This window comes from Phacochoerus africanus, chromosome 9 (genome assembly GCF_016906955.1).
Source record: "Phacochoerus africanus isolate WHEZ1 chromosome 9, ROS_Pafr_v1, whole genome shotgun sequence".
Classification (NCBI taxonomy): domain Eukaryota; kingdom Metazoa; phylum Chordata; class Mammalia; order Artiodactyla; family Suidae; genus Phacochoerus; species Phacochoerus africanus.
The window spans coordinates 110416449-110560627 of NC_062552.1; the positions used below are offsets into that span (position 1 = coordinate 110416449).

The window sequence follows — 144179 nt, forward strand, 5'->3', positions numbered from 1 at the left end:
AGGATCACTGATGAAAATGAACAGAATCACTCTTACAGGTTTTGGAAATACATACTTCATTTTTCATAAACATAATATTAATTGTGACCTGTTGTTGGAATGCCCTCTATCTTAAGCTGTGGTTATGGATTATCTTGGATCCAGCTATACACTCTTTCCTTGTGAAAAATTATGATTCTACTGTAAGATATAAAGTGTTCCATGTTGTCTATAAAAAGAGAAGATATCTTGCTTATTATATAGACTCCAACATTTGCCTTATTTGGCCAACATCTGGCCACCAAAGCCATGGCTTTTCCTGAAGTATAAATGAAAGGAGGAGGCAAAAGGCAAGAAATGAAATTTGTACTAAATTTACTGTATCTGAACCTTGCATAACAACTTGGAAACTGGGACTTACCATGCTTTTCTTCAACTAAATTGTAAAATTAATTATTAAAATATACATCGATAGGTTCTTATACCAGTTTCACCCACAGAGCTATTTAAAATGGCATTGTTTGGACAGATCCTCTAGACAGAAAACCAATAAAGCAACAGAGATCCTAAAGGAAACAATAGAAAAGTTAGACTTAATTGATATCTTCAGGATACTACATCCAAAAAAATCAAAATACACATTCTTCTCAAATGCTCATGGAACATTCTCAAGAATCGACCGCATATTGGGACACAAAGCTAACCTCAATAAATTTAGGAGCATAGAAATTATCTCAAGTATCTTCTCTGACCACAATGCCATGAAATTAGAAACCAACCATGGAAAAAGGAAAGAGAAAAAACCTACTGCATGGAGACTAAACAACATGCTACTAAAAAACCAATGGGTCAATGAGGAAATCAAGAAGGAAATTAAAAACTACCTTGAAACAAATGATAATGAAGACACAACCACTCAAAACCTATGGGATGCTGCAAAAGCAGTGCTCAGAGGGAAATTTATAGCAATACAGGCCTTCCTCAAAAAAGAAGAAAGATCCCAAATTGACAACTTAACCCTCCACCTAAATGAATTAGAAAAAGAAGAACAAAAAAGTCCTAAAGTCAGCAGAAGGAAGGAAATTATAAAGATCAGAGAGGAAATCAATAAAATAGAGACTCAAAAAACAATAGAGAAAATTAATAAAACCAAGAGCTGGTTCTTTGAAAAGGTGAACAAAATTGACAAACCCCTGGCCAGACTCACTAAAAAGAGCAGAGAAAGAACCCAAATAACCAAAATTATAAATGAAAAAGGAGAAATCACAACGGATACAGCAGAAATACAAAAAACCATAAGAGAATACTATGAACAACTATATGGCAACAAGTTTGACAATCTGGAAGAAATGGACAATTTTCTAGAATCTTACAGCCTGCCAAAACTGAATCAAGTAGAAACAGAACAACTGAACAGACCAATCACTAGAAATGAAATTGAAGAGGTCATAAAATCACTCCCTACAAATAAAAGTCCAGGACCAGATGGCTTCACAGGTGAATTTTATCAAACATATAAAGAGGAATTGGTGCCCATGCTCCTTAAACTCGTTCAAAAGGTTGAAGAAGAAGGAATACTCCCAAAGACATTCTATGATGCCACCATCACCCTCAGTCCAAAACCAGACAGAGATACCACCAAAAAAGAAAACTATTGCCCAATATCATTGATGAATATAGATGCAAAAATTCTCAACAAAATCTTAGCCAACCGAATCCAACAACATACCAAAAAAATTATACACCATGACCAGGTAGGGTTCATCCCAGGTTCACAAGGATGGTTCATACGCAAATCAATCAGCATCATACACCACATTAACAAAAAAAAAAGTCAAAAATCATATGACCATCTCAATAGACGCAGAAAAAGCATTTGACAAAGTCCAACATCCATTCATGATCAAGACCCTCGCCAAAGTGGGTAAAGAGGGAACATTCCTGAACATAATCAATGCCATTTATGATAAACCCACAGCAAATATAATCCTCAATGGGGAAAAACTGAAAGCCTTCTCACTCCATTCTGGAACAAGACAGGGATGCCCACTCTCACCACTGCTCTTAAACATCGTTTTGGAAGTCCTAGCCACAGCAATTAGGCAAACGAAATCAAAGGCATCCATATAGGAAGAGAAGAGATCAAACTGTCACTGTATGCAGATGACATGATACTATACATAGAAAACCCTAAGGACTCAACCCCAAAACTACTTGAACTGATTAATAAATTCAGCAAAGTAGCAGGATATAAGATGAACATTCAGAAGTCAGTTGCATTTCTGTATACCAGCAATGAACTATTAGAAAAGGAATACAAAAATACGATACCTTTTAAAATTGCACCTGAAAAAATCAAATACCTCAGAATACACCTGAGCAAGGAGGTAAAGGACCTATATGCCGAGAACTATAAAACTTTAATCAAAGAAATCAACGAAGATGTAAAGAAATGGAAAGATATTCCATGTTCCCGGATTGGGAAAATCAATATTGTAAAAATGGCCACACTACCCAAAGCAATCTAAAGATTCAATGCAATCCCTATCAAATTACCCATGACAGTTTTCACAGAACTAGAACAAACAATCCAAACATTTATATGGAACCACAAAAGACCCAGAATCGCCAAAGCAATCCTGAGAAACAAAAACCAAGCAGGAGGCATCACTCTCCCAGACTTCAAGAAATACTACAAAGCCACAGTCATCAAAACAATGTGACACTGGTATCAAAACAGACAGACAGACCAATGGAACAGAATAGAGAATCCGGAAATAAACCCTGACACCTATGGTCAATTAATCTTTGACAAGGGAGGCAAGAACATAAAATGGGAAAAAGAAAGTCTATTCAGCAAGCATTGCTGGGAAACCCGGACAGCTGCATGCAAAGCAATGAAACTAGAACACACCCTCACACCATGCACAAAAATAAACTCCAAATGGCTGAAAGACTTAAATAAACGACAGGACACCATCAAACTCCTAGAAGAAAACATAGGCAAAACACTCTCTGACATCAACATCATGAATATTTTCTCAGGTCAGTCTCCCAAAGCAATAGAAATTAGAGCAAAAATAAACCCATGGGACCTAATCACACTGACAAGCTTTTGCACAGCAAAGGAAACCAAAAAGCAAACAAAAAGACAACTTACAGAATGGGAGAAAACAGTTTCAAATGATGCAACCGACAAGGGCTTAATCTCTAGAATATATAAACAACTTATACAACCCAACAGCAAAAAAGCCAATCAATCAATGGAAAAATGGGCAAAAGACATTTGGAAATAGACATTTCTCCAAGGAAGATATACAGATGGCCAACAAACACATGAAAAAATGCTCAACATCGCTGATTATAAGAGAAATGAAAATCAAAACTACCATGAGATATCACCTCACACCAATCAGAATGGCCATCATTAATAAATCCACAAATAACAAGTGCTGGAGGGGCTGTGGAGAAAAGGGAACCCTCCTGCAGTGTTGGTGGGAATGTAAACTTGTATAGCCACTCTGGAGAACAGTTTGGAGATACCTTAGAAATCTATACATAGAACTTCCATATGACCCTGCAATCCCACTCTTGGGCATCTATCCAGACAAAACTCTACTTAAAAGAGACACATGCACCCGCATGTTCATTGCAGCACTATTCACAATAGCCAAGACATGGAAACAACCTAAATGTCCATCGACAGGGGATTGGATTCAGAAGAGGTGGTATATATACACAATGGAATACTACTCAGCCATAAAAAAGAATGACATAATGCCATTTGCAGAAACATGGATGGAACTAGAGAATCTCATCCTGAGTGAAATGAGCCAGAAAGACAAAGACAAATACCATATGATATCACTTATAACTGGAATCTAATATCCAGCACAAATGGACATCTCCTCAGAAAAGAAAATCATGGACTTGGAGAAGAGACTTGTGGCTGCCTGATGGGAGGGGGAGGGAGTGGGAGGGATCAGGAGCTTGGGCTTATCAGACACAACTTAGAATAGATTTACAAGGAGATCCTGCTGAATAGCATTGAGAACTTTGTCTAGATACTCATGTTGCAACAGAAGAAAGGGTGGGGGAAAAAATGTAATTGTAATGTATACATGTGAGGATAACCTGACCCCTTTATGTAGAGTGGGAAAAAATAAAAAAAAAAAAAGGCATTGTTTGCATTCATTCTGCTGAGGTATTTGCTATTATAACTAAAAGATCTACAGTCCAATGGCTAGATGTGCTTTAAAACATTTCCATGAAAGAAAATATTAATTATTAAGTAAATAATAAAATATTTACACACAAGAGGATTTTAGAGACTTTGGAAGCTAAGTGTTATCAAAATATAACAAGGAACGTTGAACAGATTAATCCTCGTGAATGACCAATACTCTCTGATTCTTAATTCCAGAGATGGCCTGGCTTTCTCCATTGTCTCTTAGTAGCACATTCATATGTGAAAAGACTTTGCCAATAGAATGTATAAATCTGTAAGAAGTAACACTGGCCTTTTAATCTCACCCAAAATATCCGTAAGAAGGATCATCAGCATTTTTATATTCTAACTATAACTTCACGGCATGAGTTTCCAAAGGCAAATATAATGTGGACTATTATGGGATTCACATAAAGGATTTGACTTCTCCTGAGAAAGGAAACCCCCCTACCGTTCTTAATGGTGATGTGACGAGGACAATGCACGTTTGGACTGTTTGAATACATATCCCCTTACTCCTGCCTGGTGGGATTCACAGTCACCCACCAGGCAGGGTTAACTAATGACTGAAATGAAATCCAGTCATTTGAGGAAATCTCAAAGGCTTCCTGGAGTTAGGTTGGGAAGATGTCACCAATGAAGGACTGTGCTTTAGGCTTTTGCAATGTTTACAGGACCTATAACACAATGGAGCATGATTAATGAGGCTCTCCAAACTTGAGGCCAAGCATGGGACTTTGTACTTGTCACATCTGAAGATCAGTCCTGCATCCCCCTCCTAACATAAAAAATGTAAGCCAAAAGCTGATCATTTCCTCAAGGAGTTACCCTGGCTTTCATCCTCAAGCAAACTAAAGGGTTAAAGAGGAGACAGTCTCATTTTTAATAAGAATGACACCTTCGCTTAGGGACATGCTTTTCTCTTCGATACTCTTGCATTTACCACTTAATTCTCTGCTTACAAAATGATACATAGAAATTATTATTACCTATGTGATGAGACACCCGGGGCCTATGAAAGTTGAGCGGCTTTCCTAAATCCTCATCTACTTAGGAACATATTTGATACCAGAACTCAGCCTGATTCCACTCCAAATAGACTTGCAACATGCTCTTACATTTAAACACGTCTAGGAGGCGTTGATAAAGAACTTGGCCGATTAAGAAATTCTCCCAATGCCCTACAAAACCTAGTCTTTTCCTAAAGCCTGAGAGTACATGATGTGAAAAATGAAAAATACATGTGCTGTATAGCCATGATAAAATATATTAAATATTTTTCATTGCAGCACTTCAAGAAGCTGAACTCCACACCTTCAGGCTTGTGTTTTTCTGTCCATTCAAAGCTCACACCTCATTAGATGCTCTCATCCCCATCTCTCTGCCATCTGGAATACTCTTGTAAACGGGTGATGGATGACCCAGGGCCCTGTAGATCTAGTCACAGTTCTAACCTCCTTCATTCTATCAACAGCTTCCCAAGGCCTGAAAAACAAGGTCTGCCTGGCCGTAAAAAGGCCATTAGAGAGCACACAAACTCCATTTCACCACCTCCAGTGGGCAAACTCCTGTTTGAGAAAAATGAACACAGATATACCAGTCAGGGCCCATTTTCCGCTGGGAGCAACCATGTCGCTTGTGCTGAAGCTCCTCATGGGAGGATTATAAACCTGTCCTTTGGAGCCTTTTCTATTTTGAGGGTAGAGTATTTTTCTGGAGCATGTTCATCAGTGGTACCCAGAAAACTGTGTTGACAGTTTATCCCATTGTAAGAGACATGGCAGGCCCTTATTCATTTCTCTTTTCTTTTCTTGGCACACTAACTTTTTTTTCAGATAATCTTCCCATTAAAATGACATATTTGTCTATTCCAGACATTAGAGTAGAAATCATGGAGAAACATCCTTAGTGGGCTTATTTATTTTCCGGTTGCTCACAGTTCTGGAGCTGTCATCATTTGAGAAAAGAAAGACTCTTGATCTGAGCTACTTGATGGACAAGATGTTGTCTTTATTTTACTTTTTTTTTTCCCTTTGGCAACTGATACTGTCTCTGACTTTCTTCTTAACCCATCTGTCTTGTGCTTTCTTGTTTTGCCAGAAAAAAGAAAAATTTGACATCCACACAAAATGATATTTATATTGCCTTAACTGGACAGAAAGAAAGAAGTTTCCTGATTGATGAATATCTGAAGGAATTAAACCGTTCAAGGGCTATGTTAAAATAACTGGTAATCCTATTATGAAACATAGATTTTTATTAATAAAATATCTTATTTCCTGAGCCATAGTAAACAAATGTACTATGGATTGTAAAAAGAGAAGAATCTTTTGCAGAGGAATCTGGTAAGCAGAGAACTTAACACAGAAGCAGAAAATTCATTTGCCCATAGTGATTCATAGACTTTCTTAAATTTTTTTCCCGGAGATATCACTCGGTATTTTGTTTATTTTACTTTGGAATTTTACAGATCATGTGGGTAGATTTGCTAAATGACCTGCTGTTTTGAAGAAGTGGGAAGAAAGAATTGTTGAGGCTTGCATATTAGTTTACTGTTTCTAATACTCTCCTGTTCTTTATTTATCACTCCTAAGATATTTCAAGTCCTGTTTGCTGGTGATGTACGAAGATCTAACATGAATATTTACACGATTAAATATTTAATATTAACATCAATCCTCTTAACTTTTAAAAAATAATTTTATTGAGATGTATTTGCATACTACATAATTCACTCTTTTCAAGTGTATGATTCAAGGATTATTTTAAATAAATTTACCAAGTTATGAATCCCTTCACCATGAATCAATTTCAAAACATTTTTGTTACTGCATCGTGACCTTTCAAGTACATTTACTGCCAATCTCCATTCCTTCATCTCTCCCACAGTTCCTCTTCACCCTGGCAACTACTATTCTGATTTTTGTGTGAATAAACTTTGTCTTTTTTATATATTTCTATAAATTAAATCCTAGAGTAGAAAGTGTCTTGAATATGGCTTATTTCACTGAATGAGCTATTTTTGAGGTTCATCCATGCCTTAGCATATATGCCTACTTCATTCCTTTTTATCCCCAAATAGTGTTTCATTGCATGGATATGCCACAATTTGTCTACCCATTCATCAGTTGATAGACATTTAGATTGCTTCCAATTTAGGATTATTACAAATAATGCTTCTAAGGACATTTATGTGAAAATATTTGTGAGAAAACATATTTTCCTTTCTCTTGGGTGGATATATCTAAGAGTGGGATTTCTAGGTCATAGGATAAATTTTTATTTAACTTTGAAAGAAACCTTTATATCAAACTGTTCTCCAAATTGGCTGTTAATTTTACATTCCCCTCAGCAATGGATGAGGCTTCCAAATTATTTACTTTCTCACCAACACTGGTTAATGTTTTAAGGTTTTATTACATTTTTTGGGGGGAGGGGTAGCTGCCATTATAGTGAGAGTCAAGTAGTCTCACTGAAGTTTCGATTTGCATTTTCTTAATGATCCCGAGTCTCCTTTAGCTTATTATTATTGTTATTAATTATTATTATTTATTTTAATGGTCATACCTGTGGCATATAGAAGTTCCTGGGGCAGGGGTTGTATCCAGATCACTTAATGCCCTGTGCTGCCAGGGATCAAATCTGCACCTCCACAGCAGCCACGCAAACCACTGCAGCTGGGTTCTTAACCTACTGTGCCACAGCGAGAACTCTGAGGCTCCTTGAACTTTTATAAGCTTCCTTCTATAATCTTTAAGTCCATCTGCTTAGGACAGACATATAAGGAATATCCGTATCTTTAAAGGAATGTGACTTTTAATTCACAGGCATTTAGAAAAAAAAATTAAATAACCTTAGGTTTAATTCAAAGAGACAAGAAAAAAAATTCCCGCTGATAAGAGACTAAAATGTACAGTAGGTCAGTGAGCTAAATTCTAGACAGGCTTCAGGAGAACTGGTCTCACTGGTTCTGGGACGTATGTGAGGACTGGGGTGCTCTCAGGTCAAATGATTAATTTAGAAGTTGGTGAGGGATCAAGGCTCTACAAATGAAGGTATTGTTTATGTTGACTGCTTGCCTTTCACCAACTCAGATCTATAATCCATATTCTTATATCTGCTGTACTTAATAATCTAACACTAAACCTTTTATAAATCATCAAGGTGAAAGGGAGAGGAAATCCCACTAGGTAAACATGAAAATCAGCAGAATCCCTAAAAATAAAAATGAATACATAATTTGGACTTCCCCCTGTGGTGCAGTATGTTAAGAATCTGACTTCTGTGCCTTGGGTGGCTGCAGAGGTGCCTTTTGATCCTGCACCTGGCACAGTGGGTTAAAGGATCCAGCATTGTAGGCATAGGTCACAGCTGCAGCGTGGATCCAATCCCTGGCCCAGGAACTTCCATATGCCATGGGTGTGGCCATAAAATTAAAAAAAAATACATAATCCAAGAATAGAAATTTAGGTCTGTCTATGGCTTGACATTGCATGTGGGATTCACTAGACATCTCTACAAAATACCAAGGAATGGGAAGACCTTTCAAAATCAGACTCTTAATGACTTCTTTAGAGAAATGAGCCCTATGGCCTTTGTGGGTCTACAAATAAACTGGGAACCACAATGGCTCTTCAGTTTTTAGGAAGTAGAATTTAATCACTGATAAAGAGTAAACACCAAATGCTGGTAAACTCACATTCATGATACATGATTTTTCAGCTCTAGTGAGGAAGTGTTTCTTTAAAATTTTGTATTGTCAAATTTTATTATTAATTTTACCTTTCAAAAATTTTTCAAGTGGAAAAGGAGGAACATGAAATCCTAGGTGTTCTAACTGAGTGAACAAATTAGGTGACTAAATCTAGAAAACTCTAGCACTAAAATAATCCAACCATAAGATGAAAAAAGAAAAAACAACTAAATAAAAAGATCACTTGAAAAACGTTACTTCTATTAGCTAAGGTGAGGAACTTTGGAAGAAACTTAGCCAACAATAGTCAGATAGAGAAAGACAAATATCATAGGATATCGCTTATATGTGGAATCTGATTTTTAAAAAGATACAAATGAGGTTATTTACAAAACAGAAACAGACTTGCAAATTTCAAAATTGAATTTATGATTTCCAAAGGGGAAACATGAGGGGGGAGGGGATAAATGAGGAGTTTGGGATTGACATCTATGCATTACCATATATAACATAACCAACAAGGACCTGCTGTATAGCACAGGGAACTATACCCAATATTCTGTAGTAACCTGTATGGGAAAAAATCTGAAAAAGAATAGAGATATATGGATTTCCCATCATGGCGCAGTGGAAATGAATCCAACTCGGAACCATGAGGTTGCAGGTTTGATCCCTGGCCTTGCTCAGTGGGTTAAGGATCTGGCGTTGCTGTGGCTCTGGTGTAGGCCAGCAGCAACAGCTCAGATTAGACCCCTAGCCTGGGAACCTCCATATGCTGCCGGTGTGGCCCTAAAAAAGACTAAAGATAAAAAAAAAAAGAATAGAGATATATATCTATATCTGTATCTATATCTATCTATCTATCTATCTATCTATCTATCTATCTATCTATCTATCTATCTATCAGTGATTCACTTTACTCTACACCTGAAACAACACAACATTGTAAATCCACTATACTCCAATAATTTTTTTTTAAATTAGCCGACAGAATTTTATGGGAATTTTGTAATGCTATAGTAAGAAGATAAGCCAAGAATTCCCTAGTTTGAGAAAGTTTTTTTTTGAGAAGTTCAACACTTAGTAGCAAACAGTAGTACCAGAAAGCATTGTTCAGAGCAACTTTGCAGAAACTCAGTAGCTTTGAATCTTTGAAGCCTGAGACAAAGTTACTAGACAAGCAAACACTACAACAAAAGTAAAGTCCATGGCTTAAGGTTATACAGAGTAAAACGCATCTCACATTAAATTAAATTATGTCCTGGAAAACACAATAATTGTATAAATAATGAGAATGTGTTTTTATTTTGGAGCTATTTATAACTCATCTAATTTATTCTTTATATAGCTATCCTTGGAGGTTTTTGTTTTTGTTGTTGTTTTTGTTTGTTTTTTTAATGGTCCCACCCACAGTGACATATGGAAGTTCCAAAGCTGCAGCAATGCTGGAAACTTTAACCCACCACACTGGGCCTAGGGATCAAACTCTTGCCTCCTCAGTGACCTAAGCCTCCGCACCACAGCAGGGGGTCTTTGGTTTTACTTATTTGAGAGAAGAGAAACTGAGGCTTCAGGCAGTTAGTGATTTCCATGATAACACTGGAGTGGCTTGAAGTACCATCTTAGTCCAAGTTCAGGGCTTTTGCAATTATACAAAATTTAACATAGTATATTTGTTCTCATAAAAAGAGTCAGTCTCAAAAACTGTCTTTGTCTTTCTAAAGAATGCAATTTTATTTTCCCAATATATTAATAGATTGTAAGACTTGTACATATATATGTGTGTGTATATATGTATACGTATAGTGTATTGGAAAGTTTTTTTTTGTATGTGTATATATATATATATATATATATATTTATACACATACACATTCCAATTCAGAATCATATATACTCATTCAACTGTTTGTATTTTAAGGTTAAAATGGCACTTCTCTCCTCATCAGTACTTCAGTCAGATATAGAAGGTTTAGTAATATTTTCTACGGTGCTTGTGACCAGGTTCAAATAAGTCCCTGGGTAGATCTTTCGTCTCTTCTTAAAATAACTTATGTCGTTACTTTGCCCCCCTACCTGTTAAAGAGGCATTTCCCTCACGTATTCTTCCCAGTGCTGTTGGAGAATGTTTGCTTCAAGTTTTTTGCCAGCTTCCCTTTGGAATAGAGAACCACTGCTTAACAAATGGCAGGTTCATGTAAGAGGAAATCTCCATGGTTTAACGTGCTTTTGTTTCCTGTCAGTATGTACCTTCTGTTTTTGTTCACGCATAATCATCTTGTAACCCTCATGGAAAGTCAAAGAAACTGAAGCTTGGGGGAATGGATATTTAAGCAACTATTTCCATGTTGACTTCCCCATTCTTGGCCCCCAGAGCTTCCCATGAGACAAGGGACTCTAGTTGGTACTTATGGCTGATATATGCAGAAAGCTGGATATAAAACAAGGCAGCAAAGTGCCCTCTAAAATCAACATACTAAAATCAACATATGATCAAAAAAGCCTCTTCATCACTTGGATGAAGACTTTCTTCTGGAGAGAATCTGATTTCGAAGTAGTGAAAAACTTTGCATACATCTAAACTGTTATTTTTACCAAATGAATGTATAATTACTTACCTATGTGTCTCTATTAGACTGAGAGCAGGTTCATCACAGACCTGCTACCTGTTTTGTGTTTTCTACAAATGTCTGTTGCATGAATGGATGGACCATATACGGTAGCAGGTGTTTCACAATCAGAAGGATATTCATTTCAGTGTCACCGAATCACATAAACTGAGCCACATGCACAGAAAGGGTGTCACACATTAGGGCAGGGAGTATTTTGAAAAGTCACTTCTCCACACTCTGTTAACCATGGGTTTCCTTAAGGTGGTTCTCATCTTAGGAGACAGAATGCATGTCTCTCTACCTGCTGGAGGAGCTTGTTCATGAAATCCACAGGTGTTTTTTTGAATATTTGCTAGGAGAATAGAAAAATAAGACCATTTCAATTCTTTGATGCCCTTAGATCTAGTCCAGAGAGAAAGATGAAAATAGCTGCTATCGCTTTGAGGGAGAACTAAGTCAACATGACATGATCAGAAGAGGAGAGAGAAGAAGTCATGGGTGTCACCTTGCCATAGTGGAGTTGGAATCTGCCACCTGCTACCAGGTACCTGGGCAATAAGGGTTGGGAAGAAAGGGGAAAATAAATACATACCCAAGAGGAGATCATTGAACACTTTCCTAAGGATATAGACTATAGGAGGATTTTCCTTGGAGGTTATTCCTGGATAAATTTCATATTTGGGGTGTTTACAAGCCACCTTAAATACTTATTTTGCCCATCTTAAAATTCTGAATTCACGAGGGTGATCAGGAACTACTGAGTCACTTCCAAACAACAGGGTATGGAAATGGACAAATAAATCTATAGTGGAAGAAACTTCGCACACAATGCCTTAAACAAGGATGACTTTAGCATCAGTGATATCATGCTGGTATCTCAGACCACCTGATAGGATGTGATGAGAATGACACTCCACCTCCATGGTGTTCTTTCCCCCAACCCATAATTAGAGTCGAATCTGGAGTCCAGTCTGAGACAACATCAACCGAACCCAAACCGAGAGACAAAACACCTGACCATGGCTCATTCAACACTCTCAGGGTCATGAAAAATGTATAAGACTGAGGAATGGTCACAGAACATAGGACATATGATGGCTAAAGGCAACACAGTACCTTAGATGGAATCTTGAAACAGGAAAAGGACATTAGTGGGAAAACTGACAAAATAGGAATAAAGTCTGGAGTTTTGTTAATAGCGATGTAACAGTGTTGTTTTCTTCCTTTTGATAAATGCGCCAAGGTCATGTAAAATGTTAACATTAGGGGAAACAGGCTACATTTAGAATGATGTCATTTTCCTATGTTTTGAAGGCTGGGACTGTGTGATGTAATGATAATAGTATTAGCAATGACAACAACTAAAATTTCTAAAGCACCTTTATAAATACTGATTTATGATTCTATATATTATAAGGCTGGTAGAACAAGTATTTTTAGGTCCATTTCATAGAAGAGTGAACGGTGGCTTGATGCTGAACTTATACAGAATCAAAATTTTCAGTGCCTTGGGTTTAAACTGCAATCTGATGAATCCAAATCCTATGTTATTTTCACTTTCACAAAGTATTAGAAAGCCAAGGTACATATGTATGTATAGATAGGGAACTGGACAGGAAACTGGAGGCAGGAGCTGGGGGGGGGGACACTAAAATATTTGAGAAGACAAACTTCAACTGAAGTGAAAATTCCATTGAAGATCTACATCCTAAGAATAAACTGATTTTCTGGTGTTTGAAGCTCACAGATTTGCTCTTTGTTTCTCTAGTTCTCTTTTCTTATGTGCTAGTGATAGTTTTCCTATAAAAATAAAGTAATCTAATTATCACAGTTTTGTGAGTTTGCAAAATCATTATCCTCTGGAGCCCCTGAACCACATTTACTATCCTTTTGCTTCCTCTGACCCCACCATTACACATTTCTAAAGCTGACTCATGGGTCATATGCCTAATAAATTTGTACCAGTGATTCTGTTCACACCTTTAGTCCAATATTTTCCATACTTAATTTTCCTTGTCCTGATTTCAGTAGTTGCACAAATTGTCTTTAATAGGGAGTGCATCCACATGACATTGTTTTCTTATAATTAGAAAGAGCAATAGTGTTATATACAAATTCTGTACATCTGCAACCATGCCCTCTCCCTTTCTCAGTCTTATTACATTTCCTGGAGCATAAATCAGAAAGCAAAATCTGTACAGGGTTCCATTTTGCCCTTACATAAAAATGTATTCTTAAAGATGAAGTAATTATATTGTTATCTCAGATCAAGATTTCAAAGGAAGCACCTCACCTGGATCCTTATGTACACTGACACATACAAAAGTGAAAGTTTAAAAGCAGGTAGATGAGTATTTGCCCTAAAACGTGGTCTCCTGTGTTGATTCTGCAGCTTGAGGAGCTATTCCTATGCTTTGCTGCCACCTTGACAAACCAGAAGGATTTACAACGGAATTCTGCACCCAGAGGGCTGGAAACAGCGTTCCCATTGACTCGGTGGGCTGGCCTGGCTCAGAGATGCGTTTTAAATGGCTATTATGTAGCAGAGAGAAATTAGAACATCATTTATCCGGTGGATTTTCTCTATTTAGACATTTTCTCTATTTAAAATAACTCAATTTCCGCAAGATTCAAGTGTTACTCTCTGAATGATTTTTAAAGGCTCCGTCTTTCTTTCTTTAGTCCGAAATGGAGAGGGAGAAAGAAGGAATCCTTGGAAGACTTCTGCTTTTGCGCTCTGGGCACTGTTCTCGCTCTTTTGGGTGTGACGGTGACAGCAAAGGAGCCCTGCTGTCAGTTTTCTCCTGTCTTAGCTTTCGTTCTGCGTCTGAGAGATGACTCGCTGCCTCCAACTCCAGTTAACTTCTTGGGAGTCCAGAGACTTGGTAGAAGATATTTACAAAATGCAAAGCATCTGGGTGGCCAAGGCGCTATATATATATATATATATATATATATATATATATATATATATATATATATATATATTTTAAACAGCTTCCAAAGAAACTGAGGAAATATTGCTGATTAAAATCCAGGGGCTTAAAGCTGACCTGATGCTTTCAACGTTGGGACTCAGATATATATTTTTCTGCATCGTCATTCTTGTTTGTCTTTAACCTGTTTATTTCCGTTCTAAGGCTCTCGCTCTCTCCCCCCCCCACCCCCTTCCATACCCTCCACGTCTACCTCCTCTTTCACATCTTAAGATCCCTCGCCCTCCGTCTTCCGTTTTTTAAATCTTATTTGAATATGTGGTCCTTTGGCTTCTGCAGACATGGGGTGGGTGGGTGGCTGGGAGGCAACTTTCCTTGCGGTTTCATTTAAATTTGGCGTGAGTGGGTGGGTGCCTTCCACAATTCGTCTTGCACACGCAAAACAATTACAAGCTAGAGTTAGAATGAGCAGAGAGTTCCATGACTTCAAAGCACCCTCTAGGAAAGGAAATAATCCAGGGGTCCGGAGGGGCAGGGGAGGGAAAAAGGAAAAAAAAAAAAGGAATAAAACCTAACTTCGCTGGCAACTCCAATAAATGTGGTAACTGTAGGCAAAAAATAGATTCCGAAGGCTGGGTCTGGTCCGGATGAAACGCTAGGGCTCCTTCCCATGCCGGGAGTCTGGCGCTGGAAGCCTGCCACTGGCGTCTTGCCACGCGAGTGCCCCCAGACAGCAACACACCCACTGGAAATGCACGTGAACAAAGCTCTCGCCCTGGGAGCCGCCGCCTGCGGTTTCCTAGTCGATTACAGCTTCTCCAGGGAGTGCAGGGCGCACACAGGGTTAAGTCAGTTCCCTCCCTGGTAGGAGGGAGAGGCGGGGGAGGGGAAAAGCAGCTTACTGTCTCAGGGTGGGTACCTTGTAGTTAGTTGTACGTTCGAAACCTGTCGCCGTCACTTGTGAGTTTGGCATCTTCCACCGTCTCCTCAGAGGAACGAGGAGGGCTCGGAGATAACACCAGTGGCTGCAATCTCGGCGCTAGAAGCTCCGCGACTCCCGCCCCGGGTGCGTCTCTGGCCTTCGGTCCCCTGTGTCAAGGAGCAGGGAGGGAGCTCTGCGCCCGCCGCCTTGTCCACTAAGCCCCGGGATCAGGTTGGCAGTTTTCAACGATGGGCAAGAGGGACCTTGGCGGCGACCCCTAAAATAATACCATGCCCCGGGAGCCCCGCTACTGCCGAGCCAGCTTCTTCCCTTTCCACCTCCCCGACCCTGTCGGATTCGGATGAGCCCACTGAGAGGAGCCACGCTCGCCAGGTAAAAGGGGGCTGAGGTACCAGGTGGAGTTTCCAGGAACCGCCCTGGCTGCCGCTCTGCGAGCACCACGCGGTTTTTTAAGGGGGATTTTTTTTTTTTTTTTTTAAACCAGGTCGGGCTGATCGTTGGGGGTGGGAGGATAGGCTTTATCTTCCATCCAGGGGAAAAAAAAAAAAAAAAAAAGACTGCTTAACTCTCCCTCGATTTGGAGGAAGTCATTTGCAAGCCGAATATACCTCTTCTAAGGAGTTTTGTAACTGAGCTCTGGGTCAAAATACAAATTAGCTAGCCCCATGGAACATCGATCCTAAATTGGGGTTTCTAGATCCACTAAGCTTGCCTGAATCCAACGTCTCAATCCCCCAGAATGAGTAACTTCTACGAGTAGCAATCCCCTCCTGCGCCCACTCCATCTGCTGTTAATGTCACCAGCGTTATTGTCAAGCAGTTGCGTCTAAAGCCCTCAGCCCGCCCCCTGCCCGCAAGCTGGGGTCCATTAGTGGCTAAGAAGATGCAGCGGGTGCCGGTTCGTTTTCCTTCGAGTAGGGGAAGGGGTTATTTCTCCCTAGACCAAGTCTTTCTCCAGTCCTGCTGTCCTTTAGTGGCCTGGCACTAAGCTCCTACCAGCGCGTCTTCTAAGCGCCCCAGCGGTGACTGCTGGAGAAACCCACCAGGCTGAACTGGGGTTGCGTTCTGCGCTCCGCGAGCGTGGGATGCAGGAGGGGGCGGATTACGCCGTCCAGCAGTAAGTGTAGGAGCTAGGCCACAGCGAGGAGCGCAGGAGCCTCGCCTCGTCAGCTGCCACCGCGTCCCAGCGAGGGCTCTGAGATGCCTGGAAAAATCCCTCTGCCACGCTGATCGTTTCGGGTCTTGTCCCCGCGATTTCAGCGCCAGCGCGATCACTTCTGTTTTGTAATCAAGCCCAAGATCTAGTTGAGGTCGGGGCACTAATCAGGGAAAGGGAATATCAGGGAACAGAGGGACTGGAGCGGGTTTAACCCGCACTCGATGCCAGGGAAACTCCTGGAGCTCTTGGGGCTCCTGCCGTGGCAGCTGCTGGTGGAGAAGGAGGGCACCGCTGCAGTCGTCGCTGGCGCTTTGCTCTTGGAACCTCCCATCAAGATGGCATTCACTGTCTGTCCCGGTCCAATTAACTCCCTCAACCTTCCGCCGCCTCCTCTGGGTATTTATTAGTCACACGCTACATGTGGGGAGAAGAGCGGCATGTTACCTTTAAGTCAAAGCATTTCCCCAGCAAGCTTCTCAAAATGCAACAGGAACAGCGACCGGTGGGCACGACCCCAGGGACGCGTAGGCGCCTGTGTGCACGCGTGTGCCAGCGTGCGTCTCGGGCTTGCGTCTGGGTGGATCCATGCGTGTTTTGTGCTCGGGAGGCAAATTGGGCATTTCTCCAAGTCTGCTTAACGTGTCTTAGGCGCTCAAAAACGTGAAGGCGATAGACACAACAGGGATGCGAAGGAAATAAAAACAATTAGGAAAGTGGCGCCAAAGTGACTCAGACTTTAAACTGAGGACAGGGAAATTATCCCTAGCCAGTTGTGGCCACCGCCCCTGCCTTACTATTCTGTCGCGATAGTCGAGTGGATCCTTAGGGAGTTGGTCCTGAGCTAGTTTCAAGCTCTCGGGTTGCTTCTCCCATGGCCCCACCGACGGCGCTTCTCAGCGCAGCGCTCGACGCGAACTCGCTCTCCCTCTTCTGTTCAGATTCAGCCTCTCTCCAGACTTGTTAAAACATGACAGCATTTTACTGGAGGCAGGAGGAGCGGCAATGAAATGAGAGGAGAAAACCAGAAGCTTTAAAAAAAATTTTTCCCAAGAACGAAACGTGCACCTGGTTTTCTTACCTTGCTCTTTAACCTTTGCGAAGAGATTGTGAAGTGGAAAGGTAGCCTGTTATGCAAATCAGGCTCTCCCCCACCCGCCCCCGCTGTCAAACCTGTTTCCTGAATATGAGGCTGAATTTGGTTGTTCCTCGTAATCAATAGGGAAAGTGAACAACGCTCTCTCTCCTTTCAGTGCCCAGCGTGAAGGGAGAAAATGGGATGTTTAATATAATAGTTACATTAAACTTCAGATTATTTTCCCTTTTAAGTTATTTAAGAAGGTTCGGGATGAGGAAAGTAGCGATGGGGTGGGGATGGGGGAAAAATCACCAAGGTTGCCTGCGTTTGAAATAACGCCATCTTGGTTGAGAGACTTGTTATATATTTTGACCCTCTAATCTCAGGTTTCGATCATGTCTCAGTGTCTCAGGAATAGATTTTCTGGTTTAGAAGTACAACCCCGGGCGTTCAGGGGGATATCAACTTTTGGCGCTCTGACGGTAGCACTATCCTTCGGAGTTGGGGGTGGGAGGGTGCAGAGTCAAGAGAGAGCGGAAAGCGTGCATGGTCCGGGTGGCATCCGGGCTGTTAGCCCCGGCGCCCGCTCAGCAACTCTCTTCAGGGAGGACAGGGTTAAAAGCCGAGTCTCACTTTGCCTCTTGGAAAGCTTTGGGTTGCAGCCGCGCCTCCCAAGCATTCTTTAAACCAGAAATGTGGGAGGGACTCGGAGAGGGAGGGAGTAGGGGAGGGAGGGAGAGAAAGAGGACTCGAGGAGGGGAGCGCGCCAGAGCGGGTGGGACGGAGGCAGAGAAGGAGCGCGGGAGCGGCGGAGGCGATCCCGCGAATTCATTACTGTAAACACCTCCTGGGGGTGTCAGGAGGGTGGGGTGGGAGCCGCGGCGTCTACATTAGCCCGGCCGGGTTGGATTGAGGCAGCAGTGAAGTCGGAGCCGCCTCCGGACCCACGCTGGGCGGGCTCTGCACTTGGAGAGAGCCCCGCGGCCGCCCCCGCGTACCCCGCGCAGCGCCCCACGCCGGGCTCCGCTCAGTTGGCGCACAGGCGTCGGAGTCGCGCCCGCCCGGCTCTCTCGCAGCCCCCCGGGGTCCTCCGTCTCCGAGGGGCCCCGGCACCGCGGGGCTGCTTTCCGCCGCCTTCCCCGCCCGCCAGCCTTCTTTCGGGACTCGTGGGCTCAGTGGAGGCGGAGAGGGGGAGGCAGAGGAGGAGAGGAGGCGGGGGCCGCGGCGGCCGGAGCCGCGAGGAAGTGGCATGCCCGAGCCCTGGAGGCGGAGGTGGCGGAGGAAGGGGGAAGACGATGCCGCGGCTCAGTAGGGGAGGAAGGAGAGAGCGAGCTAGGAGAGCGGGGCGCCCGGGCGCCGGCCGGCTGCGGGGAGGCGCGTGCCGCTCTGAGGCTCTGGCCTCCGCTCCCCTGCGCCCCGACGCTGCGGGCGACAGGCCCGGGCTCCGGCAGCAGCCACCGTCCCCGCCGCCACCACCCGGAGGACCGAGCAAAAGTTTGGATCTGGGGGAGGACGCGGCGCTGAGAGGGCTTACCGCCAGGGCTCGAAGGAGACCTCGAGAACCTTCGCAGGTAACTCGCACCCCCAACCCTCTCCTTCTCTGCTCCTCTGCTGGGCTCCTGCTCCCTCCCAGAGCCTTTCAGGACGCTCGCCCGATCCCGCTGAAAGTAAGAGGGAGGCGAAGTTCAAGATCCCGCGGAAGGGCGTCTAGCACAGGGAGATCTACGGTATCGTTAGGGGATCCGAGGCGCGTCTGTGCGCCGGGTGGGCAGCTGTGCAGGGAGGCGCATCTCCCCCGGGAATGGGTGAGAACCCTCGGCCCCAGCTGGTGCCTCCTCTTGTAGCTCGCAGGAAATTTTGACTATTTATTCAGTAGCTTTTAGTATTGTTCAGTCAAGGGGAATGATACCTAGATTTCACTCATTCCCACCTTCACCCTTCCGCTCTCTCGCCCTTATTTAGTATCTTAAAAAAAAAAAAAAATGATACGAACCCACTCTTTCGCCCACTCAGTTTAGCTGGTGCAGGAAAGCAGATGGGGAGGGGAGTTGTGAACGTTTCAAACAAAAGGGAAAAATTTATCCTTTCCCTTTTTTAACATCCCCGGAGCCCTCCCCCCACCCCTTCCATTCACCTTCTGGCGTAATAAAATGGGAACTTTAGAAGTCGTTTTGATTGAGGAGTGAGCTGGAAAGTGTTAACCATTGGTGGCGTGAATTTGCAGTGACCATTTGCCTGTGTGTGTCTGTGTAATTGTGGGGGTTAGTGGTGTTGCTGAGAAGCCAGTTTTTCTCCGTGGCCTAGCGCACGGTTATTTGGGGAGGGGGGCAGTGAGTGGTCTTGTGTGTGCACCGAGGCAGGCACAGCCAAGAGAAGACAGTCAGGTTTCCTGAACAGCAGCCTTTCTTACGCTAGTAAAATAGCTCCTGCTTTTCGCTCCAGAGCAAAAGGATTCCAGCCCCAACTCCCCAACGTTCCCTTCCCCCCAGTCGGATTTGAGTTTCTAAGCAGCTCAACGTTTGCTGCTCTATCATCTTTATTATGATCATTATTTATTCACTTGGAAACTCATCGTGCCTTCTCTTATAAATGGAAATCAGCCTCGAAGAGCCTTTGATTAATTTTAGTGGAGGGAATCTCTTGTACAGCTTACAGTAAGCTAATCAAGTGCTAGGCACAAATCCGTGTAAATGCTTGCGCAGGAGTGCAAGGTGCTGATTAGATTTCTTAACATGCTGCATTTGCTATGCAAAGCCTCTTCTAAATGGGAGCTATTGCTCCCCACTCCACTGGGAGACTCTTTAATCACATAGGGTCAGGGAGCTTTGGGGCACGTCCACTGGCTCACAGGCTTATTGCTAAATTTATTATGTCTAACTTCTCCCAGCCAAAAGCTAATATGAAGGCTACCCTCCATATCGGTGCCAATATTGTCTGTGGATTTAAGCGGTTTGACCTTATTAAATCACCAATGAAAGAATCCCCTAAACATTTTGAGGTAAATAGAAACAGGTTGGCATTTGTCCAGGAATTGTATTTGATTGTTGCAGTATGAATGTAAAATTTTAGGTCAGTATCTGAAGTGTTAGAACCGGATTTATTTTTTTTTTAATTTTTTTTTTAATTTTTTTTTTAATTTTTTTTTATCCCTGAGCAACATGCACCAGATACATAAGATCCATAGACCACCATATTAGATGAGACTCAATCTTTGGATACTATGCATACCTTGAAAAGTTGCTTTTTTTCCCCCTCACAATGTCACTAGTCCCTCCAATGCAACTTTTCTTCCTCCCCGCAGCAGAAGCCCCATAACAGGATAGGGTTAAACCATTTATGGATTTTTAATAATCTCTGGTGACAGTGCAACACCATACTGTCATGTTGAGTTGCAAATATCTGTGACTGGAGGAGGTTGGGAGATGAAATTTCAAACATTATTCTACGTCTCTGGCAGTAGGTACAAGAAATTGTAAAAGGAATTGAGCTAGCTGTACTTTAGCAGACCTATTAGAAACCTAGCATGGAAGGAATGCTGCTTTTTTTTTTTTTTTTTTAGTGCCCATGTCTTAATACTTCAGTAGTTTCATTGCAGTTTTAGAAATTCCAAGGGATGCTTCTAACAGAAGAAAATAAATTCCCAAGTGACACCGTGCTGGGCTGCCTTGTGGTCCCCAGAGCAGGCAGGGGTTTTTCCTGTATGCTAGGTTTCAGATGATATGATCTTATCCAAGTTTGACTTGGACCGCCTGGATCTAATTTGAACCTCCTCTGATACCCGTTACATTTATATTCTGGCCTGCTGGAGAGTTTGATTTAGGATTTAGACCTATCTCCCGAAGGCAACCTTATATCTTCCCAGTTTGAAGCTGCGGTTTCAGGAAGTCTCAAGTATGTACAAGTGCAGAAGCCTTCTTCTGTAGAGACCCAGCGTGAACATTTGATCTAGTCTGACTCTTCAGCTTTGTGCTCTACAAGGAGGAATGGCCACTTCTGCGATCCACACTGTCTCAAGTTGAAAAACAGCAAGGGTGATGGGCAGCCCTCGGTTTGGCTCTGTTTAGAAGATTGAAAAAGGGTCAAGGTGATGTAATTTTCTTTCTCTTCAGGTCAGACCTTTCTGGATAACTGTCTTTTGGTATCTTGAATTTCAATTCAAGTTCATTTTTCACTGAATTACTTTACTCACGTTGAGGTTTCTGCCACAGTGATTCAAATTCAGGCCATTAGTGACCTCTGTCTGTGAGAAGTGAGCACATTGTTTTTCTTTCTTCTCCTGAGCATCTACACATTATATGTGTGGAAGGGAACCCCAACAGTGCCGTAGTTCTTTCTGAATATTTAGATTTTTGAACTTGATTTTTTTCTAATACAGACGTCAGCATGGGTAATGATATTTAACAGTGGTAATAAAAATGTTACAGGCTAATAGGCTACTAAATGGTTATTCCATGTAGCATCTACAATATGATCCAGCATAAATAAAACACCAGTGCGATCCACTGCCAATGAAAGGATTGTACAGTCAAGTAGACTGATGTTTTGAGACTCACAATACTGCTGGATGTAAGTGAAATTTTATTGCCCTGATGTGCTACCTAACAAGGGAAACTCGAGACATGCCCAGAACATATATGTGGGGAACGAGACTTCATAGTAGCTGTGCATATATGTCTTTAAATTCAGCTGTGCTTCTACTGTGAACTTATGGTACAGATCAAGGGCGAGGTGGGATCTGAGAGGGGTATCTTTAAACAGATGGTCTTTTAAGGAGACTTTTAAAATCTGATTCCTAATCCAGCTTTGTCTTCTGAGCATTTTCAAATCGAAATTTCCATTTGAGTTGATTATCCTATTTAGGTAATTGAAGACAAAGTTTACTGACTTTGCTAGGTGGGCGGATACCACTATCTGACATTTTCCAGATGGTTTTTGATCTCCTGGTATTTGGGGATATAGAATTTTTAGAAGGCTTTCTTTCTTTTCCCTTGGGCAGGTTTTATGCCAAAGACATTTTAAAAGACCAATTATTACTATTATTATTAAAGTTATACAACTCTTATAATATCCCAACGTTCATACTTTTCCCCACCCTCCAAATTGCTTTGCTTTTTTAAAAAAATTATAGTTTTCTTCTAAAAGGACATGTCAAAGATGGGATTATCATTTTATTCCTTTCAGCATGTGACCTCCAATTAAATATCTGTTTGTAGTGAACCACACACACTCACATACACATCAAGGACCATTTTAAGACAGAGATCCTTTTCAAGGTTTTCAATATGTTTCTTTTTAAAGGGCTATGACACAAATATTGCAATAAAAATATCCTGTGTTCCGATGAATACAGAGCCTTACTTCAGTGACATGGAACAGTAAAACACTGTATTAGCAAAATAATCAGTGGTATTTTCAGTACAGGGTCAAAATCTGTTAGAACCTTCATGGGTTTTTTTTCTTTCCTTGGTGAATTTTGCATCTACTGGTCTTTTTGGTTTTCTTTGATTCCTTCTGCTGTGGCTCTTTGAAGTGATTCAAAATTAAACAGTAGCTACTTTTTTTAGGAAAATTCATCATGTTCTGTTCAGGATTCCAGAGGAGTTAATGATGCAGAAAAAGTCCTGTAAAACATCTTTCTAAAAGAAGGCCTTCTCTTGCAGGCTTCCCACTCACTGGCCTCCTGTACCATTTGCAGTGAATTGGAACTCCGTTAGTTATTTATTTTTCAAATACCACCTTTAACTTAATTTAATGTGGGATGTGTTTCTGCAGAGGCCTAGAGCACCATGTGTTGCCTGCACAAAGCCGTGTCGTTTTTTTTTTTAGGGATCCGTCATAAGGGAAGGTCAAAGAAAATATCCTTGTATAATTTGGGAAGTCAAAAGGCCACATTCATGATTCTTAAACACCAATCAGTTGTTCTGCAGATACTCAAAAAGGGCACCCAGTTTTTTTCTCTGCAGAAAAAAATGAGGTTGAAGACCTCAGCCATTTTTTGGTAGCATTCACAAAATAAATCTTTCGGTGTTCTTACCCATTCCTTGCTCATTAGAACTGGGCAGTTTTTTTCTCCCTTTCTTTCCAGGTTGTTTTTAAGGGAAATGTGCAAGAAGCTTGGCAAAAGGTTCTCTCTTCCCCTCAGTTCACAGGTCACCTGTTATATTTCAGTTCCCTTTATTAGAGCTTTCAAGACACCGATAAAAGAATCTTCCATCTGACCCTTTTAAGAACCTGAGGGCTTTTGGATTGAAACCCACCAAAAAATATCACGTCTCCAAGTTCATCAATGCTTTTAGGCCTCAGAACATTGAAACCTTTTCCACAGGGAGTAAAAGAACAGCAGCTCCTAAAATTGGTTCACAAATAGAGGGTCCGTGGAAGTCAACAGAGGTCATGTGGCTGAATGGAAAACATTAGACTCCTGTCAGTCCCTAAATAGGCCCACGTGCTGGTGTCACTCTTCGCCCAGCTGCCTGTGGGTGTCTCTTTCGTGAAAATCCAGGGCCAAAATAGCCTCTGTGATCGTCTCCTCTCCCCTTTTGCTCCAGAGCTTAATTTTGAAGAAGGAAATACTGCAAGGACTTGTCATATTCCATGGAGATAGAAGATAAAGGGGAGGTGAAGTTTGGGGGAGTAGAGTGGATGAGCATTGGGCATAAAGGGCCTCTGGGAGGCCATTGATGTTAAAACAAGTTCATCTCCCTCATTCATGCCCCTCGTCCTTTAAGTGTCCTAAGTCTCACCTACAGGATTTCATTCATTCCTCACAAGGGCCTCTTGGGTGAGCTGAGCCTTCTGAGAAAGCCACACTCACCTAGCTTCTCAGTGGGTAACTGGAGCCAGAAACAAGTCGAAGCCTACCTGAGCCTGCACAGAGTCCTCCTTTAAACCACCTGGCTTTGGAGAAAGTAATGAACATGACATTTTATTTACCCAGATGGCGAATTCTGATACAGTTTAGAAGTTTCCTTCTTTGCAGATTCACCCAAAATGATCAGAGTCGGAATTTTTAAAATTAAAACCATTAAAACACTGAAATCTAAAATATGGCACAAATGAACCCATCTACAAAACAGAAACAGATTCACAGACATAGAGAACAGACTTGTGGTTACCAAGTGGGAGGTGAGGGGAGGAATGAGATGAACGGGGAGTTTGGGGTTGGCAGATGTAAACTGTAACACTTAGAATGGGTAAGCAATGGGGTTCTAATGTATAGCATGGGAAACCACATCCCATCTCTTAGGATAGGATATAATGGGAGATGATGGAAAAAAAAAGAATATATACATGTGCGTGTGTGTCGGGGGGTCACTGGGTGACCGGGTCACCATGCTGTACAGGAGACATTGATAGAACACTATAAATCAACTATACTTTAATAAAAAATAAAAAGTATTGAAATCTTGTAAATATTTAGCATTGATAGCATTTCACTCTCTCACCCACGTTTTGCTAAATGCATTTTTGCCAATTACAATGAGGGTAATTTTATGAGACAGACTGTGATTTGGGACTGTTTGGTGATGGGGAATGAGAAATAGGTTGAGAAGGAAGTTGTTTTGGAGGGAAGAAAAGATGTATTTTTGTAAAGAAACCCTACATTCTCATGTCAGCACCCTCCCTTATACACTGATGACCTTGGACAAATTACTTCATCTTCTGGAGACTTAATTTCCTCTGTGCAGAGTTCAACAGGGTTGTCGTGGGGTCAGATAAGATGAATGTGTGTGAAAATACCTTGATAACAATTCAGTCTTCTATTCCCATACAGAGGCATTATTCAAATTGATAACATTTATCACTGCAGGACTGTCATGTGCCAGGATACGTCTCAGTTTTCTATAAAGAGAAGGGTAACCAAACACAGTGTCCTGCCCTCCAGGAGCTTTTGCTTTTCGCAGGTGCCCTGGGTTACCACCCAACCACTAAAGTGTCTGTGGCTCTGCGTCACTTCCCCCCCTCATTGACTGGTGCGTTATCCCTTTTTGTGTAGGTTGGCTCTGTGTTCATGCAGGTATTCTGATTAGGTGAATTGGGTGCAAGGGGCCACACCTTCCTTTCTTCGTGGTTTGGTTTGCCTTGATGTTGGAAACAGAATTTATCACAAATCGTTCCACGGAGGATCGTTCGAGAGGAAAACCATCAATGTTCCCTGAGTTCCCTGAAGTCAGGTTGTTTCTTTTTGGCTGGCTTTTCTACCTTAGCCAGCCACGTTAACCTTTTGCAAAAACACAGTCATTACTAGACTCTGTGATGATTTTTCAGACTTTTCCTTTTGCACAATAATGCAGGTCAGTGCAAAAGTCTGTCTTCTCAGTCTGTCTTCTCAGTTTGGGAACCTCCTGAGCCCATTACCAATAAATGGCCTCATTTATTAAGAAACAACATAATTGCCAAATCTCAGCCTTATTGTGACTCATTAGTGTCACAAAACCCTTGTGGAACAGTTTTTTTTTTTTTTTTTTTTGACTGTACCTCAGGCATGCGAAAGTTCCTGGGCCAGGGATGGAATCCGAACCACAGCAGTGACAACACTGGATCTTAACCCACTGAGCCACAGGGGTACTCCCTGGAACAGTTCTTGACAACTTATTTTTCCATGTTTTGTTCAGTTGTATTTTTGTGGTTGTCGAACTTGAGCTACTTCTAATTTTAAATGTTCTGAGAGTGAGCACATTTATTTCACTTCCCTGATTTGTGTACACATAGGCCCATTGTAAAGATTAATTTTTAATTGTTTTAAAGTTACTCGATGTATGCATATGCATACGTGAAGTGTGTATTTATAAAACAGATATTTGGGTCCTGCTTTTTGATCAGAAGAGAATCTTCCTATCAGTGATTTGAATGTATGGTTATTCTTTTCAATTCTGTATTTACTATTTGCCCGTGTTAAAAAAGAAAATTTAAAGCTGTTTGGTATGTTAATGGTACAGTGTAAAGGATCAGGCCACAGAGCTGTATGTTTTCATTAATGATTTTTATTTTTTCCATCATAGTTGGTTGACAGTGTTCTGTCAGTTTCTACTATACAGCAGATTGGCCCAGTCAGAACTATATTTTTACATGACAAATTACTTTCATCGTTCGGAAAAATTAATCTGAATACGTTTTGTTCTGGCAGTGCTGAATGATATAATATTTGAGGGAGAGAATGTTGGCAGCTATCCCAAAGAGTTCTGCTAACAAAATGAGAAGACTCTATAGATATAAATGTAGAGACTTAGTATATGTTTGTGTGCATCTTTGAAACATGCAAATATATCTGTCTTAGATACTGTGGCATGGGAGTACAGCTGTAGCCTTCTGCTAGGTGCTGCAAATACAGGCCTTATGTCCCCACTTGAATAGAGTGATGAGATAACCCCACTTATTTTTAATCGGAAAGTTTCTTTTCAAAATAGGTGTTAGGGAAACTCTAAATAGTTAAAAACACACATTGCTACGAGGTGACTCTGCTTTTGTGTGAATGGACGAGGAGGCAGCTATACTTTTGTACTCAGGAAGGAGATATTGTTCTTGTAGAGGCAGAAGGCATCCAGCAGATGATGAGGAAAGCTTTTTCATTCATTCAGGAGATATTTTGACCGATCACCAGGTACCACACATGGAGGAAGACCAAGGAGGCAAACAGAGGTGAGGCAGGCTCCCCCTGCTGAGCCCACCCAGGCTGGGGAGGAGAGAGAAGACAGAAATCCTAGCCTCATGGCAGTTGCTATTCTTTTTCTTTTCTTTTTTTAACAGCTGCACGCAAGGCATATGGAAGTACCCAGGCCGTGGATGGAATCAGAACCGCAGCTGCGACCTACTTACACGGCTGCTGCACTGCCAGGTCCTTTAACCCTGTATGCGGGGCTGGAGATAGAACCCATGTCTCCGCAGTGACCTGACCAACTGCAGTTGGATTCTTAACCCACTTTGCCACAGCAGGAACTCCCTGCATGGCAGTTTCATAAGTGATGGAAGACAGTGCAGTCAGCCCTGATGACTGGGCCAGGAATACATAGTATTAATGAAAAGAGCTTTGCGTTTGAAGAGAGATGGTCTTGGGTTTTGATGCTGGCTCTGTCACTTGCTAGTTTTGTAAACTTGGGCACACTTTAAAATGTCTTGTAGTCTTTGCCTCCTCAAGTTGAAAAATGGGGAGGAAATTCTACTCACAGAGCTGTTCTTCTGAGGATTGAGATAATTACTTAAAACGTCTGCCTGTCTGGCACACAGTAGAGGTTTAATAAATGCTGACTGCAGAGCCTTCTCTCTCTGAAATGATAATGATTTCATTATGTTACTCTCCCCATCTACAAATACCTTCGCATTTCTCTGGAATCCCAAAGAAGGCTTTTGACCCCTTGATCCTGTTCACTAACAAGATACAGCCTCTTCCGAAAAAAATGACATTTTGTTATTCATGCACATACCCAAGCATGAAGAGACCACCAGAGGAATTGGGCACCCCACGCAGTGGTGGAGTGAAGTAGTGGGGTTTAGTGTGGGCCCTTGGTGTGAGAGGGCACAGAGAGAAGGGACGGAGGACAGAAGAGAGGACTCATCTCAATTTGGGGAATCAGAAGGTGGTGTCAGCTGGATCCTGCCTAACCTGTAGTTTTTTCGGTCATGGAAAACAGAGCCTTGCCCCCCCCCCAACACCACCACCCCTACTCAGATCTGTGCACCCTTCCATGGGGACAGCACCTGCCACTTGCAGCAAATCCCATGTCTGGACAGTGCCACTGGGCACAGTGAGCTGTGGTTATGATGTCTCTGCCGAGCTACAGAGATTTTTATCAGGGTGAATTTTCGGCACTTGCTTCACACAATTCATCTCACACGTGATTCTTGGCAGAGTCAAGAAAATATTTCATTGTAGAAGATTAACATGTAAATTGTTGTTACATTTCTGTAATGCTGGTTCTGTGCTTATAGAATGATTAGACTTTGCTTGTATAAGAATAGATGTTCAAATCAGAAAACGATGCTCTTAGGTTATCATTTCTGTGTGGCAGTACTTCTTTGAGAAAGGCATTTTCAGTTCATTGAAGTTAGGGAGCGTCTTACTGCTTCTTTGTCACACACTTCTGAATAGCACTCAGAAGCACTGTTCGAAATACAGAATACTGGGTTCATTTTCATTTATTATTTTGATTGCTTGTACCCCTAGTATATTTTTTGCATTCTACTAAACACCTGAGGTTTGTTTCTCTCTTTTATTTTTTTTTTGACATGCTGAGTCTGTAAATTGATGAAGGGAAGTTGTATTTAACAAGATGTTAGATACCCTCAACTTCCAAGTTCAGAAACACAAAGGCTTTTTCTGTTAAAATAACATAATACATATGCCATATATATATATACATATATATATATAACACACACACACATACATACATATGTGTATAAAATCAATACATACATTGATTAATATACACGTATCAATATATGCATTAATCAGTATATCCGTTGAAGCAGAGAGAAGCAGGTACTAGAGTGAACTTTGCAAGCTCTTAACATCCTAGTAAGTAGCTTCTGAACAATCTACCCAACATGAAACAATAAGACTTTGTTTTTCTGCTTTAGAACATGTAGGAGAGATTAAAATTCTTTGGGAAATGATTTAAAATAATTTTTTTTTTTACCCAAATAGGTAAGGAACAAGTCCAATAGTGCTGACAGCAATGGAATTTAAAGCTCAATTCTAATAATCTCTGAGTCCCAGAGGAATGCAAGGCAGACATCCGTTCAAGTCACAAGCTTGTAACTGGGGGTTTTACAAAGGTTGATTTTTTTACCATGTGCCAGGCACCATGCTAAGTTTTATGCTGAGCATTTGGGATAGTCTTTCAGAGGAGACCTCTTCCCCACTCACCAAGAAATCGGATGGATTGACCCAGAGTCGCCCTTTTCCAAACTTGACTCATCCATCTGAATTAACTGGAGAAGCTGGCAATAAATCCAGGTTCCTGGGCCTGTGGTCTGGAGATCTTAATTTGTTAAGTCTGTGATGAAGCCTGGGAATGAGGGTGTTCAAAAGTTCCCAGGATTGGGGATCACCAACTGATCATTTTTAGAATTTCTTTTGACCTAGACACGCAGTGATTTTATACTTGTCTGGTTTAGAGTCATTTATTAATCTCTGAAAGTATTTTTTCTCTATATTTTGCCACATAGGAAATATTGCTCCATTTAGCCCAGCTCTTCTAGGAGAACATGGAGAGGGACCAGATGTCAGGGCTGGTTTCACCCTTGGTCGCCATGGCCTCATGGGTGCTTCTCCCACAGTCTATCAGTCCCCAAGAAACCATGGTGCTGTATCATTCTTGGCATCCCCAGTGTTAATTCCCTAAAAAGGCAAATCACATCATAGTACCAGCCCCCTGATGCTTGGATTCCCTGCTCTCCTGGATAAAGCCCATCCACACTTGGTGTCATGACACTTGAGACCTGTGACAACCTGGGTCTCAAACTGTCACTCAGGCATCCTTCTCCAGCATACCTCCCCCACCGCACCATGTTCAATGATGGCAAGGCCTGGCTTCTTGATACTTAGCCTTTGCCGTACTCTTTACCCCTTCTGTAGACCATCATCTGCTCACTCTCCCTTTGACAAATGCTTTTCCCTGAAGACTCCCAGTAATGGCACATTCCCTCCCAGTCAGAATGAAGCATTCCTTTCTCTGGGTTTCCATGGCCATTTGTTTGTCCCTTTGTTAGTCCCTTGTTGCTGTTGTCTTGTAAGGCACCTGTTCACTTGTCCATCCTCTCCCAATGGACTCCAAGAACCTTGGCTCAGTCGTCCCATCTCCCCACGGCTAATAATGTGCTCAGGGCCCCAGGTTCTGCGTAAATGTAAGCAAATGAATAAGGACATAAATGTGCTGGAGAATCCTGGAAAACAGGAAGATTCATAATCTGGAGAGAGGGGCTCTTTCCTCTTGAGCACCTTTTCATTCCTATAGATTGGTTGCCCCATGGGGTAAAACTCCAGCCAGTACCACTCTGCCTTCCTCTAAGCAGGTTTGTCAGGCAAAAGCCTGCTGGTTAACCCAACTCTGATCAGCATCAAGCTCTCCAAACCACACGTCAGGCGCTTTCACATGCCACACGGGAAGATCTGTTTAAAGAAGACATAACTTCGCTTGATGAAATATCTGTCTTGGCACCGGGTGAGACCATCAGTTAAGTAGATGTTCACGCAGATGTGGTTTCCATAAAATGAGAAATTTAAGTCATAGTGTTCACTTTCCGTATCTTTCCTGGCAGAGTTAAAGCGAGCGAGTGAAACAAAGAACTTGTGACATTTGTATATTTGCTCTCTTTTTTTTTTCTTTTGGGTGCTCTTCGTTTTCATTTTGTTTATTTTATCTTAGGCACATCAGTCCCTGACGGAGATCTCTGAGACGAATGAGGGCCCCCCAGAAAGGAGAAAAGAAGACTAGAAATCCTAGATCCTTAGTCAGTCTCCACAAAGCAGAATCCACCCTTGTCCTTAGGATTTGCACATTGAATACAGCAAGGAGAAGGTTACAGTAAATTCTGAACTTGCGTGGTTTAAATGTCATCATGATGGTGACACATGCTGGACTTAAGTAAGGGCCTTTAAGTTGGCCAAGAAATGATTCTAACACCTTGATGCTTTCCTGCTGGATTGTCAGTTGATGGACAGAGGGGGCTGGCTTGCAGGTGGGGGATGTGTGCCCCCATACAAACACACTCTGGTCCCTCCTCCCCCGTTTTAGGCAGAGTTTTCAGTGGCTAAAAGGAGTGGAAGATGGTGGAATACATTTGATGTGCCCCCACCTCCACCCTTGGCCCGCTCTGGGCTGTCTGTACTTTGGTGACACTTTGCTTGACCCATGGGGTAACAGCTGAGGCGACTTTTGATGAGCTACTCTGCTTGAATTCTAGGGGCTCCTAACTCTGCCCTTAGGATCTTATAGGGTTAATTTATGGGGCTGTTTAGAAGCAATATACTTTCCTAATTTTTTTTTTCTGTCCTCTTTACTTTTCAGGGCCCCACCCGTGGCATATGGAGGTTCCCAGGCTAGGAGTCAAGTTGGAGCTGTAGCTGCTGTCCTGCACCACAGCCACAGCAACACAGGATCTGAGCCACATCTGTGACCTACACCACAGCTCACGGCAACGCCGGATTCTTAACCCACTCGGCAAGGCCAGGGATCGAACCCACGTCCTCATGGATGCTAGTCGGGTTCGTTAACCACTGAGCCATGACGGGAACTCCTGCTTTCCTAATTCTTGAGTCACACCAAGTATTAGTAAGGCCAGGGATCAGTAATAATAGTAATAATAATTAACAGTAATTGTGTTGATTGTAGATAAGTTCTACTTAGAGTGCTGCTTATGCTGTTCATGTATTTTATCATGTTTGAGTATTCACAGAAACCCTTGGTAGGAGGTCTTGGTTAGTAATATTGCTAATAAGCCCATTTTACACCCAGGGAAACTGAAGTAGAGAATTCCTCAGGTTGCTTATTTTACCTTTGTAGCTGCTGTTAATTAGTTTTATAGGGTCAGGGAGCACTGGGTGATTTCCAAAATCCACTCTAAATTTATTTTTCCAAGCCTTAAAATCAAATTCTGAGAAGGTCCTCCTGTGGTGCAGAGAGTTAAGAACCTGACGTTGCCGCTGCAGCTGTGGCATTGGTCACAGCTGTAGGTGGGTTTCAGTGCCTGGCCCAGGAACTTCCTTTATGTCATGGGTGTGGCCAATAAATAAATACATAAGAAAATCAAGTTCTGGGGTCATGGTTCACTGTCTGCTGGGCACCCTGTGGTCCAGCTTTCCATGCTTGACGGTTTAAGAGAGAACTCCCTAAGACGTCATTGTTTGCTCTTAGCCATTTTTGAGTGGAAACAATTCCTGGGTCTGTTCGTGTATTTCTGGTAAATGGGAAGAGAGAAAAAAATATCGTAAATTGGGAAATAAAGTGTGACAACTTTAATGTGTTTTCAGAACCAAAGAAAGTCCCGGGGGAAGTAGCTAGTGATTAAGGAGTCAGTTTTTGGAAAGCACCATTTCTTGTCTTTACCCTTTTACCAGCACTACTAATAAATAGTTAAATGCATTTATTTGAGATTCACCTCTTTTTCCCTGTGGAGGTGATAATGGACAATGGAGTGGCCAGAGGGCAGATAATAGCCTAGAATGAGAGGCTTCTGAGAGCCTGGAAATGATGGAGAATTGACTGTGTTATAAATAGGTCAGATACTCTCCTTTCCTAAATCTATGTAATTGCTCAGGCAGTAGACCCCATTGGGTGAAAAAACGAACCAGAGGTGGGCTGTTTCACGTTGCTTATGTGAACGTAAGCACAGTGCTTGCAAGTCTTCACCCAGCTGAATTTGATTTTTGACATCCCTCCCTTTTCACCCTTTCTGCTGATGCATTCCTTGCTGCATGCACCCGAGGTGTGCTTTATGAATCCAGGGATTGTACTTAAGGCCCTTCATTTATTTGTCCTTCCTGGTTCTGTATAAATATTATTCTGCCTAAATCAAATGATCCCTTGCTTCATTCTTCCATTTCCCTATAGGCAGCAGACCGTGGCTACGTTCTTTTATCACTGTGTGCCCATTATCAGTCATGAAATTACAGTGGATGGGGCAGCATAAGATGATTTCAAAGTTGGATCAGTCTGGATGGGCTCCTTGATGGGGTTGTTTATGAAGGCAGGGTCTGCTCAGGTGTGGTGGCAGCGTGGTGAGCAGCTCTCCAGCCAGTCAGCTCCATGACCACGTGAAAGCACCAGCTCTGTTTGGCTTTCCAATGAATTCTGTGTTATTTCTGTCTGTGACAGTGGGATCTAGCTGAATTGGGTGGAACCAAAAACATTTACCATCTGCTGTTTGCACCTGAGACGTGATCAGGGCACAGGAAAGAAACTGAAACATACCTGTGTTGGTCTTGCTGGAAATGACTGCCTGGTCTGCCTGGACCACGTGCATCTCTCAAAGCGCGGCCTGGGACCCAGGCTCGCTCTTCTCTCTCCACTCTGAGCACTGAGCTCACTTGGATTTTCTGCAGGGGCTTCAGTGTTGGTATGTTTTATAATGAATAGTCATTCTAAGCAAGTCCTATTCTGTTGAATTCATATATATATATTTTTTTAATGAAACAAAGTGGTATGCTGTTTAGGACCACTTGTTTGAGTTATCTTTGATGACTTCCTTTCCTTCATTTATATGTAACACTAGTTTTATGCATCTTTTTTAAAAATTCTGTCCTCTTTGCCCGTTCACTTTGGCTCTGTTGTAGTTAAACCCAAGTACCTCTCTCCCCCGCTGGCCTACACCCCGGGGGCTGCTCTTCCTCATTGCTGTGCTGATGATACGACTTTCCATCACTCACAGGTCAAGTCTCAACTTCTCAGCCTGACACTCAAGGTCATTCTGTAGCTTTCTCTTATCTTCCTAAAGAGACTTGAGCTTCTCTTCTGAATTAAGTTTACTTTTATCTTTATATGAGTCTCATTGTGGTGTAAAATGTTACCTGGTGCTTTGTGTCCAATGTAAGTTCATTTAGGGCGAAGGCTGTGCCCAATAAATGTTCGAGGAGCTAAACCGAACTGACCGCAACCTACTTCTGACACTTTTGGCGTGAGTGTGTAACTCCCTCTACATACATACATATAGCAAAAGTCTGTATCTCCCTCTGCATATACTACTTCTCATCATTTGAGCAAATTCAAATGAACAAAGTTTGCAGAGATAACTCTTAATGTATTCAAATTTTGTCATCTAATAGAAGCTTCCTTTGTTCCCTCTGTGGAACACTTTGTCAAAGCAGTGCACTCTTGCTTTGAAAACAGGAAGGTAGAACATTCCAGCAGCATCATGAGCCCTCTGTTTATATTTGTAAAATCTGTAGTCTTTCCAGGCCTCTAGGCAAGAGCAAATCAAAATAATCAGAGGCATTAGACTTGATTATGTTGAATTGGATTCTTATAACTGAGGCTTGATCGCCAAAATTAGTGGTGTGCTAGTTTATACTGAAAGAGATGCTTGCAATATTGCAAAACCATAGACTCCAGCTTGCTGGAATCTTTAAAGGCATCTGGCTATTTTGAAAAATACAACAATCACATGCTTTTTCTTATCTCCATAATTGTATTCTTTTGAAAAGCGAGCTGTGTAAGGACAGGGGATGGGGGTAGATGGGAAGGCTGTGGTATTTGGATCCAGATGGGTGAATTTGAATCTGGTTCTGCCTCAGCCAGCGAGGGTAACCTGAACATGTTTTTTCATCTTAATGTTTACTTCCTCCATTTTTAAATAAAGGAAAAATAACTCATATCTCATAGGATCACTGTGACTAATAGATTAGGTGGTGCCTGACACACAGTGAGTACTCGTAAGCTTTAGTTCTCTTCCCTTTTGCACTCCAGCTTGGAAGAACATGAATGCTGTGGTTTTTCTGCTATTTTTTTCCTGCCTAGATAAGGCAGTTCTATAATAGTGTGTCACTGTTTCCCCAAAGGCTCCCTCTGTGGGCCCACAATGCCTCTTCCTCAGATTCTCCATAACAGTATTTCTGGGGTCCAAAAGAGGATACAATACCTTAGAAATAGTCATTACTTTATTTCAGTTAGGATACTTCCCATTGAAGCACTCTTAAAATCCCTTTGCTTTCTGGGAAAAAAAAAAAAAATCTTTCCAACAGTCTTACAGCCTCAAAAACAGTGGGTATCATGGATTATTAGAAAGGAATTACCCAAAGGGAATGCTCTTAAAACTGCCTGCAGAGGAGTCTGGCTTATCAATAGGCAGAAAAAAGAATTTTTTGACTCAATTTCAGCTTGTCACTAAACGTGAAAATAGCAAAGCTCATAATATATTCTGTGGGGACGAGGCTGTGAGTGTTCCCACTAGTTGAAATTCTCAAGTAGGAGCTTCTAAGAATGAACACTAACTCTTCAAGAACCCTAGGGAATGTCTCTTAGGAAACAGGTAAGCAACAAAATGAAAGCTGTTACAAAGAGGAAGCAAAAAGGCCAATCAAGCAAATCATTTTATTGCAGACCACGTTGTGGAAAATAGAGTGGTTTGTGGGACACCTTTCACTGAGCATGAATGACCAATGTAATTAGAATTGGCTAATGAATATGTTTGCCTTTTCTTCCTGATATTAGTGTCACCCCAAGTTATGAAGGTGTTTTTCATATCCAAACCCCACAGCCATGCACAATTATATTTGCAGACTTATTTTCTGGTAAAAAGTCAATGTTGTTTCAGCTTCGCCTAGATTTCGGTTTCAAGCCTTGTCTGCAGTTTGGAAACACATGTTAGAAGGTGAAGAAGGAATTTACATGATTTTTTTTTTTCCTCTTAACAAACCAATATTAGAGCTTACCTTTGATTACACTTTTCTTTGTGTGGAAGTATTGATCTTCCTCTATAAACTAGTTTGGAAATTTGGCAGGGGTTTCATGGGGAAATGGTAGCATTTTCTTTATTAGTGATTTTTCAAATAACGTGAATCCTGATCGTGGTAGTTTAGCCTAAATTTGGCCTTCTATGATGGGCGTGAAAACAAGCCGGCTTGTCACTGCCCCCCTCTTGTTTCAAGATTCTTTATTTCTAGATAATTAGTGGGATTTCTATGCAAATACATAGCAGATATTTTTATGAAGAAATGAGTATTCAGATGATTGTTCTTCCTTAATGATAGAGAGACTTATAAGTAATGAAATGTTGAGAGAAACCCCTCATTTTATTTAATGGTACTCTGGGTGAGCGTGATGCCACTTTTTAACCAGGACCCCTAAGAAGAAGATGAAAGGATCTGACGCTGCAACTCCCATTTCTTTCTTTCTTCAACATGTGGAGCACAGTACTGTTGGGGGACTGGGAGTTGGCATCTGTGAGATGTGGTGAACAGGACCTCTTGACCATAACTGAAGAGATGTATAAAGAGTGGGAGTGTGTGGAAAAATTCGGAAACAGAGGTGGGGCAGAAGCTTAAGAGCAGTGTGTCCCTGGTAGACATCACCTTCTAGAATCTACTTTTCTGTGCACAGTGGCTCTTAGCCTTCTCCGGTGGGTAGTTATTGAGAATTCATTTTATTTATTTATTTATTTAATTTGTCTTTTTGCCTTTTCTTGGGCCGCTCCCACGGCATATGGAGGTTCCCAGGCTAGGGGTCGAATCAGAGCTGTAGCCGCCAGGCTACACCAGAGCCACAGCAACACGGGATCCGAGCCGCGTCTGCAACCTACACCACAGCTCTCGGCAACGCCAGATCCTTAACCCACTGAGCAAGGCCAGGGACCAAACCCGCAACCTCATGGTTCCTAGTGGGATTCGTTAACCACTGCGCCACAGCGGGAACTCCTCCTGAGAACTCATTTTTAAAAAGAGCAGTTTGCTCTGTGCCTGTCATTCTCTGACTTACCTCTATAGAGCCCAAGTGGTAGCAGCAGATGCTCCAGTGTCCCCTCCGCCTGTCCTGTGTAGCGGGAAGGAGTGGGAAGTGTCGGTCATAGGCACATCCAAACATGACTGCAGGTGGAGAGGATGTCAGGTACAGCATGGTGGCTCAGTGTGAGAATCAGCCGGGTCTGAGTTTGAATCCCAACTCTATTTTTACCTGACTGTGAAACTTGGGGCAAATTATACAGTTCATCTCCATCTCTGGTATAAAATGAAGACATTCATAGTTTATAGAGTTGCTATAAAGATTAAGTGAAGTAAGTTATGCAAAATACTATGCATAGTAGGATCTTAGTATGTTGTTAGTTTTATGTGTGTTTGGCTAATTTCCACAGTTTCCTAAGTTCTGGAAGGAATGGTTGGGTGAGTACATATACATGGATAGATGCGTATGTATGTTCTGCCTTCAAATCCCTAAAAGTTTCCTTTTATTTTAGATAGCAGTGGACCCAAATGGAATAAGTAAAGATTTAATGTAATTATTGCCAGGGAGAAAGTGTAGCATGAAATGGAAACCTGAAGAAGGGAACCATTTTCCATAATCCTATTTTTTTTTTTTTTTGTAATTCACATTTCTCTTATTTCTTAAAGTTTTCAGTTTGGTTATATCATATGACTTTCCTGTCTCCCTTAGTAGGTGGAGTATGTGCCATTATCAATACCTCCTAGAGTCCCAGAGAGGAAATTGAAATGGTGAAGGTCATGTCCCTTTCTGTTTTGTGTCCCTATGTACCAAAGAATCATCTTTTCAGCAATTGGTGCCTTGGATTGGACTGGATAAGCAGTGTGGAGTAATCAAAAGATCAATAGGCTGGTGAGAAGAAGGTCTGAATTCTTGTTTTTGTGCAGTCTCCCCCAACCCCCCAAAAAAACCCTCTGATTTCTGTCAGATTATTCGACTTTCTTGAACTTGAGTTGATTCATTTGTTTAAGACCGAGCAGTTTCAGTAAATTTCAATTTCTTGGAAGTGAGGAACCTAGCATTGGTGGTTAGGAGTTAGGCTCCTTGTCTGCTTGGGTGTGCAGCTGCCTTCACTACCTCACAGCCCTGCTGCCTAGGCAAGGTGCTTCATCGATACAAGCCTCACTTTTCTCATCTGTGCAGTGGGAATAGCAAAATTAAAACCTCCTTTAAAAAGTTACCATGAGGATTAAATGACCTAATACACGTAGAGCATTTAGCATAGTACCTGATGCAGTTATGCGTTCCATAAAGATGAACAATGTGGCTTTTTCAAAAAACGGGACGGCAAGTACCACTGATGTTTTTGAAAAGCATTAGACATTAAGGTGTCCCTGTGTTACTGACCCAACAGCCCCAGTCATGCCCTTCAAAGTGACTAAGGTCAGAAGATCATGGAGGAACGTCCCTCAGGCCTCTTCAGTGAGAGATATGGTCCCTCCAGCTCCCTCTAGGAGCTCAGCCCATGTCCGACAACGATACTATTGATGATTCTGCCACGGGGTGGAGTTTCCTGGTGTAGGCAGATAAGACATGAAGACCTTTTGGTTTATGGCGCAGTTGGATGGCTGATCATGAAATCTTTGATGTGAGGGACCTATTCCAGAAATCCTTCCAGGAGGCCTGCGTTGCTGTAACTGCTGGGTCTTGCATCTGGTGGATGCTTCTCCTCCTGCATTAAGTCTCTGAAAAGTGTATCAGCCTGACCTCTAGACTGTTGGGGGAAGTGGCATTTCTGATGCAGTGCTCAGTCCAGGATGCTCACATTAAGTTTTAACTATGGGATTTTTTATTTTTTATTTTTGGTAAATTAAATACTTTCAGGCACCACAAATAGTGAATAAGGCAGGGGATCGTGAGAAGCGGCCATCTTTCACCTGTTGGCTCTTTTCTTTTGATTCAGGTAAGATTGTACAGGTGCCTGCATGGGTCGCCATTATGAAATACACACCCGCTCTCCTTGGCAGCATTCAGACAGGGCAAAAGGATGCAGTGGATAGTGCAGCGCTGAAGGTTTATTGGCCACAAAACATGGGGTCAAGATAAGATGTGATGGTAAGATCTTCTGAAGGATGCAGAGAGGGTAGGTAGTAGTGGCCAACTTTTGAACACATGCTCCCCAAGACCCATGAAGCTGTCTCTTCATCTTCCTCAGTGGGCTCTGCCACTGGGGTCCCTGAAGGGTCATTTCTGCTCGTTGAACCCCTGGGGATGACAGCTTCTGAATCATGTATTTATCCTCAGATTCCAGCACTGATCAGTGATATCACAGGGATTCAACCAATATTTGTGGCGGAAAGGAGTGTGGGAGGAGGAAGGAAGGAAAGATTGAGGGAGAAAGTAAAAAGAAAGGCGATTTCAGCTTAACCTCCAACAGGTGATTATAAGAAGTTTTGTCAGTGATGGTGGCAGTCCAGCATTGGAGTTTTGGAAAAAGAGCTTTTGGGTCCCATTGAAGACACAGGGTAACAGATGACTTTTGGAGTGCATTATCACAGCTCTGCCTATCTGCTTCACATACTTGTCCTAACTACCATAAAGACAGCATAGATTGATTCAGTTTTATATTCATTATATTCATCAGCAATGATGTAGCTCAGCAGAAACGAGTCGACTAGCATCCATGAGGACGGAGGTTCAATCCCTGGCCTCACTCAGTGGGTTAAGGATCCGGCATTGCTGTGAGCTATGGTGTAGGTCACAGACACAGCTCAGATCTGGCATTGTTGTGGCTGTGGTGTAGGCCAGCAGCTATAGCTCTGATTCGACCCCTAGCCTGGGAACTTCTGTAAGCTGCAGGTATGACCCTAAAAAAGACAAAAAAAAAAAGTAGAGCAGATATTTTCAAATGTAATTTTGAGGGTTCTAATTGAAAGGGAAATCTCATCAGGAACAAGAAGACAAGTCTCCTTTCTTGTTTTCATTCTCCTGTAGAAGAAAGGGTGAAACATTTTTTTTTCTCCTTCCTCAAAGAGCTGAATTTATTAGAGGGATTTGTTATATTCTGCAAGACACCACATATACTTAAGTTAAAAAAGAGATGCATGATTGAGCCAGCCATCAAAAAGTATTTATTGGAGACCCAAATACCCAAGTTCTAAGTGCTAGTTTAGTGTTCTTCCTGGGGGATTTAATAAACTGTCATCTTGCAAAAGAAGGCATTTCGGAAGACAAACATTTGTCAGTGAGCGATTACAGGGTGCAGACGCCCTTCCTACAGAGTGGAAGTACTAATGGGCTTCATTTCCTGATATATCAGTGCACCTGAGAAATACAGTCCCGGATGTACCATGTTTTCATTTTTTTCAAGGCTTGCCAGTGGCATACAGAAGATGCTGAGGTTTTATCAGACCACTTCTGTGTGGTTTGAATACCTATTTCTAATCTTCCACTTCTTTCCTTAACTGAATCCTGACTTTCCAGTGGAGCTGACAATGAATTCAACCCACCTAATCAGGCTGAGACTCTCTGTGTTAAAAGTGTGATATTTCTATTTGTAAACTTTAGCTCACTGACTTTGATCAAGCAGTCAGCATTGTGAATATGAGGGTGGCATTTAACCTAATCAAGGAATGGTTATGTTTCTTCAGCCAATCCTTTCTGAATTTTTTTTTAAAAAGGGAGCTGCTTGGAGTTCCCATCGTGGTGCAGTGGTTAATGAATCTGACTAGGAGCCACGAGGTTGCGGGTTCGATCCTTGGCCTTGCTCAGTGGGTTAAGGATCCAGCGTTGTTGTGAGCTGTGGTGTAGCTCACAGATGCGGCTTGGATCCCGTGTTGCTGTGGCTCTGGTGTAGGCCGGCGGGCAACAGCTCCGATTCGACCCCAAGCCTGGGAACCTCCCTGTGCCGAGGGAGCGGCCCTAGAAAAGGCAAAAAAGACAAAAATAAAAATAAAAAATAAAAAAGGGGGGGGGAGCTGCTGCTACAGATTTCCATCACCTCGGTCCGGTTAAAAGAACAGTTCTGCATCACTACTGGATGCTAAGTAAGACCTGACTCTGAGGTCCTTTTCTCCTGAAGGTGGGTTGCTGTCCGGTGGAGTCAGAGGGGGTTCTCTGTACCTGGTCAGCTTCTCATACCCTCACACCTTGGGTATACATCATGCCTGAAGAATGCACTGATGCAGATTAAATACCTATAACATCATCTAATAATGCCTTTCTGATGGAGATAGGCATCATTCTCGTAATGTAATTTTGGTCCTTAGAGACTTGGTAGGCAACTCAGAAATTTGATTTTACTCTTTGTGTAAAAGCTGTCTTCATTGAAGGAGAGAGAGAGAGAGAGAGAGAGAGAGAGAGAGAGAGAGAGAGAGAGAGAGAGAGAGAGAGAGAGAGAGAGAGGGAAAGTGTAAGAGTGACCAGGTATTGAAGACTTTTCTTACCACATTTCACAGTAGATTCTGATCTTGACCTCAGAGGCCAAAGAGGGGTAGCGTCCCTAATAAGCTTGCTGTACCTTCAGAAATGAACCAATCTGTACATCAGAATATGCTCAAATTACTGTGAGATGCTACAGGTCAGCAACCTAACTATTTCTTTCCTATCTAAAATCTTAGAATGACTGTTAAGGAGAGAAGAAAATGGGGAGAAACCCAACTATGAAACATCAGCAAGGTGATGAGTATAACACTTTAAATAATTAGAGGAAGAAATAAATAGAAAGGTGTATGCTTTTTTAAAAAAACTTTCTAGCAGTGAAGTGTTAAAACACTATAGATAGAAGGCATGTAGTTAAGAAATTTATTCTTAAGTCCATCAGTTCAGTCTTGTGAATATAGATGCTTTGTACTTGCATAAAACCATCGGGAATATACAGATGATTCTCTCAAAATTAAATTGAAGCAATAATAGGCAGTTCTGTCCTGGACATTTACTTTATTGTTGTTGTTGTTTTTAATTGACATCCTAGAAACAACTGTATGGATGTCATCTGCAGTATTTGCATTCTAAGAGAATGCCCACGGGGCTGTCGGAAATTATGTGTACATGGGTGTGGGCATGGCTTAGTAATTTTATTGGTAAGAGCTTAATTTAGGTATTTTGCTAACCTTTTGGTGAGCTCTAACCTATACCCCAAATACCCTGCTTTTTTCCTTTAAATTGGCCTTCAAGTGGTGCTCTATTAATTTTAAAATGTTAGTGATAAAATTCTATGGCTAAAAATATTGTAGCTTTAAAGACGGATTCAGAGCTGCAGCTTGGTCTGGGGACCACACATGTTCCTTGGAGAGGATCCATTTTCAGCCCAGTATGTTGCATATGCTCTGCTCTGCAGGGGTGCACTGATGCTTAGAGGCAGTTGTAGAAAGTGATTCACCTAGTCCTGGAGCCTGCACTCCTTAGGGTTCAGACATCCCGTCTCTTCCTCGTACTTGGTGGCCCTAAATATATTACTCGTCTCTCTGTCCCTTAGTTTTCTCACCGAGGGCACGAAGATAATGTCTGCTGAATAAAGTTGTTGGAAGGATTAAACGAATTAATATGAACAGTGTGCTTGGGACAGTGCCTGGCATGTGGTGTGTGCTCATTGAGTGTTAGTCATTACTCTTAGTTGTAAATGATGTTTTACTAGCCCAAGTTCTCTATCATTTATAACTGACCGAGTAAATGACTTTGTGAACTCTTCTTGTTTCCTAAGTGATACTCCCCCTGAAAAGCCCCACTGAGCCTCTTATTCATTTGGAATAATAAAACCTAACTTAGTGTTCTTTTTCAAAGCATTTAAAAAAAAATGCTTTGAAAAAGAATAGATCAACATTTTGTTTTGCAAATACTCAGTTACTAGCTTGATGATTCCTTGAGTGCAAAGTTCATATCATATTCATCTTAAAATAAATCCAAAACTCATAACCAAGTATTAAATGAACTGATGAATAAATTTGCTTAAATGAGTTTGTCCTTCAGTTTATATCATTATGAAGATGAGGTATTATTAGTAAGGTACCTAGGTATTCAAACAGGAGATGGGCTGGTTACTGTTCCTACACAGACCCAGAAAGTATACAAGTAAAAACAAAACATAAAAGACACTTCTCAGAATAACTTGTACATATCACTAGTTCATATTAAGAGGAAAATGACGTTTGTAGAAATAGTTGACCTGGAATTCTTTTTTGGGAAATAAAGGATATAACTGACTTTTGTAGGAACTCTGTCTTCCTGTGTTCTAAGCACAGACCATAAGACTAAAGACTCCCTGTAGTCTGGTAGTGTGTTTTGCTCTTGGAGTGTGTATGTCCTTTGTGTGTGTATGTGTGTGTTTTCAGTTAGGTTATGACGTCATTTTGTAAGCAGAACAAGAGGCTTGGAGCTCTCTTTGCCCCAAGGATTATACTCAAGTCTTTCAGGGAGTTTGTATTTTCACCTGCAGCTTACATACCCTTGCTTCAAAAGTGAATTTTAAAAATAAGTAAATGAGGAGTTCCCATTGTGGTGCAGCAGAAATGAACTGGCTAGGAACCATGAGGTTGCCGGTTTGATCCTGGGCCTCGCTCAGTGGGTTAAGGATCCAGCGTTGCCATGAGCTGTGGTGTAGATCACAGATGCTCTTGGATCCAGCATTGCTGTGGCTCTGGCGTAGGCTGGTGGCTACAGCTCCCAGTAGACCCCTAGCCTGGAACCTCCATATGCCGTAGGTACGGCCCTACAAAGCAAAATAAAAATAAAATAAAAATAAGTAAATGAAAACAAACAAAACAAACTGAGTAGGTAGAAAGAGAGAACTGGAGTCACAGCAAGGGGCAGTGCTCAGCTGATTTAAAATGAGAAGTAAAACAATGGCCGATGTTCCTGGATAAATGTCGATATGCATTATTAAATGAAACAGTGGTAAAATATAGACTGTCAGAAGCATTTCTCTTCTAGAGACATAGGGAGAATTGAAATGCACTTTCAAAGGAGAAGTCTTTTTCAGTGTTTCTTCAATCATTTTCTGTTTGAAGCTTTAATTACAGTGCTCCTTGCTACCTCCTCCTTTCAGTTTAAAATCACATCGCAAAAGAGAGGGAAGATGCAATTGCTCAGATGAGCAGCAGGCATCAGTGTTGAGGTGTTTATTCACCAGGGAGTTCCTGCTACCTGATTCCCCTCTAGATCAACATTTTGTTTTGCAGATACTTTTGTATCTTGTATATTGGAGTGTTTCTTCAGAGTGATTGCTGTGATGCTGCTATTGCCAGAGCAGTTAACAGCCTTTGGGAAATGATGTAATCTGAATTAAGGGCACTAGTCCTTCCCATCACATTTTATGGATCTGGTAATGTGGGTGGCTAGTGGCTTCCTAAGAGTTTAGTGTCTTCATCAAAGAAACCTATATTGTGTTAAATATATTAAAGCATATTTATGTGGCCAGATAGGTACACACATAGGCATACACACAGACAGGTACACATGCCTATGCCTACACATATACACCCACATATAATGTCATAGTTTCTCCTGCTGAAGATTTGGTTCCCAGCCCAGCTGACACCTGCTTTTTGAATAGGAGCTCAGCCTAGCAGTACAGAGGTGCAGGGGACACAGCCTCTGCCTCAAGTTTTCAGGATCTGTTGATAGATGGACAAAAGGGCAAGGTGTGGTAGTGGGGGGGTCTGAAGCAGATTAGAAATTGGGCTCATTTCACCTCTGGGAACCTGGGAAGGCTCCACAAGGACGTCACCTTTGAGCTGATCTTCGATGAAGGCACAGGAATCAGCCAAGCAGATAAGCAGTTCAGGTCTACCAGGAGAAGTAAGGAATTACTTTGGGGCTAAAATTTACACCAAAATGGAATATGAGTTTTATTCTTTTGTTTCCAAATAGTTCAGCTGTCCTTGGAATGCACTGCACGGAGGAAGGGGAGCCAGGGAGCTAAACCATAGTTGCAGATAGTAAAGAGTATACGTGATATTTAATACTTGTGTATGTATACATATATGTGCAAAATATTTGTACATACAAATGCAAATAATAAATACGTTATTTATAAAATCATTTTACACCTTTTGCTTTTTTCTTTTTAACGTCTTAGCAGCTCAGCGAGTTAGAGGAATAGGATCTTTAGTTTTCAGGTAAGGAATGGGAGGCTCACAAAGTGCTGTCACTTGCATAGGATCATGTGATTCCTTTTCCCTCCAGGGATGTCTTGGGACTCGCTGCATCCCCAGGTCCATGCTGCCCATTGCCACTGTGAGGTTAGAGGGCAGGTGACAGGCTAGATCTGAGACCCCAGGCTCCCCTCCCCAGCGTCAGCAGCATATAGTGGCTTTCCTGTCTCCATCGCTCTCGCTTCATGTTGAATGATGTGAATCTTTCCAACTGTCTCAGGAAGCCCTTAGGATTTGAGCAGCAATGTTGACTTTCTTGCAGCTTGGCCAGAGCTGCCCCCTTCTCTCTGCAGGGATTTAAACAGATCTCTTTGTGTTGCTTCCTCATTTCTGTACCCCAAAGTGCTTCTGCTGGACAGCCAGACTTTGTCTGTCCCAGCTCTGACTCCTCAGAGGATGGGTAGGTTTATCCATTTCTATTTTGGGTTTTACCTCTCTACCGAATGTGGGTCTGTACCTGCCTGAGTGTAACGACTTTGTTTTTCCTCATTTTTAGAGGTGAGACAGTGTGAACAGACAGTTCCTTGAAACAATGTCCAGGATCAGGAAGCACGAAGGAGAAAAGCATCTTAACCCATCAGAATTAGAGATGATATCACACACACCAAAAACTGACTCCTAATAAAGACAGTCTTCACACATCAACTCTATGCTATGTGACAAGTAATTTGTAGCAGCTAAAAAAAAAAAAAAAAAAAGTGGTTCAAGAGAAGAAAATTGAAAGGTGCTAGATGCAGTGTGACTAGTCAGCCTGCTCTTGGGCTCTGAGATGCTTGCGAGACATTTTAAAAAGTAAATGAAGAATGTTCTTTTCTCTCCTTTTCTTCTACAATTAGATCTTTTTTGACTATGAAAAAAAATGCAGAAGAGCAATTACGCTGCTGACTTAATTACTCTCCTAATTATAATGATAACCTTGTCACATTATCATAATTCCCCACACAGAAAATGCAAGCTCCAAACTGCACCAATATTTGGTAATTTTACCTTGTTCATGGCTTGCTGTTGATGCAGAGAACAACTACATTTTTTTTTTCCGCATGACTTCTCTGTTGCACGATAGATATTTCTTTGCCTCAGAAGCTGATAGTACATTCTGTCTAACGTGTGTGCCTCACCACCCGTGATTTCCATGCCGCTTTTTAACATCTCCTCGGTTTCAGAAGCGATCTCCTGAGCAGTATGTAATTCTCCCCTGGCTCTTTGATGGTAATAGGAGCTGTGAGTGTCTGGAGAAGGCAGCGCACAGCCTGGGGTGAGAAAGTAGCTGTTTATCAAGGTATCTTCCCATCTCAGTTTCTGTTGTTGTAAAATGTTACTGTGCATGTTCTGTGAGATTATATCCGAGAGGAATTTGTCAGCCATTGTCAACATACTGTAAGGAATAAGGATGCGTAGTATTCTTGCCAACTTAATTTCATTCTGCATTGCTTTGCCCTCATTTTCAATGAGACTGACTACAGGGACACTTGTTTCATGGAGCCATCTGTTAGGTTATAGATTGTGCAGAATGAGTGCTAGGAATATACTAGAACATTCCCAGAACCCCAGCAGGTAGAAGACAGGCTTCCTGATACATGGGTCTCGCCTGCATGGAAATTCTTTCTCCAGTTATTACAGCAGATGATACTGTTGACAGCGAATAACGTTGGGGAAAGGCGACCTAGTATATGATGATAACGTTGGAGGGAGATCACGTAGCCTCACGTCGGAAGCCTTTCCAGGTAGAATGGTAAATTTCTCTTATTTTACAATGTATAATAATATAATCCTGAAAATCATCAGTTCTTTTGACAGCCCCAGCCTTGAGTAAAATTACAAAATTGTGTCAGTTGTGGTTCTTACTGTCTTTGTGTGTTGTTATCATTCAGCCTTAGTGCTCCTCCAATCCCAGAGACACCTATCTTCACTTCCGTGGGACACTTCTGTGGCCATATTTCTATTCTGTCCTCAAGCTCTTACCAAGAAAACTGGTTTCAAGATAAGTTGGAACTCATTCCCGCTCTAGTGAATATGACTGACACCAATACTCAATATTTGTTTTTTGAAAGTATTTATATTTTAAAACAGTAAGTAGAGCCATGACCTAAAGGCAAATCCTTTCTGCAGTAGTGAATGCTTGGAACAGCTACTGAACAGCCGGGAAGAATATTCAAGAATAGAAAGGCGTCATTTCCTTCTGAGAGTTATCACTCCCCTGGGCAGTTTCTGGAGTCCAATCTGACTTAGGTTTCTCAAGGGACATTTCATTTCATATAGACATGGATATTTCTGAAATTCAAACCCAGAGTGATTGGAATGTTATGTAAACAGTGTGCATTGTGTTGTGTGATTCCTGGATGTTCATGCAGGACGTGTGGCAGTTGGCATCAAGACCACGTCTGAGAACAGTCTCTACCATTTTTTTTTGGCTGTAAGGCAGTTTGTTTGAGTTTTTGGAAACATAGTCTCCTCCTCTGTAAAGTAAGGTGAACAATACCAACTCATGGCTCTGTCCAGGGAATCAGATGAGGTGATAGAAATATGAAAGAGGGGTAGAAAGTAGATGGGGATATAATGTCAGCAACTTGAGGCTAATTCCCAACGCTCAAAGCTCATCCCTATTCCACCCATTTCTTAAAAATCAAGATGCGAGCTTTCTAATTTATTTCATAATTGTCTTAAAGATTGTGATGCTTTGGGGCATCAATTATTTCCCTGTTCTTTAGGGCATTCTTTAGGCAAAAACAGTTCAATAACAGGAAAGAATGCCGTCACATGATTGCATCATGTTCTTCAAAATGAAATCTATTGATGGTTGAACAGTATAAACAACAAGGAAGATAATCGGTCAGAGGGACCCAGGGGAAATGGCCCAATGAAATTAAACCAAGGAAATTTTATACCGTGAGAGAAAATCAATGGACTGTAACAGAACCCTGCAAGAAGAGAGAAAGCTCTTGAGTCCCAGAGACCCAGAGGTGACTGAAAAGCTGTGTGGACTAGAATCTGGACTCCTTGGTGTGCTTTTTAAAGACTCTCAACTGTGTTAAGTATGAGGATAAATAATAAAGAAACATTCTTTAATGTGTTTTTTTCTTACTTAAAGTTAGCCAGAAACATCTGGTAGAACATCTAGTCCTTAAGAGAAACATTTGCTGTTTTTTTTTTTTTTTAAGAATTATGGTTTTTTAGACAATGTTGTTCAATTTAATCATTGTATATGTATATGTTCATGTTCCCTTTTTTTTTTTTTTTTTTGCTGCACCCCCAGACGTTCCTGGGCCAGGGATCGAACCTGTGCCATAGTGGCAACCCAAGCCATTGCAATGACAATGCTGTGCCCTTAACTCACTGAACCACCAGGGAACTCCTAATGATTACAGAAGCCTTGTGAAATATGAACTATTACAGTTATGCCCAGGTGGCATAGCAGTTCCCTTTGTCACCAGGGCCATACAACCAGGAGGCTATTTGATTGGAATGGGACCAGTTCTGTGTGCTTCCAAAGTCTATGCTTTTCCCAAATGCCAGATGCATTGAATGCCCCCGTCACTACTTCATTTGTGACTGACATGTTTCAGATCTTCGGTTACCTCCAAACCCTAGTACCTTATGTGATTTTGGGAAAGAAAAACAAGAACAGAGTCGGGCTTTTCTCTCAAAAGGTATGAAATAGTGCTTACATTTTGTCCTGGATGGAGGGTGTGTCTGATATTTGTATATGACTGCATAGGTGGTAGTTGACTCTAAATCTCCAGGAAGATAGTAGGGTTAAAAGGAAGATGGGGTTGACACAGATAATAATCCCAGCATGAAAAGGTCTTTAAAAAAAGGATTTCCTATGTTTGAATGGACAGCTGGATGTAAGGGCATTGATCCCTTTCCTTCGATTGATCCATAAGATGATGTTATCATGGGAAGTATAGGGCAGGCAGGAGGGTTCACTCTTCAGTGCATTGGGCTCATGTTTACATGGCAGAAAGCCAAAGTGGTAGTTGGCAACCTGTTCTTCTTTATCTGATCATGAAGACTGTTATGGCCACATGACTCTTTTTTTCAGGTCTCATGGATTGATTTGGCTGTTGATTATGTATTGCTTGAGTTTGGGGGGATAGGTTTAGAAGCTTTAGTGGTTTTTTTTTTTTTTTTTTAACCCTTTGGTGAGTACCAATTTGGGAGTGTTAACAGGAACTCTAGTTTTCCTTATTTTGGTACAAATCGATTACCTTAGAGATATACAAAATAATAAAAAAATGTAACAAACAAAAGCCATCACTCCATGTATAGATAATTAAGAGCCAAAATCGCTACATGTCCGTTGGGCCAAATGTGTTTATGGAAGATCTGTTTGAAGACATGTTAACTTTGGCAGAAGTGGCTGGTTTTCTGAGTGTGCCATTAGACTCATAGGTAACACAAAAAGAAAGTATATGGAAGTAAAGTTTTGTGTCTTTTTGTAGACATGAGTACCACTACTGCAGAAAAATACTCCTATAGCTATCATGATGGAAACAAATGATACACAATTTAATGTAATAGTTCTTAAACTGGGCAGCTGTGCAAAATCAGCTCCTTCATCTATATGATGAGCATTATAATAGTGCTGATCTCAAGGGTTTTTGTAGTGATCAGGCTTGAGATTCTATCTAAAAGTGATTTGCAAGTTGAAGACAGTTATTCATGTATAAGTCCTAGTGGTGACTGTTATTCTGATTGTGTGAAGTGGTTCATACATTACGACATATTTCACGTGGCTTATCCTGTCTTGTCTTAAGTTCGTACAATAATATGCATTGAAATTTATTTCCTTTTGTTTAAATAAAATTGTTCTCCTATTTCCTGAATAGCCATGAATTAGTTCTCAATTGCATTCCTGGTCTTACCAGAAAACAAACAATTTAATTTTATAATTCAAGCAAGTCTTTGGCATTTAAAAATATTGCTTTCTCAATATTAAAGAGAATTCAAATTCTGGAATTGTTCAGATCTACCAAATTTATATGATGTAAAAAGGGAAATGGTTGAATATGCACTGGTTGTTTCATAGTGGAGATAATATATGTATCTTATGATCTCCTGTTTTATCTTGTTTCTGTCTTACCATTTCTATGACAGGAAGTAAAGAGTAGTGGAGTTATGAACTATGCCAGTCTTAGGAACAGAATTTATAAGATTTTATGTAGAACATTCAAGGCACGAAGCCACAGAAATCCAAAAGTCTTATTTTAAACTAGACTTCCCCTACTGTCATTTCCATGTCTTTCAGGGATCTTAGGAAAAAGGAAATGGGATACCCTACTTCAAAAATTGTTTTGTTTATTTTTGTTTTTATTGAGGTGAGGATAACAAAATTCTTCCTGGGCCAAATGTCATGCAGTCCACAGTGTCATGTATTGTTTTTGCATAAGAGAAGTGATACTAATATTCGCAGGATGGATGGAGTTATAAAAATAGCTTTTGTCATAATATCACTTGTGTGCTATTACTTTTCTCGTAAGCACTCTGTCACATTCACTTTCAGTTAAAATGTGGCTATGAGACAAGTGGCTTCTGCAGTTGTTTTAATGGGCTGGGTGTAAAAACAGTGCCCTTGATGGAGCGCTTCAGAGGGTCATGTAGCATCTAAAATGCCAATAGTTTCTTAATCTGATGAATAGGAATATTACCACCTCTGCAGTACACGCCTAGCTAGTGACTGAATTTTTGTTTATTTTTTAAATTTTCAGATGATTTCAGGAACCAACCCCACAGAGATAGATTAAGATATAGATACTTGAGAGTCCTTGTGCTCAGGTTATTGGTTTTAAACACAGGCTGTTAGCTTTTTTAAAAGGCTTGCTGTTTGAGGTTGTCATGCTCAAAAGACACTTGGAAATAGCATCACAAGACTCCTAGATTGAAAGAGCCATTGCAGATCATGAAGGAAAATGTACTTGACATGTGACACTGCTGTATTCGTACCTATTGAATCCATGGGGCCTTGGGAAGGTTTAGAACCTCTAATGGAATTTATTACACAATGCCTACCAACCCGCCATATCTTAAGGGAGAAAAGCCATTGCTTTGTTAGTCCTCCAGACAAAGACTTTACTACTTTCAGTAGAGGACGAATAAGCAAAATGCACCAGTTTTTGGAAGATGCTCCCCCACCCCTAATCACTAGAATAAGAACGATGGGTCTCTGCTTTCTGCCAGATCTTCTAGGCTGTGCTGACAAATTAATCAGGATAGGAAAATGTTAAGTTTAGGGAAATTTGCAAATGCTCCTGTACCAGCAGTAGTTTTCTCATAAATTATCCCAATGATTCATACGATAGAGACTAGAGGACAAAATAGGATGTACCCGGACAGAAATCCACTTTCCTGTTGGCACTTGCCCAGTTCACTGCGGTTGAGTGCCCTAAAGAGTGCACATGCGTCAACAAGCAACAGTCTCTAGATTTATCACAGGGAACAAAAATCAAAATATTGTGGCCCAACTACTCTGAGGAGCCATCATGGGTCAAGGAGGACAGTATTCACTGCATGAATTATTATTATTATTGTTGTTGTTGTTATTATTACCACGTTCAAGAGAATCATTTTTCAGCCTTTAGGATAACACTTGGTAAATTCTCAAGTCTCAGCCTAAAGGAACTGCCACCACCACTCCCATGATGTGTGTGTGTATGTGTGTGTGTGTGTTTAAGATGGGTATGTCTTCGCTATTTTGGGAAAATTCAGTCTTTAGTGTTGTTCCATATGCATGGTAGGCTATTCAGAGTTTATATTCCTAGCCTAGTTGTAAGGAGAAAAAAATGTCATCTGGTGGCTGAGAAATAGTTGCAATGTGGCATCCTATCAAATCTTTGGCATGACTGAAAAGGAACAGATCCTTTCAATGTATCAGCTTCCCAGGCATGAGCCAAGTGTAAACATGTTTCAGTTTGGTCGTTTGTGAATTAGTCATAAGGAAAAAACAGTCCATTTCTGCCAGATGAAGGGTCGTACAGTGCAGCACTTTAGCAGTATTAATATTTGTATTGTGACTAAAAAGTGAAAAGAGTGTCCACAGGTCACCAGCATTTCTCATGATTCAACCAGCGTTGTTGGAAGTTGGAGGAAGGACACATCTATTGGAATCTATTTAAACAAAAACATGTGTGGATGCCTGCACTCCGTGGTAGTCTTTTTTAAGGGAGCAAGAGAAGGTGTGTGCAAACACAGCCATAAATTGGGAGCCGGATAGTGGATTTGAACTTTTCGGAAGTGGTTGGACCCAGCCCAGTTCAACTGCCGCATTTGCCAGGTCCCCTCAGAACTGCCATGAATACCTGGGCAGTGTCTTGAGCATCATGGTACGCCCATGGTTGGTTTGATGCCTGCACGTAGTAGAAACGCCAAAGGTATTTGGAAGCCCAGAGCTTCCTTCCACATACTTCCTCTCTTAGACCAAAACAGAACTTTCCAAGAAGACGCACACTGTCCATATGTCATATGTGGGTTTGCCCTGTTGCCACGTTATGTGGATTAAGAGCCTGAGTTCATAACTCAGGCTTGTCACTCACTTGCCTAGGAGCCTGGGCAAGGTCCGTTATCACTCTGCCTCAGTATCTTTCTCTATGCAATGCAGACAAGGATGTTATCTACTTGTAGGGTTGTGGTGAGAATCGAATGACTTAATATCTGTACAGCGCTGGGAAGGGAACCTAGCACAGGGCAAATGACTGAATACATTTTGTTTTCCTGCAAAGATCAGGGGAAGGTTCAGTTAAGGTCTGTGAACAGCCCAGCTTACCCTCCTTTCCACAGGTGGATTGCAGAAGGCTTGTGCCGTTTCTCGTAGAGCAAGGGGTCTTACTCCTTACTCAGAGATTAGCCATCTCTGTCCTCCTCATGGTGGGTCCTTCGAGAAGGTGCCCCTTTCCTTTCTTTACAGGGGGACAAGGAAATGAAAAAGCAGTAGGTGCTGCCTCTGTTGTAGAACCTCGTTGACCTGGGGAAGGAGGGGGCTGGGGGAGGACTGTGGGCCTTCGAGGCAGAGCACCTGGTTTTTGTTCCAGGCCTGCCCTCAGCAGGTCACTCAGTTTCTTACTGAATGGAGTTCCTCTGCCCTGGTCGGACAATGGAAGGGCTTACTGTGAGGTGGCTGAATGCTGTAATTAAAAAGGTGTGAGGGAGACAGTGGTACCCAGTCCGTGGTCATTGCTAGGTCTGTGTCCAACTGAATTTAATTTTCCTTCCTGTAGAGTATAGACTGAGATTTTCCTTACAAATAATGCTCACTTTCAGGAAGCTTGGAGCAGCTCTGCATCAAATGGCATAAAAGACAGTGATTGAGCTCCACAGCAGCTTACCTGCCACTTCTTTTGTCTTTTCTTCGTTTCCGTGAACTTCCTGAGGGATCCTGCCCTCCCTCCCCCCTCCATTCATGAGGGTGACTCACCGTGGAGACCCACCTTGGCTGCTCCCTCCTCCTAGTTTTGGGCTCTTTACCTTTCTCCTTTTAGTTAGTTGACCTTTTGACATCCATTTTCATGGTCTGTAGAATGGAGAAGGCTCTGATGACTTCCGAGGTTAACGGGCATGGGATGGAAGGGTCTAGCACAGTGCCTGGTATGTATTAACAGCTTCTCTCTGTTTCTCGTTTTTTCCATCCCCTCCCATCCTCTCAGCCTGTTGTTTTAAGGATTTTCGGGTCCGTCTTTTTATCTTAGAAATTCCAGATGTGATACTAATTGATGACTAAATCTTATCGCAATAAATAGTAACATTGTGACAATAACTTCCCAGCAAAAATAACCCATCGCTGAAAAGAAGGGCTGTAGCTATGGTGGGCTTTATGGAAGGACTGTACTCATGGCGGGCCTTTTGGACATTGTGGCAAACCATTGAGGGCTCTGTGGGGAAAAAGGAGGGCACTTCAACCACTAGAGGGGATAATCATTTTGCCTTTGAGCCGTGTTCTTGGATTTCCTCTGGAAAGAAAAGAGGAACTATGTCTGCCCAGCACCCTGTCATTACCCCCCATCCTTAGCAGCAGACCCTCTGTTAAGATGACCCCTGTCAATGCAGGTTTCCCTTCTCTAGGCTGGAAGGAGACTGGGGCCCAACAAGGTCTTCTGGTTTCCTGGACTGACTACGAAATGGCATCAGGGGCAATAAGGAATGTGGAACCCACTGTGGTGTCCTCTGTGCTAGATGGCAGACCAGAGCAGGGCAAGGACAGCAGGAGGATGAGATAATTTCCTGTAGCCAAAACCACCCCGAACACATTTAACTTAGTTCTTAGGAAGAAACATTACAGCATAGCGACCCAGTCTTATATGAGTGTGTGCGTGTGTGTGTGCGCATATGTGTATACACGCATATACTTTTTCTCAGACTGTCTTCCATCATGTTCCATCCCAAGAGATTGGATATAGATCCCTGCGCTATACACAGTAGGACCTCCTTGCTTATCCATTCCGAATGTAATAATTTGCATCTCCAGCAGAAATTGGTACAACATTGTAAATCAACTATAATTTAAAAATATATTAAAAATAAAATTAAAAATAAAAATATATTATTCAGAAAGCAAGCAAGCCAGAAAGAAAAACAGTAGAAACAAAGATTGAATAGGAATCAGGACGTTGCGCGTGTGCCATGGACTTCTAATAAAATTCTGTAGACAGACACAGAAAGGAGGGTGTTTGAAGAATTTCACATGAGGTGTATTTTGTCTTTGAGCCCTTTGGTTGCCACAGTTTGTTTGGGTTTTATCAGAGCTACTAAAAAAATACATTTATCTTGCTGAACACCAATGAGGCAACGCCAGAATACCAATCTTGCAATAATGTTATTAAAGCATCCCCCCCCCCCCCCCCGATGCCTTTGGAAAGATTTCGCATTAGCAATAAAAATCCTCATGAGTGCTGTCGTTACCAAGATGTTTTCTTTTAAAAGTTTGGGCTGGTTCAATTTTGGGATCATGCTAATTAAATGTGACAGAGAGTCTTAGTGGCATTTATAAGATGTTGGTATGTCCATTTCATCTGCTACTGTATTCTTTAAACAGGCTTTCTCCAAATGGGCATATCATCTTTCAACCTTAGAAAAAAATCAAGAACAGGAAATGACAAGCTTTCACACCAAATAAGACCATGTATCACTACAGCCCTGTTCTTAGCTTCCGATACTGACAGCCATCACCCAGGAGAGTAGAGTTGTCATTTTGACCTAAATTATACCTTGGCACCTTTAAAGGCATTCTCTTGTTCCAATGCCAAGTTTGCATTGAATATTGAAGGTGAAAGCCTTTGGTTTTCCTAGGTTTCAAACTCCAACTGCAGGTTGGAATCCATGTGCGGCTGTTGTAAACCATGCAGTAGATACATAGAACATTGAACGTGTAATAACTGAATGCTTTCCATTGTAGGCATTAGGATTCATAGTTTTACTTTCTTACCTCAACCTAACCACAGTAGTGGAAGAGCACAATGAATTCACATTTAGAGGTTAATTGTTTTCTAAAACATTGCAGAGATGTGCTTTGATGTAGTACATTTAATGAAAGAGCAGAGAGTGAAGGGCAAGGTTTTAAGGAATTCTTTATGCTTCTGTTTTCCCTTCACTTTTCATTACTTCCTTGAAAACAGCTCTGGTATCTTCACGTAGTCCATTATGCTTATTTTCATTGCACTCTGCAATGAGTGAAGAGTTTAGATTTTGAAGCATTTGTTGCTTCAAATGTGTGCAAGACCCATCTCTTAGGCAAGTATCTGTTTATGGCTCTCAGTAGTACTGTGATTGGGTGGTATGAGGTAGTTACAGTGTATCTTGGGCTCTGGTGACATTCTAAGGATTTGGAACCCAGGGCTTTTCTTCATCTAATTTGTTCAAGGCTGAAATTATTTAAAATAGATACGCTTTTATTTCATCACAGGATGCTGTCTGCTAAGGTTTTTCTCTAGAAGAGTACGTAATTTTAAAAGACAGCAGGATGTTAGCTTAGGGTTGACTATAATGTATTTCTATTCTAAAATCTCTTTTAAAATGGAAACTATCGCCCTCTTCATATATATTAGTTTCATAAACTTTAACAAACTTATAAATATACATTTTTAACAAAAAGGGAATTTCTGTTATGGCTCAGTGGTAACAAACCTGACTTGTATCCATGAGGATGTGAGTTCAATCCTTGGCCTTGCTCACTGGGTTAAGGATCTGTGGTTGCCATGAGCTGTGGTGTAGGTGGCAGATGCAGCTCGGATCTGACATTGCTCTGGCTGTGGTGTAGGCCAGCAGCCGCAGCTCCAGTTTGACCCCTACCTGGGAACTTCCATATGCTGTGGGTGCAGCCCTAAAAAGAAGAAAGAAAAAGAAATATTAGGAGGCCAAATAGTGCCTAGTACGAGATTTTACTTCAGTGGTACATGTTTGGCAGTTTAAAAAGTATAACCCCGTGGATGGGGTGATTGATGGGGACATGAGGAAGGATGGTTTATCTAATCTCTGGGCTCTTCCCTTTCATTGACATGTGAAAAGCTTATATTACAGATTGGTTAAAAAAAGAGAATCAAAGGTAGTCATTAATCATCTGGTATTGACTATTTCCTTGACTTTCTTAGCATCGTGGAGTGGGAAGAATTATGACAAGGCTGACTGGGGTGAGTCCACTGGGGCAGAGCCATGGAGGGGCTCTCCTCTGACTCAGTGCCTTTGATATTCAAAGACCACAGTTGGCATCTTCTTTTCTTATCAAGTGTCTCTTTTTTTAAATTTTATTTTTATTAGAGTGCAGTTGATTTACCGTATTGTGTCGATTTCTGCTGTATAGCACAGTGACCCAGTCATTCTTTTTCTCATGCTATCTTCCATCGTGTTCCATCCCAAAAGATTGAATATAGTTCCCTGTGCTATACAGTAGGACCTCATTCATTATCCATTCTAAATGTAATAGTGTCATTTATTAACCCCAAACTCCCAGTCCATCCCACTCCTTCCGCTTCTCCCCCTTGGCAACCACAAGTCTGTTCTCTGTGTCCATGCGTCTGTTTCTGTTTCGTAGTGACGCTTGATCTGGCTTGCCGAAGTTCTTAGAGCCTTCTGTTTCCCAAGGCAGCCAGGTAAACCACGTGTCCAGAGATGCCATTGTTTTGCAGTCAGTAAAATGGAAATATGTGTGTGTGTGTTTGTGTGTGTGCGGAGCAGGGCATGCTAGTGCCAATTTCTTAGGACTTTATATAATCTACAATCAATTTTATCTAATCTATGCAATCCCAAATCTTTTTTGAGTGGAGCATTGAGAATGATTATTTTATTATAGGACAGTGGTTTAGTCCTGAAGCACGCAATAAAATGTTGAGAATCACAGGCCTAAAAAGCAATGGTCCAATTTTTGTGCCTGACATTCAGTACTGCAAGCAACATGGATTCTGTGCTATATAATCCCAAAGTCATCACTTAGCCCTACGTTTTCTCATTTCTGCGGCTATCCTTGTATCTTAAACCTAGGATTTCCTCTTCTCTGCTTATCTAAATCCTACTTTCAAGGCCAATCTCAACTGGCTTATCTTCCATGAAGAATTCCCAGCCTCTTTTAACCCAGGCAGTTCCCTTTCCCTCTGAGCTCATCCTCATTGTTATCAGTTCCAGAACGTGTCTGACTGTTCATCAGCTATACATCAACTGCCTTTGTATTTTATGTTGTCCTTTTGTTGTTGTTATTCAGCCTTATTCACCATCATTTCCATTAACTTCTTTGTCAACCAGATATGTGCTCTATTCCCAACTAAGACATGGCGATCAGGGCAGAAGGTCTTAGAATGTTTCGTATTATCTGCATCAATTAATTGAGTCCCATGTTCATGCTGGGGTTCTTTTTAAGTATATATTGGTTCATTGATTATAACACAGTTATGTGCAGACAGTAAGTAGGTTTTGATACTCTTTTCTAGTTCATTTCTCCTGCATGTGGCTAGGCACAGAGTTTGTGGCTGAGTATTGGCAAATATATGCAGATGGTCTGACCCATTGCACCCACAGAAATGCACACTCTTGCTTCTCCTTTTTCCCATGTAGTGAGCAGATGCTGTGCCCTATGCTATGTGCTTCACACACATTCATTTATTGAATCCTTACAGGCCCTTTCTGAGTTAGCTGTGTTACATTTGCCAGATGCCTAAAGAGCTCAGAGAGTTTGAATAACCTGCTCTAGGTCTCAGGGCCAGTCAAGATGGAACTTGGATTTGAATGTAGGTCTGAGGAAGTCTCAAGAGAGAGCTCTCATCCCTACTTTCCACATTACTGAATTTCTGCTGCATGCAGATCCATGCTTCCATGCTAGCTTTCCAGTTCCTGACCTTCCTAATCACTGATTAGCCACCGTTTTTATGGTAAAGCCTTTCTTTGGCTGAGTCATCCTTTTGGTTGTTTGGACCTCATAGTTACTGACCCAGGATTGTCAAACATAGCTTCCTTGCAAGGGCAGTCATTATGAATTGTACATGGAAGGATGGGTGGGGAGTTACTGTAACTGGCTAGTGTATCGCCGAGAAGAAATTCTGCTGATGGTAAGAAAAGGAAACACTTCCTCCTCCATCATTCCCGTGCATTCACAGACAACACACACACACACACACACACACACACACACACACACACACACACACACACCATATCCTTGGAAGCAAAAAGTAATTGAGCTTTCTTTTTGGTGAAGAACGATTAGATTTTCCTTTACTTGCTTTTAAGGCTTTGCTAGCATTTACTGATACAGTGAAGAAGCAGCTTACACTTGCTGAGATAATTCTTGATTCAAATGTGGATTTCTTGATGTAGATTGTGATTGGACCGTTACACGGTAGCAAAGGAGTTTACACATTAGCTAAGGGTAGAGGAATGTCTCAGCTCCTTCTGTTGGGTGTGCCAACACTTTCAGCTGTTCAAGAAACAGGATGTAAGGAGGAATTGTTTAGAAATGACAGCCTGGGGTGAATTCTGGCATCAGGTGTCAGAGATTCTATTCTTGGTTGTGCCTTTGGATTGCTTATTCGGAGTGAATGATTTTCCCTGCGTCCTCATGTGGGTAATGAGGAAGTGGTCCGTATTTTCTTAACCAGGATTTCGGTTTATGTTATCTCCTTTTGACCTTCTCAAGTTAACCCTATCTTAAGATTTAAGACATCTGAGCCACCTCTAAAGCCCTAATGGAGTGATTTGAACCATCAAAGAAGCCTGGCTTCCTGTGTCTTCCTCAATATTTTTATTAGTCTAGGTTAAAATAGACGTTCTCAAGTGTGTATGCATCTAGATGCATCTGGAAATTCGTAAATACAGTGATGCCTGGCCCACAGGAGACCTGATCGCTCAGGGAGGGGCTCAGGAATCTGCATTTTCTAAGAGCTCCACAGGAGACCATGAAGGACACTAGAGATTAAGGACCTCTGGTTGTACCCTTGACCAGTGCAACAGTAGTTCATTCGAAATTTGCTCATACCTGCTTGATTGTTCTGTTATAGGATTAATAGATAAAACAAAAATGCAGGATGCCAGGTTAGGTTAAATTTGAATTTCTGATAAATAGTGAATATTTGTTTGCCAGCATAGGTCCCATGCACTATTCATATCTTATTTTATCTTACGTGGCAGCCTTTTGTGCTGTAAAAAGCCAGAACAGTCTTGGTTCCTTCATGAGTGTTAATACCAAGGGGTCAAAAAGGATCCTGAGACAACAAGAGGTTCGTGGAGGCTTTGGTACTGCTCGTTAACTTTATCTTGAAACTTTCGAGGACATTATGTTAGAAAGAAATTTGAATATGCCTTTTTTTATCTTTCATTCATTTTTTTGTCCCTTTATGCTGCATCTTGCCAATGCTGCATTCACTTTTATCTCTAAAATAAATTGAAGCCCTTTTATTTTTAAGTGCCAAGGAATCTAGCCACATGGCTCCTATTAAACCATCACTTCATGAGGAAATTTGTTCCAACGTTTCTCTTGTGGCTACAGCTACCTTCTCCTAAATTGCAGAACTTTATTTTGATGACACTTGTGAGGAATCTAAGACCTCCCCATTGACTACTTTGTTGTCTTCCCAAATAGTTACTCTTCCAAATGGAATATTTTCCACTGCCTCTGAATTGTGCCTCTGAAATTACCCAAGGCATACCAGCTAAGGTAGGAAATGAAACCCTTGACCCTGTTCAAGAGCAGACCAGGTCATGGCCAACACCACAAGATTCACTTTCACTGCAATTGATCTCCAGGTACCACCCACACTTAGTATATAGACTGACACAGCAGAAAAGACCTGTGGCCATTAGGTCAGCACATATTTTCACTTTGGCTTTTATTGAATAAGTTATCAGATGTGGTTTTTCTGTGCTCTTAATGGGCACACTTGTCTTGTGAATATGGCATTACTAGCACAGAGCCCCTAATAGGTGGTTGTGATTGCCAAGGAAACAGTTCAGCTGACTGGACCCAAGCTTTTCATCATCTGAAGGTTGTTTATTCCCAACCTTTGATCTGGGGCATTTTTACCGTCTCAATGAGTTCTAGAAACCTGGACTCAAATGATCCTACACAGTCCTTGGGTCTAAACAGCCTGAGGTCCATATTGAGTGGGTACATTTGCTATTTCTGGGTACCTTGGAGCAGAGTGCGCGTGGGTAGAACCAGGGATTCTGTGACTTAAAACCCCATTTCCCACTTTCTGGGATTGATGACAGTTTATTCTTTTTCTTTTTATAGCCAAACCCATGGCATATGGAAGAAAGCAGGCCAGGGGTCAAGACAGAGCTGTAGCTGCAGGCTTCGCCACAGCCACAGCACCACCAACACCGGATCCGAGCCGCATCTGTGACCTGCCCCACAGCTCGCAGCAACACTGCTTCCCTAACCCACTGAGTGAGGCCAGGGATCAAACCCGCCTCCTCATATAGACAACATCGGGTCCTTCACCCACTGAGCCACGATGGGAGCTCCAACCATTTATTCTTATTGAAGTACTTCTTCAAGTTCAACAAATATATGCCATTATCTCTGTGTCCCCCTCAAAACATTATTTCAGAATGGACAGAAGGGTTCTGCAGCTCAAGAAAGGAATGTGTGTTCAGATTGATTCACCTTTTTTTTGTTACGTATGCGTAAGTTAGGCGACAGGTGGGGAAATGAAAGTTCTCTGCCCTGGGATGGGACAGACACCTCCGGCTCCAGCATGGCAAATCCCCTGCAAAGGGTAGCTAAATGGAGGAAAGAGAGATGAACACTTTGGATCCCTGAGGCTTTGAACCAGAGTTTACAGCCTGTATGGAAAACCGTACCCCAGATTATACTTCTTCCCACAGGGCAGACGGGCTAATGAATGAACGACTTGCAGCAGCAATTTCAAGCCTCTCTAAGAGCTGCAGAGAGCGAGCGGGTGCAGGAGGGAAGACAGAATGAGGCCTCCTTTGTTCCACGTGAGCCACCTTCTAGTCATAGTTCCGCTGCTAAGCGCCTGTACTTTGGAGCGTCAAATTGTTCATCTGTAAAGCAGTGATAATACCACTACTTGGCGGGGCTAGCCAGAAGATTAAAGCCAGTTATATATGTTAAGGGCTTAGCACAGTGTCTGGGAGGGACGTGGCTTTCAAGGAGTTCAGCAAACCTTAATTCTCTCTTGCCTCGAAAACTATTTGCGAGGGCATATTCGAGACTTGGCAAGAACGCTTATTGCACCGAGGCTTTAAGTGATTATTCACGACCCTGTGTATTTATACTCTGAGCTTCCTCTGATTAATAATCTACCACTGAGGTCACCAGTGACCAATCTTGAGCTAAACTGATCTTTTTACTTGCAATCTGGGCTGTATTTGAAACTCCGGCTGTGAGAGGCAGTCTCAGAAACTCATGACCAAACCCTCAGTCATCGGGATTGCTTTCAGATTTGCTGCTATGTGAATTATCTGTATTTTCTTCTTTTCCTTTGGGGACAAGAGCATGTATTTTCCTCACCGTGGCTTCGAATGCCTCAAAGTATTTGGCTGTTTTCCTCTATTTGGGCATAGAGGCAGGGATGTTATAATTTGTCTAAAAGTATTTACTGTTTCCCAACAGCAGAGAGAGTGCCTTACATTTAGAAAGTGCTAAAACATTATCATTGTTTTGGGTTCGGTGCTTGCAAACTCAGAATGTTCCATGTTATTAAAAGCTTTCAACACCTTCTTTTCTTTCTTTGAAAAATAATCAGCATATCGCCTCTAGCATTCTTTCAAGGAAAGCCAAAGACTGTGTTTTCTAACTTCTGAAAACCAAATTCCTAAAGCAATGGCAGCACAAACAGCTTGTACCTTTTGCAAGTATGCTAACAAGTCATGTATTGGTTTTGTTTCCAGATGCATTTCAGATTTGCAGCTCTCCATATTCAAACTAATTGCTTGCTTGATGGTAGAAATACTTTTGCATCTGAGAAAGGGCATCATCGACAGCCTTCCAGAATGTTCCAGATATACCTCCAGGAGCACTGACACACTGCTCAGAGAGAGCTGCTGACGGTCAGTCCGAATCCTTGACACGAAATTCACACAATGCCCGCATGTTTTATATGTCTGTCTAGAAAAAAATGAAAAGCCAGCTCTGTCCATGTGAGCTCCTGATCTTAAATACAGTTATGCCTCTAAATATAGCTCAGGACATTTGTCAGCGAACTGCGAAGTTCTTGTTAAAAATAAAATGGAAATTCAAATCTCAAAATAAATAAGGAGCGATTTGTAACACATTGCCTGTTTTTCATTTGGGTCTGGCAAATCTGAGGCCTGTGGAATGCCGTTGTGGGTGACCCCATTTAAATAATTATTCAAAGGCTCTTGAATCTGCTGTCTCCTTTTGCTGTTGGTGTAGAAAACTACAAAGCTGAATCGATTCTTTTAAAATGTATTTTTATATTTTGTCAATAGGTATAAAAAGGGAGGAGAGGAAGTGAAATGATTCATTTTAAATGACGTATGAATCCATTTTCTCCTGCAATGCTCTTACAGAACTCCTGTTGACATTAAGGGGAGTCAGTGCATGGAGAGGAGAATTCTAGTCACAAGCCCAGTGCTGCTGTCTTTAAAAAGAGATGTACAGATTTTTATTAATTCTCTGCAGCCGCGCTCCCTGTTGAGATTCTGCTTTCTAGCCAGGGTACCATTTTTCAGTTTATTAGCCTCTGAGGACCGTGCCCTGCCTTCAGTATGCATGTTCTATATCGACTGCTGTCAACAGGACTTGGCTGAGATGGTCAAGGACAGACTTGTGCCTTTTCTCAGCAAAAATGGCAACCACTGCCCTGAGAGAGTTTGTCACACTGTGAGTTGAGGAGGAAAGGGCCAGAGGGTTTGAATTTCGCTTGTGGTGTTGCCTATTTTATCTATACACAAAAGCACACCAATTTGTTCATTTAAAAATATATATATACATGGGCATCTATTTCTTTTTCCCTTCCATTCTATGTGTAACCAGAACGCTCCTAAAACATTCCACTGCAGCAGCTTTTGTGATTTATGCCAGGAAAAAAAAAAAAAAAATCCACGGGCACGCCGTGTTAACTAGGCAGTGTAAAAGCATATTGCAAACATTATTATCAGATGAGAACATCTTTATAAGTCCATAATCATTTTGAATAATAATGGCAGCAGTAACAAGGATAACCGATGGATGATAAACCAAGAATGGATGGCTAAGTGGCTGTCTCTAAGAAGTCACCTTGTAAATCAGAGGCAGAGCTGAAGGGAAGGAGGGAGGCATTGGCCTGACTTCCAGGCAGAGCCTCCAGCCCCTGTCAGGAACAAAGCAAATAGATGCTGCAGCAAAGTGGGGGAACGTGAGGGTTGAGGAATGTAGCAAACTGTTTTAAGAAAGTTTTTGGCTCTTTCACCTCTTTATTTTATATAGCTCAATACAGCAATACGGGAGCATTCTTTTGCAAGTATCACTTCAGGTTATTGACATGCTCAAAGTTACAGACAGCTTTATTGGAGGGTGACCTACGGCTGCCTTGCTATTGCAGGAATAAATTGAGTCTCAATGACATCTGGACAGCCATCCTTGCCCCCTAAATCCAGTCTGACTCTCCAATACCTGGGATCTTCTTGCAAACCTGGAATCTGAATAGCAGAAACACATCCCTCCCAGTTGGAATCTCTTCCCTTTTGATCTGCCCTGGCAGCCTTGATAGAAATCAACTTTTGGAAACACTTTGAATTCTTTTTTTTTCTTTTCTTTCTTTTTTTTTTTTTTTTTTTTTTTTGAGCTGACCAACCTCTGAAGTGACTCTCCACTCCTCCTCCACCTTCCCGAGGAATAAGGTCCCCCTTCCAGCTGGCTTGAGTGAACCTCTTGCTCCCCCCCACCCCACCCCAGTCTCCTTTGAAGTCAGAGGATGCTATGCAGTGGCTGATGGGAGCAGGGAGGTGGAGGGGAGGAATGAGGGCCGGCTGAAATCCATGTTGCTCCCTGCAATTCCAGGTTTCTCCTTCTCTGCCTTTCTAAAATATATATTTACTTTTATTTTGAAAGGCGTATCTTCTCTTGGCGAAAGCAAAGACAGAATTATTCCTGGGTTTGAAGAACACCACCAGAGTCAGCCTGTTTATGCAGAGTTGACTGTAACCAGCAGCTGCCACCCAAGCCACTCGTGCCAGGACTTGGAAATTGGAAGGACACCCATTCCATGTAGGCTTAGGTTATTTCAGGAGGGGAGGAAAGCTGGGAGGTATCAGAAAGTGTATAAATGAATCCCGAGGCTCGCTCTTCCCTCGTATCTCATTTTCCAGCTCCTTGGAGAAAGTTACCTCTCAGAACCTCAATTTTCCTTATCTGTAAAATGGAAATGAAACTCTTAGCTCACGAGGTTGTTTGGAAGACTGAAGGATGTAGTGTTCTTAAGCCCTTTATGTAGTTTTCAGTTCATCGAACCTTCGTCGTTATCAGGATCCTATTTACGGCACAGTACATATCTGTTGAATATGTATAGATAGGGCTCTAGAGGATAAAAATGGACAGAGTTCTCTTTGAAAGTAACACCAGTGAGGTAATAATGAATCTTCTTGTGTAAACATGCATCAATAGCGATATGCCGGATTAGTGGAAGGTGGTTATTCAATGTGTATGTCTCCTGTTGGGACTTCCTAAAACCAGTAGGCATCAAAAAGGATGCCTGGGTCCCGTGTAGATTCGTCCTTGAACATCCACCAGTCTGGTTTGGGTTGTCTCCGTTTCGTCACTCAGATTTGCATCTTGTCTTTCTTTCTGTTTTTAGTTGTTTGGATTTCTCCCAAAGTATTTGTGGCTAAAATTCCTTTTTGGACTCTGCGCTGCCTTTTTTACATAAGCTTTGGATTGGAATCAATAGAATGTCAAGATGCCAGGCACATTCAGCCTAATAGCAGGTGGGTGTCTGCTGGACAGTGTGCCTGCTTTGCCTGACAGTAGCAAATTTAGGCCTGAATTAATGAGCCGAGGAAGGTAGTGTTGGGGTGGCAGGATTTGTGCAGGGTTTTCAAAAGTAATTTCATTTTCTCCTTCTAATGGGTTGTGTTCACAGCAGAAATATGTGCATTCATCTTTGTATGTGTGTGTGTATGTTTATTATAACATGGAACTGATTTATTCTTGGAAAATAATATCTACACAGACCGAAAAATCTGGCTCATGTACCTAAATAGAATTTTGTTTAAGTTAACAGTTTCTGTCTGTTTCATGATCCAGGAGAAGAAAACATTCAAATACCAAGTGAATCACTGAAGTTTTTGTTTATGCTTGTTAGGATCCATTCCTGTTGTATTTGGGGCTAATGTCTGAAAACAGCAGGTCCACAGAAGGAGGTCACCTGGGGTGGTGGGGGAAGAAATGGGGCTGTGTGGTCAGACACTACATTTGAATTTTGCTTCTGCTGCTTAGAGGATGTTTAGCATTGAGCAAACCTCCTGCCTTTTGATTTTCTTTTTCCTCTGGAGTAAAACACAATTACATGCGGAAAGGCAGGGAAAGTTTCTGGTGTACGTCTTATGCGTCCCTAAGTGGTACTTGCCAGCTCACCAGTAGAAATGGAAGACCATAGCAATGGTTCTGCTTTCTTCCACGTTTATGCTTCAGCTGCTTTTGTTTTTCACACCCTGTATCTTGCAACAGGCTTTCTCCTGTTTCTGCTTTTCATTTCAGATATAAACTCTGGAACCCAGGCCTTCTAATCCTTGACCACAAGTGCCCTTTAATTTCAGGAGACCTCCCACAGTGGGGATGATGTTAACCATTCTGATCTAGATTTGGGCAGGGGATGAATAAAATGGAAATGAGGCTTATGCAAATCAGCTTTCCATTTGTTTGGAGATGGTCCGGAGGCCGCTGCAGCAGTCATGGATGATTCCAGGATTCTAGAACAGAGCAGGCAGTGCTTTGAATGACAAGCTCGTGGCTTCACTTGGCTCATTATAGGAGGCCCTTACCCCCAGGGAAGACTGGCCTCTATATTTTGTGGTCAAAGAAAGGAAAACAATAGTTTGACAGTACCATTGAATCCTAGTTCAAAGGGTTTAGAAAATTCTACCACGTCTCCACTTCTTGGAACAAAATGGCGGTTGTTCTCACCCTTGGTTTAGAGTGGGCATTCATGGTAACGTTAGCCTTGAAGATTGACCCCAGGATGAAGGCTTCATTTTCTTCTCCAGTGAAAGGTTGAGGAGTCTCCTTGTGCAGTGGTGACATTACATATATTTTATAAAGTTTGCTTTACAATAGCCATTATTTTTAAATTTATAGAAATAGATTTTAAAAATAATGAAATTCCTGATTTTTATTCAGAAAAAAAATGTGTGTGTTTGGGAGGGTGCAGGTTTGAGGATAGTGCCCAAAAGTTGTATTTGGGGAGTTCCCGTCGTGGCACAGTGGTTACCGAATCCGACTAGGAACCATGAGGTTGCAGGTTCGATCCCTGGCCTTGCTCAGTGGGTTAACGCCTTGCTCAGTGGGTTAACGATCCGGCGTTGCCGTGAGCTGTGGTGTAGGTTGCAGATGCGGCTCAGATCTGGCGTTGTTGTGGCTGTGGTGTAGGCTGGAGACTACAGCCCCGATATGACCCCTAGCCTGGGAACCTCCATATGCCACTGGAAGCGGCCCTGGAGAAGGCAAAAAGACAAAAAAAAAAACCAAACAAACTTGTATTTGGGGTCAGTCTGCAGTGTTGTTTGCCCATAATAGCTTGTCTACAATTAGGATGTGTGACAAATAAGTTCCTGTCATTTCATTTCAATTTGGGGTCATAGCCTTTGAAGGGATGAGGCCTTGGTTAAGGAGGACAGCTATACCTGTGGACACAGAGGCACTTTGGCTTTAACCGAAGTGTTTCCTTGTCGTGAGGGGCATGCTTTTCTTTCCATGGCATTCGTCATTTACATTGCCTGCTTTTTCTTGGGGCGGGGGGGGGGGGGGGGTGGGGGGAATGTGGCAAGTGGGAAGCAGTATTGATCCAATCCGATAGTGGAAAGAGCACCAGCACTGGAGGAAAGCCTAATCTTAGATATTTGTTTGATCATTCTTTTTATGAATCTAGGCTTTCATGTTTCTAAATTGTACAAAAAGAAATTTCTCTGCCATCTTAAAGAAGAAGCTATTTGGAGTTCCCACTGTGGCATAGTGGGTTAAGGAACAGACTCACAGGCATAGAAAACAGACTTGTGGTTGCCAGCGGGGAGGGAGGAGGAAGTGGGATGGACTGGGAGTTTGGGGTGAGTAGATGTAGAATGGATAAGCAATGAGGTCCTCCCGAACTCTATTCAATCACTTGGTATAGAACATGAGGAATATAATATGAGTTAAAATATGGATGTATCTGTATGACTGGGTCACTTTACAGCAGAAATTGGCACAGCATTGTTAAATCAACTGTATTTTAATGATGATGATGATAATAATAATAATAATAAATCCGATTGCAATGGCTTGGGTCACTGCGGAGGCACAGGTTTGATCCCCAGCTGGTGCAGTGGGTTAGAGGATCCACTGCTGTTCAGATCAGTCCCTGGCACTTGGGAATTTCCATATCCCATGGGTGCAGCCACTAAAAAAATAAAAAAATAATAAAATAAAATAAAAGAGGGCACAGTAACTGAGTAACTCTAACAATGGAGTATATTTCCTTAGTGACAGCTACCATCCCATGCTTATGTGAGGTGCCAGATTTAGGATATGCTTAGGCTCTGCTGTAGATCTGCAGGCTAGTGGTGATAAAGCGAAAAAATGGAGTTTTGATATTCTGTTCAACAGCAAGATGAGCCTTTTTTTGATACATATGCAACCTGGCCTTATGGTTATGTGACGTGCGTGTGTCAAGGGTCATCACAGTTTGTTTTGATTTAAGAACCTCTACGAAAGTGAAGAAAGCTTGAGTTGGGGAGGTAAGGAGGAGGGAGACAGACTTCGAGAGGTCGTCTTCAGCCCCACTCCATTTTCAGTGGCCTTTATGTTGTTTGAGGCAGCGTAGCGAAGTGGTTGAGAAGTACAGAATAAGCTCAACCTGGATTGAAATGTTGGCACTTATTAGTATTGATCTTGGTTAATTATCTAACCTCCGTGGGCTCAGTTCCTTCCTCGGTGCAATAGGAGTGACAAGAGAACCAAGTTGTAATGCTACTGCACAAATTAAATGAAAATGTCTTAAGTAAGATGTCTAACACGTAGTTCGGCACTCAGCAGATAAATCATAGCTGTTGTTATAATCATTACTAGGATATGTAGAAAGGAGATGATACTTAGTCCTATCTTATGCTGTCCTCGTGGGCATTACATGTGAGAGTTCTGCCTAAATTTGTCCTTCGAAGAAAGTGCTCAATGCAGTCTAGCTGTTTTTATTTTTTAATTTTTATTTATTTATTTTTTTTTTAGGGCCCTCTCGTGTCATATGGAAAGTCCCAGGCTAGGGGTTCAGCTGGAGCTGCAGCTGCCAGCCTGTGCCACAGCCACAGCAACGCTGGATCCGAGCCATGCCTGTGACCTACACCACAGCTCACGGCAATGTCGGAGCCTTAACCCACTGAGCAAGGCCAGGGGTCGAACCCACAACCTCATGGTTCTTAGTCGGATTCATTTCCACTGCACCACAACAGGAACTCCTATTTTTTTTTTTTTTAATTTTATTGCAATATAGTTGACTTACAAAGTTGTGTTAATTTCATAGATGTTTTTATGAACATGGGGTGAAAGCACCTAATTCTGAGAGAAGTTAAGTAATAGCTATGAAAAAGGACATCCTTTTATAGGGGTCTGTGTATGTTAGATACATTTTATTGCTTTAGTGTATATTTCCATCATATTCTGCATACTTTCGCACAATAACAGTGCACATTGTTTCACTGCCCTACCTCAGATGTCAAAAAAGCTAAGCTTCTTCCCTCCTCCCCTCTCCCTACCTTATTGAAAGTAGGGAACCATCTGAAAGAAAAGAACCCAGAGAAAACGCCCACGTGAGGAATGAAGTTGTCCTTGTGAAGGGTTCACGCTCTAGGAACTGTGTGCAGAAAATCATTGAACGATAATCTCTCTAAGATTCTGAAATTTGCTCGGAGGGATCAGCTCTGAAGGTTAGACTGTCCCAGTAATTCCAGGAGGAAATACTTCAGGGATGTTTATTTATTGGAAATTAATTTTAATTCGTTTAATTTTGTTTGTCTTACTACTTAAAGAAGCAGAGGTAGTGAGAAAGAATCTGTCCATTGTGTTAAATCAAAACTCAAATACTTTTTTTTTTTTTTCCTTTTTAGGGCCACACCCACAGCATGTGGAAGTTTCCAGGTTAGGAGTCCAATCAGAGCGACAACTGCTGGCCTGCACCACAGCCACAGCAACGTGGGATCTGAGCTGCGTCTGTGACCTATACCACAGCTCACAGCACAATGCCAGATCCCTGACCCACCGAGCAAGGCCAGAGTTTGAACCCACATCCTCATGGATACGAGTCGAGTAGGATTCACTTCCTCTGGGCCACAACAGTAACTGCTAAAGAAATACACCATTTGAAATCCTTGCTGTGAGAAGACTGGAGTGGGCAGAGTTCTCCAATAGTGGCCCTCAAGGAGTTAACCCATGGAGCAATGGAGGGGCACTCTGTCCCAGGAAGAGGATTCAAATGTGGGCTAAAGCAATGAATTTGGGGGAGTGGAACACCCCCATTTTGGCAACTTCAGCTTGAAGCCCTCTGTACACCCAGTATCGGGCAGTAAATGCTGAGGGGAGAAGCTCCAAACACATCCCAGGGGGCCTCCAGAATAAAGTCAGGATCTGAGCTCCTGGCTCACTTAAAGACTATTTCCTGAAGGCATTGTTCAAGGAGGAAAACATAACTTACTTTACAAACCAGGCACGAGGCATGTTGATTGTACTCCTCTGGTCCCAGCCACCTCCTGAAGAATCAGGGAGAAGGAAGAGAAAAATGAGCCTTTTCTAAGCTAATCAGAATGTGACAAAGGCTCTCTGGGTGTTTTAAGAACAGGAGGTGATTGGCATTTTTTTTTTTTTTTTTTTTTTTGTGATGGATGGGCTCCTGGGCTGCCCTGGTTTGTCTTTATCCCTGCAATAGGATTTATTTATTTATCACTCCAGGAATGTGGGCTGTCCTTCCTCTTTACCTGCAAGCTTTCAGTCTTAGGAAGACTCTGATTAAATTGCTCCATTGTGTTAACCTCTGTATTTAAGCACTGGTGAACTAGGGCTCTTCAGCTGCTTGCCTCACAAAATTCAAGCATTGATTAGTATTTGCATAGAACTAGGAAATGGTTTTTAGGAACGATGTACCAGGTCTTATGGTGTATTGACTTAGGGCACAGCACTCATTGCCTTCTTTAAATAATAAGTAGGAGAAATTACTCGAAAAAATAAGCTGAAGGTATCAATGAGAAAAATGTGGGGGCCAATTAAAGTCATGAAAGGCCTTTTTTATGATGTCTTAATTTTGTATTTCTGCCAAGCAGCAGCCATTCTGTGCCTAGGTTGACTGGACACAGTCAGACTTGGAGGTTCTTCCTTAGACATTTCTGCAGCTCTCTCTCTCCTTCCTGTCTTTCAAGGCAGGACAATATGCCCTCCAGAGCCACAGGGGACAGACATTCTTCTCTGGGCTCCCGTGCAGTCCTGCCTGGGTTCAGCAGAGAATCACTTACTGTGTGGGAGCTGGCCTCCGCCGCAGATGCCTGCTGACCCAGGGCTCTGAGTGGTGCTGAAAGCTGCTTTATGAGCTTTGCAAAGTCGGTGTGCATGCCTGCAGCTGCACGTCTGGGAGAGGATATGGAGGGTGGGGGTGCGGGCGGGGAGCAGTTCAGCCCTCCCTGGCCCTACCTTAGGCAGGCCTTCTGTGTGGGAGCTATATGAGGCTTTTGTATTCCTGCTAACTTGTCCTTGCAAATAGGGCAGCATCCAACAAAGCAGGGCAGGGGCTGGGCTTAAGGGGGAGCTTGGTAGAGGCAATGAATGAAGATTTGAGAGGGCTGAGGAAAGGCCAGAGGCAAATGAGGGCCTCTGTGTGAGGTGGAAGGGTATGTAACTTAGAGCCAGGTAATGTGGTTAGCCTTCTAACCATGGCCGCTGATGGCGGGTGTGACCTTGAACCCTGGTTTCCATATTTGTAAAATGGTGGTCCGAATATCTAGCTCCAAGTGGAGATGAGACTGAGGGGGATAATGCTTGTCAAGTTATCTGTCATCAACACTCAATAAGCATCTTCAGCCTGTCAGCCTTTCCAAGACACCCTCCTCAGGCCTGGCTGAGTTGAAAGAGCAAGATGTTACTCAAATGTTCCATTTCTCTTACTCTTTTTACTTCTTGGTTTATGCAGATGGTCATTTTTCAGGGCAATATTTGTATTATCAGCCTGTTAACACTGCCTTCCCCACTCAAAGGAGTCTCAACCATGTTCAGTTAAAATGAGAATCCTAAAATTATCCCCATCTGGAAAATGAGAACCTTTTTATTTCTGATTACAAGTGCAAGGTGAGCTTATTTGTAGACAGTTTGGAAACTCCAAAAGTAAAGAGTAAAATAACTGTCAGTTATAATCTCAGTACACAGAGAGAATCATTGCGTGTGTGTGTGTGTGTGTGTGTGTGTGTGTGCATGTGAGAGATAAATGCATGAGAGAATGTATGGTGGGCATTTTATTAAGTGTCAGATTAATATGTTATAAGGTTCTGGATTCTGAAACATAAAAGTTTGTTGAGGTTGAGGATGGATGAAGTTTATTTTCTTCATTCTAGATTTATCTAAATTGTAAGAAATTTGACAATTCCATCTTGTTCTGGAACCTGCCGCAAGGTCTAGGTGAAGAGCTGGCAAACCAAGGATGATGGGTGGGTACATTTCCCCCCCACACACACACACTTTTATTGAGGAGTAACTGACAAATATAAATGAAATTCATTTTCCTTTCTTGATGTTCTTCAGGGTGCCAGTGCTTCAGCCCCACTGGTAGTCAGTGATAATGATTACAAATATTTTTATGTTGTTTATCTTCTTTGCATGGGTTCTACATGCCATACACACATACATAGTTAATACGTGTATACACATATGTGCTAGTTAACATATATATATATAAATGTATACATATATACGCATGTGTATATATATGTATGTGTGTACCTATATATATGTATGTATATGATTTGATTCTTTTTACAGAAGAGGAAAATGAAGCACAGAGAGGTTAAGTAACTTGCCCACACATCACACAGCCTCTAACAGTGGAGCCCAGCTTCAACTCCAGAGGCTGTGGAGCTTGCGTTTTATCTGTTCTGCCTACTGTATTGATAACACTGATGTAAGAACTAATGTTAATGAAGGAGCGTAGAGTTTCAGTTATGCAAAATGAGTAAGAGATCTGTTGTACAATATTGTGCCCATATTAACAATTCTGTGTTGTACACTAAAAAATTTGTTGAGAGTAGTCTCGCTAAGTGTTCTTACCACAATAAAATACAGTTTTAAAAAATAAATGAAATGATGCCCCAAATCAGTGTTTTACAATCCCGGTAAAACTCACCTTTATGTGCCCATCCTTCTTCAGTATAAAAATTGAAACTATGTGTGTTTCATTTTATATATAATATATCAAAGTAAAAAGGGGTCTTTGTTTAACATTTTTTTTAAACAGTTGATGTTAGAACACTAATCAGGCAAATTCTCATGAGCATGGTGGACATGGAATCAATTTAGTAATGGCCCATCATTTGCACAGTGGGCCTCTGATATTTCTTGAAGTCAGAAGAAAAATGTTCAAATCCAAAAGATCAGCAAAGGAAGGTAAGCTGGTTCTCCTGGAGTTGAGGTGAATCAAGGAAACTCCCAGGTGGCATGTGAATGTTAAAAGAAGTAAAGGATTTGTTTTTTGTTTTTTATTTTTGTAATCAGCTTTCTTTCATAGATCAATATTCTCCAGTGTGGCCATAGGGAAATCTACACTATTTTGTATAAACCTTATCTCACTTGCTATTCGGCCTTGGTTGTCTTAGGAAAGGTGTTGTAATTTTCAGTTTTATCATCAAATGAGGAAGCTCAGTTTTGCTTTGTTTTCAAAATGATATTTTAAAAAAAAACGCATTTACATTGTCTCAGCACTTCAGGAAATGGACACGAGTAGATCTTATCCTTGAAACTGCTTTGTCATCTAGTTTGTAGCTGGCTAAGGAATGAAAAAAAAGCAGAGCTTATCTTGGTCAGTCTAATTGACCCAGACAGCAGACACCAATGTGCCAACATTTCCAAAGAACTCCCAAGGAGGAGCTGAGCTACTTCTGCTGTCCGAGATTTTCCAGATTTGTTTTGTTTGCTCATTTGATATATAATCTTGTGGTTTCTGGCTCTTTTCACCACCTAAAGTAGGAAAACATATTGAATTCTTAGGTCATTTTAACTAGAACTTGCTTTTTTAGGTTCTAACTATTTCAACAAATTAGAGGACCTGACTGTGGAAATTTTTTTTTTTTTTTTTAAGTGAACACTTTGGTGTTATCAACCCAACCACGGGTTCAGCAGACAAATGCAAACTCTCTCTTTAGATGTGGTCACAGTTGACAGTTCAAAAGAATGAAATCAAAACCCTTAAGACTTGAAATAAAAAATCATTCTTGGAATAAGAGCTCGTATTTCAAAGATGCTATTAAAGTAACAATAATTTTAAACATTCCTTTTAGCATAAATATCTCCTTACTAATAACTCTATCCACAAAACTATAAGGCTGTATTGTCTCAATCATCCTTTTAGGGAGATCTGTGGAATTCTCATAAGATAAATGATGAGGAATGTTTTGGGAGGTTGTTGATTTTTAGCTTCCTTTTTTATAGGTGGTGATGGGATTAGATTAAATTATCCCAGAAGGAATCAAATGTGACTGATTCTGAATTTTATTTTTTCATACTATCATACTAGCATGATTATTATTGGGCCCTCTTATGTATTTTCCTTTCTGTATGTGCTAAGTGCAAGACATGGCTTTATTTTTTTAATAAAAATCATAAAAATACTTCCACTTCTATAAGCTTCCAGTAACACAATGAAGTCCTTTGCTGGAATTATCTCTTGTGGTACCCCCACCCATTCATCTTTCAAGATAGGTACTGTTGTATTATTAATAATAGTATTACACGATAAGAAGACTTGGATTTCCAGAAGTTTCAATACCTTGCTCAAAGTTGTATCCCTAGTTCAGGGTTTCTCAGCTGTAGCACTACCGTCAGCGCGAACTGAATAGCTCTTTTTTTGTGGGACGCTGTACTCTGTCTGTAGGAAATTGAGCAACATTTATGGTCTCATCCGTGGTCCCTTCCTACTAAATGCCAGTTGCACCCCCAGCCATGACTATTAAAAAGTTTCCAATATTGCCAAATATCCCTAGACAGGGGAGGCAAAATGGCCCTTCTGAAAACCACTGCACTAGTTATATGGCCGAACTTGGGAAAGTCTTAGACTAATTCTTTTCCTCTTAACTCTGACTACACGTTGCCTCTTCCTGTTCATACAGCACATAGCTACAGCTGTAAGCTCTTGTCTCTTTCTCTCCCTCTCTCTCTTTCTTCTGAACATAGTTTTAGCCCTTAGAGACTGATCATTAATGTTGCTTGTTCATCTCAGTGATGGGCTAAGTGCATTGACAGACACCTTTCTATTCTCTTTGTGGGTATAGTCAGCTAAAAATGGTAAAGGGTCTACACATCCTGAAGGCAATAGTGTACGTATAACAGCCTGGATGAAGAACCATTTGGTAAGTGTTTAATTGCTCATCTCTCTTCCCTTGCTGAGAGTGTGTTTGAGATATGCAGCCATCATGTGTTCATTGAGTCAGACTCTTGCTGTTTCCTCTGAATTGCTGAGCAGGCTTGAGCAAATCACTGAGTCATGTTTCCTCTTTTTTTTTTTTTTTCCTTTTGAAAAAATGAGAACCATCATTCTATGACAATGCCTCTTACCTTTCACTTTGGAGAGTGGTGTGTTAACTGCAGAACACTTTGAAAGGGAAAATTCTAAGACATCCAGGTCATTGAAAAATAAATGTAATTTTTGAAAAATAAAAGTATCATTCACTGAAATAACCTTCAAGATGAAATAGTTCATTTGTCAGCCATCGATGTATAAAATACTATATGAAGTAAGCCAAGAGGTAGCCACATATACCTTTCCTAAGGTGACATTGGTTTTGGTTTTCTCAGGGTTAGACACTTTCTCAGGCTTCATAGCTGAGGATCTGGATAAATATGAAACCATTCTGGAGAAAGGTAATCAAAGCACACAGTCAGGGGTGGTGTCATCTCTTTGTTTCACAGAAGCTGAGGACACATCTTGCCCTCTGTCACTGTGTTTGAAGTGCATTTTTGTCCCTGGGAGTTCATTCCCTAGGTTGGAAAGTCTGCCGTCGAAAGGTGTTGGGACTCTGCGGAGCTGAAGCGACACAGTTACACAGGAAAGGGACAGACCACAACCCTCCCCTTTGCTTGAACAAGTCATAGGCCAGGTTTCAGTAGCTCTGGGAAGGTAATTTAGGTGAACGCTTAGGTGATCAGAAATCCTATCACCTTGGACCTCCAAAAGACCCATCAAATTGTTTTTGCCAAGGAGCACATCAAATACCTGAGACAAATCTTTATAAATCTAGGTTAGCAGGCAAGTAAGTGGTTCTTTTTAATTGCTTTTGATTTATTGAGTGACAAGTGTACACGAGTACCTAATTTGTAAAAGAGGTAGAGTTTTATTTGCTGAATATATAGCATTTTTATTGCTTAATAAATATCTCATGAGCTAAGCCCTGATTCTTATGGATGTGGAAAATAAAGGGGCATTATGTTTACATAGAAAGCTGTATAAATTTAATGCACATTTATCTTAGTGTTTTAAACACATGTAACAGTCAAGAAATGAATGATTCATTCCAATAAATTGAAATAACCGAATGAATTGCAGATCGATTTTTTAAAGTGTCAAATTAAATATTTCTCTATGTAGTAGTTGATTTCATCCTGTCTGGAGGGGTCAATCAAAATAGATATGACTCGGAGAGAACAAAAATAAGTGATTGTTTTTAACGACAACAGCAACAACAATAGGATAAAGACGGCTTTCTTATTTCTTAGCGATACTTGATACAGCGTGTGATGATGGAAGACAAAACAGAAAGGAAGGAGAGGGCCCTAGAGAAGGACAGAGGTAGCTTCTCCTTTTTTTCTTCCCTCTACCTCTCAGTAACCACATCCCTGGTGTCTCACCCAGTCATAAAGCAATTGGGCAGCAAATTATAGGACACACAGTAAATGGAGACTTCCATCTTCCTGATTCTGTCTTTATCAGGTAAGAGGAATCAGTACACCCTTTCCCCTTTTGGTGATAAAAGGGCATCAGCTCTGAAAATAAATGGAATCTGGTATATACAAAGAAATACTGGCATGACTTGCTCGATCAAAAACTAACCACGAAATTCTGCACCTGTTCATGCAGGATGTCATGCCAAATGCTGTGGGAGATCCCGTCGTCGTGCAGAACTCGCTACCTCGGCTGTCCCATGAGCACAAAGCTTTCTTTGTAGTTATTCCATGCTATTTGCAAATTACGTAAATATTTTGCATAATATTTTCAAATCAGTGGGTGGAAAATACCCAAAATACAACTTTATCTACTCTACACTAAATCTCAATTCACATCTGGATATGGGAAACATTTTCTTTTCCTCTTATGCTGCATAATTGCCACGGGGTTACGTTCTGTTCTTTTAAGTACTTAGGATAAATGTTTCTTCAGAAGAAAGGAAAAAAAAGATATTTGCCTTGATGTCTATATACTATCTCCAGATTAATTTTTCATTTTCTGAGTATGGCTTTTGAATGCTTAATCAATGAGTTTTTAGACTTTTCCTAAAATTTCTAAATTTTTCTATGGCGTCTGTGTGGCCCCATGCTGTGCTTCTTTTGAAATTCCATGAAGCATGGCCAGTGCATGCATCGCATCCCCGTGATTGTCAAACTCTTTTTTACCTCTTTTGACTGCATGGCCAGTCGGTTAATTTAAGGCTTGCCATACCTTTCATATTTTTAAATACAGCTGAAACACTGTTGATGTGACAAGATAAAAATGTATTCAGTCAAAATCAGTAGATGCCAGTGGGTTTTCAATATGCCATGTATTTTCTGGGGATTGGAACCAAGGAATATTTATAGTTTAACTAGGAAGCAGTTAATAATGTTTTATAGATTATGAGCTGTTTACATCATTGCCAACCCTTAACTGTTTCTTTTTGGTTATTTGGCATTATTTACACAGCTTAGTTACCTGATTTGTTTGTTTTTCTTGAATCGAAAGAATTTTACACCTGGCATTAAAGCATCTCAACATTTGACTTTTAAAAATAATATTTTAAAAGTTCCTTGAAAGAATTTTACACCTGGTTCAAAATCTTAAGATGTCTCAACACTGGATTTTTAAAAATAACATTTTAAAAATTTCTATTCACCTTATATACTGTGGATCCTATCATTTGTCTGCTTATTTAGAACCTTTCAGTCACAAGTATCTGTTAATAATGGGTTTTCAAAATCATCTAAAAACAGTATCATTTAATATTATGTATATACTAGTTAAATATTAATACTTAAATAGTCTTAAGCAAACAAGTAGTGACACTTTTTAACAGTAAGTGGATGATCACAATTGTTTTTCACCTAAAATAATTTACCTAAGCTAAAGTTTAAATTTTTGAACAGTAATGAGGTTTTCAGTCTGCTCAAATTTTGGTCTTCTGAATATTTTAATGAGCCAATTCTAGCTTTAAGCTCCTCTAAAAAAGTAGTTTCTCTAAAAAAAAAAAATCAAATTGCCTCTGGTAGAGCTAGACAATTCAGCAGTCACATGAAAAATAGACTAGGTTCTGTCTTGATGTGACCAAGATGAGCCTCTTCCTCTGGATGAGAACATCAAACCTGAACTGATGAGAGGAGATGCAGCAGCTGGATGCCCTGCCCCCAGCACCAGCCCACTGTCTGTTACCCGTCAGTGTGGCTTCCTTCCTTTGAATCCCCAGGGCTTTTCTTCAGATAAGAATGTATTTTACAATAAAAGTTTATCTTGATTGGAAGGGGCCTTCGAATACTCATAAGCTCTGAAAATGGGACAATGATGTTGATGTCTAATTTAGAATAAGTGCAGAGGAGGTGTCTTTAAAAGGAGATAACAAAGGAATAATAGGAGAAAAAAAAAAAATCCCACAAACTACCCTCTGTATGTCACCAGGTCAAAACTTCACCCTAAGGAAAGTTACAGGTCTGTTGGTGAAAGTCACGCTTTTGCAGGAGATTGGAAAGGCAGGTGGTGGTGGAATGACTGTGCGTGGGTGCAAGGGTCTTGCTCAGGTCTGGTCTGTATTTCAAGTTTGCCCTCCACGAAGGGAGAGGAGGAAAAATAGGACTGTGCCCACTACAACTGAGGAGGATTCAGGCTTTGTGGTGTATGGTTTGGAGAGTGCGTGCATGCCTATCTTTCCAGCATGGCGATGTGTGTGTGCAAGTGTGTGAGCAGAGTTTCTGTGAATCACTTCCCCCAGGGTATCCCCTATGTCCTGCCTCTTCCCTCCTGCAAGTCCCAGCACAAATGCCTTATTTAAAATTGCATCCACTCTGTCCTTCACCTCACCCCCTAAACATGTGGGAATGTCTGCCCTGAGCTCTAAAAGAAGTTGGACATTAAGAGTTGTCCGCATCTCAGTCCTTTTCAGGAGGCTTTTATCTTTTGGCATGTTTGATTCTAAGTCTTCCTGTTCAGTTTTCACAGAATCCTGATAAGATCTAAACTTTTCTTGATAGTTCCATACACATCCCTGGTAGGGGAGACACAGGGTGTGTCAGAATGACCCTGGGTTTTGGGAATCGCATCATCCTTGGTTCAAGAGCCGATGTTTACAGTCTGTGTGAATTGGAACAAGTTATTTCACTTTTCTTGCATTTAGATTTTTAAAAAATCTCAAAATTGAGTTAGTCGTGGTGACCTACACGGGTTTATGAGCATTCGTGATAAGATGTAGGGAAATGCCTGACAAGGTGCTCAGCCTTGAGAACGCCTTCGTAGGCAGCAGACACATTTCAAATGCATAGCCATGCTTGTTTATTTCTGTATGTGTATATGCACCTTGCTATGAGAAATCAGGGATTTCTTTCAAAGATAGGGAAGAAAGAACCTTTTGAAGTCCATATGAAAAGAGCTTAGGAATTACTGTCCTGCTGTTATCCGAGGTATAAGTGCCTTCCATGTTCAAATAGCGTCAATAGGATTAATATTCAGAATTTTCTTTGAAGTCCTAATACAGAAAGGCCTGGAAGTGCAATCCATAGCTATTTCCATAGGGGGATAAGTTCTCAATATCAGGTAACCGGTCTGGTGGGACAACTAGGCCATATCTGACTTGCTGTATTTTCTTGTCTTCACCTGTATATTCCCATGGTGTCGTGAAGCAGGTTTAGAACGGTTCGGTGGACAGGCCAGAGGTGAGCATGCGCCTTGTGTGCCCTGTCGCCTGGATCCCACTTCTCTCTGTCCCCCAGGGAGGGTTTGGAGGGCTTGGAGATTTCTGCTGTTGGATCTGGGCTTTTGCTCATTCATCTTCGGACAGGCTTGTGGCTGCCTCTCTCAGGAAATTACAGTTCATTTTTTTGACTCTTCAGGAAGGGCCTTTTCAAATACTGGCATCCAACAAACAAACAATCTCTGCCTGCACAGGGCAGTGAGGCTGCCTCTCACCCAGGGGCCAGGAAACAGACGCCTCTGAACTTTCACCGCGTTTGTTTTTACACGTTATCTTCTCCTCCAGATCTGGAGACTGACATAGAACCTGTCCTCATGGATTTAGGTGGGGTCAGTTAAATAATCACAGCCCTCATCTTCGCAAGGAGCCTAAAATGCATCAGACGTTTCTGCAAATATTAAAACAGTTGAACACACACTTTTCATGTCATTTTTTTGTTTTTTCTTTTCTTTTTTTTTTGTTTTTTGTTTTTTGAGATGCTCCAGCACATTTGTTTGCTGTTTGTCATGTTTATACCTTGTAGGACCATGGACCAAAACAAAGATTAGACAGGAACACAAGGCAGGCTTTTTTTTTTCTTTTTTTTGGAAGCAACTTTTTTTTTTTTTTTTTTAAAGTGGGAATAGGTCTTTCATGTGAGAATATATTTTCTGGATTTGTCCAATGTGCAAATAGATAAAAGAACTTCAGATTTTAGAAACCAAAGTAACGGAGCCCATCATCTTTTGGAAGCCTTTTTTTTTTTTTTTTTCCTTTTAAGCTCTTTCTGCCTATCACCATGGTACCTGGGAGGATTCAGCTGTTTCATAGGTGAGTAGTTACCATGCAGCTGCACAGATCAGAACATGCTAGCAGGGCCTTGTTATGCGATGTATTGACTTTCAATTGATTTTAAGCACACTTTAAATGGTAATGAGAACTCTGAGCTTGGAGATGGCATATGGCTTGAACAATTTGATTCTCAGAAAGCAAGCAAACATTTAAAATGATAGAGTTTCATGAGAGTGAAACTCAAGGTGAAACCAGAGCAGTTGAATGACAGAAACTATTTCTCCCCTTGCTATTATTATTGGCTATGCCTTTACTATATTGTGTTGTGTTTATAGGGCAAACAAGTAAAGAGGAAAACCAGAATTGGCTATGGAAGTTCATATCAAATTAACTATGACATAAGGCTTCGCTCGAAAGGTATGACTCCTGGTGCTTTTGCACTCCAGTCATCCTTGCCAGCAAAATTTAATATGAAAAGTCAATTAAAATATAATAAGGAAAAATGTAGTTCAAGGAGCTGGAAAATGAGAGAAAATGTGTCAGGGCATGAAAGAAAGATGAAAAGAAATATTAGCTATTTAGTCATGAACTACATTTATGTATATATAGTATTCAGTACATAGTCTCTTATTAACCGATATAAATATGTGAGTAAATGAGGTGAGTCATGTGGAGATATTTGATCTCTTTATGGGAAAAGACTTGGAGGTGCCATCCCTCATTTGTTTTCTTTATTTGTTCTACTGGATTTTGCTGGCTGCCATTCCCTGCTAAATGACAAAAGCCTATGGGGTTATTTTTTCTTGCACTATTTTCATAGCTAGAAATGAAAGCTGGGGATACCAAAATGCAGTCGACTTTAGGATATTTAGAGGATTTAAAAAGAGCTTGTGAGAAGTCCAGTGTGTTCTCAAAGACATTCTGGTTCCTCTGCACTTCAGTTACTTCTGCAGAAATTAAAAGACATTGGTGAATTTATACAGTAAGATGTGTGGCTTTAAATTATCTACTGATAGAGCGTTACTGCTGAGTGGGATGACTTTTACACCAGTAAAATTGACTTATTTGCAGTCATAAACATAATTGTCTACAGTTGGGAAATGAACCCTTGATCTCCTGAGTTTTAGACTCTCTTTATTGGCTTCTCTACATATGACACTATTTCAGTTCAGTTGTTTCATTCAAAACTGTTAACTTAGTTACTTCATATAGACACAGCCCAAGTCGAATAATGAAAATAATGATTACCATTTATTGAGCATTTACTCCATTCAGGCCATTTACTAAGTAAAAGCTTTGCCTAAATGCTCTCTTTTAATCTTTACAACCATGTTGTTAGGGAGTTTTGGATTAGAGAAGTTAATTGATTTACTGAATATTGGCCACAGCTCATTAATGGCAAAGAAAGTGTTCAGACACACAAGTCTGTCTGACTGCCTTTATTCCTCCTGGAATTGAGCAGGTTTCTTAATTGAACGAAGATATTCTACTGAAATTCTGAACCTCCTTAGATTTTTCAGGTGATTTTTGCTTGCAGTGCACAGAGGTTAGTTACAAGAAACCAGGTACTGGAACCAGAATCAAGAAACCAAGTCTTTGTCATCCTCATCAATACTTTATTTCAACTCTGTTCACCGTAGGGCTTGGCTTCTGTTGGCAATGTTCAGATGTTCTGAGAAGTCCCTCCAATCTTAAAGCCACTTCTCAATTGGACCCAATGGTAGCCCTCCATCCCTGGGACTCATGGGGTTTTCATGCTGAAAGAGACCATAGGCTTTATAAAAACATGCTTCCTGTTGTGGTTTTAATAGGAAGACCCAGAAAATGAAATAACTTTCCCCAAGGCCACACATCCAGTTAAAGACAAAACCAAGACAAAGACCCAGGTCTCAAATCCATGGGTTTACTTCTTTCAACTATTTAGACAGCTTCTTGTTAAAAAGTAGTGCTGAGTAACAGATTTAATCATATACAAGTTTTATGCAGTTATGCATTAGGCTAAAATAAAGAAATATTTTATGTTTGTTTTATATTCAGATGACAAATGCAAAGAGCTTTTGACTCCATGAAATACTCCTGACTCCATGGACTAAAAATGTTTTCCAGGGTCATAGATGACCATGTTCTGGATACTTTTCCTTAGACTATCTTGACTAGTCTTAATAACTACCATCAAATTGATGGTTACCATAGATACAATGCATTGCTATTCCTAATTCTGAAAGTTATTCTGTAGGTTGATACTATTGTTCCTATTCACAGGAGAAAACCAGGACTCAGTAAAGTTAAATGGCTTTCACAATGTCATACAGCTACCCAAGAGAATATTTAGGAATTGAACTCTGGTTTCACTAACTGTAAAGTTTATATCTTCCTTTCCATACCACATTGGACCAACAAAATTAAAATTAAAGATTAATGATTCAGTTTTAACACCTGAAGAATTATCAAGGAGGTTTTTAATGCCCTCTTTAATTCCATGCAAAACAAAATAAATCCCTCCTTCTTAAATTGCCCCGTAGACATTCAATTTAATCATTCATTCATCTTTGCTTTCTTTCATCAGCGAGTTAACAAATGAATGAATATTTTACAAATGAGGAAACCAGGTTACAGGAAGTCGAAGTAACTTCCTCAAGGTCATAAGCCAGGACGTGGTAAATCTGGGATTTAAATCAAAGACCCAAGTAAAAAGTTAGACTGCATCCAGCTATGGAAAAGTTTAAGTGACATTATCCTCGCAGGCAGTAGAAATAAAGTTTGGAGTAGGGTAATAGAATGATACTCTCAAGATATTCATCTGTAAGTAATGAGAGCCACAAGAAAAGAGAGACGGGATGGGAGGCAAGCAGAGACATGAGGCAAGTTCACTTAAGCTTCTTCGTGGTGTTAGAAGTAAATGTGTGACGAGGGAGGTTTAGAGTAAGATGTGACCTCAAACAGGGACTCACTTGGGCGGTTAGTGAGGAGGAAGTAGGAAACAGTAGTGACCTCTTGGTAACTGTGAGGAGGCTGCTGCCACTGGTCAAAATGAAGAAGTCAGAAGAAGATCCTGAGAGATTTGGTTTGAAGTTCCAGATGGAGAAATGATTGTTTATGTCCCTGGGTGTAGAGATGTGGTTTCTAATCAGGTGTTAGAACCGGGCTGAAGATGTGGGGTCCAGCTTTATAAGATTAAAGCAGTAACATTTCGTCTTGCATCAAAGAGAAGGTGCATGAGAACAGAACTGCAGGGAGTGTCTACGTTTAGGGGCCAGGAAGAAAACAGATGGGTCTGGTTACCAAAGGGGACAGGTCCGGAGAGGGGTGGATTGAGGGTTGAGGTTGGCATCTGCACACTGTGTTATATGGAATGACTGGCCAGCAGGGACCTGCTGTATAGCACAGGGAATTCTACCGAAGATTCTATGATTGGAAAAGAATATGAAAAAGAATGGATGTGGGTCTGTGTATAGCTGAGTCACTTTGTTGTACAGCTAAAATTATCACCACATGGTAAATCCACTATACTTGAATAAAACCTGAAGAAATGAAAAAAAGAAAAAAATGAATGAGGTTAGAAAAGCAAGAGGAAGACTGCCAGGATGTCAGGGAAACGATGTAGGGGAAAGTTTAGGGAAAGGAAAAGAGGCCATGAGTATCACTACTTGCAGAGACGTTAAGGAACATTGAAAAAGACCATTCGATTTTGGATTATGAGATCATAATGTGGACTTTTTAGAGAGAAGTTTCAAAAGTATTTCAGATCGTGTAGGCTGGATTCTAAGGAGGCAGAGAGTAAGAAATAGAGATAATAGAACTTCTTAGAATTCACGGAGAAAGATGGAGGGATGTTTGGTGGACTCCCAGTGCTGGGAACAAGCGTTTAGAGTAGCGGGGACCTGCTCGTCTTTGTCATCAGAGAAGATCTAGTTTGAGGTCAAGTCTTGCATCATGCTGTACATTGCCTCATCCACCCTAGGTCCTTATTCAATGTTTGTTGAATGACCAATTTTATCAAACCAGAAATATAGATATGACCCTCATTTTATCTATTCAAAAAGCATGCTCTCAAGGGGCATAGTCTTTAATGCATTAGCCTGCCATGGCCCCCTTTGCCTGGCAAAGCAAGAAATCTATCTTTTTCTCCTTTGGGGGGAAAAAAAAAGTGTTCTCTCACATCAATGGGAACGGTTCTGTAGCAGAGAGGAGGATGGGGAGGAGGTTGGAGGAAGGGCACAAGGTTAACTTCGGAAAGAAGACATTTCTGCTGATGGTCAGGCAGGAGTCAGGGCTCAGCAAGGTGTTGAGGATGCAGGTACAGAGTCAGAAGCGCCGAAGGGAGTTCAGGATGAGATTGGAGGGAAGCAAAAGGTGGGAGAGACCCACTGCCAGGATGTGGCTGTGAACTGCCAGCCCAGAACCATCGGGGCTGGCTTGAACTTGCCATGGGCTCAGGGACCATTGTTGAGCCATTTTTGTCAGCGTTGTTTACAAGCCCTTTTGAACTTTCAATGACACAGCGTGATCCTAATAAAGAGGTCCCAGAGCACAGCCAGGCTGCCAGGACTAAAATTATGCCCAGTATCACCAATTCCCCAGAGAGACCGTGGCCTCTGGGTAATAGAAGCCAGCAGGCTGCTCTAGCCTGCCATTCTGGAGAATGTTAGGCTGCAGTGAATGAATGGCCTGGGGAGAAAAGCCCTAAAGCTCTTCCCACCCTATAGGGAAGAGCACAACTCTGAGATCAGAACGCCAGGACTTAGACCCCAGCCTGGCTACCTGCTGTCTACATAAGCTTGAGTAAATCTCTGGAACTGCCTGAGCTTTAGGTTTTTTGCAAAATGGGGCCAATGACAGACTTTTTTTACAGGGACAGAGTGAAGAGCAAATGAATTGCATGGGAGAGGACTTTGTAAATTTTAAATTCTATGCAAATATTAGGTTTTTTTTTTTCTTTTTTAATTATCTTGGTAAAGCCACAGATATGTGAATGGCTAAGAAATAGTACTAGCTGAAGGACTGCCAGTACTGTATCTGGCACACGGTACTCAGAAATGGGAGATGTGTTTTTGAGTCCACCAAGGAGTGTTTTGAATACCAGGCTGTGCAGACATTGCTCTGGGAAGTCAGGTGGAAGAGTTCATTGTCAGTGACAAAGGTACTTCTTGGTTGTGTGGAGGAAGGCCCTTTCTGCAAGAGAGACTTAAAAATAAGGAGTTCCTGTTGGGGCTTGGTGATAATAAACCTGACTAGTAACCATGCCAATACAGGTTCTATCCCTGGCCTCGCTCAGTGGGTTAAGGATCAGGTGTTGCTGTGAGCTGTGGTGTAGGTCGCAGACACAGCTGGGACCTGGCATTGCTGTGGCTATGGTGTAGGCTGGCATTGCTGTGGCTATGGTGTATAGCTCTGATTTGACCCCTACCCTGGGAACTTACATATGTCTCAGGTGTGCCCCTAAAAAGAAAAAAAAATTCTGAAGTTTGTTATTACATACTTGTTTATAGTAAAGGGTAGTGAAGTGTGTTTTGTGAGTACAAATGTATTTTGTGTATATATATATATATATATATATACACACACACAATTCTGTAATGCATGTAAAAATTCATACGTATTGCATGATACATACATAACTACCTCACTTTCTCTGCTCTTTCCTACAAAGCTGTCTTTTCAAACAATGATACATCCATTCCAGTTTCTCTAAGTAACCATCTGGCTAAAACTACCTTGGCGTAGTCTCCAGGCTTGCATCTAGAGTTACCATTGCACAATCATTCCTGACTCCTGACTTTTCTTCCCGCCCACCTTCTCCCTTGGAAGGGGGATGACGTTTCTGATTTCATTACAGCACCTGTAGCTCAGAGAATAAATTGGAGAAATCAGGATTGATTATTTTCTGGGCTCTCTTTGTCTTCATCAGGGTTTTCTCCAAACCAAGTTAGAGTTTTCAAAGCGAGAGTAGCTTAAGAGGGCTCTATATTCAGTACAGAAAACTCTGATTTGGCAAAAGCTCCAGTTATTACAGAAAATGAAATGGAAAAGGTGGGCATAAGTTTGCTTTAAGAACCTTACTTTCACATCACATTATTTGCCCTGTAGCTGAATTCATCTGGCAACTTATTTATTAGGAAAACAAGTTGCTAGAATGTCCTAAGTGGATGGCGTATCAATTGATGCTTGTGAATTCTGTGTGGGGACCCTTCATTCTGGTTTAAAATAAAACTAATAACCACTTTTAAGATATATTGCAGAGGAAATTTATTGTAACTCTAGATCAGTGATCATCTCTGTGCTTGGGTTTATTTTGGGGAGTTGGGGGGGCGGTTGTGAGGTGGTTTTCTCCTTTACAACTCCCTGGGGAGATAGAAATGGAACTAATCTCAGATGCCACTTTCCTTTTATTTCCAATCAAATATTCCCTTGCTGTTCTGCTTAGATATAATTTTGTTGCTACCTCTAGTTATGGCATTTATGACCTTCGGCCTTCAATTTTTCATTTGTCCATCTCTCTTGTCTTCCTATCGCCTACATAACATGCAGGCAAAGACTTGAACTGATTTATTTCTGAATTCCCTGAGGGCACTTAGTATGAGCCCTTCACTTAGTATGTGCACATTTTATTTATGCAACCATATTGTACATTTTTTAAGGAGGCAGATCATAACTTTGACTTCTTTTGACCTCTCACCACCAGGCCCTAGAAACTGCTGTAGTTGGTCCAGAGAACAGTAAATAGAGGCAACTTTGCTTGTATCTGTAGAGAAGTGTCAAGTTGAGGTTCTAGGCATTGATTATTAGGAAGGGGTGGGAATTGTATCATAATTCTTTCTAGAATACCTGCATTGACTGAATAACTGATAAGCTCAAAACCAGCATATAAAAAAAATGTCCCTCTTATTGTTCCTTGATGAGTGATGCTTTCTGCTGAGGACAAGATAAGGACAGATAAATGACTTCTGATAGAAAACGAAGCATCTACTCTTTATTTTTCTTCTCTTTTCTTTCTTTCTTTCTTTCTTTCTTTTTTTTTTTTTTTTGTCAAATCTTGGTAGGTAATTGAAACCTGGATAAAGAATGAAGAAGGGATCAGAGATTAAAATTGTTCATATTTCTGGGTAACAAAAGATGACTTTTCATTGTGTTTCGATGGGCCCATTTAACAATACAAAAACATACCGCTTTGGTTGAAACCGGCATCTATTGCTCTCTTTAATATTATTTCCATTAACTGAAGGCTTTCAAAGCCAATCCTACTAAATTCATCCTGTCCTGTGTTCTTAGTTTTTAAAAACACTTTTGTGGAGTTTTTCGGCCGATATTTGGGGGTGGGGTGGGATGGGTGGGAAGGGAGTTAAGGATGTGTGACGGGATACCCAAGAAGAGAAGTGAAATGCCTGTATTAGAGCCACATTCAGGGGGAAAGTCCTGATTTCCTAACTCTTACCCAGATCCTCCTTCACTTGCCCCTTATCTTGTATGTTTTCCCCATATTTATCTGTTCCCTGGAAATCTTCTCTAATGTGCACATTTTATTTATGCAACCATATTGTACATTTTTTAAGGAGGCAGATCATAACTTTGACTTCTTTTGACCTCTCACCACCAGGCCCAGTCTTTGAACATTAGTATTCACAGTGGGTCACCCTTTAAGGATTAATGATTGCTGTGGGCAGCATTTGTTTGCACAAATTGCTGTGGGCGAAGAAATAGAGAGAGAGATGGAAAACGCCACCAAAAGAAAAAAAAAAAAAAAGCAGCAGCAGCAAGATGAAGAAGCCTAAGGATTGTTTTTAAAACTGAAGAATTTTTTTGTTGTCCTTCCTGTTTTTGAAATTGGACTAATGGTAGAGGGAAGAAAAGGATGGGATACACTAAATTGCTCTGAATAGCGGCAGTTCAGAGCAGTCCCAGAGAAGTACCTTCAGAGAGGGCTTAGGAAAGGGAAAAAATGAGTCCTTCCTGCGGTGTGTGCATAGAGGGGGTGGGATGGGAGGTAGGAGAGGAAATAGGAAGCCCACGGCGGCCTCTCAGCCTCTCCTGGTTGCCAGTGCTGCTTAGCAAAGCCGGGGCTTTTTGACGCGGAAGGTTCAGAATCACCCCAGGTCACAAAGACGACACTGCTAAGAATTCATAGCCCTTTGGGGGCCTAACTGCAGTGCACTTGATAAATAATTCAAGGAGTCAGAAGTGCTTGGGTATGGAAGACTTTAACTCTGCTTTTTCATCTTTTCCTTTAATATCACCCAGGCCCTCCTTTCCATCTGATTAAAATCTCAGTCTCTCCCTCCCTCTCCGTCTGCTTCCTTCTCTCTGTCGCACCTCTCTGTCTCTAACCCTGTACCACCCTCTCTATCTCTAGCTCTTTTCCCTCAAGAAGGACCATTTAGGGAGCCCTGGGTTTGGTTTTACGCATCTGATAACTTACAGATAGTGCTGGAAGTAGGGAGATTCGTGTACTTGGATAATGGTAACTCTCTCACTGGGAGGTGCTGTGCACTTGGGCTTAATGTTTTACCTCCCAATAAGTTACACATGTTCCAGGCTTTAGGGCTGAAAGAACCATATTAGGCATTTGAAAATGTATATAACATAAGCGTTATCTAATATCAGACTTAATTGGGATAGTAATTTCAGTTAAATTAAGAAGTCATAAAAATACTTAAGAACTGATACATACATACACAACCATTTAAAAGGACACCAGGAGTTCCCGTCATGGCTCACCGGTTAACAAACCCGACTAGCATCCACGAGGACACCGGTTCGATCCCTGACTACGCTCAGTGGGTTAAGGATCTGGCATTGCCATGAACTGTGGTGTTGGTTGCATGTGAAGCTTGGATCCCGAGGTGCTGTGGCTGTGGTGTAGGCCGGCCACTGCAGCTCTGATTGGACCCCTAGCCTGGGAACCTCCATATGCCACAATGTGGCCTGAAAAAAACAAACAAACAAAAAAAGACACTAATTTGCCAATCCTTGGATGTAAGTTCCAAATTATTGCCTGCATGTGGAACCACTGATTGTATTAATACTGTTTTCCTTCCCCAAATGCATCAACTTTGATTTCCAGTTTGCTTTCTTATATTGGAATACAGTTATTCTGGCACCTGGAGTGTAATCTGAGTGAAGAATCATTCCAGATTTCTCAGGTGCTGTCCTCTCCTTACCCACATGTGCCCTGACTTGCCAGCAGCTTAAACTGCCTTGTCTTTAATGATTTTTTTCTTGGCCATTCAGGTACTCATTTCATACAATAATTCCTTTTTGTTCCCCTATTTCACTGCATTACCATAGTGTTTCTTCTTGTATAATTGCTGTACAAAAATATACTCCACTTGATCTTAGCCAAAAGGCTGAGAAGCGATACGATACAAAAATACAGTTGGAGTAATAGTTTGGAACTCTTGGTAAGAGCACAACAGTCAAGAGCATGTGTGGAGATGCCAGAAGATTATCTGAGCAGCTGCAAATGCCCAGGATGTGCTGGGTGGCAGTCAGTGCATTTCATGAGGACATGAGACCACGGAACTTTCTGGTATGTGGATGAAGTGGAATATTGGGAAGAAACCTTCTGTCACAGATATCCCAGCTACCGTGTGTTTGAGCTATGTCATCCTGGGAAAATTACTTAAACTGTCAGGCCTCAGTTTCTGCGTCACTTACAATGGTAATATGATAAGAATAAGAAAACATGTGTCACAGGCTTGCCATAAGTATTTGATGAGTTGGTAACTCTTAAGCACATGGTTGTCCATTTCAGTTTCACATGACACTCTGTACCTGTTAACTCTTATTCTCATTTCCTTGTTTGGTAGTCTGTGACAGTGTCTCTCAAACTTTTTGTCATTATCGTCCCCCTAGGGAGATTGCTTAGATCTTTTTTCCCTAAAGATCTTATTCCCTCATTTTAATACCATAGGTATTCTGTATTTATGGACTGTGGCCACTTGGAGGGTCATAAGCTATCATAATAGCTATGGCTGTCCTCTCCTTTCCCTAAGGGCTCATTTTTCACTCCCTTGGGGAGAGCATTGCCCTGGCTGAGTGCATGACCTGTTGTATTTCACATGATTGTGTTTCTCCACAACCCAAAGCATCAGGGTACTGTGCAAGAATGAGGTTGGCTCTTTATAATATGGGATTGAGCACGTTTCGACCCTGTGAATATTTCTGTCCTGAGACAAGTACTTTGTTAATGAATTAAAGGTATGGAGTCATTATTTGTTGGCCTGAAAAGTGGGAGGTGAGTGGGTTCCTGGAACTACCAGGAGCATGACCATAGCCCCTGGGAAAATAAAACTTTCAGATCCAAGAATGAGAAATCCTTACGGGGAGGCCCAGAAGCTGAAATGAGGTTTAAAGTGGACATTTGAAGAAAGACTTGCCCTCAGTGTACAAACAAGTCTGCTTTGTAATTTTGTTCAGAGAATTGGTTGTAAGTGAGCTGTTTTTTGTTTCTGTTTTTGTTTTGTTTTGCTTTGCTTTTTACAGCCTCACCCTTGGCATATGGAAGTTCTCAGGCTAGGGGTTGAATCAGAGCTACAGCTGCCGGCCTACACCACAGCCACAGCAACTCGGGATCTGAGCCTCATCTTCAAGCTACAAGGTGACGCCAGATCGCCAACCCACTGAACAAGGCCAGGGATCGAACCTGTATCCTCACAGATATGAGTCAGATTCATTTACACTGTGCCGTGACAAGCGCTCCCAGTTTTCATTTTTGTTTATGTTTTTGCTTTTTATGGCCGCACCTGTGACACAAAAATTCCCAGGCTGGGAGTCGAGTCTGAGCTGCAGCTGCCAGTCTATGCCACAGCCACAACAATGCAGGATCTGAGCCATGTGTTCGAGCTACACTACAGCTCATGGCTCATAGCAACGCCAGATCCTTAACCTACTGAGCGAGCGAGGCCAGGGATCGAACCCATTTCTTCATGGAGACTCGTCGGGTTCATTACCCATGTGCCACCACAGGAACTCCTAGGTGAGCTGTTCTTAGTCACCTGTCTTAACGTATCTTTCTTTTCCACTGTATGATGAGTTGTTGAACTGAGTCTCTTTCTGTATTCGCCTGCTTGGGCTGCCATAACAAAATACCACATCCCGAGTGGCTTAAACAATGGACATTTATGTTTTCACGGTTCTGGAGGCTAGAAGATCAAAATCAAGATGTCATCAGAGTAGGGAGGCCTCCCTTCCTGGCTTGTAAGGGGTTGTTTTCTCCCCGTGTCACCATACGGTCTTCCCTCCGGGTGTGTCTATGTCCTGTAAATCTCCTCTTCTCACAAGGACACCAGTCACATTAGATTAGAGCCTACCACGATGACCTCATTTAAACTTAATGCTTCTTTAAAGACCCTGCGTCCAAAGACAGCCACATTCCCAGGTACTGGGAATTAGGTCTTTGACATTTGAGTTTGAGGAGATGCGATTCAGTTCTTAACAATCCATGACCTGGGTTTTGAGTACTGGGTTTTCAAATGACAAATGACTGAATGGATTTTTATTTATATATTTCGCTCTTTGTAGAATTAGCAATTCTAGCAAGACTTGTGAGTTATTAATAAGTTTCTTAAAATTTTTGTATTTCCATCACCCCAAAGCTATGCTTAGGAGATAAAATACCAAGAGGATGTTCGTAGCTATTTGGAAACGATGCACCTGTTTTCTCTTCGTGGAGGAAGGTCCTCTCATCATGTGAAGAGCCCCTGCCATCAGCAGGTGTGCCCCTAAACATTTGCAGCCCCCTGAGCCAGAGTTAGTGAGAGGACAGCCATAGAGCTAATCTTTGACAAGCTCTCAGTCTTCTTAACAAATTGTTTATAAAGTGTGGACAGTTGTCCTACCCCCGGCTGATCTGCCTTTCAGAATGTCATGGAAGCCCGAGCAAATTTGGCTTTAAAAGTCTCAAACTCCAGGGGTTCCTCTTGTGGCTCAGAGGGTTATAAACCCAACTAGCATCCATGAGGACAAGGGTTCAATCCCTGGCCTTACTTAGTGGGTTAAGGATCCTGCGTTGCCCTGAGTTGCAATGTAGGTCTCAGACGTGGCTCCGATCTGGTGTTGCTGTGGCTGTGGCTGTGGCTGTGGCTGGCAGCTTCAGCTCCAGTTTGACCCTTAACCTGGGAATTTCCATGCCATGGGTTTGGCTCTAAAAAACAAACAAACAAACAAACAAACAAAAACCCCAAAAAACCAAAACTCCAAGTCCACCAGCTCTGCATAGAAATCAGTATAGAGAGAACTGCTCTCAAACCACAGGGGTTTCACTCCAGACCATAGGGGCTTTTCCCACACATGCCAGCTCTGCACCCTCACCCAGATAAGTGGGCCTAGAGATGTCAGAATGTCAATAGGACAGACCCAGGAAAGAAGCCCACTCAGAACCCAGGAGAAGGTTTGGGGCAGGAAATTCTGGACCCTGGCTACAAAAAGCATAGCCCAAAAGAAGTTGTACAGTCTTCAGATGGTCATGCTGTTTGGACCTGTGTGCTTCTTGCCTCGACGGGGTAGGAGTGCAGGTCTCAGCCTGAGGGTGCCCCTGTGGTCAGTTTCAGCTCCTTCAGGAAGTCCCCTTCATTTTGAAATGATCCCTTTACTCTGATTTCCTTGAAGAGTAGGCAAGAGGGTCAGGGGGACAGAACCTTCTGAGAAAACACGGGGGGCCAGGATCAGCCACATTCAAAGGTAGCCAATGGAAGTGACTGTTTCACCTGGAAATTCACTTCACTAAGTCCTGACCCTAAATACCGACAGTTTCTGCCCCTGTAAATCCCCCAACTTAGCAGCTGCTCTCCTTGTGAGTAGACTTAGGTCTGAAAGCATGTGAGCAGACTTCAGGTAACAGCAGAGAATGCACAGGCTCACCTGCAGAGAGCAGGGCAGAGATGCCACCACCGCATGCTCAGGTGAGACAGCACAGCATCTCATAAATGACACAGCCTTGACAAACCCTGGAAGGACCTAGCAATGCCTCTGTTACTAGGGTCACAAAAAGCCACTTTTTCAAAATTACCTATGGTGGTTTGCCAGGCTATGCTCATAGCCCCCCCCCCCCCCAAAAAAAAAAGCCAAAGCTTTTCTTCACTACATAGAATAATCTATAGGTAGGGACCAGTGTACCTGCTAGGGAACAGCAGGTGGTCTGCGCCTTTCCCAGTGGAAGGGACATGACACTAAGCACACTAAGCAAGGTGACAGGCTTCAGTACTCTCGACCTAGAAGGGGGGAGAGCCTCCTCATTAATTACACGGTTGTCTTTATGCAGCGTGGGTACCTCACTCTGTCCTCGAGGTTCTTTACTCGAAGCTGTATTTCTTTATTATTTATACAGCAGCTATTTCCAAAGAGAATTTAAGACAGATGACGACATGGGAGTTGGGGGTGAGGGGACGATATTTGAGAGGCTCTCTGAAACAGGACATTTGAAGAGGAAATTCTGATGGGAGTGTGGTACTTGCTTTTCCTTCCCCAGCTCCTCTTCTGGATAAAATGTCCTCTTCTACTTTATCATTACTTCCTCTCCCCCGAACGTCTTTCCATTTTTTTTTTTGCTGCAGAGACTCAGGCTGTTCCTTTCCATCTTTCCCATCCCTCATGGTACCCTCCCTGCCCGAGTCCATTTAACTGCAGGCTCTCTTGCCCATTGTCTTTGGAATAAAACCCAAGTGGCTGGTGAAAGCCTTAAGGCCCTGCATGGCCAGGCCTATCAGAACCCTTGGCCCCCACTCACGTCATTCCTCGCAGAATGTCCCCAGCCCCCTTGGTCTTTTAGTTCCTGGAAGAGATGAGACTCTTCTTCCTTTCTGCCTTTGCACCTGCTCTTGCCAAGACCTGGACTGTTGCATTAGCCTCTTTCCTCCCATGCACCATCCTCCCCTTGTCCTGGCTCCCCCACGGATAGCAGCGGCTTATCCTTTGGGAATCGCATTCTTCAGTTCTTGCCCCCATATCTAAACCAACACGTGTGCAGCCTCCCCATATTTTCTCTCACACTTCTTTATGTCTCTCATGACATTGCTCACAATTTTATCATTTCCCGTCTCAAGTTTGTAGTTTTTGCTTGACGTTTCATTTCTGTCGTGCTGTGGAAACATAATCACCTTCCGGACTGGGGGGACTTTGTCTTGTTCATCTTCACCTCCCAAGGGCCTTGCACGGTGTCAGACGCAGAGTAGCTGCTCCATACTTGTTGGACGGATCAATGCATGAGAAATACTAGCTTTAGGGAAAAGTCTGATATACTTAACTTGATTTAGAATGTCTGCCAAGATTCTTTGGATTTCTGGACAGGGTAGCATTCTAGTCCAAAGAACTTAGTTTATAATTATAAAATTAGAAGTGTCAGGGAACTGGCGGAAAAGGGGGTTTTTAAGAAAACAGAGATCTGTTGGGAAACCATGTCCCATTAAGTAAATGGCTGCCCACCCACGTGTCCTTTTCCTTGTTCTATTACTTGAGTGTTTTGTCTAATAAGAGAAAACAGGCCTGCCATTTAGATGTAATGATTTATTATGTAAACCTTCTTCGACCCACTCTGATACTTCCAAGGACCAGGGGGCTCTGCCTTTCAATCAAGCGTGAAAATATAGCTAAGGAAGGAATTAGTAATCTGATCTGATTTCAAACATACGATGCTCCCCTCATCAATCTCAGTCTTTAAAATCGGCTTTATCATCCCAAACTTCACATTCCTCTCTAAAGCTTGAGTTTCTAGTTTTATTTCACAAGTGGAGATAGGAATTCTTTTCTGAACAACCATTAAAGTAGCCGAGACAAAGATTAAAAGCCATTCAAAATTTTCTTCTCATGTGACTTTGTGTGTGTGTGTGTGTGTTTTACTGGGATCATCTTACAGCTGTGTTGCCTCCCTCTGGTGCCAGCTATGTGCACACGGGTCTGGTGACATAGACTGAATCAGACTGTAGCTTTACTTTCCTTACTGAAAAAGAAAGAAAGAAAGAGGGAAGGAAAGAGGCCGAGAGGGAGGGAGGAAGGAAAGAAGTTATCATATTCTCCTGATTTTTCTTTTTTTGATGGAAGCTCTTTCTTTTTGAAACAAAGAATTAAGTGTTTGAAATTGATTGGCAGTGTGTATCTAAGAGAATATAAACTTTTTTTTTCTTTCTTTCTTTTTTTTTTTTTGCCTTTTTTATGGCCTTACTGTTGGCATATGGAAGTTCCCAGGCTAGGGGTCAAATCAGGAGCTGTATCTGTCAGTCTATAGCATAGCCACAGCAACTCGGTATCCAAGCCACATCTCATGGCAACGCCAGATTCCCAACCCACTGAGTGAGGCCAGGGATCGAACCTACACCCTCATGGATACTAGTCAGATTCGTTTCTACTGCGTCACAATGGGAACTTGAGAAAATAAACTTTTTGCATGTGAGGTAAAGTTGGAAACCCACAGTGTTCATAAATGAAACCCAGGCTCTGACTGTGTTTAAACCTATAAAAGGAATGGCTCATATGTTTAAATTCATCAGTATTTGGGGAAATTTCCAAATTCATTCAAGTGAGAAAAGCCACCAATATAGATTTCTTTAAAGGTACTTTTGAAAATCTGTTGTGTGTGTGTGTTTAAATTATTTTCCTTTGGCTTGTTCCTTCTGTGCAGTGTGTAACCACACTGGATACGGCACTGATGCCTCTCATCTGGGTCTTATTTTATGTCTTAGAAATCCCTTGATTTAATCTTAACTCACATCTGGTCATGTTCTAGGGCAGGGGTTGGGGGAAGAATGTCCTTGGGAGGAGGAGAGGGTCAAGGATGAGAAATAATCATCTTTCTTCTGTTTCTTGTCCCTTCTCATCCCCTCCAATCCAGAAATAGTCCCCTGAACATAGCCTGACACTTCTGCATGACAGGTGTTCTGAAGATGAGAAGGTACATTGTAAAAACCTATTTATTCCGTGAGGAAATTTTATACCATTTACATTCAGAGCCGTCCCTATTGTACCGAAATAGGCCTAAGCAATGAATTTTTCATTTTTTAAGACTCAAAACCAGATAACTCACCTGGAAATACACACTATGTAATTTCATTTCACGCGCCTAATCAATATCGCTGCCTGAAATCTGTATCCTCCTTGTGAAGGAGACACAAGATTTTCTGTTTCATTATGTATATTACTTATGGGGTACAGTATTTTGGTGGGAAAATAGGCCATGTTTGTAGTTTTGGATTTCGTTCATTTTTTTTTTTTCATAAGCATTTTTACAGCTCTCAACGATACTGGCCTATTTTGTGGGGATTCTAACTATGTGGAGTGGTAAAGTGATGTGCAATTAAATTAAAACCCAGTTGAACTGTCATATTGAATGTATGTAAATATTTACAAGCTGTTAGTATCTATGAGTGCAAACACAGTTTTTGCTGCGGCAAACCCTAAAGACTTACCTGAATTCAGGTCATAACCACTTTAGAACTGATGTGTTAGGCACCTAGTGCGATCAGGCATGCCTTTCATCAAACGGAGTTTGTAGTAACAGATCAGACTGACCTTCTTTGAATAGTATTCTTGCCGAAGAAGAGCAGAGAATTGGAAGTTAGTTTGTAAAGCAAGAACAGTGCGGTAGTAATTACAATTATTTCCTCTGTGCGTGTTCTGTGTCTTTTACTAAGGTCATCTCGTTTCGTTGTGCTCGGGGACTGTTTACCCATCAATCTCTCCAGTTAGGTTAGTGTAGCAGAAAACCCTTAAAGCCTGTTCTGAAATATTATCCCGGTGATTCCTTGTGGGACCTCAGATGGAAGATGTCGAAGGGTTTTTACAGACTGCCTCTTCAAACAAAGTAATCATCCGAAGGTCGTTCTTTGATTTGTCCATTTATTCCACAAACACTTCTTGAATGCCTGCCACGTGCTGTCCAGGCTCTAGGGAGACAACAGTGAGTGAACGCAGAGCAGCCTCTGGCTGTGTGGAGTTCACAGGGTGGCAGAACACAGGTTAGAAGCAAAGCCCTGCAGCCCAGGCTTGAGTTCAAATCCACCCCTGTCACTTCTCTGCTGATCCGCCTTGGAGAAGCTACTTAACTTGGATCCCCCGTTCCCTCTGTGGAGGTAATGATCGTATAAAATGCATGGTTTTATTATGAGTCAGTGTATGTAAGGTTCTTCTGGAGTATCTAAAACTATAAATGCTAAGTTGGAATTGCTCTTGAAACGCCGAAGTGATCAAGTCAGGTGGGGGCTTGAATGTACAGGGAAGGAGCTGAGAGGTCGGAGGATGGAGATGCACGTTTCGGTCCACTTGCATATAGGAGCACATAAGCTTAAGGCTTGGATGCCATTTCTTACAAAGGGAAGCGAAGAAGTGTCTCTGCACCCAACCTTAGTGAACTCACATTGAATGACTGCATCGAAGAGGGAGAGCTTCCTCTTTCTCTTGCCAAAGAGGAAATGGCAAGAGGAGTAGGCAGAAAACCAGCAGACTGATGTCATAGCAAGGAAGGAGAATGTTTCAAGAAGGGCATGCCCAAGTCTAAATGAGGTCGTGAGCTTCAATAGGAGGAAGACGGGCAAAAGGAAGCCCGATGGATTTTCCAGCCCCGGGCTGAGTGTTAAAAGTGAGAGAAGCATGTGGGGAGGGGAAGGGTCAGAAACTAGTGTGGCGTGTGGTAGAGTGAGACGGATGTGGGGTGAGAAGATAGGGATGTCGATGATGGACTATTCTTTCCAGTAATTTGGCTAAAGGGAGAGAAACATGGAAATAGTTGGAGGGAGGACGTGGGGGTCAAAGGGATTTTTTCTAGTGGAAAATATTGGGGTCTGTTTAAAAGTGGATCCAGTTTGAGGCAGAGGGACCATGCACACTCGGAAGGGGGAGATTGTTGTCTTCTCAGAGGCCTGTAGAGCAAGAGCTCTGAGGAAGAGACGATGTGATTAACCTGTAAAGAAGAGAGAGTGGTTGCAGATGAAGGTAGACGTGAATGTTTGGCAGCAACAAGAGGTGGGAGGGAGTTCCCTTCATAGCTCAGTGGTTAACAAACCTGACCAGGATCCATGAAGATGTGGGTTCGATCCCTGGCCTCCCTCAGTGGGTTAAGGATCTGGCGTTATGGTGAGCTGTAGGATAGGTTGCTTGGATCTTGCGTTGCTGTGGCTGTGGTGTAGGCCTGTGGCTACAGCTCCAATTTGACCCTAGCCTGGGAACTTCCAAATGCCGCAGGTGCAGCCCTAAAAAAGCAAAAACAAACAAACAGAACAAGAAGAGGTGGGAGATCCTGTCTGATGCCTTCTGTTTATCTTCAGACTAAAGTCAGGTTGTCTGCAGAGTAAAAGGAAAAAGCTCGGAGATCTAGGAGGAAGATGGATGTCACCTTTGAGGGGAAGGGAGAGGACACTTTCCAGAGGAGTGTAATGGGATTGCTTGATGGGGTGAGGTCTCACTTCAGGGGCTTTCGTACTTAAGGCTGATCTAGTCTATGCTGTTAGGTGACTTTCTCTATGGGAATCTGAATCTCAGGTAGGGTGGGGGGGGCAGAGATTGGGCTTCTGACTGGATTGGGAAGTAGTTGCTTGATTGATGCAGTGAAAGAATAGGGGGTAAGGGACCCTGAGGTGTTGGCAGAACTTTTGAAATGGTAGATTGCATACCCTAAACTGACAAGGGGAGAAATGTGATGTCACGGGCAGAGCGCTGTTTTTCATCCATGAGTTTATCCTAGAGTTGCAATTCTAGGATAAACTACTATTTGAACTGGTATAAGTCACAGATTTCCCCAAGCGAGTTTCCTCATTTGTCAATTAGGGCTAATAAGGACTTATTTCTCATAGCTCTGTAGGCAGTCCCCAAGACTAGCCGTGGCTAGCACTCAGTAGGTGGTTGACTCTTTGGCTAAATCTCAACTCAGGGTGGAAATGTACAGAAGCCTGGTGGTGAATAATGTGAGTATAGTTATTTGTTTACTCCTTCTCTTGAATGATCAAGAACTGTTTAAACATTAAGCCCAGACCTTTTGTTCTAGCGCTGCATAGCTTGCCTTCCTGAAAAGGAAGAGAGGGGAGGGGTGTGGAAACAGGATGAATTCTCATTCGATCTACTCCAGGTCGATGCTGGCAGGTTGCACTTGGGCACATGGCTGCTTGGGGGACAGAATGGAAAGGGACATAAATATTCAGAATGAGCACTGCCTGTTTGAGTTATAGGGTGGAAAAGGGAAGGAGGAACCTTTCAGACTTTCAGGTGTCAGGTGCTCTTATGGGGTTGCCTGGACACAGTCTCTTGCAGAGAAAAAGCAGATGTAGCCAGTTTTCCCCCAAATTACAGTTTGGGGGCTTACTGATCCCACTTTCTACACATTTTTTTTCCACTCAGAGTTTAAGGAACTCGTGACACCTTCAGCATCTCATTTAATTAGTATACACAAAGGTGCCAAATCCTGGACAGCTGGCATTTAGTTTTATCCCTCCAACAGCTTTTCTTCCAGTGGCCCCACATAAAGACCTCCCCAAGGTGGAGAACGTGGTGGCAGCAAACTTGGGGCTCTTTAAGTGAAAGAGGCCAGGAGACTTTGTTGTCTGTCTTGCTACCAACTTATCAGTAGCTATCAAATCCTTTAGACCCCTCCATTCCTTGGCAGCTTGCTGCTGCCCATCTGCTGGGCAGCCCTCCATGGCCTATTGCTGCTGAGCCCTGGAGTATGTGAGGAGAGCAGATAAAGGGTTCTGTGATGTAATTACCTTTTACTTATGCACCAGTTCAGCTTGGAAGTGTTAACCCAACTTTTTGTTTTTCTTTTTACAGCCACACCTACAGTGTATGGAAGTTCCAAGGCTAGGGGTTGAACAGGGACTACAGCTGCAGCCTATGCCACAGCCACAGCAGTGCTAGATCCAAGATGCATCTGCATCCTATACTGCATCTTGCAGCAACACCAGATCCTTAATCCACTGAGAGAGACCAGGGAGTGAATCCTCAAAGAGACAACATCAGGTCCTTAACCTGCTGAGCCACAATGGGAACTCCTCGTTACCTACTTTAAACGCCAGGCTAGTTTTGTAAATTTGAACAGTGAGGTGGAGCTTTAGTTTCTGCAGGGAAGTGGGTATTGGCCTTAATGCCATTATAACTAATACCATTCATAAAATTATACATGAAGCTTTCATTTTCATACTGAAAATGCGTAATACCAGTGTCTGTCCATACCGTCTCAGTGGCTTTGGGCAAATTACTTTATCTCTATGGTCTTCATTTGAGGTTGATATAAATCTTGCCTGCGGGTTGTTGTGGGATTAGATGAAATGAAACATATTAACATACTTTGGAATTACAAAGAGCCTTATGCAAATAGTTTTTTGATCTGGCATGAACCTTGACTCAATACCAAGGGCCATGTCCTAGTTATCTTTCTAGGAACCAGCTCCATGCCTGGTTGGGAATGGGCATTTTCCACTATTTCTCACCTATTTGCCCAGCTGTACTTCGTGCTGGTCAGATCACTGTGAGTCTTATTTTCGATTCTGGGCAACGCATATCAAGAAAAGCATTACCAATGAAGGCATCGGCATTGCTAAGATTCTGGAGCAAATGAAAGAAAAGAGACATTTACACAGGAAAGGAGAAGGTCTCAGAGACTCAGTGAATATATTCACATATTTGCCAGGGTTGATGGATGGAAAGTTGTATGTGTGTATTTCCAGTGGAAAAACATAGGGAACGAAAGTGGAAGGAAAATAAAATTTGATGAGTTCGAAAGAACCACCTCCGTACTAAGTTAATCACAAAAGCTCCCTGGAATGGGGGACTTTTTAAAAGTATTATTTTAAGGCTAATAATAGGAATGACCAACACATAATGAGTGTATGTTTTCCATGTGTTAGGTAACATTTTAAGTGATTTTTGTGTGATGTGTAGTCCTGCAACAACCATAGGAAATCAATGCTCTCATTTTCCCCATTTTGCACCTGAGTTAACTGGGGCATAGGGAGATGAGTGATGAGCCCAAGTCAACACAGCTAGTAAGTGGGGAAGCTGTCCAGGCCAACTGTCCCCAGACTCTGGCTCTTGCTCATTACACCCTCTCTACTTTGTCTTAAAAATCACAACTTATCACATGCCTACTTGGCGCTTTTAGTTACCTTATATTACACTACACCTAGTCAAGCATTACATCTAGTCTTCTCAGCAATTTTACAAGCATGGCTTATTATCCCCTCTTGAGATGAAAAAAGTGAAGTTCCGAGAGGTTAAGCCAAGCTCCCTTTGTCAAGCTGTTAATGGGTGTGAGCTAAGCCCAGACTAAATTCTGACTCCGAACCCTTGGCTCTTTCCATGGCGCCTGATCTCTACCTTTCCTTTGCTGGTTTGATCAGAAGAGAGAAGGACCAGTTGTATCCATGTCCTGCAAGGATTTCCTGAGAGTGAGTGTCTGGATAGTCAAACCCTAAATTGACTGATCATGAGACGCACCCTGGGAAAATTGACAAAATGTATCTGCTTGACATTCTTTAAAGACCTCTCTAATCAGAATCTGCAGGGATGGACCCAGAAACCTTAATTTTTCATCATCTTCCCTAGGGGTTTTTGATGACCCTTGGGGATGGGGAATTACTGGATAAGATGATGGGGAAATGTCTCCCAAAGGTCAGAGTCTAAGAAATCAGCTATTTTTTAATGCTTGAGCCAAGATGTGGTCACAATCTGGTTGAGCAAATGAATGAATGTATGAATGATTGAACTACCTCCCTTTGAAATTGTTTAAAAAGTGTACAGACATGGCCTGTAGGGGGTTTGATCCTTTATGGAATATATACATATATATATATATTATTGGTGCTATCTCAATAAAATTCTTCTCTATTACTGTCTGTTCACCACTGGGCTTATTAAATACCCTGAAGACTCAGGCTTGCAGTCCTAGATTATGCAGATTTATATGAACCCAGGGAATGGTCAGTGGGAGCTCCCTTGTGGATTGAGAGCAGCATAAGGCAGTAATAAGGTGTCCTCAATGTTTATGCCATTGACTTTATAACTTCAGTTGCTTCTTCTAAACTTACCCCTATTATTTAAAACAACTTCACTGGAAACCTCGTGAAGATGACGCTTCAAATGTGTTAGAGAATTTTGTGCTTGTCAGGAGAATAGCTTTTTCTTCTTCTTCCTCTTCTTCTTTTTCTTCTTTTTCTTTTTTGGTCCAATTTTAATGTTTTCAATTCTAGACTGACTAGAGCCAGAAAATTGTCACCTGTTTAAATAATAAGTGTTCCTTTCTTTCCTTCCCTCCTTCTCTCCCGCTTCTCTTCTTTCTCTCTCTGATTGAGCAAAGAAAAATATTTGTCTTATGAGAAACTTCAAGGGCCTTGGTAGAGCTTCAGGGAAGGAGATGGTAAAATGGTTTCAAGTTAGGGGGTAGCTATTGCTATCTTTTCCCCAAAATTCCTCTGCTAATCCCCACTTCTTGGCCAGCTAACTATAAACCTCTCCTGATTGTTGTAGGAACAGTATTTATAATCTATCTTGAGGAATGTGGAAATGTGCACAGGATCTGTAAGTTGCTTTACTGTTTCCAGATTCTAACAAGAAATCTGTGGTGTAGTTGGGCCTATGAATTCTGCACCTGTGTGTCTCCAGAAGCTCTAAATCTGCTGTATTTAGGGAAACTTTTCTAGTGGACTCCCTCTTCAGGTTAGCTTTCTCACTTCTATCGCTTATGATATGCTGTCCTGGCATAATCTAGCCAAAGCCAAAACCATTAAGATTTGATTAAGTTTGTCCTAATATCATATTATGCAATTAGCAATGCTTATTGACAATTTCTATTTTCTGTACTATGAAATTTTTTTTAAAATTTTTTTTAGGGCTGCACCCATGGCATATGGAAGTTCCCAGGCTAGGGGTCGAATTGGAGCTATAGCCTACACCTATGCCACAGCAACTCCAGATCCTAGCTGAGTCTGCAACCTGCACTGCAGCTTACAGCAATGCCAGATCCTTAACTCAACTGAGCTAGGTCAGGGATCAAACCCATGTCCTCATGGATCCTATTCGGATTCGTTACCACTGAGCCACAGCGGGAACTCCCTGTATTATGATTTTGAAAGTCTGAGTTTATTAAGCTCTCCTGAAATACAGGCTACTGGAATTAATTTAAAAAAAAAAACTTTTTAGGTAGGACTAGGAGAGAAACACTTTGCAGAAAGCTTTTCCATGATTTATGTCCTTTGAGTCTCAGTTCCTGTGAAAAGAGTTAAATTAAAGTATCCTGGCATAACTGCTCCTCTTACTGTCATCTTTAACAGACAGCCAGGGCCAGGCTATTGCTGTCTCTAAAGAGCATTCGTTGCATGTTGATTTGCACTCAGGCTTTTGAAACTCTGTTTTCTCCTTTAAAGGAAAATTTCTTCTTTTACCTAGCACCTTCCCTTAAGCCATTCTTTACAATCTCTCATTTCCTAGAGGGGAGGCATATTTGGTGCAGTATTCAAACAAATAGGAAAGAAAGAAGAAGAAAAACACAACTGTTGTTTTCCATATTTGAAATTCATCTTGAAATTACAGCAAAACCTTCTTATTCCCAACTTTTAAAGACATAAATGAAATAGCTAATGATTTTGATGGGTTGTTTATTATCTTCCAGAGACCAGGTTACCTGAGTGGGAAACACAGAGTCGGGGGAAAGTGCTTTGCAGTCAATGTTGTGTCCCTTTTCTGAGCCAGGCTGGCGCTCATCTCCTGATCCACATGCCAACTGTCCTTGAGTAGAACTTCTAGAATCTCTTCCCAGGCTTGCCCTTCCCATCCTTCAAATCCTCACAGAGCTAATCCTTCCCCTGCTGTGTTTTTCCTGAAACACTATGGACTAGTTTAGCACTTTTACAGGGGTCCCTAAATCCCTAACACCGCAAGTTTGGAGTTCTTTACACAGTACCGCAATTGCCCGCTTATTCATTTCTTCCCCTCATTGTGCTTTTAAGACTCACAAAAGCAAAAGCCACCTCAGTTGTGCATGATGGTATCTTCGTTCTAGTACCCAATAGATGTTGGCTGAATAAATGACTGAAAACATACTGCATTTTCATGCTTTTTTTGATGTCTGTGGCACAAAGCATTTTTAGGCTCTGTTGATTAAAAACATGTCTTCAATTTCCTCTGTAAAATCAGGATAAAAATGCTGACCTTCAAAGGAACTCATGAGATGACATAGGTCAGTGGTTCTCAACTGGGGACATTCTGCCTCCTCAGGGGACATACACATGGCAGTGTCTGAAGACGTCTTTGGATGCTCACGGCAGCTCCACAGCAAAAGAATGATGTGGCTCAAAATTTGGATAGTGCTGATGGGGGGAAATCCTGGACTAAGCGTAAGAACAGAGAACTCAGCAGGTCAAAGGTGACTTTATTTTACTCTACATTTTGGAGTTCACCTTTTTGGAGATCATTAACAATAAGTACACAGAGAATAGCGGCTTATATTTAGTGCATTTTTGGCATGTGTCAGGCACTATATAAGCTTTTCACAAATGTTAGCCTATTTAATCCTCTCAACAGGGCTGTTGAGTTAGGAGCTATTGTATCCTCATTTGTCACCTAAGGAGGCTAAGACTTAAGAGGTTAAGTAATTTTTCCATAGCCACACAGCTCTGAAGTGCCGGAGGTGGGATGAAAACTCAGGGGTTCAGCTTTTGGCTATTATACTATGCTACTCGCTGTGTGAGTACAGCCTCTATTTTAGGGCCTAAAAGGATTTCTCCCTTTTGTATTTAGTAGGAATTACAGCTGCAAACATGGAGGAGATTTTAGCCGACTTAAAATTTAAAAAATCATTATGGCCTAGATGGTTGCAGTTTTACACTTGCTCTAATTTGAACAAAGATGCACTCTCTTGGCTGATGTAATAGGTAGGCTGTTGTCTATCCAAGGATTAGAACAAGCCTACGCTGCACTGTTATTTTGCGGGGTTCTCAAGAAGCACAAAGAAACCCTGAGAGTTTGTTTTCATTCGAAATCGAACTTGTCATAGCTGATCAACACAATGTGATCTAGCTGGGGTTTTTCTCCTATTGAGGAGGATAAACAGTGACAGTTCGCCCCATGTAATCCTATTAGGCGCTTTCTTCGGGATCACATCCGCTTCTTATGTAATTATACAAGAGCCACTCATAAGTAAAATACACCTGCCAGAGAGCAAGGCCTCAGGCAAAGACTTGGCTGATAGGGCTGCTGCTCTCCTTATAGAGGACACAGCGGAGGCAAGTGGAAGCTTTGTAATTTGATGCACAGTGAGTCTCCAGGTCCATCCTTGGGTACTTTGTTAGCACCCTGTCGTTATTGCCTTGAGGCTGTTCCCTGAAAAACTCTCTAAATACGTGCTGCCATCCTTAAGCATTGGCTAGTTGTTTCTGGGGCCTTAAAACTCAGCTCGTGGAGTTCCCACTGTGGCTCCGTAGGTGAAGAATCCAACATAGTGTCTGTGAGGATGCAGGTTCAATCCCTGGCCTCACTCAGTGGTTAAAGATCTGGCCTTGATGTGGCTGCAGAGGAGGTCTGATGTGGCTCGGATTAGGTGTTGCTGTGGCTGTGGCATAGGCCTGCAGCTGCACTCCAATTTGACCCCCAGCCAGGGAACTTCCATATAGTGAAATAAAAAGGAAAAGAAAAAGAAAGGGAAAAAATAAAACAAACAAAAAAAACCTTGGCTTATAAATGCAGTTAAGAAGCATCTATCCTTTTTACAAAGGAACTCAAAGACTCTGGGGCAGCTGTTTATCACCCTTGGGAAATTCTTTTCTTTATGTGCTGCTATCACACTTTGAAGATTCCTGTGGAAAGCTCAGAAATGTGCTAGATTCTATTCTTTCAGTCTCACTTTCCTACATGTTTTGAGGAGTAAATGCTAATGGCACTGTTATTTTGTGGGGTTCCCAAGGAGCACAAAGAAACTGAGCAAGGCCTGGGATCAAACCTTCGTCCTCATGGATCCTAGTCAGATTCCTTTCCACTGAGCCATGACAGGAACTCCAAAGTGGGCCCTTTTCATTACAAATAACTCTTTAAGCTCCTCCTGGACATTCGTGCTTATCATTCAGACATACATTTTCAAGGGTCTGTTGAGGCCAAGTGACATAGTTAGCCATTGTGTTACTCTACCTATAAGAGGTCATTTACCTAAGATGTGATTTGAGACCATTTCCTGGGGACAAAAGTGATTCCTATGGCTTATGCTTTTACTCTTCTCAAATGAGTCATTTCACATGCTCTTGCATTTATTTTACATTTAATAAATGAAAACTTTTGAATGATTAACTTGGATGGCACTGTGTTTAGGGCTGTGCTTCTCAAATTTTAAAGTGCACCCCATAGGCTCTTGCTAATACGCAGATTTTGTGCTTCCAACAGCTTCCCAGGTCAGGTTCATGCTGTTGGACCAAAGATCACACTTGAGTCGCAGGCAGTTAGGGAATGTTGAAAATTTGAAACCTGAGCTAGGGATGGCATCGAGCTGGTACAATAAACTCACTTTTCCTGCCCTACCCTACATATCATTATAAATTATCCTTTCAGCGTGTAGGGAGATTTTTGCTAGAGGGGATGGCTCCCGTTCAATGACAAAACATAAATTTGTACGTTTCAACAAATTAAGTAATGTTCGATTTTTAATAAAGTATCGCATCCATCTGTTTTGCCTAGAAAGAGACTCCCTACACTCCCTTCTCTTTTTTTAAGGTTTCCGAACAATAAAAAAAAAAAAGAATATTACCATTTCTGGTCATCTAAGGGATTTTTCAGATGGCTCACAATCTTTTAATTTGAAGAACAAATTTACAATATTCTGGACGCTTAAATAGCAATGACAATCTTTTTTTTCTTTTTAAATTACGTTTCTCAGGACAGCTTAGGGAACAATCTCAAATAGCTCCTCTGTGCTTTTAGATATGTTGTTTCCATCACTGTGTATTGGTGAGAATTAAGAGTTGCCCAGCTTGCCGTGTCCTGTCATGTTAGCTTATTTTGCAGGGAAATCAAATGTGGCACCTTTCAATTAACTTCTTTACTTCTCTAATCTAAAAATAGATGAAGTAGTTTTGGAGCAAAAAGGTTTGATTACTATCTGCAGATTGCCTTGACTTTCCCAATTGTGTCTTCTCTCATTTTGAAATTTGCTGAAAGTCCTTTTTTTTTTTTTTTTTTTGAAGTAGAAAAGCACATGCCGATGGGAGGAAGGTTGAGTTGTTGAAAAATAATTTATTCCCAGGCATGAGCTTGTGTTGTCACCTCTCAAAGGAATCACAGGGACGTTTCTCACCTATTTCTGGAGGTCTCAAAAGAGGGCATCAGTGGTGATGTGTCAAGGACCAAAGTTTGGTCATTCTCATTGATGACTCCAGTTGGAGCTACTTGGGCGGCAGACAAAGATGAGGAGGCAGGGAGTGGGGAAGAAAAGAGAAGTCTTCTCTCTGCCTTCACCTGCACTTCTGTGCATGACCTTTAAACTGCTTCATCACGGTGTCAGATCAAAAGGGTGCATCTTTCTCTATAACTTTCCCAGTCCCCATTTTGCATTTGTTTATAACTGGAAAGAATGTCACCTTTTTTCCACCTTACATTGGACTCATTGCTCAGGCACTCATGTCATCTTGAAATCTGTGACCGGCTGCGTTTGCAGGTCAGCATTGATTCAGTGGCTTCAGCCCTGTGCCCTGTGTGCCGCTCTGTTTGGAGATGCAAATCCATCTGAAAGAGAAGGTACTGACTGGCATGTGAAAGTCACAATATAATCACTGATAGTGAGAGATCACAATAAGATTTTCTTTTGATGATAAAGATCACGGAATCATTTTCATTTCTTGAATACCCTTTCCACTGAATGATTGTTATTTCACATATAACCTAATGCTAACTCCCTACCTCTGGGCATTTAGTCCCTGTCCCAGCATTCTTGAAAGGCTTACGGTCAGATCAGCATTTGATCCATTCGCCACCCTTAACTGACTTCTTTCTCTCTACTTTCCTACCACAGATTGCAGCTTAAGCTTAACCACAAAGTTCATAGGCTGATCCGCACTGACCTGACCGAGCACCGAAGAAGAGATTCGGCCTGTCCAGTTGTGCCCCCGTTGACCGCAGCTAACTTGGCTTCACTTGTTGCCTGGGTGGAAAATTCTTCCCTGTTGAAATTTTTTTTTGCACATGGAGGACACTAGCAAAGAGGGCCACACAGGCTGATAAAGACCAGAGACCACAGGAAGATTCGGTGACCGTGGGCCTTGGAGACTTTGCCTCTGGGTGGAGTTCCGGACTTTGACGGAACCCCGTTCGGTCATCTTGGCGGTTCTCTCTGGGGTTTTTTGTTTTTGTTTTTTCTTGCTTTGCCTTTTCCCCACCACCTTGCATTTCACTGGTGTACTTCAGAAAATGGGCCGGCAGACCACGCGGGGGCCCAGCCAGGGGGCTTTCTTCCTGAAAGCTTGGCTTCTCCTTTCCCTGGGGCTCTCCTCACAAGTGTCGCAACTGCTGGCGTGCCCCAGCGTGTGCCGCTGCGACAGGAACTTTGTCTACTGTAACGAGCGAAGCTTGACCTCAGTGCCTCTTGGAATCCCGGAGGGCGTCACTGTACTCTACCTCCACAACAACCAAATTAATAATGCCGGGTTTCCTGCCGAGCTGCACAGTGTCCAGTCGGTGCACACCGTCTACCTGTACGGCAACCAGCTGGATGAATTCCCCATGAACCTCCCCAAGAACGTCCGAGTTCTGCACCTGCAGGAAAACAACATTCAGACCATTTCACGGGCGGCCCTGGCCCAGCTCTTGAAGCTCGAAGAGCTCCACCTGGATGACAACTCCATCTCCACGGTGGGGGTGGAAGACGGGGCCTTCCGGGAGGCCATTAGCCTCAAACTGTTATTTCTGTCCAAGAATCACCTGAGCAGCGTGCCTGTTGGGCTGCCGGTGGACTTACAGGAGCTGAGAGTGGATGAGAACCGCATTGCTGTCATATCGGACATGGCCTTTCAGAACCTCACGAGCCTGGAGCGCCTGATCGTGGACGGAAACCTCCTGACCAACAAGGGCATCGCCGAGGGCACCTTCAGCCATCTCACCAAGCTCAAGGAGTTTTCCATCGTGCGGAATTCGCTCTCCCACCCGCCTCCCGACCTCCCGGGGACGCATCTGATCAGGCTCTACCTGCAGGACAACCAGATCAACCACATCCCCTTGACGGCCTTCTCCAACCTCCGGAAGCTGGAACGGCTGGACATATCCAACAACCAGCTGCGCGTGTTGACTCAAGGGGTCTTTGACAACCTCTCCAACCTGAAGCAGCTCACGGCTCGGAATAACCCTTGGTTCTGTGACTGCAGCATCAAATGGGTCACGGAATGGCTCAAACACATCCCGGCATCTCTCAACGTGCGAGGCTTCATGTGCCAAGGTCCTGAGCAGGTCCGGGGGATGGCAGTCCGGGAGCTGAATCTGAATCTCTTGTCCTGTCCCACCACCACCCCCGGCCTGCCTCGCGTCACCCTGGCCCCAAGTCCAGCTTCTCCCCCCACTCAGCCTCCCACGCTCTCTGTCCCCACCCTGAGCAGAAGCTCAACGCCGGTGACTCCAATGGCGTCAAAAGTTCCCACGAATCCTGACTGGGATGGCAGAGATCGAGTGACGCCACCCCTTTCTGACCGGGTTCAGCTCTCTATCCATTTCGTGAATGACACTTCCATTCAAGTCAGCTGGCTCTCTGTCTTTACGGTGATGGCGTACAAACTCACGTGGGTGAAAATGGGCCACAGTTTGGTAGGGGGCATCGTTCAGGAACGCATCGTCAGTGGTGAGAAGCAGCATTTGAGCCTGGTGAACCTAGAGCCCAGATCCACGTATCGGATTTGTTTAGTGCCACTGGATGCTTTTAACTACCGAGCCATGGAAGACACCATTTGTTCGGAGGCCACCACCCATGCCTCCTACCTGAACAATGGCAGCAACACTGCTTCCAGCCACGAGCAGACGACTTCCCACAGCATGGGCTCCCCTTTTCTGCTGGCAGGCCTGATCGGGGGCGCCGTGATCTTTGTGCTTGTGGTCCTGCTCAGCGTCTTTTGCTGGCACATGCACAAGAAGGGGCGCTACACTTCCCAGAAGTGGAAATACAACCGAGGCCGGCGGAAAGATGACTATTGTGAGGCAGGCACCAAGAAGGACAACTCCATCCTGGAGATGACAGAAACCAGCTTTCAGATCGTCTCCTTAAATAACGATCAGCTCCTTAAAGGAGATTTCAGACTGCAGCCCATTTACACCCCAAATGGGGGCATTAATTACACAGACTGCCATATCCCCAACAACATGCGATACTGCAACAGCAGTGTGCCAGACCTGGAGCACTGCCATACGTGACAGCCAGAGGGCCAGCGTTCCAAAGGCGGACAGTAAGACTCTCGAGAACACACACGTGTGTGCACATAAAGACACGCGAATTACATTTGATAAATGTTACACAGATGCATTTGTGCATTTGAATACTCTGTAATTTATACGGTGTACTATATAATGGGATTTAAAAAAAAAGTGCTATCTTTTCTATTCCAAGTTAATTACAAACAGTTTTGTAACTCTTTGCTTTTTAAATCTTAAAAAAAAAAAATAGTTGCTGAAGTACTGTACAGGGTTGTACGATGAGAACCCAATGCCAAGGTGAAAGAACAAGTGATTCTTCCTCTTGATATGTATTCACAACTTTGCTGTTGAAGCTTCAGAATAAATTCCTTTCCTCGAGTTGGCGGTCAGATGAAAGGGCAGGTTAAGATAGACTCATCAGGGTGGCATAAGTAATATGTGTAAAAAAAAAAAATAAATGCCCCCAGATCTCTTCATGCTATTTCTATTCTTCCTGGTCTGGAAGAAAAGTGAAAACTTCTAGAATATATTAGGAAAGGAAGTAGTCACCCTGATCTGACCCACGACAGGAAATGTAGGAAGCATCTCGAGGAAATCAGTTCCTGTGAGATAAGTTAACCCAGGCTGGCAGAATCAAGAACACGAGATGCGATCTGAAAAGACCTTAACACCCAGGGGTTGGCTTTCTAACTGGGAACTTGAAGAATCACGCTTCATGCTCCCCGGCCCTATGTGAAACAGAGACCAGAGACTGATTTCAGTCATCTTTGGGGGCAGGTAGGATGTCCCGGCAAGAAAACTCCCTTTAAAAGCATTACCCTTCAAATTATACATCAGGTTGAATCACATTCAACAGAGATATATTCTAGAATACTTTTTTTAGAAGAGGCTAATAAAATAATGGGAAGAATTATATTGAATGGAATTATTTTTGATAATGAGAATTATTTGAGTAGATTCACTGCAGCTATATCAACATGATATTTAGACCAACAAGGGATCCATGTTTGGAATATACTAAACCTGTTATCGAGAAATTATTGATACCATTTAGACATAAGCAAGTGACCAGTGGTTCTGCTATATTATATCAACTAACTTTTTTAGCATCATGTTGAAATAGCTTGAATTAATACCTTTATCCCCTTGGAAATTCTTGTCTTCCAATCACCTCACGTATATTTTCATAATTAGCTGTTTATGCTCCATTTGTTTTTTTCCCCCTCTGCTCAAAATTCAAAAGAAAATGATGGACGCCAGTCTTGGTTGCACAAAATGTCCACACACACTTTAAGATGTATACTAATTTTCCCTGCTAACAATTCTGTAAGGACACATCAAAGCTGGCAAAATGATTATTTTTTTTAAAAAAAGCAATACCAAGTTTCCACCTTGAACTGTCTTTGATCCCCTTCCATGTTTTAAATTTCATTTATTCCTTTTCAACTGTGGATGTTCCTCTTTTTTTTGGGAATGGTGGAGGGATAATCAATCATATATTAACAGGATAACAGATGGAAAATGAACAAGTCAGAGAGTGAAGGCCTGTTCCCCTAATCTCGGCAGGGCAAGGCATAGAGCAGAGGGCACAGAGAAAAGGGGCATCCAGGCTTAATTCTAGATATTTTTGAAGCAATGTCTATCTTCAGAAAACATGTATCATTTACTCCTTTCTGTCTCTTAGATGTAGAAGGGCTATCGATCACATACATACATACATACATACATACATTTAAAAAATACACCCTTGGAAAATTCTTTTTAAAATCAAATTTAAGCATTTCATTCTGTGTTACATATTTCCTGAGTCACTGGTCATTATTTTAGGGACCTATGAAGTTAATGTCACAGTCCTTTTGCTTTGTTTTTCTCTGTCCCTCTTACTTTTAACAAAATAGAACTGTGATGTGTCTTCTTTGTAAAAGTTTAGGTATCAAATGCTATGCAAGTTTTACTTTATAGTAAGAGATTTATTTTCTTCAATAATATATCCCCTGCTCATATGTTTTAATCTCCCTTGTCCCTCAGAATAAACAGAACATATAGCTGAAGTTACAATGTTATAGATACAAGAATCAAAACTGTGCAGTCAAACTGAAATTAGCTACGAATTCTTTTGAGTTAATTCTAAAGTGACTTTGGTTTCCATTTTAGTCTGTGAGCTGGGTTTGTCTGGGTTGTTGCTTTTTTAAAGCAAGGTCCACGCGGTGAAGAAATGAGACAATCTGTGAAGGTGATCAGCATAGCAGTAAGCAATCCAAATGCAGGACAATGACATGGGGCTTTACGTATTTAACTGGATAGTTCCTTTCCACTGTCCTTTTCTCCTTGGCTGTGTAGATAAAATTATGTGTTCAAATGATGGTACTTTGACTTTGATTTTTGAGGGTTCTTTCCTTTTATCCACAAAATAACCATTCTCATTTATTTGTGTTGTGTGTTTAACCTCCAGCAGGCTATTTGGCTGCTGAAAACAAACATCTTTGCTTTACGCCAAGAAGACCAAGGTTGGAGAGGTTTCTATAGTATCTTATAGGATTCACAGAATTATCTGGGGCTTAAGTCCTATAATGGAGACCTAGTCAAGTGAAATGTTTAGGATGATCTGAAATAGTTCCTTTGCTAGAAGGCATTCCTGAGGAGATAGACCCTAGTTTAGGCTTAATTCTGATCTTGTGCACCACATGGCAAAGACTGCTAAAATTAAGATCAGTCTCCCATTTGTAATAGCATATCTGGGGCTCTTACCTACACCAGGATAGAAAGCACATCATGAAACTTGTAAATGTCTTATGTGTCTTAGGAAAACTGCCGAACAACCATCAGTGGTGGATTATGCTTTGACTGGCATTTTTGTCATGAGAATGTGTTTTGCTGATATATCGACTCGGCTGTCTATTTTGGACCTCTCTGGCTGTCATGATTATGTTTTTTGAGATTAGTCAAGAGTCAGAGTTGAAGGTGCAGGACAAGACCATGAACAATACTTATTGGTTTATCATGAAATTGATGCTGCCTGACCAAATGAGGTGACTTCAGGTCGTATGTGACCACTTTCAGAGCGAGGTAACTGTCACTGTGCAGAGGAAATTCCAAAAGGAAAAGGCACAGCTGCCATCACACAGATATTATTGAGCGTTCTCAATACCCGGGGTTGTCATTAATAACTTATTTGTTTGGAGAGATATGTTTGAGCATGCAGCAGCCCTGCACTTCCCTCAAAACTGTAGAATGCATTAATGGCCCATCGCATGGGACAATCAAAGGTAGAAGCAAAAAGGATGTTCCCCTGCATATTTTTCTTGTATATGAAGTAGAAAACATTCTACCTGGTGAGAAATAATACAGTTTCTAGTTATCTGGATGTTTGTTGAAAATATATTAGATATATTCCCTGAGATTTAAACAAAACAAAACAAAACAAAACAAAAAACACTATAACATGACCAGTCTGGTTAAAAGGGTTGAATAAAACAGCTAGTATTATGGCTCCGTTTCCTACTGCTGCAGATGTGAATGGTCTTGGTCATTCCACAGGAGTCAGAACTTCCTTCCCCACTGAGGAGGAACAGCTTTTCGTGTTGTGAGCAGAGCCTCCACTCCAAACACACGGCAATGTGGTTGCTAGCCCCAGGGAGCAGGTGGCTTGATTAGCAAACCTCACCTGCAGAATCCATTGCAACTCTCAACAGTGAAGTGATCCATTTCCATTACTACTTTGTTTATAGCATTTTTCTCTACTCTATAAAGGGAAGACATTGAGTTTCACTGGAGAACGGGAGAATGATGGTGTTCCTTGTGACTTCTCCAGCTTTATGGCAAAGTGGAGCAGAGAAGAGCACCCCCCCCCCAAGGAAAGAGATCCATGCACAAGATACCCCCCAACTCCTTTCATTGTTAGTCTTGTCCAACCTTGCCTGATACTCTTTTTTTAAAATAAAAATATTCACGTAGGAATCAGTAGCTTACCTCCTTCTCCGATTTCTTCAGTGGGGTTGAAAGACACTTGCTGATAATGAAGAATGCTTATTAATGATGGTGGGGAGAAAGTTTTGTGCATGTGGGATACAGTCATTATAACAAAAAAAATCAGATTCTTTGGCTCTAGTTTTTGTGTTTTCTTTTTCTAGCAGCACACACACCAGAAGAGCACAAAGCAAGACCATCACAATAAGTATTTTTAAGCTAGCATAAAACACACTCTTGCATACACACACACACACACACACACACACGCACGCACGCACACACGCACACACGCACCATACTGGGGCATTTGTAAAGACATGCATAGAATGTAAGATTTAGAACTTACAAGGGGAAGGCGTTGCCACTTTGTGTCCTTCCTAGGACCAGTATGCATTCACAGAAAGTAAATCTTGATTTTTTTGTTGTTTGAGCTATATGTTGACTTGCTTCTGGTTTATGTGTAGTGTGTTCTCACTGGTGGGGGACAGCAAGGGCCTGGAAGATTCTGCATCACACCTCCTCTGAGACCCACCGTGATCACACACTTTGTTGACTACAAACTTCACTCTACACTATACAGTACTTTGTTGATATATTCAGTAAAGGCTTATTTTAAAAAGAAACCACATTGTGTTTATCTGAGTAAGTTCCTTGGGACGCTGCCAATCCTTGTTTTGTTCATGTCAAAGCGAAATGAGGGCCGTTTCCTGATGGAGGACGATGGCAAGAATGAAGGAGGTAATGGGATTTTTCATTTTCTCTTACCTGGGAGATGATGTCTGTGTTTTAAAGCCATTGGACCCTTTTTGTGGGAAGGGTTTATATGAAATCTTCATGTTCTTTTCTATTTCCTGACTCAATTGTGTGTTCCTGAATATCTTTTGAATATGCACACATACATTGAGCATATTATTTTGTGTTTGTGAAACCTGTGTTGTTTAGAATATAGATAAATATCAATGTAGTTATCTCATCAGAATAATGTTTTTCCCTATTTCATAATATAAATTCTTGGTTTTAAATGTCAATTTTCCTTAAGAATTCTCATGGTACTTTCTATTTCAGAATTGTTTATAGCTCACGCACTCATACTTTCAATGAGCACTCATGATAATGTATTTATTCATATGCTCAAGTTCAACTTGAGATTAACCTCCTGATTTTCCAGAACCCCTTTCTCTAACTCCTCTTGGCCATTTCACTTACAATGTATTTGACAGAAACTGAATCAGGAAATAAAATCATGACACTTCAGTTACCAGTATTAATGATTTGCAGAATGTCTGTTGGAGAATTAACTATGAAAGACAATGGTAACAGGGGATTCATAGTACCTTTGGGAGATCTTATGTAAAATAGTATCTATGTATTCTTGGCTACTTTTGCCAAAAGTTACAAACTTTATGGAGACCAGACCCTTAGTCAAGGAATAAATTTCATTCAAAAAGTTTTATGAAACTCTTTCGACTCAGTTCCAAGCACTGGTCTGAGTTCAAAGGTTTCACAGAAGAAGAAGAAGAAGAAGAAAAAAAATACAGTCCCAGCTAAATCAAATGTATCTTCTACCCCACCATGTTCCTAAAGATTGTTGCTCCAATGTATTTACTCCTCATCTCTTTTTGACAAAGTACTTTGTGAGGTTCTACTGGGGATTCAGAGAAAAAATATGGCTCTGCTGCTAAGAAGCCCACAGATTGTGTAATAAATGTCTTTCTACCGCATTTCAGTGTCTCAGAACCCATATAATAACCTTACATTCCCTCGTTAAATTCCACGGAGTGTCTGAAATGACAAAAGAGATGTACATAAATGTTGGTAAATTTTATAATGCATCAAATTTATATATTAGAGAGAGATATTAGATGATCTTGATGTTTAATAGATGAAACAAAGTGAGAGTGCCTTGATAAAATCAGAACTCAACAGAATTAAATTTTCAAATTTTAACCACATAATTGAAAATTTTGGGACAACATCTTAAATTCCCATTGAGCCCTAGCATGGAAATCAGTCGAAAATAATGGTGATAATAGCACCTGACTCTAGGGACTCTTCTGAAATGTTTTCTTGCCTCTTAATAATTAGACTAGACTTAAAACTGACAACCCTTCAGGACAAATTTTTAGTGCTGAAGATTTTCAAAGATAGAGATACCACAGCTTCACTCACTGGAGGCATACATGGATTGTTTTTGGTGACAAAGCAAGTGCATATTTTTACAATTTTTACAAAATGTCCATGTCTTTGAACTCCCTTGGTCATTCATTCATACATTTTAATAGTAGTTTAAATAATTTTTTTGATTACTTGATGCCTACACATCGATTTGATTTGAAAGCTTCAGATGGAATCAAGTATGTCCACATCTCCAGAGCCGAGAGAATGATGAAAAAGGCTTCGGTCAGGTTATTTTTAGTAATGAATTTGCTTCATACTTGAGAGGTTGCTCTAAGTATTTTGTAAATCCTGCTGAAGATGCTCATATGTCAGAATCTATTAGGGTGTTAGCAAACTGGATTCTTGGTTTACGCCTTTTTTTCTCAAACAAATAGAGACAGTGTGCTTGAAAGGGTATTTTACAAGCTCTATTTCATTAGTTATACAGATAATTAAGGACAGACAATTTTTAGTGTTAAACTCCAAACCAGATGTCATTTTAGCACACACACCAACAGATGATCCCACTTGTCCATTTCCTTTGTATGAAGCCTGAACTAAATGAAGATTTCAATTTACTCTTAGGGGGATTCTTAGCATTTGACATAATAAACCTCCATAATGCTTTCCAAACCCAAAGGAAAGCAGAGGGTCAGGAAAAAAAAATTGCCATTTTTTTCCTAATCAAATAGAAAAGTGTGATCAATCACAGAGTCTGCTGAATTCACTGGTTTGGGTAGTATGAGCCTCTGTTAGTTTAGTTTTGTTTTCATTCAACAAATATTTGCTGAGGCCTGATAAGTTTGGGTGCTGAGTGTGTCAGTTTTCCAGGAGACTTAACTTTGCATCATCAGAAATCTTTCCTGGCAGCTGCTGGTATTCAACACATGGCCCCGCCTCTTCCCACCTCTTTGACTTCTTGGAGCTCTCAGGAACCTATATTTAAATCATCAGCTAACCATCCTAGTTCCAGCAGTTACATGCTTCCTCAAAAGTGTTTTCTTCTCTCAGTTTCTGAACATGGTTAAGATCCTTCCTCTAATCTGCTCCCACTTCAACCTTGCCTACGTACAAAGGATAATCTATAAAGAATGCCTGACGTGATGCTGTCTCAATTTCAAAATATTCCATGATCATTCCTTTGAGAGATAAATCAAACTCCTTGTGTGATGCATATGTCTTTCCACATATTGCTCCCTGGTACTCCTTACCAGTATTTCCTCCTCAATCATTATGTACTCTAGATTAGACATATATTTTAAATGAACTAACGAATGAAAATCTTTCAGCATGTCTCCGAGAGATCTCAAGCTCCTTGTCTGGTGAGATGAGCCTCCTTCAAGATACAAATCAAATGCCCCTCCCTCCAACACTTGGAAAACTTCTGAAATCACACCTGTCCATGAACTGACCTCTCTCTGAAGTACATCTAAGTTTATTTTTCTTTGTGCCACCTGCATACTGTAATTGTTTCATGTCTGTACTCTGGGTCCCTGGAGACGAACACGTATCCTGTCAACTGTTATATCTCATCCCATGTTGGGTACGGTGTGCAGCCCGTGGCAGGTGCCCCATACATGCTCTTTGGGAAAGAGTGATTGGAGTATAGCCCTGTGGTGACATCGGGCTCCCTGTGGAATCAGCCCTTGATGCATAGCAGCACCTCAGATAATAGCTACCCTGTCAATCTGTGGCTGAATGATTTTGTTTTAATCCTCAGAAAAAGCTGTAGAATTGTAAATTACGCAGAATAAGCTTTGTTCAAATGCCACGATGGAAAACAAAACATACACTTTCTTTAAAATCTCTTGGTTACCCATTACTGCTTTTTACAGAAAATTTGGCATTTGTGATTATCTGATAGTCACACATTTATCTGATTTGAAAGCTCAAGATGGACTCAAGATATGTTTCCCCCCACAGGAAACACTGAGGAAACTATTAAAGTGATTTGAAGAATATCCTTTTTTATAGCTGACACACAACCTTCAATCTGAGCCAGCTTGCAAAAGGCAGATAAAAAGGGATCTTGCAACAAAATGTCACCATCATGCAAAGTGCGCTAAGTATGGGTAGACACAAAGTTAAAGTCAACATTCTGACAGTTTGCTAGTCCAAAGGAATTCTTCACATGTAAAAAGCAGAGGTAGCTTTCTTTGTTTGTTTCCATCAGCAACATCAAAAAGCACAGTCATTATTCACTGTGTCATATCCTATATCAAAAATTTAGCATCTATCATTTAAAGGTTCACATTGTATTATCTTGATTATTACTGTAAGAATAAATAGCCTCTCCCAGAAATGGTATTCCCGTAAAGAAAGATGCAATGGAGAATGGTGTTTATTCAGAACTCAGACTTGAATCAAGTTGACTTATTGTGGAAACCTACCTCAGCCCCTGACCTGTCCACAAGCCTGCCTTGTTAATAATTCACACTTTAGGATCATCATTTTCTTTTACCCTAAAGACAGACAGTGAAGACTAACACATATGGTGGCTGTCAGAATTGAAGGCATGTACAGCAGTTAACACATTATTTGGGTGGGACTGAGCAAATGAATCAAGCACCACGTATGTTTTAGGCAAACACAATTCACAAGCATGGGGTGACATATTGCAACTTTATATGATGAAACAAAGCTTTGTCAGTATTAAGATCAGAATTATATGTAGGAATCATCAATGTAGAGGTAGGTAGCATCCAAAATTCCACATAACTGTGTGCAGCCGTTATCAGGACAAGTTTGACAGGGAATTTTCCATTTCCTCTATTCTTTTTCTCTGGAACAGTTAAGGAACATGAGATCCCTAGGATAACATAGAATGATAACAGGTTCTCTGTCTCTTGGTGCATGGGAGCCACTGAAGAGCACTGTTGAATGGAAAGAGAATAGACTTCTTTGTAATATAGTGTATTGCCTCTCTCAGCCAGAGAGCACCAGTAGGCATGGTTTTTGCTCAAAATTAATTCAGGAAATATATCAAATGGGTGAGTATCAGAATGAGTGTTCAGAAGAAATTGCGAAATTGAAACACTTAAAAAAATAAAGAAATAACTTTCTGTTTCAAAAGTATGTAATGTTAAATGACATAGTTTTATTTCATTCTATTATACTGCAAACCCCAGCATCTATATCCGTACTTGACTGTTGGCAGGGATGGTAGCAACCCAATGGAAGAGTCTTTTAATGGCTCTGCAATGCAGACGTGATAGTCTACCAGCTGTCACAGAGGTACTTCTTACAATCAATACCATTCTTGATTTTGTAATCTGGTTGTAATTAAGAAACAAGCATCCTCTTCGCTGGGTTGTGTTTTGTTTTGTTTTGTTTTTCCTTCTGTACGTTTCTATTCATGGTAGTTAAAATAGTCTCAAAGCAGTTTACTCACTGGGATCTATATTAGCATTATTTTCCTTGTACTATTATCTACCCTTAATCGATAAATACAGAAGGTCAGATATTCAGATGCTAAGGGAAAAACATATTTTCTATTCTAGTCCTTGGCTGCAGAGCTTAATTGGTTTCAGGGCAATTCTTTGGCAGACATACGTCAGTACTACCATTCCCATGATCTATAGCCAATTTCTATTCTGTTTGGGCCATTGCCTATTTTGATAGATTGGTCCAGCTCTTTCTATTGTTAAATATTTTACATAGTGGCCCTTGTTAGTTGGAATACAGTATGCTCCTCTAGTACATCTGAAGTAAGGGAACAAGTATAATGGAGGGCGATCACAGCTGATAGAGACCAGCAGTTTCCACACAGCCTTTTCATTGGATGAGGAGCTAAATTACTGCAACATGCTGGATCCCTTTCATTCTTAGTTGAAAACTATTTAGAGCTAGATTCATCCTTGCTCCAACCTATATTAACCTTGGGCTTTGGACAGGTTATACTTCATTGTTCTCATCAGTACAAAGGGTTATACAAAACTTACCTCACTCAGTAACAATATAGCATCATGTCTGATACATACCAATTGATCAATAAATGTCAGTAATTTTTTGAAAATACATGGATTAATGTATAAAAGTTGAGATCTGTGTCTCCCCTGGGTCTCAAGTAAGACCATTCATCTCTCTGTCTTTTTCTTAGGTTTGAAAGCATCACAGCTTGGTTGATGTCTTAAGTTCTCTTAAACTTAAAATTCTAGGTCTCATCCTTGTTAATTTTTCATGAAGTTTAGTTTTATTTAATTGAGCTGCTTTATGTTCTATGATCTTATACCTTTTAGAAAGATGTGTATGGACTGTAAAACAGGAAGCATTCAAACCCTTAGATTTGTTAACTTTGTCATAAATACTGACATGTCCCCCCATTAGTTATAAAAATAGTAAATTTGATATATTTGAGAAACAACAGGCACCATCATTAAAAGCAGAAGTTGCAGAATTTCAAAGAACTCCCAGTTTGCACCTGTGTGATATTATTTCATGTCCCTGAACCTCAGTTTTTTCATATATGACATAGGATACTAAAACTTATGAGTGGTCAATGAGATAATTTGTCTCCAGTGTTCAGCGCAGTGACTGGGATTCATTCAAACCCATTAAGACTGAAAAATTACAAATACATAAAAAGAGAAGCAAATGGAACAAAACTCATTAGTTCAATTACCTTGCCTTCAAAACAGGGAAATTCAAGCAATATTACTAAGCAAACATAAAAACAAAATACTTTATTTCAATAAAAAGTATCAAAGATAAATTTCCCTATAATAAATAATTGCACAAAGCAGGTTGTTTCTTAAAATATTGAATAAATAGCCTATCTTTGAGGGCTTTTATGTAATAGCTATTAAACTAAATATCCAACAGAAAATGGATTATGGAATGACTACCCAGGAAAAAAATAATTGATAAATATGATTTATTTTAGATGACATAGAACAGATCCTAATACTGACTCTGCTATTTCTTATCTTTAAACTTTGAAAAAGTATATAGTTATTGTCTTAAAAAAAAAAGGATGAGCATTTATTTATTTATTTATTTTTATTTTATAATGATTTTTATTTTTTCCATCATATGATGATCAGGCTAAAGCAAAGAGTTACAGGAACAGGTTAACATACTTAAAAAAACAGGGCAGCCATAAATCAAAACCAAACATTACATTCACAAAAACTAAAAAGAAAAGTACTCAAGCATAAAATAAGTGGAAACCATCCAACCAAAAAAAGAAAGAAAGGAAGGAGAAACACAGAATCAACTGGAAAACAAGGTTTAAAATGGAAATAAATACATATCTATAAATAATTGCTTTAAATGTCAATGGACTGAATGCTCCAATCAAAAGACACAGAGTGGCAGATTGAATATAAAGCAAAAACCTACAATCTGCTGCCTATAAGAGACTCACCTGAGGGCAAAGGACCCATACCGATTAAAAGTGAGGGGATGGGAAAAGATATTTCATGCCAAGAGACAAGATAGGAAAGCAAGAGTTGCAATACTCATATCATACAAAATAGACTTTAAAATGAAGGCCATAAAGAAAGACAAATAAGGACACTATTTAATGGTAAAAGGATCCAGTCAAGAAGAGGATATTATAATCGTCAATATATATTCCCCTAATATAGGAGCACCCAGGTACTAACAAATACTAATAGACACAAAATGAGAAATTGAAGGGAATACAATAACAGTGGGAGACTTTATCACCCCAGTCACATCAATGGACAGATCCTCTAGACGGAAAATCAATAAGGCAGCAGAGATCCTAAATGACACAATAGAAAAGCTAGACTTAACATTTTCAGGACATTACATCCAAAAAAATTAGAATACACATTCTTCTCAAGTGCACATAGAACATTCTCAAGGATCAATCACATATAGGGGCACAAAGCTAACCTCAACAAATTTAAAAGTGTAGAAATTATTTCAAGTTTCTTCTCTGACCAAAAAGGCATGAAAGCAAATGAGAGAAAACTAACTACATGGAGACCAAAAAACATGCTACTAAAAAAACCAGTGGGTCAATGAGAAAATCAAGAAGGAAATTAAAAAATACCTCGAGACAAATGATAATGAAGACACAACCACTCAAAATCTATGGGATGTCACAAAAGCAGTGCTCAGAGGAAAATTCACAGCGATACAGGCCTTCCTCAAAAAAAGAAGAAAGATCTCAAATTGACAACTTATCCCACCACCTATATGAATTAGAAAAAGAAGAACAAACAAAACCTAAAGTCAGCAGAAGGAAGGAAATCATAAAGATCAGAGAGGAAATCAATAAAATAGAGATTCAAAAAACGATAGAAAAATCAATAAAACCAAGAACTGGTTCTTCGAAAAGGTAAACAAAATTGACAAACCTCTGGCTGGACTCACCAAGAAGAGGAGAGAAAAAACCCAAATAAACAAAATAAAAAACGAAAAAGGAGAAAACACAACGGATACTGCAGAAATACAAAAAAACCATAAGAGAATACTATAAACAACTGTATGCCAACAAATTTGACAACTTAGAAGAAATGGACAAATTTCTAGGGACTTACAGCCTGCCAAAACTGAATCAAGAAGAAATAGATCAACTGAACGGACAGATCACTGGAAATGAAATTGAATATGTCATAAAAACACTCCCTACAAATAACAGTCCAGAACCAGATGGCCTCACAGGTGAATTCTACCAAATATACAAAGAGGAATTTATACCCATCCTCCTTAAACTTTTTCAAAAGTTTGAAGAAGGAGGAACACTCCCAAAGACATTCTATGAGGCCACCATCACCCTAACACCAAAACCAGACAAAGATATCACCAAAAAAAAGAAAACTGTAGACCAACATCTTTGATGAATATAGACGCAAAAATTCTCAGCAAAATTTTAGCCAACTTAATCCAACAACATATAAAAAAGGTCATACGCCACAACCAAGTGGGATTAATCCCGGGTTCACAAGGATGGTTCAACATATGCAAATCAATCAAGGTCATACACCACATTAACAAAAGAAAAGTTAAAAAAAACCCCACAGTATCATCTTAATAGATGCAAAAAAGAATTTGTTGGGCAAAATCCAAAACCCATTCATGATAAAAACTCTTACCAAAGTGGGTATAGAGAGGGAACATACCTTAACTTAATAAAAGCCATTTATGACAAACCCACAGCAAATGTGATACTCTATGGAGAGAAGCTGAAAGCCTTCCCACTAAAATCTGGAATAAGACAAGGATGTCCACTCTCACCACTTTTATTCAACATAGTATTGGAAGTCCTAGCCACCGCAATCAGACAAACAAAAGAAATAAAAATATCCAAATTGGAAGAGAAGAGGTAAAATTGTCACTGTATGCAGATAACATACTATATATAGAAAACCCTAATGACACAACCCAAAAACCACTTGAACTGATCAACAAATTCAGCAAAATAGCAGGATATAAGATTAACATTCAGAAATCAGTCTCATTTCTGTACACTAACAATGACATATTAGAAAAGGAATACAAAAATACAATACCTTTTAAAATTTCACCCAAAAAAGTCAAATACCTGGGAATAAACACGACCAAGGAGGTGAAAGATTTATATGCTGAGAACTATAAAACATTAATCAATGAAATTTGAGAGCATGAGCATTTAGAATAATTAGAAATTATTTCTTTTGGGGACCTTCAATATACTTATAAAACCACTGCTTAACAGGTAACAACAAGATGTTAATTTCAAAATGTTTAGCCTTGAAGTGGTTGCCTAAGAATCCCTGGCAGGAAATAATAGCTTCATTTGATTGCATCATACACCTGAATTTAATAATGATAGCTTGTTTTATTAAAGATATTTATATGATACAGACCTTCCAATAATTTATAACAGACTAGTGATTGACATTGTATTATTGTTATTATTATTTATTTATTTATTTATTTGTCTTTTTGCTATTTCTTGGGCTGCTCCCGTGGCATATGGAAGTTCCCAGGCTAGGGGTCGAATCGGAGCTGGTGGCCACTGACCTGTGCCAGAGACACTGCAACTCGGGATCCAAGCCAAGTCTGCAACCTACACCACAGCTCACGGCAATGACGGATCCTTAACCCACTGAACAAGGCCAGGGATCGAACCTGCAACCTCATGGTCCCTAGTCGGATTCCTTAACCACTGAGCCATGACGGGAACTCCCTATTTTTTTCTTTTTTAAGACCACACCTGTGGCATATGGAAGTTCCTAGGCCAGGGGTCGAACCGGAGCTGCAGCTGCCAGACTACCCACAGCCACAGCAACCCAGATCTAGCTGCATCTGTGGCTTATGCCACCATAGCTTGTAGCAATGTGGGATCCTTAACCCACTGAGGGAGGCCAGGGTTGGAACTTACATCCTCATGGATACTAGTTGGGTTCCTAACAGGCCAAGCCACAAGGGGAACTCCATGACTGACATTTTAAATGAATGGTTGAAAAGTGACCCTTAGGACTCAGAATGAAGTATTGAAGTATCCCTCTCTATTCACCTTTCTTACAACCTCTTATTTTTGATTCTCATTCATTAGCTCTTCATTATGAAATTTAAAAAATTTCTTTAATCCTAGAAAGGGAATTAAATAAAATGTAGCCAAATTAGAAAAGCAATTAGTTTTTTATATTCCCTAAGTACTATGCTCCCTGTATAAAGGACCAAAATAGCTTTTAAAAATAATTTATCCAAGTGAATATTAAAATATTATTTAAATTTTTTTAAACATTAAAATTCTATCTGGCAGTTCACGAACATCCTCAATACTGCTTAAATACAAGATAATCAAAGATGAAGTCACCTCAGGGAAAAAAAATTCTTATTAATCTTAACTAATTTTCCATGGTGAGAGAAATTCAAAATTTCAGACATGCTTTTGAAATCATTTATTTTAGTAAAGGTAGATTTTGCTAGTGAAAGAATTACTATAAAGTGAGTCTGTTAAAAAGTTAATGTAACCTGAAAAGTAAAAAATAAACTAGCATAGAGAAGAGGAGAAGAGAGTTTCTGTAACATTGCTAACAGTTGAACAGGCAAAAACATACACACAAAAATAAAATTAAAATATGAAAAGACATACTTTTACTGAAGTGTCATTAAAATGCAGGAGGGAAATTGTAGTGTGACATACCATATATATTTTTTTTAGGGAAAAAGAAGGAACACGTTTTATGGACATAGGAATAGATATATTTAAACATATAAATAATTTGTGTCATGGGTATAAGTTAAAATAATCAGGGTTAGTTTAGAAAATATGAAAAAATTATATTTAGACCAAGAATTTATTAAAAGCATGAACAGGTAATTTAAAATATTAACCCTCCAAGTAAAAGAAAGTTAAACTGCTATTATTAAAAGTTATTTCAAGAACCCCCATGGCATAAGATGGTGGAAATAGCATTGGCTTTGGAGTTCAAATATTATTTCCTTTATTAACCAGCTATATTCCCCAGCCAAATAACTAACCTCTTTAATATTTAGTTTTTTATCTTTAAAAGGTATGATGAAAACATCTACCACAGTGTTGGTGTGAGAGTTTATTTAAAGTTACCAACAGAGTGCCTAGTTCATTGCAGTTGCTTAGTTGTAAGGACATCCAATTTCTTAGTTTTTTTTTTTGGTCATCTTTTTGCCTTTTTGCCATTCCTTGGGCCGCTACTGCGGCATATGGAGGGTCCCAGGTTAGGGATCGAATCTGAGCTGTAGCCACAGGCCTACACCACAGCAATGCGGGATCCGAGCCGCGTCTGCGACCTACACCACAGGTCACGGCTGGATCCTTACCCCACTGAGTAAGGCCAGGGATCAAACCTGAAACCTCACGGTTCCTAGTCGGATTCGTTAACCACTGAGCCATGACGGGAACTCCTTCTTCGTTGTTATTTTCAGCCTCTTTTCTTTCCTTTGCTATCAATTCTGGTAGAACTAAGTGCTTTCCTGTACTCCTGTGATAAATATAAATATCTCAGTCTTCCCTTCCTCGAGATCCTCTGACAAAGAGATGCTATCTCAGGTGTCCAGGAGTGAGGTAGCTTTGAGTGAGGACCCATCAATCCTTCCATACTTTGGGTATGCGAATCTATTGCTTCAATTAAATTAAAAATTAAAATATAGTGGTTTCCTTTGGTGCTTCTGTGGATGTGTCTGGGAGAGCTGGTGAGTCACATCTTTTTGCAACTTTTTCATGGTGAAGCATATCTTTTTGCAGATTTTTCATGATGTAATCTCATGACAATAAGGTTAACTATGAGCATCCCCATGGCTATGTCATCTCAAAGAAGCTTAAATTCTCTGTTGTTCTTAGTCTTTGTTCTATCATCCTCCTCTCTACTTGGAATTGCCATCAGTGTCTTCATGCCTTTGATTCCAGGCATCATTACCAAAATGAGTACCTGTAACCTAGAGTTTTAAGAAGTGAAGGGTTTACTAGCCATTATGAAGGGGGTTGGGAATATGTGTAAAGGATGGGATGAGAGACAACTGAATGTGGACGGAGAGTGGAGAAATGGAAGAGGTTGGAGCACAGGCCATTAGGATGGACAGCTACCAGGAGAAATCCCAAATGTAGGAGCAACATTACAGAAAGCAAGCTATGTCTGTGTGGTTGGAATTCCAAAAAGTGCTCTCATGCTATTGGTCAAAAGCTTGAGGCTGAAGAGAAAGTATTCACCTCTATCATCTTCTCCAGGCCACCCTTACCTGATGACTGATGACCATGGAGGTAGGAAGTCTGAGCATCTTATTCCAATTTGGATCAGCTCTAAAAGATTCACCATCTTGCAAATTGGCTGCTGGCTCAGTTTAGGGGCTTCAGTTAAGATTTCATAAGGGCTTCACTTCTCCCTCTACCTTGTCCCTCTTTCTTTCCCATTCCTTCCACAGGTGTTAATCTCAAGAACCCTTCCAAATAAGCTTCTTGCATGCTAATCTGTCATGCTGCCCTGGAAACCCAACCTGCCATAGCTACTTCATAGTTCTGCTCAAGGTTTAACTTTCATTGCAGAGAGGACTATAATTTTATGAGGGTGTGAGACCAAGCTTAAGGCAGTTCCCTGCCTGTTGGACAATGTAAAGTAAAATTAACATCATGTTATAACCTCTGATGATTTCATTCTGTGCATTTAAATGATGCATACATAAACATATATGAGGCCCACATTTTGCTACATGTTTGTGGTTAAATTATTTTTTTTAATAATTATTTAACCTTTCACCTACTCCGATGACTGCCAAGTGTTAAAGGAATAACCCTAATACACCCTAAAAATGAACATTAAAAAACACAAAGTACAAAACCCAAAAGTAGTTAATATTCAATTCTTTGAAGCCAAGTGATACCAAGTTTATCAATTCTTTTTGAAAATAAAAATGTCTCGGAAAAAGACAATCAAAATGATTGTTTTGTTAGGACAAATGTCTCCTATGGAGAGAGAAAAACCAAACTGAAACCAAAAGAATTTCCAGATCAGGCAGTCTCTACTCTGCAACATTTTTGTCTTATGATCCTTTTATTCTAACTATCCCAGCTGGATCCCCCAGATTTTGGCTAGAAGCTGGGGAAATGGTGCCTCTCATTCACCACTGCCCTATTTCATTTTTCCAGTCATAATACTCCTTGGCAAATTCAGTTAACTGGATGGCAAGTTGTTTATGAGCATGCCTTCTCATTAAGGTGACAAAATCTTGACAGGAGTAAGAGCAAGTTGAATTCCCTTTTTATGAAGTGGTTTATACTTTTAAAGCAAGCAACCCTTCTTCAAAGCAGTTTACCCACATGGGCAAAAAGAGGATGGGTATCAAAGACCATCAAGTAGTCAAGGCACCACATTTACTTTCTACAGCAATATTAAGTAGGTGTTTCAGTTGTGATGCAGCGGAAAGGAATCCGACTAGGAACCATGAAGTTGTGGGTTTCATCCCTGGCCTCACTCAGTGGGTTAAGGATCTGGCATTGCCGTGAAAGTGGTATAGGTCACAGATGTGGCTCAGATCCCGAGTTGCTGTGGCTGTGGTGTAGGCCGGCAGCTACAGTTCCAATTCAACCCCTAGACTGGGAACCTCCATGTGCCATGGGTGTGGCCCTAAAAAGCAAAAAAACAAAAACAAAAACAAACACAAAAACAAACACAAAACAAAACAAAACAAAAAAACAAAAACAAAAAACAAAAAACCAGAAACAAAAAACCATAGTAAGTAGATGAAGGGGTCCCACCAGTAATTCTGAGACTTTTGGCTACTTACATTTTAGTGCACCCAAAGAATGATAGTAGTAAAAGGTTTGTTTCAATCTTATTGGAGAATTTTTCTCAAATTAGAGTGTGTATTGAGGGAATTCATATTTTTAGACAGTTGGTATCATTGAGTACTTCGGCCGTTTTAAAGACGAGATAAATGAAGCCCTTCAAAATGGGTTTGGGGTGGACTATTCTGCACATAAAGTCAAGGAAATCTAGAAATGACCAATCTGAGTACTTTATTTCCAAAACTTGTGTTTTATCAGGATAGCAAAGCACGTCCTGCTGACTATATTTAGAGTCATGCAATTACGATTTTTAATGCAGATCATGATCCACATTCCCTGGGGAAGTAAAATTTAGTCACCGAAGTATATAGAGCAAAAATTAGCTATCTTGAGAAATTTTTTTTTGTTTAATCCTTAGGAAAGCTACTGAGCGCTATCTCTCCAGAAGTAAATTAGAAGAGGCAGAATTCATTAATAATAGTAATAATAAAGACTAAGTTCTCTCATAAAGTCTTTGCCATTACAGCATCCCTTGCTACCACAAATTTCCTACTTTTTAATAAAAGTGCCTTGTGAATACTACTATGTCGATACACACGTTCCAGATTCTAACTAGTCAGGCTCAGTCTTTTCTATTAGAGTGTAGCATCTCTGCAAAGAAAGGTAAGCCACTTGGTAAACACTTCAATAGAAGCTGCCTCCTATTCCCTCTCACAGATAGCTTGAGAGAACCAGTGCGAATATTTCTAAAGTGTAGATCCCACCTGAGGCTTTTCTGCAGCACAGCTGAGGTGCCTGTGTGGAAATCCTGACCTGGATTTTTACCAGTCATGTCACCCGAGGCAAGTTGCTTAAATCCTAGTCACGATTTCCTTGCAGATTTCGTGTAAGTACTGCATGAGTTTAAATACATAGAAAGCATGTATGACATCGAGTACAGTTCTCCATAACATATGTGGCAACCTTCTAATCCTTCCCATAATCTATTTAGTCTATGATTTATTTCTGCTAAAACCCACTGAAGTGAAAACTAATACTAAAGAAGGCTTCTTAAAAAACATAACAATCTCCAAGGATAAAAGAAGAGAAAGGTAGAGTTTCACGCAGGGGTGGCAAGCTGTGAGGGTCAAATTTTTTAGACAAAGACCTAAATGTGGCTGATTGGTTTGGTAGTTATCATTCTCAATTTATTAGATACCTTTCTTTCTGGAAGGAGTCAATCCTATTTACTGGACGCCTTTGTATCTAGGGTTGTATAGGCGAATGAGGCTCTGTGAGTTTTGTGTGCACTTATATAACATTTTCAAGGCCACAGTGAAGTGGAAATTATCTGTCTTTTGATGTCTGGGCTTACTTGTAAGTCAGGCAAGGTAACCATAATCAGTGTTCCAGTGTCTGCTCACTAACTTCACCGAGATCAAGAGGCAGAATCAGGAGAGCCCTGCTTTTTGGATAAAGGCCATGCTAGAATGTCCTTGAATAACACAGTTTAAGAAATGGCCCTGGATTTCTTTCCCCAGCCCCTCATCCCTAGGCTCTTTCACTGTTTTGTACATAACGCATATGTCTATCAAATCCTCTCGTGCTTAAACTAACAGAAATCATTTCCATTTCTTGTATTTTATCCTGTTGGATGAACTATTTGATTCCAAAACCAGTTGCAGATCTATTTAACTCAATAATACACATTTGGGAGTTTCTGTTGTGGATCATAGGGTTAAGAACCTGAAATCATCTCCATGAGGATGAGGGTACCATCCTTGGCCTGCTCAGTGGGTTTAGGATCTGGCATTGCCACAGTCTGCAGGGTAGGTCGCAGATGTGGCTCCGATCCAGTGTTGCTGTGGCTGTGGTATAGGCCAGCAGCTACAGCTCCGATTAGACCCCTAGCCTGGGAACTTCCATAAGCCACAAGTGTGGCCCTAAAAGAAGAAACAAAAAAGAATAGAATATAAATTTGGTATTGGTTGCCTAACCTGGATGAGTATGAAAGAGGAGACAGTCTTTTTATTTCATAACAAAGCATTGCTAATTCTTGGCTTGCAGTGAAAAAAACCAGCTACATAAATTATTACCTGACCTGGAAAGAAGTACCTATTAAAACCAAGGTTCTGTAATTTCTCCAGTAGAATTTTATGGTAGGAATATAAATATAATAATTGTAGGGTAGGCTGGCTCTCTCTGATGGGCCTTAGGATAGCAGAGAAAGAAACCAACAAACTCAGAGTTTTAAATACTTTGCTCAAGGCAAGTCAGGTGCTCAGGGAACATCCATGACTACGTCTCACGATCTTTCATATCTCGTAGCTTTAGGGTGGCAGTTGGAAAAAAAAAAAGAAGGTACACAGCATCCGATCTGGTTTGTTGCTGAATTGTAATGCAGGCCGAATTACAGCCTCATCAGTCCTCCTCTGTGTAAGTTACAGATGTGGTTGAGAAAGATCGAGAGCCCGGAGAATTTGAATAGAAGCATTTGGTGAATTTAGATTATGTAACCACGCTGAACGTCCACCTCCACTGAGCCTTCCTTGCCAGCAGAGGCCCCCTAGTCCCCATTTTATTAGGTTGGAGAGCTAACTCACTAGACATAACTCAAGTACAATTTCTCCTCATAGTCTGTCTTTACCACTTCACTGCCTCTAGATTTAGAATTGGTTCCTAGAGTATGAATAGAGGTCAAATACCAAGTGTGGAACAGAAGGAAAAAAACCTTAAACATTAAGAAAAAAATGACAATAGTTTATTCATTTTTATCAGCAGAAACCTGGGAAACATGTATGGCTGCACTAAATAGGAAAAATCATCAACATATTGGGCCAAATGAATCGATATGGCTGCATGTACCAGTGTCTGCATCTATAAGCCAAGAGTGCTTATACCTGTTTGCTAGATTGGTTCACTGAAACCTGGACTCTGTGGCGCTTCACTCTGAGTGAAGTTAAGATGAAATACATTCCTTGGCATATTTGTAGAATCTGAGACTTGAAGGGATCAGAACATAGAAGCGATTTATCCTGTGACTCACATTACCTTCCAATTATATCACCTAAGCTAGTCTGGAGTGTATTTCTTTCACCAAGGCATTTAGCAGTACGTGGATGAGGACTTTCCTCTCTTGGAAACAGATGAAGGTGTAGATGTTGCCCTTGAAATGGGTTCCACGTTTAATTAGAAATGATGGAATCCTAGAGTGAAGAGCAAACGACAGCATTTGTTACCTGGTATAGGCGGACAGAATGATAAGCATCAAGAGGATAGTAATAGGAAAATGGTTTAACCCATTTTCTAGGATTGGATAATTACTTATCATAACTTTATGAATAAAATAGATGTTCAATTAGATTAACTTGCATTAAATTGTACAACTGAAAAAAATGGCCCATGTGTGTCAAAAGGAAGTCTGGCTCAAATTATCACAATGGAGTGTCACAGCCACTTACCCAATTCCCAGACTTAAGGTGTCAGGGCAGTTATTTCTATGATATGCCCACTCAACTTGCCTCATTCAGGCATGAAGAAGGTGACTATGTTTTGGGAAAGAGAAGATTAATGTAAGCTTAACCAGGTGGTGACTTCAGAAGCTGCTGTTGTGGAAGATGTCGTCCCTACTGGAACAATATCAATTGGGCTGTGATATCTCATAGCTATTAATCTAGATTTTTTTTTTTTTATCTTACTAGGCAAAGAACACCAAAATGGACTGCTTTCACCTTAATATTTTTCATTGCAATATTATGAATAACTCCTAGGGCCCTTGATTTTCTCACCATACCAGATGTCACACAGGTCTGTTATTTCAGGACATCAAATGATTTTTCAGTCTCTTAGAAAGAGGGGAGTAAATTATATCCTAGACAGGACGGTAATTCATATAAATTCCAGAAAATAGAAGAACCCACCCCACCCCCTGCCCATGTTGACCTGCCATCTTTTTCACATTTCTGGGAGTTCAGTGGGACATATCTTGATATCTCATCCAAAGAAATCGGCCCAGTGTTTGGGGTAGGTTTCTTGCATGTTTGAAAGCAACATATACTCTTTTGGAATGTGCTTCTCCAATACTTTTACCAAGTAATCATTGTGACTGTGAGGCTTCAGTTTGTTTCAGAACAAGAGTAGACTCTCCAGCTTATCCAGACTGTAGTGCAAGCAGTTCTTTCTGCCTCTTAGTCATAAAGATTCAGCAAATTCAGTAGTGCCTTAGAGGCAGATGGCCATGCAGGGCGGAAAATCTTGCAAATCTGATAGGAGATTAATAATGTAGACTTTTGGGGTTTTAAAGCAAAATCATGTCTTCTTCTTGAAGTTATCAATCTCTTTTTGATGAAAAGATCCTTTTACTATAGATGCTGGGGAAGGCCAAACACTTGACCACTGGACCCCCAAATGGTCATGCAACCATGATTATCTTTTTTTTTGTTTTCCTTTTTTATTCAATAAAACGTAAAGTTTAGCTTGGGCAACAGAACACCTACATCAAATGGAAACTGAATATATAAGATTGGCTGAATGGGAGTTCCTGTCGTGGCTCAGTGGTTAACGAATCAGACTAAGAACCATGAGGTTGCGTGTTTGATCCCCGGCCTCGATCAGTGGGTGGAGGATCCGGCATTGCTGTGAGCTATGGTGTAGGTCAAAGATGCAGCTTGGATCTGGCATTGCTGTGGCTCTGGTGTAGGCCGGCAGCAGCAGCTCCAATTAGACCCCTAGCCTGGGAACCTCCATATGCTGCAGGAGCGGCCCTAGAAAAGACAAAAAAAAAAAAAAAAAAGATTGGCTGAATGCTCAAATTTTTTACTTGAACATTTTTTACCCTCTCAATGGGTTTTATTTTGCTGCATTGCCACTTCAGTCATACCTATTTCCCAGAAAAACTGTTTTGAAGAGAAAACTTCCAATGCACAGATCTTTGAGTGGCACATTTGCTTGCTCCCTTTGCTTGGACACAAAAGTTGCCCGAAGTGTGGGTGCAGTTTGGAGGATTGATAATATGGAAGTATATGGAAGAGGTATTTAGGAGGGCCTTTTAGGACTGTCAGAACCTATGTAAATGTTAATGGCCCAAGTGATTTCTCTTCGTAGTTGAGGAATCTCTCAATGATAGCATGAATACAATGACCTATTATATGAACGTCAATTATTATTATTTTTTTCCCCACCAGCTACCTTCCTTTGCTTGCTCAATGGAGTCATGAATAGAGTTTGTGACAGCAAAAAATGTAAGTTAAACACACATTTAACAACAAGGCTTATTTGGTATGGCCAATTTTGAGAACCCAAACTGCCAGCTTCAGGGATAAATGCCGATACTCACATTGCACTAGTCGCTGGGGATCTATCTGATGACAGGTGATGTCATGAGATTCCTTCCATGGAAAGGGCCACCATTCATTTACACTAGACAATTATTCTGCATATAGATTTGCCTTTTTTGTGACTGACCATGCCTCTGCATCTGTTGATTTACTTAATGGGATATCATCAAATTGACCCATGTGACACTGTTTTTGAACAGTGAATTCTTTCACAGGATGAAGACTTTAAAAAATGGACTCAAATCAATAGGATTCACTTGCGTATCATGTGGCACAAGCTACCTATAACAATCAGTCTTTTAAGACAGTGTGGTAAACCAAAGAAGACTCAGTTATAGCACCACTTGGGAGAAGATTCATCTGAAGGTTGAAGGCACTGTCCTTCGTAGTAAGATATATGATCTGAATTCGTGACCAACACATGGCACTTTTTTCTTTTTTCTTTTTGTCTTTTCTTTAGGGCCACAACCAGGGCATATGGACGTTCCCAGGCTAGAGGTCGAATAGAAGCTATAGCCGATGACTACAACACAACCGCAGCAATGTGGGATCCGATCCATGTCTGCGACCTACACCCACAGCTTACACCAATGCTGGATCCTTAACCCACTGAGCAAGGCCAGGAATCAAACCCACATCCTCATAGATACTAGTTGGGTTCTTTACACTGAGCCACGATAGGAACTCCCATTCTATTGTTAAATATCATGGGGGAGATTACCATAAGTTTCCCAGAGGTCTTTGGACAAAGAGGTTTACAGATCAAATTAAGAAGTTCAAATCAGGTGGCTTATTCAACTGGAAACAAATGAAGAGAAGTAAGGGGAAAGAGCTGGGGTCAGATAAGACTCTTCCTAGAATCAGGTACAAGTGGGCTGGATGGAATATAGTATTTAATCTTCAGTCAAACATATTTGTAGATTCTGCCTCTTGAATGGATGGATTAGCCTTCAGCCTTCCCATCTGATGACATGGTTATAAAGATCAGAGTTGAGGTTAAGGAAGGGCTCTTAAGGTGTGGAAGTTGTCCAGAGCCCACATACTCCATTTAGGATACAAAAAGACATGTACACCTGGCTGAATCCATAGCTTGCCAATTACTGTAAGCGAAGCTATGCATTTCATTGGAATTAATGGGGCACAGGAAACATGGGTTTGACATGAGTGTCACTAATGTTTAGTTGATCCACAACCTCATAAATTTTGAGTACTTCACATGCTTTATGTGCATATCATGTGGTGAGAATACTTGGTGCCTCGTGTCTCATGTATATTCAGTATATTATGAATGTTTGGTGGCTCTTGGTCTTCCCATCCTTTTATGTTTATGTTTAGTACACACAAGACATACTTGCCTTATCTATGCTTAATGTGTCTCATAGGTTACTAACTTGCACATCTTATGGGTTTTTGCATTTCTTATAGCAGAATTGAATATTGTCTAGCAATACGGCATATGCAAATCATGCCAACATGTATGTCTAAAAACCAAGAGATGGAACTGGGAGAGGAGACATTTATCTTTCACCTAGAGATCATTCACAATATTAATCTCTACCTCCATATGACTTTGGACTATGATGGATTAGAGGACTTAATTCTCAAAGGAGGAGCACCTCCCCTTCAAGATGACATAATAGTGATTCCCATTAGGTTACTGTTGGATAACTTGCTGTTTCCATGACACCGAGCCAACAGGCACTTAACTGCATTGACTGAGATGATTGATCCTGATCATCAAAGAAAAATAGAATTGTTCTACAAAGCGGAGAGATGTACAGGTGAACGCAAAGCACTCTAGGATTACTTCTTACTACTTCCATACCCTTTTGTCAAAAGTTAAGTAGGGAATAATAACAACCCAATACAGGCAGAAACACCAAGAGGAAAGAACCCTCAGGAATGAGTATTTGGGTCCCCTACTGAGCAAAGAACACTGACCAGTCACAATGCTGGTGTGGAGCAGAGGAATGAGAAGTACGTGGAATGGGAAGAGGATAAAAGGTACTATAAACAACAATTGTGATTTTGTGACCAGCTGCAGAACAGGGAGTTAATAACCACTTGCCTTTGCTTCCTTGTTCTGTCGTGTGTTTATTATTTTTCCTTTTTATATTTTTTCCCCTACAATTTTATGTAAATTGTGAGGTTTATAATTTGCTCCTCAAATTGCAGACAATCAGGTTAGAAATTTCACTGGAGCTGAGGGATGATGGTAGCTGAGCTACAGTGACAGTGACTGATAACATTTGGGGAGAGGATAAACCTATGTTATTTGCATAGGGGGTAATTTCTACATGTTAGACAGCTGCATGTTGCAATTCCTCTTTTTTTTAAAGTTATAGTCTTGAGTAGCTGAAAGATGCATTGTACCAATATAGCTAATTGACACTCAGTATTCATTCCAATATCCTACTGGATTCCATCTTGTACTAAAGAAACTATAAGCTTAAAATGCTTTTCTGGAGTTCCCATCATGGTGCAGTGGAAACAAACTCGACTGGAAACCATGAGGTTGAGGGTTTGATCCCTGGCCTCGTTCAGTAGGTTAAGGATCTGCTATGAGCTGTGGTGTAGGTCTCAGATGCAGCTCAGATCCTGCTTTGCTGTGGCTGTGGTGTAGGCTGTAGCTCTGATTTGACCCCTAGCCTGGGAACCTCCATGTGCCATGGGTGTGGCCCTAAAAAGACAAAAAACAAAACAAAACAAAACAAAAAACCAAACAAACAATGAAAAAAAAACAAAAACAGTGGAGCAGGATTCTTCCTACAACTGGAATATGTAGGCTGAAGGACCAGACTCAAGGATGAGACTTATTTGAAAAGAGGTCTCAAGAGTTCCCACTGTGGCTCAGTAGGTTAGGAACCGTACATAGTGTCCATGAGGATGAGGGCCCAATCTCTGGCCTTGCTCAGAAGGTTAAAGATCTGGTATTGCCACAAGATGCAGTGTAGGTCTCAGGTGCAGCTCAGATCCAGCATTGCTGTGGCATTGGTGCAGCTGCAGCACCAGTTTTAGCCCTATCCTGGAAACTAGGTATAATTGAAGTGTCAATGCAGTAAAATAAAGTCCATTGAAATGGTAAAAAATTACAAATGTTAGCATTCAGCCACTTTTTATATTCAACTTCTGCTTGGGTATTTTGTTGCCCAAGCTCAACTTTATGGTTGGTTTATAAAAGAGAAAACATGATAATCATTGTTGCGTGACCATTTGAGGTTCCAGTGGTTAAGGTTTGGCCTTTTCTAGCACCTGTTAGCAAAAAGAGATTAGGAGTTCCTGTTGTGGCTCAGTGAGTTAAGGATCTGAGGTCTCTGTGAGGATGCTGTGAGGATGCAGGTTCAATCCCTGGCCTGGCTCAGGAGGTTAAGGATCCGACATGGCAGTAAGCTGCAGAGTAGGCCATAGCTGCAGCTCCAATTCGACCTCAAGCCTAGGAATTTCCATATGCCACAGGTGTGGCCTTAAAAAGAAGAAGAAGAAGAAGAAAAGGACGCAGAGAACGCAGTCTAAGTTTTAATCAAGGAGAAATACCATCACACATATATTCTATAATTTGAAAAAAATGGTTAATTTTTTTGAATGAATAGATTTCCATGTGCAAGCAGGTAGAGAATTTGCATTTCTCTTTTGGGACTTAGCAGTTCCTTTGAACTTAGAGCACCTATGCAGTATATTTGGCCCACAGACAATGTTCCACAATTGATGTGGACCGAACTCCTGTATCTCTGGGGGCGTGTTCCTACTGTCCCTGCCCACATCCCCATCACCTCAATGTGACAGGATGGCCCTCAAGTCTGGCTACAGAATCATACATGTAAAGGTATACATTTTAGACATAACGTAAGATTCTGAAAAAGTACTAATTATTAATTTTCTATTCTTCTCTTTCCTCCAGAAAGCCCCAATGTATTTATTTTGGGTAACAATTTACTTGAGCAAAAAATCACTTGACCCAAATTTTGATGATTTAATAGCTCATATCGGAAGAATTAGCCTGAAGCAGATGACAAAATCTGTTGTAGATGCTGTAACTCCTATTTGCATCCATTGGTCCTTTGGTTTATGGGCTTTAATAATTTGAAAAACAAGAAGATAATCAGGAACCAAGACAGATATGTATGTCTTGAAGGCAGAACTTAATTCAACATTGTACAAAATGTTTTGTCAGATGAACTCCTTAACCACATTTGTTATCAGTGCCACAAAATATAATTGGATTAAGTGTTTGAATAATGTGCAAGGATGGTGTCAGATTGATCTTAACAAACAGAAAGCTCAACATCAGAAACTGAATCCTGTTTCTAACACGCTGGTTTTAGGTGAAAGATTTTAAGATGAATTCTTTCACAATGAAATTTCTCGTATTGTCTACACTTTCCTTCATTATGAAATTTAATGAATTATATCATTTTTCTTGTGTCAACTTTGACTTCTTCATTTACTTAAATTGTGTCAACAATTTCAAAGAAGAGATCACATTTTGGGTAGAAGCCATAATTCATTTATTTTAAAATATATACCTCATACATATGTGGAATATTTTCTCATATTCTGTGGAAGAATGTAGTATTTCTGTACTAGCTGATCATACAGTGTGTTGCTTTATCTCCTTATTGCTTCACTATTTTATTTTTTATTAGAAAAATATTCCTGTTGAACCACACAGGAAAGTAAAGGGAGTGATAGAACATTCATGTACTCATCAGCTGCATGTGATGTAAAGAGTATTCTAAATTTGTTTCTGACTTACTTCAGACTCTCATCCTGAGTGAAGTAAGTCAGAAACAGGAGGACAAACACCATATGATATCACTTATACCTGGAATCTAATATACAGCACAAATGAACCTTTCCGTAGAAAAGAAACTCAAGGACTTGGAGAATAGACTTGTAGTTGCCAAGGAGGAGGGGGAGGGAATGGGATGGATTGGGAATTTGGGGTGAATAGATGAGGACTCTTGCCTTTGGAATGGATTAACAATGAGATCCTGCTGTGTAGCATTGGGAACAATGTCTAGCCTCTTACGATGGAGCATGATAATGTGAGAAAAAGAATATATATATGTATGTGTAACTGGCTCCCCATGCTGTATGGTAGAAAAGTAACAGAACACCATAAACCAGCTATAATGGGAAAAAAATCACTATATATATATATATATATATATATATAAAAGAAGGTATTTGTGTAGCATGTTGATTTTACTTTAAGTCTGGTTCAAAAGTGGCATATGTGCTCTAATTAAATAAGGCTGAAAAAAATAAATAGTATTCTAAATTTGACTCAGATTTTTTAAAATTATTTTACATTTTTAAATTATAGTTGATTTACAATGTGCCAATTTCTGCTGTACAGCAAAGTGACCCAGTCACACATTTATGCATATGTATATATACATTCCCTGTCTTTCATTATCTTCCACCATGATCTATCCCAAGGGACTGGATAGAGTTCCCTGTGCTATACAGTAGGACCTCATTGCTCATCCATTGTGAATGTAACAATTTGCATCTACTTACCCCAAGCTCCCAGTCCATCCCACTCCCTCCTCCTACCCCCTTGGCAACCACAAGTCTTTTCTCCACGTCTGTGCGTCTATTTCTCTTTTGTAGATAGGTTCATTTATGCCTTATTTTAGATGCCATATATAAGTGATCAGATCTTTTATTCACTAACAAAATTACAAATGTAGTTGAAGCCTTGTGTCCCTTACCTATCACACTAGCCCCTTTCCTTTCTCAAATATTTACCTTGTTCACATGTATAAGTAAACCAGATGTAGTGTTTTTTACATTTTAAATTTATACCTAAGTGGTTTTATAGTCTCTGAATCAGTCTGCACTTTGCTTTTTTATGCCCTATACCATATTTGTGAAATGTCTCCGTGTTGTTTTCATTTCCTTATTTTCAATACAGGATAGTATTTTACTGTGCAAATATAACATTTAACAAATATATAAAAATTCAAATTTCACTTTAGCATATTGATGAACATTTTAGCTGTTTTAGATTTCTCAGTATCATAAAACCTCTTTCAGTGAACATTCTGTTAATCTCTTTTATCATGTATGAGAATTCCTTAAGCATATATATCTAGGATTTGAATAGCTAGATGAAACACTCAATTTTCATCTTTAGGTTTAGTAGATACTACCAAATTGCTCTCCAAAGTGTTTATACAAATTTTAATTACCACCAGTATTGTATAAGAGTTCTCATTTCCACATCCTTGCTATTTCCTATTGTAAAACATTTAAATGTTGTCTGTCTTAGGAATGGAAATGGTCTCTCCTTTTGATTTTAATTTGCATTTCCCTGATTCCTAGTGTGTTTGAGCTTCTTTTTATTTATTTATTATCTGTTCATGAATTTTGTTTCTTTTTTTTCATTGGTTCAAGTTCTCTATACATGCTAAATAGGAAACAATAGCTTGCTATAATATCTCCAGTAATTTTTAATTTTTTTTCCTTTGTAAGCAATATATTTCCCTCTAAGTACTAATTTAGCTGCCTCTCTCAATTTTTAGTATGCAATTTTAAATTAATATTCAGCTCTTAAACTTTTCTACTTTGACTGATATATCTTCTTTGATCCATACATTATCTGGAATGTTTCAATTTTTTTTTTTTGCTTTATGTATATCTTTAATTACTTATTCTTAATTTATTTTCATTTAAGTTGGGGAATATGACCTGGAAAATATCAGTTCTTTAGTATTTATTGTGACTTGTTTTATGACTATGTAATTTGGTCAGTTGCTTACAATAAGTGTTTGTTTTCTAATTTGTCTACAGGATTCTATATAACTCCATTACACTGAGATAATATTACCTCATTTTTCTCTTACCACTTTTTATTTTGCCTGCCTGTTCTATCAATTATTGGGATAATATATTAAATGACTGTGCATGTGTCATTTTCTGTCAGTTGCATCATGATTTTGACTCTATGTTGTTCAATGGGTAGATTTTAGAATAGTTAGGTATTTTGGTGGGATTCTCCTTTTAGAATTATGTATGACCCATTTAATTTCTCAGAGGGAAATTTTGCTTTATTGCCTTAAACTCTGTTTTAATTGCTATTAATCTACTTATACCAGCTTTCTTTTGGCTGATATTTTCCTGTTTTCTTCCTTACTTTTAGTCTTTCCATGTCCTTCTGCTTAAACTGTGTCTCTTATAAGGAAGCTTTCCCCACCCCAACTGATTTGAAAGATACATATTTCTACTCCTCTTAATGTCTTCCTGAAAATCTCAGCATGCATATTTGCCTTAAAGTTTAAAATTAGTGCTTTCTTGTTTCTCCTAAATAATAAAAGGAATTTCAAATATATAATTGTCCTTTATCACCTGCCAACTTACATACACTTTCCCAACTAGGGCTGGGAGCTCACATACACTACATCTTAAAAAAGATTTCTATATTAAATATGGGGTTTAAAACAACACCAAGAACATAAGCTAGATTGACACAATTCACCTTAAGTCAGCTCTTTATAGGGAAAGCAACCACCAAAGAATACCAATTATTCCTTAGACATGAGGACAAAAATAATATTTTGTTTTGTATGTTTGATGTTGCTGAAGACTCCTTCAAAAATATGTTATTTAAAGTTGGTTAGGGATTGCCCACTGTGGCACAATGGGTTAAGAATCTGACTGCAGTGGCTTGGTTGTTGCAGAGATACAGGTTCAATCCCCAGCCATTGCAGTGTGTTGTTGCAGCTGTGGTGTAACCTGCAGCTGCAGCTTGGGTTCAAGGATTCAATTCTGGCCCAGAAACTTCCATATGCCATGGGTGCAGCCATAAAACAGTACTACTACTACTACTACTTCTAAAGTCAGCTAGAATTATGTTTGAATGACCTTATTAGCTCAGAAGATATTTCGGTGATTTTTCCTGATATATTATTTGGAGATTATTTGTTTGTTTGTTTTTTGGACATGTCTGTTGCATGTGGAAGTTCCTGTGGAAGAACCTGGGCACAGTTCCAACCAGAGCTACTGCAGTGACAACACTGGATCCTTAACCCACTGTGCCAAAAGTGAACTCCTGGAGACGTTTTCAATAGCCATGTTGGATGCTTTTGTGGGCAGTAACGTTTATATTGGGGAGCAGATATTTTCTGATTGTTAAGGAAAAGAGTTCTATTTTCTGACATGCTTCATTTTTATTAAAGAATGTACAATATATAGGAAGTTTTCTTTTGGTAAATAAGTTTATCTTCTACCTTGAAGTGGGTTTTACCTTTTTGTTGTTACCGAAAATATTTCCTCAGAATTTTCTTCTTATAATGCTCTTCATCTGATTAAACAAACAAACAAACAAAAGTCTTTTTATTTTCAGGCTCTAGATCTCCTAATAAAATATTATAAAACTTTAGAAAACTGAAGAAGAGCTCATGGCTTTTATTCTACAACTTAAATATAATCTTCCTCTCTTATGGAGCCAATTCTAAGATGTGAACATTTGGCTTTTTGTTCATGTTGTTATATCAAATTACACTATGTTGTATATCTGAAACTAATATAATATTGTATGTCAACTATAGTTCAATGAAAAATTAAAAAAGTAAAAAAGTCCTATCAAATCCAGATTCTCAAAGTGAATACATAACTAAACAGCATAAAAATACATGTAGTGATTTACAAAAACCTAGAAATCACAAACAAATTTGGTGTTTTTAGTATTTTGAACAGTTTCTCCTTTACTAATCTCTCCAACTATTTTTTTTTGTCTTTTTTTGCTATTTCTTGGGCCGCTCCTGCAACATATGGAGGTTCCCAGGCTAGGGGTCCAATTGGAGCTGTAGCCACCAGCCTACACCAGAGCCACAGCAACGCGGGATCCGAGCTGCATCTGCAACCTACACCACACCTCACGGCAACGCTGGATCCTTAACCCACTGAGCAAGGGCAGGGACCGAACCCGCAACCTCATGGTTCCTAGTCGGATTCGCTAACCACTGCGCCATGACAGGAACTCCTCTCCAACTATTTTTTAACAAAAGAAAGAAATTGAAAATATTCTTAGGATATTAATCGACATAATAACCCCTAAAATCACTTAACCCTGAAATTGTGAAAATTTTAGCCCTTTGATTTGGTCTGAGGAATTTCATATTCCATATAGTACATGGAAGTTGCCTTTAACCGTGTGAGAACAATGAGGAGAAAGTACAAAGTTTTAACCTAAGTTAGCTGATACGCAATGACTGAGATAATGGTCATTACCTACGACAGAGAGAGAATAGCAAATGAGTTCCAGACATTTACAGTGATG

At 40.9% G+C, this 144179-nt stretch overlaps 2 protein-coding genes across 2 annotated transcripts; both read left to right on the plus strand.

The window, feature by feature from the left end:
• The first annotated feature begins 15262 nt into the window (after positions 1–15262).
• FLRT2 (fibronectin leucine rich transmembrane protein 2) lies at positions 15263–116455 on the plus strand. Its single transcript, XM_047795113.1, has 2 exons — positions 15263–15763; positions 108855–116455. Exon 2 carries the CDS (start codon positions 109250–109252, stop codon positions 111230–111232), a length of 1983 nt encoding a protein of 660 aa, XP_047651069.1. The 5' UTR covers positions 15263–15763; positions 108855–109249; the 3' UTR covers positions 111233–116455.
• Positions 16772–62953, plus strand: LOC125136763 (translation initiation factor IF-2-like). Its single transcript, XM_047797548.1, has 4 exons — positions 16772–16946; positions 18112–18239; positions 18351–19196; positions 61418–62953. Exons 1-4 carry the CDS (start codon positions 16772–16774, stop codon positions 61436–61438), a joined length of 1170 nt encoding a protein of 389 aa, XP_047653504.1. The 3' UTR covers positions 61439–62953.
• Positions 116456–144179: the final 27724 nt, after the last annotated feature.

Coding starts and splice junctions, on each gene's coding strand:
- LOC125136763 (XM_047797548.1), top strand. CDS start 16,772: ATGCCAGGGAAACTCCTGGAGCTCTTGGGGCTCCTGCCGTGGCAGCTG. Junction 16,947..18,111: donor CCTTCCGCCGCCTCCTCTGG/GTATTTATTAGT, acceptor CTCTGACGGTAG/CACTATCCTTCGGAGTTGGG. Junction 18,240..18,350: donor CTCTCTTCAGGGAGGACAGG/GTTAAAAGCCGA, acceptor GGGAGGGAGTAG/GGGAGGGAGGGAGAGAAAGA.
- FLRT2 (XM_047795113.1), top strand. CDS start 109,250: ATGGGCCGGCAGACCACGCGGGGGCCCAGCCAGGGGGCTTTCTTCCTG.